The sequence below is a fragment of the Nuphar pumila genome, chromosome 8, assembly GCF_984573655.1.
Source record: "Nuphar pumila chromosome 8, dmNupPumi1.hap1.1, whole genome shotgun sequence".
Classification (NCBI taxonomy): Eukaryota; Viridiplantae; Streptophyta; class Magnoliopsida; order Nymphaeales; family Nymphaeaceae; genus Nuphar; species Nuphar pumila.
In genome coordinates, this window is record NC_143256.1 from 35915734 (window position 1) to 36059912 (window position 144179).

Sequence of the window (144179 nt, forward strand, 5' to 3'; positions counted from 1 at the left end):
ATTGAAATTCGATTTAGCCTTTTGAAAGAGGGATCAAGTTCATAGAGGGATCGAATCTCATCTTTTATTTGGCATAAACATAAAAAGCAATAATCTAAGCTATTTTAATGGATTAAAAATGTGAAAATCACTCTAATACAACATTAGATCATGTTCTTGAATTTATTTCATGGTTCTTGAACTAATAGCATGCTTGAATCCAATATCAAAGGGGGCGGCAATGGCTAAAATACTAAACAAAGCATTAGAAACTAATAAAAATAATGAAAAAGTTAGAAGAAATCTTACATTGGGGGCTGCAACAATGGAGGAGCTGCTGAAATAGGAGAGCTTGAAGGAGGAGAGAGAGGAAGCAAGAAGGAGAAGAGAGCATAATGAGGGGGTCGACCCCCTATAGCCCCTTTTATAGGAATTCATTAGCATTAATTATAAAACCCTTGGAGAATCGGTGTTCCTCTTCCACTCGCTGAACAATGACAACACCCACTGCAGCACTGGATAACGTTTGTAGTGCCGGGTGTCGTCACTGCAATGTCGGTTTTCTCACAACATCATGTCCTTCACTGCGACAACGCCATCTTCGACAGGTTTCAATTTCTTTGCCCCTTTCTTGATGACGATGCCTCATCAGAAAACTGCCTCCGAACATGCTTTCCCTTCCTCATCCACACCCACGACCAAAGCACGACATGGTTTTTCCCTTAGCCTTCTTCGAAATCCTCTTTTGTATGATAGGTTTGGATCTATATATGCCCTTCCGATTTTACCCGGTCGAAATGTTCCTTTTCATGTCTATGAACGATATAATCTCAAGGCATTGTTTACAGGGATTTTACATCTTTTTTATGCTTCTTCCGATCGTGATTATTATCCTTTATTGATCCATTTGTTTTACACAAATTTACAAATAGATCACGATAGTGGTTTTCTTTCCTCTCTTGTTAGAGATGTCGAAATCAAATTTGATTACAAACTTCTTGGACAAATTCTTAATATTTCTTTTGGCACTCTTTTTAATTCCATTGAACTTGAGGATGAAAAGATTTTTTACCAAATACTACTTCCAAGTGCTCCTCATTGTCATTCTTTTAAAAATGCAAACCTTCAATCTTGCGCTCAAATTGCATGAAGAATTCTTGCTCACAATGTTCTTCCAAAGACAGGATCTTTTGATTATTTTTCCACTGATCTTTCTACTGCTCTATATGTCTTATTTGAAAATATATTTGTAAATTGGGCAGATGTCTTCTTTACTACTTTATGGAAGCAAAAACATTTTCTTCCATATGGCTTAATCCTTACTCGAATCTTTAAATATTTCAAAGTACCTCTGGATACTGAAAAGTCTGTTACTCAAAAGAAAATCTTTGATGAAATTATTCTTAAACAAATGAAACTTTCCTATCTAGTACCTCCATCCTCTAGATCTCCTATATCTCCTGAACCATCACCATCTCCTATATTGCCTCCATCTCAAGGCAAAAGGATGAGATTCTCTACTGGAAAAGATGATGAAATTCTGAAACGCATTTAAGCCTTGGAACTTCAACAACATACATTTCATGAATATGTTACTCAAATGATTTTATCTATTCAGTTTGATATAGCTGAAATCAAGGAGATGCTCAAGCAACACTTCTCTTGAACTTTGTTTACTGATATTGCTTTAATAACATTTTGGGGTTGTAATTTTTTGAACTTGTATCTGCATTTTTTTTTATACTCTGACTTCACCTACTCCTTTTGATCATGAAAAAGGGGGAGAAGAAAATCAATATGCATGAGAAGAAAAACAATATGTGTTAACAATATTGATATTATGCTAACTTCTTATGTTTTGACAGCATATTGATAGGGGGGAAGTTTTCTATCTATTTATCAATGCTCTATTTGTGACTAGTTTGTCATCATCAAAAAGGAGGAGATTGTTAAGACAAGGAAGTTGTACACAATAATTCAAATACAAGATTTTGATGATGAACAACTGAAACAACTGGATTTCAGCTAAGGCAATGAAGAAAGATGAAAAGAATTGAAGAATTGGTTGAAGAATCTGTGAAGACAAGTGTACAAATGTAAATCTCTTTAAAAGTCTTAGATTCTTGTAAGAGCCTTGCTTTGATTGCATATCTTACTTGCATTTCACCTAAAATTGCTTAAGAAAAACTTTTCTAAAAGAACCCTTGGCAAAAATTATTTTAGAAAGTTTTTTACCAACATTTTCAGGTTTATCAATCGACCAATAGACTCATCAGTCGACCAATTTTTTCGCACCAGTTTTTCAAAGCAAAACGTCAACTTTCTGATTAGTTGACCGGCTAGAATGTTTGATTTTTGAAAAATTTAGCAGAGTCGACTAAAAGTTTTTTTCAGTCTACTGATGATTTTCATCAGTCGACTAACTTTTCTTTAGTCGACTAAGTTTCAAAAACCAGAATTTAAATCTCTTTGGCTAGACATAGTAGTCGACTGACTCTAACTGTCAGTCTGCTAATATTTGATTTTAGTCGACTAATAACTATTCCAGTCGACTAATATAGTCATTTTCTGAAACTTTTAAAAAGTGCATCTTTTCAGTTTTTCAAATGATTTGATCATTCAAAAGTGACTGTTTTGATACCCTTTCGTACCACCAACGTATGGAATTCCTCAGCTATAAATAAGAGTGTGATCTACACTCAAAATAAATCAAATTGAATTGAATTACATTGATTTGAAAGATCGAATTCTTTGTTTTTCACTTTTATTCATTCTAGTATTTTTTTTCTCAATTACTGAGTATTTTCACTCCAATTCTTTTTGTGAGTTAATGAAATCGTGAGTTGAGTATTTCAACAACCTTAGAAGCCTATTTCACTCCATTTGCATTCATAAGAAAGGCTCGTAGGTTGATTGTAAGTTAGTTATTTTAATTTTTCTGTAAAATGACAGAGTCTCCTTGGTTTAAAGGAGAAGTTTGCTTTCAGCAAGGTTGTTGTTGAAAGTGGGACCGATTTTGGTCTGTTTGATATTGTGGTGACATAAGTGTGATAGTGGAAATCTCAAGCAGGTTTCGCTTGGGGACTGGATGTAGGTCTGAAAGACCAAACCAGGATAAAATTCTTGTGTTCTTTGTGTGTAATTGCTTTACAGTATTCAAATTCCTTCAAATATTAAAGACGAAGATTAAAAGCACTATTCACCCCCCCCCCCCCCCTAGTGCTCGTTGCATCGATTCTATAGCACTTTCAATTTCTAGCTCCATTAAGCTCACGATGAGTAGTGTCAGTTCATTCTTAGGTAAATTTAGTTCATTTTAGGAAAAATAAGCTCATTTTTAGCTCAAGTTTTAGCAAAATTGTCCTCAAGTCAGCCAAATCTGGTAGATCCTATCCCACTAAGTCTAATTTGAGCTCACCAGAAGTTCGAATGACCCAATTTTAGTTCAAAGCCACTTTTTACATACTCGGACCTTCGTTTTAGCTCATTTGAGCTCAATTCAGTTCAAATTGAGCTAACCTCAGCTGGTTGAGCTAGTGTCTTAGCTCTGAATTTAGTTCACCTGAGTATAACTAGCTTCTGATTCAGTTTATTTCAGTCCAGTTCAAATTAGTTCAAACCCGTCTAGTACCGTGTTTCTACCCCTGTAGGGCAAAAACCAAAAAATAAAAATTTCTTTAGAACATCGTTTCTAACAATTTTTGAACTAGGATAAGTCCTTATGTAATAACCTATTTTTTCTCGTTAATTATTTAAAAACTATTTAAAATAATATGTAAATTATTGAATTGGGCATGGGATCCATATTTCAGATCCGGGATCCATATTTCAGATCCATAATAGATCTATACATGTATATATAACATGTTAATACGCGGACCCACAGTGGATCCATTTGGATCCAACTTGCAGATCCACACCACGTCTGGATCCTGGGTTTTGGACCCAGGTCGCACCCCGTGAAAAAAAAAAGGTTTTTAAGTGTAGGGGCATACGAAGGCCGATAGAACCTGTCGCAATGGAAAGGGGGAGGGGAGGTGCATAGCCGCCGGGGTGAGGGTAATGGCTTCCTCCCTTTTCGGGAGGCCACCCTCCTACTAATGGGGTCCTGAACCCCTCTTTCTCCTACTTTCCTCAGAAAAAGCAAGTGACACATGTCACTCTCTGCTTTTCTCAGAAAAAGCAGACTGACACATGTCTCTCCCTACTTTTCTCAGAAAAGTAAGTGACACATGTCATTCCTAGCTTCCTTCAGAAAAAGTAGAGGACACGTGTCACTCTTGGCCTCCTGCAGAAAAAGCAACAAGTCAAAAAAATTCAAACACAGGCTTAGGTGGCGCAAATGTTGATTTTCCCCCATAAATTTATTTTTTATTTTATTTTTGAGGTGGCACCACATGGCTCTTCTCCTCCTTCTCTTCCCTCCCGCCATGTGTCACTGCAGGATCTCCCAGAGGTGCTGCCACATGTCCACCCTCCATTCTTCCAGAGCTAGCCTCATTTGAATTTCAAATCCTACCCTGAGGTGGCGCCATTTGAAGAGTCGGGAACCAGAAGGTACATGTCTGTGGATTTCATCGCTCTGCCATTGCATGTATCAGGTTGTCATTTATTGTCTGCTTTTCGACTGCTGAGGCCACTTCTAATCCGCACTCGCTCAAATGGTCTGGGAACATTCGAGAAAAGCTTTTGAGCCATGAATAATACCACCGGGGAATGAAAGTTCTGGTGCTAAGGGCTCGATGTTCAGGACGACCTTATCACACCTTGTAAGAGATGTGACCTTCTGGAAAAATAGGATCGATTTGACTGGATGCCATTGTACTGAAAACAGAGAAAGACTCAAAATCAGACTTAGAAAAATATAGAAAATTTTGAAAAATTTGCAGGCAGGATATAAAATGCAGCTAGAAATTCGAGATTCAGTAGAACGGGAAAATGGAAAATCGCCTGGAGTTTTGAAAGGAATTGGACATTTTGAAAAGTTATCCAAGGTTTGAGAAAGTAAAGGGAAAGGATGAGAATATGGAAATTTGAAAATATTTTTGGAAAAATATGAGGAAAATAAAAATAGCATACAAACAATCACATCCTGCACAAACATTTATGCACATACAGCACTCCCTAAGAAGGCTGATTCTAGATGCATCATTTTGAAAATAGTTGTAGGACCCTAATCCTAACTCTAAGTTCAGATCATCTTTGTCCAATCCAGTTATGCCGAGATACCCGAATTAAAATCTGAGGTACGTGACATATATTCTCAACTCCGGCTCTAAGGTAAGGTTTTCCAACATCCTTGAGCGCCTACCAATATACTTCGGACTGTGGCCCGCGGTACGTGGTAGGGGGTGTTAACCCAAATAAGTGGCCCAGTTGTGAGGCTCTGTCCCGAACTAGGGTTCTAGAAGAGAGCCCAGCAACATGAAGACCGGGTAAAAGTAGGTAAGGGAGGTTTGAAAAAAATGATCACATGCAAGAAATAGATGGCTCTAAAACCTAGAGAGATAGATTTTGAAAATCCTTCAAGAAGCATACATTGTTTGCATTCAGATCCTAAATTAAGGAGAGTTGTATTTAGACCTAAGTCTATGTGAGCATGAAAATATCTCCTCAATCTGGTCCTACCAAACCATGCATAGTCTATATGCAGTCAATGTCAGCTAGTTCAGAATCTAGGCTCCTAGGTTCGCATGATATCAGAAAGTAAAAGAGCTGACATTTTGAGGGCACAGTTTTGATAATTGAACTAAGTCAAGCACAATTTTGATCAGACAAGGACAGGTCCCATCACGGTCGCCAAACTTGTTATTTTCGCAAAAAAATTCTTTGTTCCCTTCCCTTGTGAGAGAGAGAGGAAAATGCTTTCGCGATTCAAACTTGACCGGATTTTTGAAAATTGTTTTGAAATACTCGCCTCCATTTTTTAAAATAGTGAGAAAATTTATAGGATGGGGCTCGACCTGTCGGTACGAGGTTCGACCGTTCCTGCCGCCTTTAACAGGGGTAATTTAACCAAGGACCAAAATGTTTTAACTTAGTTAAATCATCAAAATCGTGTTCTATCCTAAATGCACAGAGAATTCAGGCATGTGTTATGAGATTTTGTAAAATGCAACTTGGAAAGACATGATGTATGCTTAGAAAAGGCTTTGGAGTTAGAAAAGCATTTCTCAGGAAAAGGATGAAAGTCAATCTCTCAGAAAACTCAGATGAAAGGGTTTTGAAATCACGAGAAAGTTCATAAAGGTATGGGAAAATCATGAATGGATGAAAATCCTGAGAAGATGGAAAGAATTCTTGAGAAAAGGGTAAACATTTGAAGGAAAAATGCTTGTCAGGAAAAGCTTCAAGTTTTGAAAGTTTTCTTTGGAAAATGGTTGAAATTCATTGGAAAAATTCCTTGGAGATGGAAAATCAAAACTCGAGAAACTGAAATCCTGAGAATCTTATCATTGAAACACTTGAAAATTGATTTTTTTTTATTCTTGAGAAAGATGAGAAATTCCTTTTGAAAATGAATTTTAAGAAAGGAATATTTTCCAGGGAAAATCATGGGAAACTTGATTTGGAAAATCCAACTTTGAAAATTTTCAGAGTTTCTAGAGAAATCGATTTCCATGGAATGAAATTTTCTTGAGAAAATCATGAGAAAAACCAGTGATTTCATGATGCAAATGATATGAATGAATGTTATTTTGTAAAAGCCTCTTTTCAGAAAACATGCTATTTTAGGAATAAACTAACTAGAATTGTCACATATTCCGACTAGGGCCGTGAATATGTTTAATTTACTTAGTCAATTCTAAAATATTTTGTAGAATTGAAAATATGCGGTGAAATTTTGGAAGATAGCCTAAGAGTGTAGGCTCAGTGTGACTGGTAGAAAGATGATGAATCTGGGTCTCGTCCATATTCCGACTAGGGCCGTAAATATGGACTCCACTGAGTTCATCAACTCTCTAAGAGTTGGTGCGCGTATCATTCGTGTACATCCATAGTGCTTTTGAAATAAAATGCATGAATCACATAATCAGGATATTGCATGAATTCAAACTATATGATATGCATCATAGTCTAAGCAGAAAATTAAATCTCTTGTTCCAAAATTTACATTATTACATCACTAATTAAATGAAATAAAAGAAATTGCAGACTTCAGCTCCCTCTTTTGAATGTCCCTGCCAAACTTGAAATGGGGTTAGCGCAAATATGTGGGATTTTCCTATATTTTCCAATAATATCTTGAGATTATTGGATTTAATTGGATATAAACCCTATTTTCATGTTTTCTCGATATTTGAAATGATGTAAATACGAGAAATTCAGTAAGAAATAGTTTGAAATTGTGGTCAAAATGACCAAAATACCCCTAATATTGAAATTATACCTTTAAAATCAGGGTTTTTTTTGAGGAAATTTTGGTAAAATTGAGATTTTGAAATTTGAATTGAACCAAATGATGGTGAAATGCAGTATGAGGCATGATGACATGCTGCTAAGCACATTAGGACTGTAAAATCAGAATTTTGATATGCTACCATTCATCAAAATTAACAAATTTTGCTTGTTTTTCACTTGGATCAGGGTCCCTGTTTTGATGATACGACTAAACCGGGCATCAAACAAACTCCAAAACACACCAAATTCAGTATGAAACATATTTTTGCCCTTATAAACAGCCTAGAATGCTAAAACTCACGAAATGACATGGTTTGGATGCAAAAATTTACAGAAAATCCTAAAATGGGCGAATTTCGCCTACGGACCCGAACCAAATGTAACACTTAATGTGATAATATGAAAATTACATCATAGAAACCTCTAATATTTTTTAAACTGCCAAATGACATGAAAATAAACACTTTTGGCTTTTACAGCCCCAGGATTTGAACTATGGTGAGTTCAGAAATAGGGATTTGGTTCTGATGGAGGTAAAATCAACCTGTTCTGATGTAAAATTGCATAAAAAATAGCAGTTGACCATACAAAATTTTGATATTTAAATGAGGAACTAATGACGTCTACAGGAACAACTTTCATTTTTATGATTTCTACCTTTGATCAACAGGAACAGAGATAAAAATACGACATTACTTGCCTAAATCAACAGAATAGATAAGCATAACAAAACAAGAGACTGACAAGAAAAATCTGAAACTAATAATAAAACTGTCCTAAAAATCAAAAAATTTCAAAGGCAAAATGAGGACATTCCGAACATGACAATCACTTTTTACAGATTTGGATTTAGAGCAATACCCAAAGAGAACTCATCGGCTTAAGTCGATCCAGAGTCTCAGAGACTCAAATCAATCTCTGACACATATCCCGAACTTTCAGATTTTTGTCAGACATCAACAAAATTATAAAAATCTAAGACAATCAGAGTAAATACTAGACATCATCCTGAGTTTAGGACATTTTTTGGATCAAAAATCGAATCTCATATGAGAGAGATCTTGATTTTACAAGTCGGAGATAAATTTTTAAAATGTATCCTAGGTAACAAAACTCGACCTACCATTTTGAACTTTTAACGCAGTAAACAAATTCAAATCATTCTGAATTTTTTGCAGATTGTTAGGGACACCTAAGGGCGCATACTATGATTTTTGTAGCATTTTTAACGAAAAATAATATATGAGATGACGTGTGGACTGACTGACAAAAACAGGGAATTACATAAATGATGCTAAATGCATGAAATATCAAATAAATTCATGGAACATGCCATTTTAATAAAATAAAACATAAATATAACTTATTTTAATGCATGAACATGATGGAATGCAAAAATCTAATCAAAAAAGCATAAGAAACATCTTTTGATATGTGTCATTTTATGAGAATAGCTCGATCCATCCATCAGATAAGCTCTTTCTTCAAAACGACAATATGAATCGGGCAATGATATTACTATAATGAAATCAATGGGAATAGAAGTGCACCTTGCATTTTCCTGCAGCTTTGGAACTCCCGATGTAAGTGGCAATGAATGGCTTCTCTCGTCCTTCAATCCGAGCTTCGGAAGGTTCGCGAAAATCAATCCACACGCCTAGGTTGAGTTGGAAATGATGCGAGCAAAGTTGGTGCTTCAATGCACCCTCTCAATTGAGCCCACGGAGGGCGTGAATTTAGAAAAGCAAAGTCGAGTTCTGAAGAAAATCCAGGTTGAAGTTAAAAATCCAAAAGGAGCCTTCCTCAAGCTGGGCGTGGGCTATGGTTTTTGTAGCCATTTTGGAAAATTTTGAAATTCAAACAGGCTTAATCTGAGCCTTCCATGTGGTGCCATCTCAGGGCATGCCATTTGGAATTTTGAGAAAATAAAAATGTGAATTTTGTGGGTGAGACACCTCAGCAGGGGAGTTTGAAAATTTTCAAAATTTAGCTTGATTTTCTCGGCAAGAGTCTCCCAAATGGCGCCACCTCATAGGGTGTTGCTTGGGGGTTTGAAATTTGAAATCTGCTTTTTCTGAGGCTTCTCATATGGCGCCACCTCATGGTGGGCTACTTTTATAAAAATAAAAAAATGAAGCCAAGTGGGAGCTCTGGAATGGTGTCACCTCAAAAGAGGTTTGAGATTTAAAGCTGGAAGAAGTAGGAGCATGCCATGTGGCGCCACCTCTGGATGGCTCCATACTGACACGTGTCAGAAGGACAGGGTAGTGGGCTCAGGTGGCGCCACCTCTAAGGAATTTGAATATTTAAAACTTTGCTTTTTCTGGAGGGAGCAGAGGCTGACATGCGGCGCCACCTCTGGATGGCTCCATACTGCCATGTGGCAAGAGGACAGGAACAGGGGAAGCAGACTACGCCACCTCAGAGGAGAGTTGTTTCCACTTTTTCTGATGCAGGGAGGTCTGAACATGCCGCCCTTGGAAAAAAGAACCTTTGGTTTCTGAGCAAATTTTTTTTCATTGAAATTGTTTTATGACAAACAGCAAAAAGACAAAAGAAAGGGGTAAACAAAAGCAAAAAGGCCACAAGTCTGAGTGGGCCACAGTAAGTGATACATATCAATTCAAAATCCACATTATACAATGTCCAAAAGTTTTCAAATACAAAATGAGACAATATACATCTTAGCAGTCTCTCAAAATGAGAGGAAGATCCCCTCAAACCCCAAAAGAAGAAACCAGGATTAGCAGACTAAGTGTGGGTCCCAAGCCTCCAATTGTGCCTCGTCGCATTGCAGCAGAACCTATTCGTCACTTGTATCTCCATAAAATGGGGTCAGAACTCTTGCAAGTTGGTGAAGAACAACAACATCATATATCCATTTATCAAGGGAAAAAGCATATAGCATGTAAACAGGTAAGGTGACAGGTTTATGTGCATGTGTCAGGTAAGTGCACGTGCTACAAGTCTAAGTAATAACAAAAGTAACGAGGGCAACAGGCTATAGCAATAAAACAAGAAACTACGCAACTACTGAACAATGAACAACTAAGAATAACAAGGAAGACAGTATGAGAACAGTAACAACATAAGCAAGTAAAGAAATTAACAAAGTAGTTAGTTATGATTGGTTAGTATTTATATTCTTCTGATTACTCCTTTGGGTACGTGAAGGAACCTCGCATTCTATGAGACATGCACCCGACGTCTGTTATTAAATTTTGGTGTGGTAACCGAGGATGTTACAGACCGAGTAAATCTCATGCAGACAGCACACAACTGAGAGAAACCTACGCATAGGTAAAGGATTGCAACCCATACTACTGCAACAATGCGGTACCCTAAAAGGTCACCTTGACCTCCCTAACTCTAAGTGATTGGAGGTCAAAGGACGCCTCAGCTCCTAAAAATGTGTCATAGTAATGACCTGCCACTCAGAGTTGTATCATCCACCCTCTCTAAGGTGAACCGTTTTGTGAATGGGGTGTGGTGGTTTATCTTTCTTAGTCTTGGTTTGACATCATACCTCCTTCTGAAATGTATATGCCTCGTGGTCCCCGCGGGGTACGCAAATGAGGACTTAGCCTTCTCATTCACGTGCTCAGTATCACACGGCCACAGAAGAGCACATCACTTGTGAAGACGATACAACACCATTTTATCATTTTTATTTCTAGGATATAGACATACGTGAGCTCACTCACGAACATGGGGTCATCACCCAAAGACTTTAGCCGAGTTGGAAAACCACAACAAGTGTATAGCTCATACCCTATGGTGTTCAAATCTCAATCATTCATCATATCAACTGTGTAATGTGCACTTCGAGTGTGACGCCACGGAATTTCTGACTCGGAAAAAATCCTTTAGATTTTAGGGTGAACTTTCTTTTTTTCTTTTTCTTTTTTGAAAACATTACGCAAATGCGGAAATACCAAAAAGGGAAAACAAGTGGAAAACTCTGGGCGGATCACAGAGAGAAGCAACAACATTTATGAAACATCTTTTATTTATCACATTTCACAAATAGTACAACAATTCCCTTTTTCAAAAACACTGCCAAGATCTCAAGGTTCTAGAAGTGTGGGTTCAGTCCTCCGCCGTACATCGAGCTCCATCGCACGCCTAGAAGCAAACCCTTGTATCCTCATAAAATGGGGTCAGTACTCTTGCGAGCTGGTAAGAAATCAACCACAACAATCCATTTACCAACATAGCATTATCATTCATTTGCAATAATTGAACAGGCATAACTATAAGCAAGTAAGAGGCAGTAAAGAGTGTGTACGAAACAATATTTGATAACAATCGAGTGATAGCATGCTTTATAATTCATTGCAATTAAACGAATTATGCAAGTAAAGCACAGGTGTGTGTGTGAACATACATGTGCATTCGGTGACAAGTACGAGAACAAGCAATGTAACATTACGAAGCAAGGTACATCATGATGAGACAGTTAGAAACATTTAGCCACGGTAAGGCGTCTCTAGAAACGAAACATGAGATGTGTAAAAACATATAAACTATGTATCTCTAACATAAGTGAGTTTGTCTCACGAGGTGGGGCCATCACCCACACCAAAACTCGCCAAAGAGTTCAAACTATCACATCAGTCTGAAAAGACTAAGGTGTCCTTACATGTTGTTATCCCCAAGTTATCTCGTATATCAAGAATTACCATGACTATGCAACAAGATCCATGTGCATCGGGAAATGTGCAAGTGTCAAGTGTCATGAACACTTAAAGGGAGACATAGTGTTCGAATTATCGAACCAATGCATTCAACATAAATCCAATAAGGTGCAAGAGCAATTAAGCACGGGGTTCCCTTGTTTCTCACTAAATCATATCATTTCATAAATGTTAATTTGCTTTACATATTTCGTGAACCACATATTTGTGTAAAGTGCTAACTATGATGCACGTAAATGACATAAGTGGAATGTCATCATACGTATGAAAAAGCACACCTATAACGATATATTTTTACTACCACAGTGGCATCAAGGAGAATCTTTTGCTAAGGGTGATATGACATCATTTGTCATGCATTTGAGATGTGCTACTAAACAGAATGGTCATTGAGGCCATGGTATATGAAAAACCGTAAATTAGTGAGAATGGGGTCCGACAACATGTTGCCCCTATTCGCTGCAGCAACCCCATATATCGGATGCACTAAGGCCACGCCTTGGTCCCAAAACCGCAACACACACCAACCCAAATTGGCAGACCAAGAGCCACAGCCACACCTCTAAGCGCAACTCGGGAGCGTGGCCTCCCAAAAACTCCGTAAAAGTGCCTCAACCACACAAATCTTAGCGGCCCACTGGTCTATACAAAGGTCCAGACCCATGCAACTGGACCATGGGGTCCCTGAAAACTCGGTGGCAAGTTTGGACATTCGGTCCAAACTTGCCCGAACCGGCATTCGCAACATTCCAACCGTAGTCCATCTATGAACACACATAGGGTACTGCTGCCATGCGAGTCAAGCGGTCCACTGGTCTAGACAGAGGTCCAGACCCACGCCATTGGACCAAGTGGTCCCCAAAAAGCCGACAGCAAGTCTGGAAATTCGGTCCAGACTTGCCTGCACACTAGCACCTAGGCGCGCCACCTGAACCGGATTTGGTTCGGGTGCTGCAGTCGTTTGACTCAGGCCTGGTACAGGCCTGGGTCCATACTCGGGTTCTGAGCACTGGTCTGGACAGAGGCGTCCAGACTAGCAAGGGTGTTGGTCGCACCAAACGAAAAGGGGCAGGGCGCTGCAGCCAGCGCCAGTGCCCATGGCCAACCGAGTGCATGTCCAGCACGCGATGCTGGCCATGGTGCGGCGAAAGCCACCTCCAATCTTGTTTGAGCCCTTAGCTCTGACCGAGGGTGCCATAGGCCTAGTCTGAACCATACTTGGTTTAGACTGCGACAGGTCGAAAGAGAGAGACAGGTGACGGGTTCGGCTAGGTGTAAGCCCAAACCGGCACATGGGCAACAAAAAGAAAAGCGGTAGCCTAGCTGTCGCCTCTTCCACCACGAGTGGTGGCTACCAACCGAGCCGACCATGCTCAGGACCATCAACTCCCACTATTCATGCGAGAACAACAAGATCCCTTAAAACGAAAATGCAACATAAAAGAAAACACTATCGAAAGGGGAAAATCGTGTCATTCTTGTTCAAAACATGAAACAAACCCATGCATTACACTCAAGTGTGAAGCCTTAAAAATGAGACCATATATTTTTAAAATAAAGTGCTAAGGAGCTAATGGAAGAAGGAGAAAATCTCACCTCCGACGGCTTTCAAACAATGGAGAGGAAGCTTATGAGCTTCCACAAAAATGGTGCTTAGCACCCACACCTCTCACAGTTTTGGAGAAAGAGAGAAGAATGAGAGGGAAGAAGGGGAAGAGAGAGAGAGAGAGAGAGGGAAAATCACCCAATTTTTCTCTCTCTTTCCCTCCCAAAACCTTAAGTAGCTAGGGTTTTAGAATGTAGGGCTAGGATTTGTTTAGAGAGGATGGAGGGTTGGGGTGAAACACGCCTCTTCATGGCCGCCCACAAGGCCAATCAAAATCTTCTTTTCAAACTTTTATAAAGTCTTTTCAAAAACACCATCCAAAGGGCTTTAAAATTGCCATAAAAGTTTGGGAGAAATTGCAAGGGGAGCCCCAAGGCTGCCACCCTTTCCAGCCAATCGATTTCTGTTATTTGAAAAGGTTTAAAGGAATTACCAAAAGGCCATGGGGCGCAGCCCCATGCCTTCCTCACTTGGAAAGACGTCCCTCATGATGAAGCTTTATGCTTCATCATGAGGCCTGGAACCAAGGGCGTGGCCCTCCTTTTTCAAGCAAAGCATTCCTTTACAAGGATGCCACTACCCAGCTGGTCAACCATTGACCAGCTGGTCCACCAAGCTCAAAAACGTCCACTAGATGGGCACCACATGGGTTTGGGCCACCTCTAGTCGATCCAGATCCGAAACGTTGATTTACAACTACGTAAAATGTTTGTTTAATGATTTAAAAATAAAATTTGATTTCAACACATCATATACTCATTTTCAAATTCTTGATTGACATGAAATATTCAAAGCTTCTTTGAGAAATTTCTCATCGTTTGCGGGAAATGCACTCGTTACGACTCGCATACTATCGATAAGCAATTCTCGTAATTCACATGCACTGACGGGGTTTTTTCGTCATATCGGTCCCAAATTTGGGGACAAACTAAATACATACATTATGAACCTACCTTAAAAAATTTAGAAGTTAATTTGTTCAGAATTGGGCTCTTCTATCTCATATATTATACTTACGCGATTTCGGATCGCGCTCATTATGAACCGAAATTTAAAGCATAGTCAATTTTATATCTAATTACGTGCTACAATTCGTAAACATATGAAAGATTACACTTCAATTTTATGCAAACAGTGAATTTCTCAGAAAAAATTGTGGGTCTTACATCATGCACTCATCCATGTCTCCAGCACGAGACCAAGGTGTACCACCCGAGGTACGTACTAAATAGTACAAGTGTCAAGATGTGCTGTTGTGCACGTGCGAAGCTAAATGCTACATAATTTCAAGTCTTTTGCATAAATATCAAAACAGAAGCACTGATACATACGCACATCATAGAAAAACACATTTCAACAAGTGAAAATGTGCAAGTGAGTGTACTAATCAACATTCTTAAGTAATACTAAACTCAAAAGGCGTAACTTAAGCATAATTGCATGTATATCAAGCTAGACAAGTCTCAAATACTTTGATATGCGAGCCATATTACAATCTTTTTCCAAGCAAAAGAACTTCAAATGTCATACATTGGCAAGTATCGCATAATGGGACCATTTGCATAAGGAAATCCATGGTTTTGACACACACATGCATTGAGAATGAAATTTAAATTATTCTCATACATATGGGAATTACATTAGCATTTCCAAGGTGGGTCATCACACTTGCGGAATCCATTGATGCCAAAATGATGGTTTTTGATAAAACAACCAAAAAACTTTAATGGTGAAAAAGAAACATGCAGAGTGGGCAGTGTACTACCCACCCCTCCGCTCACTGCCTTGCTGCCATGATGGGACAGCGAGGTGCCACGAGGGTCGCTCTGGGCCCACTAAACATTCGGCCACCCGAAAGTGACAAGCACATAGCATGAAGTGTCGACAAACCCAAAACACAACTGTGACCCGAAAGGCCACCGGGCATGGGTCTGGACAATGCACCGTATGTGCCAAGTGTCCAAATTGGGTTAGCTGGACAGCGAACATGGAACACCTAGATCACTAGTTCTATGCTCTGATAAATTTTTCTTTTAAAACTCTTTTCTCTTTTTATTTCTTAACATGTTGCGGCAAGGGAAGAGGCAAAGCAGGCCAGGGGGATGAACACCTAGGGGAGCTCACCCTAGCCTAGCCCAGATGGAACCAGGCTTAGGTGGGCTCACCCGCGCCCTGGTCCGAACAGAGGTGGTTCAGACCGGGTAGTGCTGCCAAGGGGAAAACCTTGCTGGAACCGCACCAAACTGGAAGTGTCCAGCGTTTCAGCAAAGTAACCGACCAGACCACATGGGTCATACAGGACCCTGGTCTAAACCCAAGGGTTCAGACCAGGTGTTGCACCCGGTGTGCAGCCCAGTCCAGGGCAAAAACTTGGCCGGTTAGTCCACCCGAGTGCACTATCACCCGGCGCCTACCGCCGCACCCAAGCAAAACCAAGGGGAGGGTATGGGGTCTGGTTATTCAAACCAGACCACATGCCAGAACTAACCGTGGTCTGAACCCAGAGTTCAATCCAGGTGCTGCTAGAAAGCAGCAGGCCACAGCAAGGCACCCAGGTCGGCAGGGCTACCCGAGGTGCGGCTAGCACCCGACGGCCTGCTACAGCGCCAAGGGTCTAGCTAGGAGCACTTGGTTGAGCCTCTGCTCGAACCAGGGTGCTTCTGGCTGGGTCTGACTCAGATGGGTACAGACCAACCGAACAACATAGCGAGCAGAAAGGTCATAAAAAAAATGAACAACATAAAGGTTGCAACGACCCGAACGGCTAGAGAGGGTGGCAACTGCTGGACTGGGCTACAACCGAGCCCAGTCTGGTACTTAAGCCACCCAAGGGACTAAGGAGCTGTCACAACCCTCCTCTAAACAAGAAAAGGGGTTGCGGGCATAGCATGCACCACTGAACTAAGAAGGGCTTACACATGCAAGGCTAATGTAAAACCGAAATTACATTTTTGGTTGCTTGCAAACACATAAGAAGGAAAAATAATGACTAGTATGCATATGTTGGCTGAAGGATAAACCTACAAAGGAAATGCAAGAGCATCAAGCATTTTGATTAAGAACTAACATGAAACAAAACGAACATGGAAAAAGAAGAAAAAAAAAACAAATGAGAATTTGGTTGCTTAGAGCCCCCCTCTTTTTCCATGGACCGAAAAAAAAAGGGATGCTCAAGCATGCTCAAAACACCCAAAAATAATTTCTAATCCACCAAGAGCCATGCATACCATAGATGCAACCGGCACTCTTGGTTTCATGCTCATACTATACACGATTTTCCAAGAAAAATGGAGATATGAAGTTGAATGCTTCACCTTGGGATTTCGGATGAAGTGGGAGGAAAAGATTTGGTTGCAAGGCTAAGAGATCCACAGAGTAGGGTACACCACACCCTCAACACTCACACTGTCTTACACGGTTTTGGGAGAGTAAGAAAAGAAGAAGAAGAATGAGAGGAATGAGAGAGAGAGAGACGCCAATTATGACTCTCTCTCTCTTTCTTGATGGTTTAAGTATAGAGGGGAGACAAAGTGGATGGTTGGGATTAGCCTAGGGAAGATGGAGGGCTGGCGTGACTTCACACCCTTCCATGCAATGGCAATCTTGTGATTGCTATGCATGGCCGCCCAAACATGCCACACAAATTGTGTTTTTTAAATTCTTCAAAAAGGTTTTCAAAAATGCCATCCCTTGAGGTTTTAAAAAGCCATTTAAAGCTTGAACATTTTACAAGGATGCCCCAAGGCTACCGCTTCCATCTAGCCAATGGGATTGCTCCCATTAAGGCTCCAAAGAAAAACTGTCAAGAGTGCCATGGGATGCCGCTCACTTGGCCAATTCATGGCATCCTTTCAAAAAGAAATCGAAATCTTACCTCCATGCCACCCCTCAGCTTGGTCAACCTTGACCAGCTGGTCCACCAAGGCCTCCTAACGTCCAGGATGGTGGTCGACCAAGGGCTTGGGTCAACTCCCTAGTCGAATCTAAGGCAAAAACAAAGAAAAAAAATTTAATTAAATCTTCAGTTATAACTAATTTTTTTTTTCAAGGCATATTTTTAAATTTTCATCTCTTGCGAAAATTGTTCCCGATATGACCCATACCCTATCGACATACACTCTCCACTAATTCACACAAAATAATAGGGTTTGTACCTCGTTTGAGCTCTTCGATTCGAGATTCGATTAACCTTATACATTTTGAATTGAATTTAGGGTTCTCGACAATTAATGCATCATGGATTTGCGTTCATATCAATTTGTATATCTATATATGTATATTAGGGTTTATATATATATATATATATATATATATATATATATATATATATATATATATATATATATATATATATATATATATATAATTATGTGCAAAAATCTCGTAATCATACAAAAAAGGATTATTATTGAATCACATCATACATTGCATTTTTCTCATAAAAATCGTGGCCTTATATTTAATATTTATTTTATTTATTTAACTTTTATTAGTGTTCAAATCTCTAATGTCCACATATTTCTTGTGTTTTTTGAATTTTTTTCGAGTCTTGGTGGCTCTCGCCATTGAACTCATTTTTTATAGGATTTGCATACGAGGTACAAGCTTTCGCTATATCGTCACTCTAAAACGAAGATTGAGGGTTCTTGGTTCAGTTGATCTCTACTCAACTGACGAAGAAATGTATGTAACCTTGCATAATGGACCCCACAACACTCTCAAATTTAAATCCGATTTTCAATTTTTTCATGAAAACCCTTATTTTTGTTTTAAAAAATTCGGGGATCCACAGACGTCCGCACGAATGTGAGGATTATCACAAATATATAGAGCAAACCTATCAAGCTCGAACTTTTAAATTTTGGAAGGTTCGCACCAAGTTTACGAATATCAAAAGATCCATACATTTCACATACGAATCTCTTATGTTGAAATTCAAGTTAACCAATTTTGCAAAAAAAAATTGTGTAAATTTTATCAGCTTCATGAAATGTTCATGCCAATCTCCTTGTTATTGAGATATAAATTTCATCAGGTTCATGTGAACATCAATAGTTCTCTTGTGTGATGGATAAAAATGTCCAAAAAAGGTCAAGAATCAAAATTTTGGTCACGAGAGGCAAATTGCAAGGCATTTTCAAAATTGCATCATTTTACAAAGACAGTACAATCATTTTCCCATAAAAGATAAGAGTGTAGTACTTTTAAAAAGCCACCTAAATTATGAGTTGTCTTCGTAAAGCTGACTAACTTTTAGGTTATTGTGTTTAACCACCAACTTTATTTGAATGCAGATCAAGTGGGTGTGATAGATTTTTCTTTTTACATGAAGTACATTTAAACTACCCTGCCATACTTATGATTGTTGTCCCGACAATATAAACCTGTGACGTACCCCTTGCCCATACAGAATCGCCAATACTTATGATTGTTGTCCCGACAATATAAACCTGTGACGCACCCCCTGCCCATAGAGAATCGCCATGATTTCGCTATACAAAGGCTGATCTCTTGCCCTCGTTAATGCTGACGCTCATGGGAATGGAAGCCTGACCACCCGCCTAATGGCCAAGGCCCCCTCCACAGCGCCAAACCCATTAGGTTGTATGCAATGGAATTTTTTGTCCCGTTTTTGTAAGACAACTGAATTTATGACATTTTTATGGTTTTTTGTTGAATAAATTAACAATAATGACATTTCAGCCACTAACTTTGACTAGACACAAGTTAAATTTTCTCAATAAAAAAAAAGACTAGACACAAGGTATAAAAGCGTAAGGCTGAATGTAGTTACTGAAATGTTAGGCGGCTTTTCATAAATAGCTGATTATTCATGCAACTTTTTGTAAATTATTCATAAAATTATGATTTTGAATCTAAGTTTTGAGAAATAAATTTAAATTATATATATACGAGAGAGAGTAATGGGTCGGTACTAAATGAGTTTTTCACATTTTATTTTTAAATTCTGACTGTACAGATGTGAGATAAACTCTTGAAATGGTCGAGCTATCAACACATGGGTAGGTTTTTATATCGTCCAAAATTTTTGTAAATTTTCAAAGCTCCAAATAACATTTTTTCATCAAAAACAGATGATCCAGGTGAATTTCTGGTAAATCGACCATGCCCAACACATTTATGAGGTCGAAAGTGCAAGAAAAAACACCGGAAGAGCAGAAAAACCCCATTAGCAAATTTCATTTAGCACAGACCTCTCTCTCTCTCTCTCTCTCTCTCTCTCTCTCTATATATATATATATATATATATATATATATATATATATATATATATATATATATATTAAATACACATGTATAAATGAACCGCAACAGAATGTGATTTGACCATGTACATAAACTTTTACTTTGGTCACCGACAATTTTGGGCACAAGACTCTTTGTTTGGGAGCCGGTAGTTGGGAAAGGAGTTTAATCTGTTTCTGTTCACTTTTTATAAAATGAATTATTTCTTCACATCGTCCCAGTGTTTCCGAAACAAATCCATGAAAAAAAATTTTGAAAACCTTCAACACAAAGAACACGAGTACATTAGACAAGCTTCTGAAGCTCGATGAAATAACATAAGATGAGGGAGCAATAGGTATGCGCCAATGGATTTATAGGAATATACTGACTCTCTCGGTCTCATGCATTTTACAAATGGAATATCATGTTCAACATGATAATCCGCGATGGATATGGCTTTTTACTTCATTGATCTGGTGCCATTCCCTCTCACGTAGACTAAGCTTGGAGTCACTTTAACAGTAACCAAGATCAAGAATGTAAGCGTCCCTGCCCTACAAGGATTGAATTTCATCAATGCTCGTGCCACAATATATCCAACACAGCCATAAAACAGGACGTTTCAATCCCAGGATTCGCAAGCAGTAAAACGAAGACCGCAATATGACAATCAAACAGCCGAGAAAATACATCAACTATTGCATCCGGCTTGCATAACTTTTAGAAACATATCAACATGATAACGTTTGCAGCACTGCGAAACCAAACCCAGTAACCATACCATCAAAAGACCACTTGCAACTCTGCAGCAGTCATCCATTTCGATTGTATGGTGTGAATCAAACTCATGTTTGAATTCAAACTGAGGTACTGATGCAAGTTTCTCCATTTTCAAATCAGATAGATTCATATTCTGAAAGAGGCTAAATATAAGTTGAAAGAGGCTGAGATTTGTACAAGTTGTACCTTGTACGTCTCATAAATCAATGTGGCACCTGGCTTTAACTGCATGCATATAGAAAGAACCATAGAGAAAATAAAAATAACCAAAACAGAGGGCTGTGTGAAGCTTGGAATATGACACAACTCTTTCACAATGAAAGAGGGTACAAGGCAATATAGCAAACATATATAATTCAGGTGCTAAAGTTAGATTGAGAAAGCTAATGTACTCATGTTTTTTCATTCTTTTTTTACTCTAATATCTTAAAGGCAATGAAACTATTTTAAGTGAGATTAAACAGTTAGCATGCAAGCATGAACCTTAGCAATACAAATCTGTCACATATAGCAAGCATGTCAAAAAGTTTTCTGGAGTGCATCTGCAGTGTGGTCCCAGACTTGCAACATAATTGAGATGTAAATAAAAGATGGCGTGTCATGTGTCGTAGTATTTACTATGAAAATCATCATAAAAAAGGAAATATGTGGAACATCAGATGGAACTGTTAATGCAGTCAATGTAACAACGCAGCTGATAGGTTCCATGAAGAAATTCCGGACTGGCCTAACTCTAGCAACAAAGGGTAAAAGGAGAAGAAAAGGATGCACTATTGATTCAAAATGTACAATGGACTCTAAAGAACATGATGACCTTTGTTGCACATCACATTGATCCATGAACAGATTTCACCACAGCATTACATTGACAGAGAAATTGTAACAATGTTCAGATAGATAGGATTATGATAATCACAGATGTACTAGATCTTAAGGATATTAACATGACCTGAAATTTCATAAACGAGCAAAGAGGGAAGCAATAAATGCTTACATTTATATTTTGTCGGCTCTTCTATAATCAACACAAGAATATTTACAAAATGAGCATTTTTACTGTTTTCACTAAATAAGCAACAGGGGCACATGCAGATTGACCAATTTTCAAGGGGGAGCCTTCAAAAGCCTGTACCTTGAAAAGTGAGGTAGTTATCGCACATGCACAAGTAATGTGCACATGGCTTCTACTGTCACCTATGGTGGTTGCACATCTGACACGTGCTCGTTGAATTAATATTGGCATATGTGCATTGTTCACAAGACCAGTGACCTGTGTCATCCAGGCCCCTTGTGGAACTGGATCTTGAATTAGCAGCCTTGCCCCTGCCATTCCTCCCTTTCCCAGCAGCAGTTTTAGAGCTTCCTGTTCGACTACTGGTTCCCTGGGAGTCAACATCCACCAATCCATTTTCCAAAGCTTTTACTAGATTCTCGAAGTAATTGCGAGTCACGCTGCATCATCGCGAGGCATACAAAATACAGATAACAGAACAATGACCATCATTAAATCTTCTAGAAGAAAATAAAGCAGATTACTACAATATCACTAGGACACTGCATTTTGGGCTAACACAACTCACTACAGGAATAGAGGACATAATGCAATGCACTGATAACAAAGCCACATCACATGAAATTGGGACACAATGAACTTATGTTCAAAATACATAAAGGCTCAAGTTCAAGAACTCTTTTCTAATAAACTATTGCATGATCACATTTGGCAATCTCTTTCAATCAATTAGTTTTTTCATTTCATGAGGTAAGAGGAGCTATTTAGTCTGCCCATCTACCACAATCAATCACATTATTTATTCCATGAGGCAAGACAAAATATCCTTAGTCATATCACATCGAGTTGATGAGGAAAGACAAATTATTATATGCTTTATGTACAGCTGTCTCCCTTTCTATCATTTTTCCTGACATAGCAAGGCCAGACATTCCATAAAGAGAAAGCCATTATCCATTATCCATTTTCCAGTGCTTGGTTTTCAACACGTCATCAACAAACAAGTTGGAGGAAATTCTCAACCAAAAATAATTCAAAAACAAGGCACAGTTTCTTGCCTATTTTTCAGCTGTGGAAACACCAGAAATGGCTTATATGGTTCTGTATTGAATGGATCGACCCACATTGAAAGGCATTTCAGAGTGCCCAGGATCATGCTAGCTACTTATCAACCCAAGTTGGTATGCTTCACCTTCCATCCAGGCGAGAACAATGACTGGTGCAGGTTTTCATCAGCAGCAATAAATGTAACTAGTATACTTCAAACCACTAAAATGACCAGGAAAAGATGCTAATAGGTGGTTCTGCGATGTAAAAACCCAGTGTACTGACCAGTGACACAGATTCAACAACAGGTAATACGATCAGCAGCCATATCATGTTTCATTACCAGTGTCCAGTGGTACTTCCTTTCAAATGGTTGGAAAAAGATGCAATAGGTGGGTTCCACCATTCTCTAAAGCCCCAGTGGATTGATCAAAGACATGCCTAAGTCAACTGCTGGTCCCTGCTGGGCCAATCCAGTTGGTTGCTCCAATGTGCATACTTCCACTTTCATAATTTTTACTTCTTGTATTTACTTAATTGATTTCACATAGGTATTATGATGCAAGAGCTAGAATTTTAGTTGTATTCTATGTCACATAGGTGTGGGTGCGGGTGCGGATGCAAGTGCGGCGATGCGGCACTTTCAAAAAACTTGGGTGTGGGGGTGCGGGAGGGTGTGTGTGTGTGTGTGTGTGTATATATATATATATATATATATATATAGAGAGAGAGAGAGAGAGAGATTCTTGGACAGACCTGGGTCTGTATACCCAGACTGATTCAAACCTGGGTTTACTTTGACCCAGGTCTGAATCAAACTGAGTCAAAGCAAACCCAAGAGACCCAGGTTCAATTCAGACCTAGGTCTGCTTTGACACAAGACTGAGTTTGACTTGGGTCAAAATATCTTCAGGTCCAATTCAGATCTGGGTGCTTTGACCCAAGTCTGAATCAGACTTGAGTCTAAACAGATCCAGGTCAATCAGATCTGGATCAAACCCAGATTTGGATCAGACCTGAGTCTGACCCAGTTAACACCTGGCTGCTTGCTTGAGCCAGGTGTTGTAAAACTATAAAAACATAAAAAAATGGAGAAGAGGAGAACGAGAGGGAGAGACTTGGTGTGGATGCAACAAAGGAGGAGGGGGAGGAAAAAGAGAAGCAGAAGGGAGCAGGAGAGGAGGAAGAAAGATACGTACCTCTCCCCATTAAAATTCTTGTGTCCCTTTCAGCGACCCCACCATTCAGGTATGTACCTCTCTCTCCATTTCTTCCTTCTCTCGTGCTCCCTTCTGCTTCTCCTCTTTGTCCACACCCTCCTCATATGTTGCACCCATGCTGAGGCTCTCTCTCTCTCCTCCCTTTTCCCCCTTTTTTTATTTTTTTATAGTTTTACCCATGGTTGTCAGTCGAGGAAGCGGGAGCGGCAAGCGATACGGGAAGCGAAAGAGGGAAGCGAGGGACTTTCAAAATTTTAGGAAGCGGGAAGCATGGGATGACTTAAATGTGAATCAGGAATCGTCTCGGAAGCGACCTAGAAAGCGAACCGGAAGCGAGGGAGAAGCGAAAAAAGAAAACAAAATAAAAATAAAAATACAAAAAAAATGAAGGGGGCAAGCGCACTTCCCATAAAAGGAAAGTGCACCTTCCATAAATAGAAAGCGTGCTTCCCAGCGCATTTCGGAAGCACGACGTTTCGCGCTTCCCCAATAGGCTAAGCACTTCTGGTAACTCTGGTTTTACCCCCCACCCCTCCCCTAAAATTTTTCTTTTTAATAGACCAAAATGGACTCAATCAAAGTTGACTGAGTCCATTTTGGACAAAGCCACACCGGGTGTGGCACCTGCACCCATGTCGCATCGACGCGGGTGCGGCAGCCTATTAGCCGAGTCCACGTCACAAAGGTTGTATTCTTTGTACAAGAACTCACTCTTTTGCTAACTTTTATTAAGGTACAGTACTGAACCTTTTCCATTTTACTGTTTACCAAGACTCGTGGCCGTGATATTCTTTTTCATTGGAAATATAACCAAGTTCTCATTTTATAATACTTTATTGTGAAATTGGATACTCTACACATAAAAGTTATTAGTTTTCTACGACGCTTGACATACTAGTTAGTCACTCATAAACATGATAACTCTGCATACCTTTTTTATCTTAAAATGAGAAAAGAGAGAGTTTGGGGCTGGTTTATGTTAAAAAAAAAAGAAAGAATTATCTTAAAAATCCTTTTTTTATCCATATTAATTTTCTTTTTATTGACCAGGTTTGGACTTTTCCAAACCTTGTCAATGAAGCCCCCTTGTAAAAGCGGGAAGGGTGTAACCCTAGCCCTTCCCCTTTTTTGTCCTCTCTTTCTCTCTCCTCTTGGTTTGTTGTAGGAAGAAGAAAAAGGAGAAGGTACGCCTCTCTCTCTCTCTCAAGACCAGGGAGGGAGAGAGAGTCGAGGGTGTTTTTTTTTTTTTTTTTTTTTTTGGGGGGGGGGGGGGGGGGGTTACCAGGCGTGCCCCGCAATGCGCCTGGTACCCATACCCGTGTCAACACGGGTACGGCTGCACAAACGCCGTGTCACAGTAACATAGTAGGACACCTTTTCAACTTTGATGAAAACACGTGATTAGACTGATTATATAAGTACGTTTTTCACATATACTAGAATGTAACCAGAACCTCTGGGCAAAGGCACTCAATTAGCTTTCAAGATATTGAAAGGGATTGTTGCTATCAAATCTATCAACATGACCAGGATGAGCTTCTAAAAGCAACCCTTGGCAATCCAACAGTATGATAACGAAAGCTATATTATTAAAACACAAACAAAAAAGTTACCTGGTTAAGCCTGCCAGCTTAGTTTTGAACTCATTAAACTCCTTAGATGGGCCCTCACCCTCTAGGAAAGTAAGCAATTCCTTCTCAGCACACTGATGTAACCGCTCCAACCCAGACTCGGCCTCACCTACAGCACAAATGTGCATGTTAAAACTGATGGAAAAATGGACACAAACACCTAAAGCAATAAGAAAAAGAATGGAAATACCTTGCAAGTACTCAAAAAACTGTCTCTTTGCATATTCGTGCTCAGGAAGGTAATATCCATATGCATATGTCCACTTCAGTACTCGCCTACACTCAACTATCTGCAGATTATAACATAAATGTGATAAACCGTTTCATATCAAAGGAAAGTGATAAGCACTAGACAAAAATTAATGAGCAAAACCCAAAAGAAATACCTGTAACCAAGCATCAATTATGAATTTTAGTTGAGATGCAGGCTGACACTGCTTGTCACTCAACTTTTCAATCTGCACAGTTACATAGGAACAATATAATCTTCATAAACTAAAAGAATGGTGGTTGTGGAAATAGTAAGAACCTAGCTTTTTTCAAGGTAAAGAAGCATTTAAAATAGAAAAACAGCAAACAAATGCAGCATCACCAATTGTTAGTATATGGAAGGACTTACAAAATCATGTTACTCAAAATTTGGTACATTGTAGGCCATTGATTTTTCAACCCCTAGAAAATCTTACATACATGATATGTCACATGAACATGCTATTTTGGATGTGTCCCTAATGACAAGAGCAGACACGTCGACTCGGACAGCATTATTTTAATATTTTGTAAATAATACTTTATTGCATTTTTAATTTTATTTCAATAAAAACAATTTTTAATGATAAATTATTCAAAAATAGTTTTTGATTGATCAAAAGTTTTAAAATTTCCATGTCCTCGTGTCTCATTTTTTAAAAAAATTCTAACTTTAGAGTCAAATCCGAATCCTGCATCCTCAAGTCCACGAATCGTAGTGGACAGCATACATGTGGAGATAACATGATCCAAGGGGTCGGATTAGGTCAAAACAACCTCCCCTATGAATTTTAACTAGGGGGTTGGAACCCACGAGGGTAGCCACTATTTTCCCATATATATATATATATATATATATTAGAAAAACCTTTTTCCTGCAACATTTTCATTTTCCCACAAAACTCAGAGAAAGAAGTTGCAGAAACGAAAAAGTAAAAATAAGAAAATAGTCGTTCTTTTATTTTTTGGTCATAGAAAAAAGATGACAAGCCATAAAAACTCTTTGTTCTAATCATAAAAGACAAACAAATAAGCATCTGACACTTTATTTAGAATTTCTGATACGTTTGCAATATTATGATGATGTTATAGCAATCTTTCAAAAAAAGCAATCTTTCAAAAAAAGCAATGTTTCCAAAATACCAAGAACTCAATTTGGATATAATTTGATGCCACAAGAACTCCATTCTTAAGTATTTGACTGTTAGTTAGACTTGTCAGAGAACAGAAGGTATGAATTGCAGTTACTCTACAAATGACTACTTACATGAACAGTTTGCATTTGATGCAGATCTGAAAGAGCCTTTGCCCTTGACTGCAAGCAAAGAAGAAAAGTTTAGTAACAAGGACAACACATTTCCATAATCATATTGAATATTAGGCAATTATGGGAGCTATTGGAAAAATAAATAAACTTCACAATATGGTGCAACAGAGATGAAAAAATACAGGACAAGGCACAGCCACATATTGTAATGCACTTTGGAGTAGGGATGCACACGAGCCGAACTCGAGCTGAGCCTGTGCTGTTCAAGCTCAGTTCAGCTAGAAGTGCATCTGTTCAAGCTCAGCTCAAGCTCGAAGCCGAGCTTGAAGAAGACTGTTCAAGATCGGCTTGGCTCCGAGCTCGAGCCGAGCCGAGCCAAGCTAGACCATAATCCATAAAAGAAAATTACATCAAAGGGGCAGGATTCGATCCCTTCACCAACCGAAAAACTGGCAGAAGGCCTCACCACTAGGGTACGGCCCTTTTTCTGTTAAAGAGCATGCAGAAAATATACATCATTAATTACTGGATTGACAACAATAAAGAAAAACTTTGGTTGGCCACGGGATTCGAACCTGCTACCTTCTGACAAAAGGAGTACAACCCTAACCATTAAAGCAACAACAACTATGTTATATTAGAAATAGAAAATTTATATATGACTTATACGATCCTAATCGAGTTCAGTTACTTTATCAAGCTCGGCTCGTTTATCTAGGCCAAGCCTGGTTTTGTGTTCAAGATCGGCTCATTTATATTAGCAGACAAGCTTGATCTGAGCTTAAACAAGCCGAGTCCGAGCCGAGCTCCAGCTGGCTCGGCTCATTGTGCACTCCTACTTTGGAGCACAAGTAATTATTAAATAATACTGCAATATGCACCATAGGAGCTACGCAAAAAGTGGAATATTCCAAGTGACAGCTACCATGGTAAAAATATTAATAATTCAGCTCCATTGCATGAAGCATGTCTTTAAGAAGGCAATGTAAACAAGCCAAACAAAGTTCTGGGCAAAGGAAATCAACAAGGATACTATCATACCACACCAATGGATACCCCAAAAATGACCAAACATTCATCAGGCCAACAATAGATATGTTATACAGGGAAAGAAAACAAATTAAAAGAGGCACCTGCAGGATGATCTTAAGTTTGTTCAGCTTCTGATCAACGAACAATAGATCATCCATAGTTTTCTTTTTTTCAATTAGCTAGCCATGTAAATGAGTGTAGCTAATCGTAGAATGCCATTGCGGTTGAAGGGAAAGTTTTATAGGACGACTATTAGGCCCGCTTTACTATATGGTACGAAATGTTGGGCTGCCAAGAGACATCATATTCAAAAAATGAGTGTAGCTGAGATGCGTATGCTTAGATGGATGTGTGGAAATACAATAAAAGATAAGATTCGGAACGAGGAGATACGTAAGAAGGTAGGCGTTGCACCCATTGAAAATAAGATGAGAGAGAATCATTTACGGTGGTTTGGACATATTCGGCGAAGGCCTAATGATGCTCCAGTTAGAAGGATGGAGAAATGGGAAAATATATTAGTTGATAGGCCTAGGATCTAGGAAGACATGGATGAAGATGATAGGAAAGGATATGAATGCTTTGAACCTCACCGAGGACATGGCATTGGATAGAAATGATTGGAGGAGAAGGATTCATGTGGAAGACCCAGAATGATTTTCTTTTTTGGTTCATATCGCCGACCCCAATTGTTTTGGGATGAAGGCGTAGTTGTTGTTGTTGTTGTTTGTAGCTAGCCATGTAAATAATATGCCGCCAATGCACTTTATGAAATTTTGTATGTACTGGTTTGCTTCTATCTCAAGCTTATGTTGATCAGACATTAAAATGTTTATATATATGTCACATAGGTGTGGGTGAGGGTGTGGCGATATGGCACTTTAAAAAAACTTGGATGCAGGAGTACGGGAGGGTATATATATATAATTTTTAACAATTTAAAACTTGGAATCAGATCTAGATCTGAATTAATTGAAATCAGATCAGGACCCAGATTCATATCTGATTTAATCGAATCAGACCTAAACCCAAACCCAGATCATTGAATGAGACTTGGGTCCAAACAAGTTTCGTTTCATGTCAGTTTAGGACTTGGAATTAGGTTTGAACCCAAATCTAGATCTGAATTAGTTGAAATCCGGTTGCCTTAACATGTCCACATTTTTGGCATGTTAAAAAAAAATAAAACTTGTGGTTCTTTGTTGCAAAACCAGATTTGAGATTTGCATAACCGTTCTTGTGTAAAGAACTTGCAATTGATTTAAATGGTAAAAGAGACCAAAACAGTGTAATAATGCTCTTCCTTGATATCCCTTTTATAATGTGAGAATCTTAGATGACGGTCACGGAGGGACCGTGAGAATACTAAAACTCCATGTAATTTTATCCTCAAGAACCTGATGTTAGGTTCATATTCTCGACCACGATTTTATAGAGCTTTCAGCCACTTTGCCTAAGGGTGGTGGTGTTGACTCAGCTGTAGTTATTGGTATACCAAAAAAGTGGCGTCAATAGTTGTGAATTTTCATTGATGTTCCGGCATTAGGTAAAGATTCATAATGTTTCGATGGAAGGTGAGTAGGGATGGCAGTGGACCGGGGGAAAGTGAGGCCCCGCCCCACCTCGCCCTGTTTGGACCGGGGATGAAGGGTATGAAACGGGGATGGAGGCGGGGGTGGAGGATAAAATTCATCCCCGCCGCGGAGGCGGGGCGGGGGTGGACGTGCACTTTTCCCCGCCCCGCCCCGCCCCGTCCCCGCCTCATCCCCGCCCCAACCTCGCCCCGACCACTTTTCCCCGCAATATCCCCGCCCCGCCCCGCCTCATCCCCGTTTGGACCGGGGATGAAGGGTATGAAACGGGGATGGAGGCGGGGGTGGAGGATAAAATCCATCCCCGCCGCGGAGGCGGGGCGGGGGTGGAGGATAAAATTTTGAGGCGGGACGGGGGTGGAAACCTTGTCCCCCGCCCCGACCACTTTTCCCCGCAATATCCCCGCCCCGCCCCGCCTCATCCCCGTTTGGACCGGGGATGAAGGGTATGAAACGGGGATGGAGGCGGGGGTGGAGGATAAAATCCATCCCCGCCGCGGAGGCGGGGCGGGGGTGGAGGATAAAATTTTGAGGCGGGACGGGGGTGGAAACCTTGTCCCCCGCCCCGCCCCACTGCCATCCCTAAAGGTGAGGATTTCTGATATCCGTCGAGGAACAAGTGTAAAACCTAGTAATTAAAATACAAATTGTGTGTTAAGCTATAACTGGGAACTACCTTAAACCTCGGGACTTAAACCGTTTTGAATATCCGCGGGTTTGTACGGAAAAGTAAAAATTAAATTTGTGTGCATTTAATAGAGACATCCATGCAAAAGCAACTTGATAAATAACTTAAGAAATTATTCATGCATATACATTGATTCATGCATCATTTAGTGTTTTGCATTAGTTTTATGCATTTCTGAATATTTGATTAGCATGATATTGTTGAATGCTTGAATGGTAAGTTAGTTCTGGTAAATTATTGCTTGTGCTTTTTTCTTAAATTTATGCATTATTTAATTTACTACTGGATTTTTAGAGGACTTCGGTTCTTACCCATTTTTCTAAAATTGTTTTTCACGCACAGAGGCTTAGTGATGAGTGAAACTGGCTAGCTGGAGGACTCGAGGCCTTGTGATTTGGTGGCTTGGGTTCTGACCTGTGTGTTGGATTTGATTGAGTCAATTTTATATTTTGAACTTTTTGACTTATGGATTAAATAAATGCAGTTCAATTATTATTTTTAATTGACTTTATGCATTAAATGGTTTATGGAATTGATATATTAAATCGATGATGTACCCCGGGTCCTTGGGAGGTTTTCTGCAATTGTTTTTAAAAAAAATCACAATTTTTCGAGAGTTAGTTGGGGTTGTTACAGAGAGAGAGAGAGAGAGAGAGAGAGAGAGAGATACTTTGCAGTCATCGAATGAGGAGAGAAGGAGTTGGGGAGGGTCGTCGTTGTCCGTCAAAGGAGGAGAGGAGGGGTTGGGGATGGCTGCGGTGGAAAAGGAAGAGGAGAAGGAGAGGAGGGGTTGGGAAGGGGAAGGAGGGAGATGTGCCCTAATCCCCCAACCCCCCACCTCTTAGTTTTTTTTTGGGGAGGGGGTCCAAAATGGACTCATTCAAAGTTGACCGAATCTATTTTGGATAGATACCCTGGGTGCGGTTGACGGTCATCTTGACCACACCGGGTGCCGCACCTGCATCGCGTCCACGCGGGTGCGACACCCTGTTGGACGAATCCTTGTGACATATATATACGTGCATTGATACATAGAAAAGGAAATACACTTGGCATTATTGGTTGTACCCATATTCACCTATATTGTTCAAGGTATTTTCTCGGCAAGGGTATTTCTCAAAGAGATTTTCAAAAGTTGGAAAATCTTGGGAGTTTTAAAAATACAAAAAATTAAAAAATTAATAAGAAATATAAAAAAACAATAGGTATTCTTGAAAAAAATAGAAGGAAATAACTTTGAATATCTTTTAAAATACAAAAAGAAACCCAAAAAATACAAAAATTGGGCTTAAAATATATAAAATAAGATTTTTTCAAAATTATCAATAGAATATCATGATATTATCACGATAATATTGCGATATTTTTGTTCCTAGCAATATTTTGAAAATATCGCAAGATATTCCCTTTAATATAGACGTAATTTTTTCTTTCAATAAGCAAAAGTCTCAAAGTCATTAATCTGGCCCAAATTAAGTTCGGTCCCACCTACCCATGTTAGAAAGTGACTTGAAATACATTGGGTTCAATAATGAACCCATATCTATGCACGTGAAGTGCAAATATACCCATTAAAGGGAAACAACATAAGAACATAATGTGCTAACACATAAAACCCATAAAAAGGGAAAAATATGACATAAAGTCATAAGTTGCATATCATTGAAGAATAATGGAGAAGGGGTAAAAACCCCATTACAATGGAGCATAAGCTCCCTCAAGAAGTAAGAAATACAAAGGGGAGAGCCCCTATTTATAACAACAAAAAGGAGCCTTGGAGGGGCTCCACTCATAGACGTTGGAGCCCCTCCAACGGTCACAAATGTGACCGTTGGAAGGGGCCCAACGTCTATTTGAGTGGGCCCCCCAAGGTACCTTTTGGTACTTGAGAAAAAAGAAATAAAAAATAAAAGAAAAATAAAAATAAAATAAATTACAATCACATTCATAAAGTGAATGTGCGTAAAACAGAGGAAAAGACTAAAATACCCCTACGGCTAAACAAAAGGAAAATATATATTTTATATATATAAATAGGAGGATACATATACATATATACCATATATGTATATGTATCATCTTTTATATATATAAAATATGTCTAATTACAACAATTGATGGGTACATTTTAACACCCCCCCTCAAGCTTTGCAGGGAAACGAAAAGATTGAAAAAAGGGCAAAACTCCACGAGGCTTCGGCGACTCCAAGAGGCTTCGGCAAGGATGCAATGAAACTTGAAATAGCCTTCCTCCAATTGTCTTCAAATGATGAACCCATTTCCCGAATCATCCAGGGTACTTCCCTTTGTCCTATCTCCAAGATCCTGAGAAAAGAAAACAACAAAGAACAAGTAAACAATATCTTTGCACTTTACTCAAAAAGGAACATTCCTAACAAGGTGCAAAATTTATGCATAATATGATAGTTACTTTAGTATGAAACGAAAAATTTAGAAAACCAAAGTTTCTAAATCATACATTATGTTAAAACAAAATGAGCGGAAGCAAATTATGCAAAAATTGCAAGAATGCATAATGCATTCATAAGGTCCACCATTGGACAAATATAACCCCATAATGGGGAATAACAAAATGATCCACTAAGGGATACCACAAGAAGCCTACGAAGAGGCACAACATACATATGCTTTATTGAATGAGAGCCCAAAAAAAGCCATAAAGAGCATATGCATATACGAATCATAATATGAATTGATACTCAAAGAACTAAAACATGCTTCAAACATGTAGTGAAGTTCCAAAAAAGAGAAACGAAGTCTCCAAGCATACTTTAGGCAAAATAAACCCAAGAGTTCACAAGGTTTTTAAAAACATTTATGAAAGTCACACTTAATAAAAAAAACATTTTACATATAAGGGTGGCAAAAACCATAAGCACTTAATATATAGATTAAATGCTAAGAAATCAACTTGATATGCCTATCAAAAAGATGATTTACTTGAAAAACACAAGTCATCAATGGAATTTTGCAAATTTCAATAATAGTTTATTCATTACAAACAACTTCCTCATTAGTCCTCCAAAACCCATAAATCAAATGTATAAGCTACTAGATCAAGAATATAAAACCATTAAAGGCAAAAGACACACACAAAGGTGTGTAAACGAACCTCTTGTCTACATATAATAATACTTGAAATAAGTGCATCTACGACAAGAGCAAGAGAATACATGCCAACATGGACTAAAAAGTATCTCTTGTCTACGTAAAAATACACTTAAAACCAAGTATGTTCAGCTACTAGAACAAGAGTAATAAGTCAACCATGGGCTAAAACATAATACATCTCTTGTCTACATAAGATGGCACTTGAAATGAGTGAAATAAGCCAACCATGGGCATACATCTAAGCGACTAGAACAAGAACACAAACGCCAACATGGACTAAGATCACACACGATTGTGTGAATCAACGTGTCTTGTCTACATATAAGATCACTCAAGACAAGTGTGTTCAGCTACTAGACCAAGAGAGCAAAAGCCAACAAAGGGCTAAAAACACACGAAAGTGTAATAAAATTCTTGTCTACATATGATGACACTTAGATAATGGGCATAAAAGGAAAGGACTTTTGAGGCAATAAAGCTTGTAATGACAACATATAAATAAAACCTCGAATAAACAATATTCCTTTTAAAAAAGAATACTCATAACAATAACATTTTGGAATAAATGCATGTAAAAAGTATCTTCAACAAGATACTACAATCGATAAAATAATATTCTTGAGAACAAATGTGTGAACATACACACACCAAGAACACTTGTGAAAAAACACAAGAACACAGGTGCACAACAAGCACAACATACGGAATCACAAATGTGCAAGTGCACTCATAAGATTCTTAAACAAATAAAAGGTTGGGTTATAATCCCAAAACACCTTGATTTTAAATATACCTTAAAACATTTAAGGTTTCAAACACCATATGTCCATCACATTTACATAGAGGCATCCATAATATCAATGGCCACAAGAGAAAAAATGAGTGACACACTCATAATTAGAGATCAAATAACAAATCATTTTAGAGTCCCAAGGTGCCCATAACTCACCTCAACAACCATCTATAATATGGAAGGTGGACAATCTAAAATGATACAACACGAGGTGCCCATAACTCACCTCGACAAACATCTCTAATATAACAAAAAATAAGGCCAAATAAATGATGCATTAAATAACATGTGATGGACAAATATAAGTGCCACAAAAGGGCAGTAACCACATAAGGAATCATTTTCCAAATAAAAGTTTTTACCAAGAGGACCGATTAACAAATTGAATCAAAGGTCCAATATAATCCATCAAAACAATTTTGCATAAACACGAATTATGCTTAATCTTCAAAAGAAGTCTTGTACCAAAAAAGACTTATTAAGCAACAAACACAACAACATAAAGAATTCATCAAGACAATCAAGCTTTTAATCAAAGAAATCATAAGAACCGTAATGGTTCAGAAAGAAGGCTTTAACACAATACTCAAGGAAAGAATATTCAAAAAACACTTGAAAATTTATAGATTTGGAATTAAATCCCATACAACAATTTTAAAATATTCTTTGATTGTGATGAGATATGCGGACACATACAAAGTGCTATAAGCACTTACAATGATTTAACAAGAACTCAATATCTAAATTTATTATATTTTTCACAAAAGAAATGTGCATAAAATACAAAAATACACAAAAGTGAGCAAGTATGCACTTTATAAAAAGAGCAATGCTTGAAATTCTCAAATTTTAATTATGCAATTACATGCTTGATAAGTGCAATTGAGGACAAAGAAAACCATATTATGGCCAATGTAGGCATCTTTAAAGATATTATTAAGAGGTTTCGAAACCTTATGAAAAATACAAACCAACAAGTTTATAAGGATGAAAAATGAAATCATTTATACCAAAAAGGATGTAATAGATGAACTATGCACTCTATGTGGGAAATTCCTTTTAAAACAATCTTTCCTAATGGTTTATCATAGATAATTTTTCAAAAAAGAAACATTGAAAAACTTTTTAGGAGTTCTTATAAGTCATCATTAACAAGAACTACTTTAGGATTCAACAAAGATTTTAGATGTGAGAGATTCTCATATAATGATTATATCAAATTTTTCAAAAATGCACTAAAATCCATAATCAAGAGGGGAACTCGAATCAAATTAGGGTTCATATGAGAGTTAAAAAATTTTAAGCAAAGATCATTATTTTAGCAAGAAATCATATATATAATTTTTAAAAGTTAACTTATAGGTCAATCATGAAATATTTATATAAGAACTATAAATCTCACATAATTGAAGGTAATTTTTTAAAAACATAAATTACTATTATATGCGATGAGTAGTTCGAAAAACACGAATTTTATATTTGGACAACAAACGATTTCACCAAATTTAAAAGGAGATATTTTCAAAATATATGAGCACACGAAATGTGAAAAGAAATAATTCAACTATCATGACCATTAAATGAACAAACTATATGCAAGAAACATATTTTTAAATGCATAATACTTTTAAGAAAAGGGATACATACCGAATAACTTCAAAAGCATAATACTTTAGGAAGAGCAATGAATACTTCACCATTTCTTGAGCGACACGCTTTCTGTTGCACCAAAGGACAACCCCATCGTGACCTCGCTCTGATACCATGTTAGAAAGTGACTTGAAATACATTGGGTTCAATAATGAACCCATATCTATGCACGTGAAGTGCAAATATACCCATTAAAGGGAAACAACATAAGAACATAATGTGCTAACACATAAAACCCATAAAAAGGGAAAAATATGACATAAAGTCATAAGTTGCATATCATTGAAGAATAATGGAGAAGGGGTAAAAACCCCATTACAATGGAGCATAAGCTCCCTCAAGAAGTAAGAAATACAAAGGGGAGAGCCCCTATTTATAACAACAAAAAGGAGCCTTGGAGGGGCTCCACTCATAGACGTTGGAGCCCCTCCAACGGTCACAAATGTGACCGTTGGAAGGGGCCCAACGTCTATTTGAGGGCCCCCCAAGGTACCTTTTGGTACTTGAGAAAAAAGAAATAAAAAATAAAAGAAAAATAAAAATAAAATAAATTACAATCACATTCATAAAGTGAATGTGCGTAAAACAGAGGAAAAGACTAAAATACCCCTACGGCTAAACAAAAGGAAAATATATATTTTATATATATAAATAGGAGGATACATATACATATATACCATATATGTATATGTATCATCTTTTATATATATAAAATATGTCTAATTACAACAATTGATGGGTACATTTTAACAACCCACACATCCAAATGTATATAAAGACATATCACTATTAACAGTGCCATCCTAACTAGCTGGAAATTATAGGTGCAAGCTCTCTATCTACTCAACCTGAACCATGGATGTGTTCAGCATGGTTTGTCCATAGATTGCACCTCATACGGCGATTTTTATGTAAAAACACATTTTTTTGAAGCATGAAATATGGATACATTATGGGCTGTTGAGTTTTGAAGCTCTTGAAAAACATGTTTACATGTCCAAGTCACATGATCCAAAACCGTTTCTCTACTAATAAATGATGTATGTCATATCCAGCGTCTGTTTAAAAAAACAATAAAACAATATGACAAAAATGGTCATTTCTACTTAATAGGACGCCCCTTAAATTACCAAAAGAACCTAAATGAAACGGCATTTTTGAAATTTGTTATTACTTTTAAGGGTCAAACAAGCCTTTGTTGAACATTTTCATAAAATGCCCATGCTATTCTAGCGTAGGACCATCAAATATCTTTTCACCCATTAATAACTTTTAATCCCCACATCCCCAAAAGAAAGGACAAGCAACATCTCCCAAAAGAAAAGATCTAGTGTAACCCTATAACTAAAAAATGCCGCATCGAATATGGTAGTTTGGCAGTTTAGGCTAGTCGAACACTTCCAATTTTACCATATAAAGGTTTAAAACTTAAATCAGCCATGCATGGTGTATGCACGTCTATACCACAAAGTCCATTTGATGAAAGTATACAAATTCACCTAAGTCATCAGCATGAAGAACTTACGAATGACAAATGGAAAAACAATAAGAAAGGCTCACATCCATGAAAAATTTTACATTCATCCTAGAAAAAACAACCACAGAAGTCAATATAATAAAGTCAGTCCAGAGGATTCTAAATGACACAAAAGAATGTAGTTAACGTTGAATAAACAGCAACATGTGGTAACAATATGGAAAAATGTAAATTGTACTGACCGACTGGTTGGTGGCCCATCGTTCATAATAATGAGTGTACCTCTCCAATGAATTTTTAGCCATTTCCCGTCTTTTTTCAGCCTCATCGTACTGAAAACCATCAAAAGTAACAAAGATATAAATTCCTAAGTCATGCTAAAAATAATTTATTCTTTCTTTAATAGAAAAGATACATCCATACCACTCCCTCCTGTTTTGCAGTCTCATAACGGTTACATGCATAGAACCCACCCGTCCTTTCACCATGATCAGACCATGAGCCAAGACAAAGCCTGCAAATGGTAACATGTTGATAATTAAACTAAAGAATTTGAAGGTAAACATTTAAATAAATCCCCCATATCAAATTAACAAGCTGTCTCACCAGCAAAACTCAAACTTGCAAGGTGGTGTGCAAGTAATATGCATGCATCCCTGGTTTTTCTCAATTGGTCTCTTGCATTTTGGACAAGGCTTTGAATTTGCTAGTATCCTAAATATTACATCAGAAACTTGTCAGCATTATGCTCATGGCATAGGAGGAAAGCTCAAAATAGAATATGACGATACATATATGTGAAATCCTAATAACACTAGACAGAGAATACATATATGTATTTTCCATCACAACTACTAAATATATGTGAAAACCCAAAAAGAGGATACAAATTCACCCAGCTGAGAATCCAGGAAAATCATTTAACAGGCCTTCATCATGTACCAGCTATAGTTATGTCAACCTCCTCCTGCCTGTCACATCCAGTCATTTTTTTCCTTCAAAAAATCTTATTTTGGCATCTAATTTCTCTAAATGGAGGAGGTTCGCCATAACAATGCATTACAAATGTCACCTGAAAACATGAATGGCCTGACCAACATGCACACATGCACACACATACACACACACCTAGTTCAACAAAAGGAAATGTTATGGATTTGAGATGTTCCTGCTTGTAGGGTTGGAGGCCCCACCACCTGGATTGTTGCATCCTAGAATCCACTGGATCACACTCCCCATTATCAAAATCAAAACACTTCCTTCAATTGCAGTGACATTGTGAAACCTAAAGCTCTTGATTCATTCTACACAAGATCAACATAGCAGCAAATTCTTTAAAACCTTTATTCCTTACCAGTTCATATTCTCTGACTCAGCACTATTCTTTAAGATCCACTTGGCAACTGTGTCACAGTCAACAGGACGATGTGCCTCCTCAGTACACTGCATTTAATTCGAGCAGGTTCAGAATCTCTTATTTTCCTTGTTTACTAATGAAAATGTCAAAGAATAACATGTGCACAAACTATTTCAGGGAAGCACTTACATTCCAACAGAAATTATAAGAGCAGTTGCAAGTAACATCATAATTTGAACTGCCAGCGACAAAATCAACAGCATACTCACAGCCTGGAGCAGGACACCATTTGGTCTACACAAACAAAATGGAAAAATCAGCAGTTAAGAAAAAACAGAAACTGTGTCAAACCACCTGCAATCTGTTATACATGAACAATGGTCTCTATTTTATGTTTTTGTAGGATAAGAGTTAAACCAAGTATTCAACAAGATGGAAACAATCACTTGAAAAATGTGAATAGGGAAAAAAGGCTACTGGAATTACAAAGCTAGGTGTATGGGAAGTTAACAGAAAGGGTTAAAGTCAACAAATCCAACTTCTTAACGATCACAAAGCAAAATACATGATAGGAATGTCTTTTTTTTCATTTCTGTTAGGGGTACATGATATGACTGTTAAAAGGGCATCAGGCAAACATCACATAAACAAGATTCTTGAAAAAGCTGTAAAAACAAAAAAGAAAGTCTTACATGATAAATGGAAGAATACTAAGCAATAAGTTATTGCAGATTCATGGATCATGGAAATAGGAAAAAAGAAGAGTGGGGAAAGAACCCTTAGCCATTTGATGTACCAACTGAAGGAAACGTTATTATGGCAACACATAGATGCTGCACATAGGATTTTAGAGTAACAAACATTAACCAACTTCCTCAATATGATTAACCAGTTTCCTGGCATGAAATATGCAGTACAATCTGCCAAAGATAAAATGTGGATATCAGCATAATATAAAATATTACAAAAGTAAAAAGTTTAACCTTTTTGTATCTGCTTTTCTTTTCATGTATAAATGTAATGCTAAAATAACTCCTATTTTAACACGATTACCATGTACATAAATACCTTCCTATTATCTTCAATGTAGGATCTAAGAAGATAACGTGAATACTTCTCATTATCCTCATCAGATGCCAATAAATTGATCATATCTTGGCCAACAGCAGCACCACAAGCAGGATCAGGGCAATGCAACATCAGGCATCCAGGACCATCATTTATGGATGTACTTATATAACCTTTAACATGAAAACTACAGATTAAAATCTAACAATACAACCATAGTTACAAATTACAATAAATAAGGGCAAATTTCATAGAATGTCAGGCAATTAGTCTACTTCTACCAAGAAGAGAATGTAAATTTACAAACTACACAAGATCCTATCTGATTTAATAACGGAAAAGAGTTCTAATTTATTGACATAGCAACCATCAAGTGCAGCAAACTTTGGCTAATTATACAGCTTGTAGCATTTCTTGAAATGAATTCCATTTTGCCTCTACATGAAGCAACTTCATAGCCAATTTAGAAGTTATTAACTTGAGATTTCGTTAAATCATCTTGGCAGTTAAGCTTCCTACTCTTATTTGTCATCTTAGATGAAGTTTGCTTTTACATGGATATTAAGGCCATGCATAAGTAGTAGTTACACCCAAGCAACTAAATGTGAAGAATACGAAATTCAGGGGGGTGCACTACTCTCTGAGTAAACAAACAAGTGAAAGGCAGCAGCATTAAATCAAAGTATATGGTGAAACAGGCTTATAAGATACAGTTGGTCAGTCAGCATAAGATGCTCCTAAGACTGCAGCTATGTTTTGCTATATTGTAAAATTCAGCACATATCACTTTAGTGTGCTTGCTCTCCACCTCTTTCACCCTAATTTAGGTGTTTACAATACTTGCCATCAAATGGAACTGATGTGACAGGTCGACATCTTGCCAACATTTATTATGCCTTGCTTGGGATTCTCTTTTATATAGGAGATGCAAGAAACATCATATTCCTGTCATTTATGAGGCAGAATGCAGAAAGAATCCTCCACTTTATACAACTAGAAGCATTTTGTTCACAGCTCATATTACTGCAATTTGAAGCACTTCCTTTTTCTCTCCCAAGAAAGCAGATTGGCCATGTTCAATATATATGAATGGCAAAACTGCATATCTATATTTTGATATTGACATCTACAAATGTAACACATGCATGATAAGGTATTATGAAAGATCATTATAATAGAACACCCCCCACCACAAAGAAAAAGCAAAAACGATTGCTTAGCTAGAATAGCTCGAATAGTGGAGTTGGACCAAAGTTGCCAGTCAAGGAAGCGGGAGCAGGAAGCGATTTGGGAAGCGGGAGCGGGAAGCGAGGTACTTCTAAAATTTTAGGAAACAAAAAACAGGAAGTGTGGAACAACTTGGAAGCAAACAGAGAATCGTCTCGAAAGCGAGAAAAGAAGCGAACTGAAAGTAACATAGGAATCGAACTGGAATCAAAGAGGAAATGAAAAGGTAAGCGACCTAAGATTCAAAAGGGAAGCGAATACGAATCGAGATTTCTTGATATTGGGTTAAAAAAATTATTAAAAGCTATAATTGTCTATGTCCCGGGCCGATCTTTCGGAATAGGATATGTGCAGTGCAAAGCTCTACTGAGTGAAAAATGCATAGTGTAAGAACGTGTGGTATGCGTTCGCTTGATCGGTGATATGCGGTGGTAGCACGGCATGTGATAGGCATCGGTATCGCCGTTAGTGCATCGTTGTGTGGTGGCACAGACGTGGAGTGTTGGTTGGTTAAGCAGTGCCAGCGGATCAGAGGATGTTGCCTTTGGAGATTTGGTTAAGGACCTCTCGGCTTGCAAGAGTGTCCCATGTGTAGTTGTTGGATGTACGGGGGTGCGTGTGAATTAGGGTTAAATCCCCCAGGAATCACATTAGGTGATTCCAACCGAGTATGGTGACTCGGGGCTAGTAGAGTGAATGCCTAGGCGCCGACGAATGAGTTTGGGTGGTGCTCTTCACTATGGTGTTCAATCATCAACTAATCTTTGGACTGGGGGCGCAAGGTTTGGATCCTTTAGTTGCGAGGTTTTGCTATGTCGTGTGCATGGAGCTACAATATGCTTCATGGCATGCAAGGCTAAGGCAAAGTTTGTGCCTCTTTCGGAAGTGATAGCTGGTATGGGACGGTTATTCACTAAGCGGCATGGACTACATGGAATGCGCATTTGAAAATGTGCTTGATCAGCTTTCGCTAGACAGTTGCGCACGGGATGGTGCACAGGGCCAATGAAAATGATCCAGCACATGGAAAGGTGTTGGTACGCGGCCTCCGACCGTTAGGCTGGCCAGCTTGGGCAGTTTAGCGCGTCGCGGGTTTACGAAGCATTCTATGCCCATGACAAAGCGATAAAAAGGCCTGTGGTGGTAAGGAAGGACCATCGCGCCGCACTGGATTATTGAAAAAAGTAAGCCAGTGACAGTCTAAGCCCAAAAAAAAAAAAAACTCACTTCCTGTTATTAGGAAGCAAGCGGGAAGTGAATGGGAAGCGAATAGAAAGTGAGTGGCACGCTTCCCAATTAAAATGGTCACTTCCCTGCATGTTTCAGAAGTGTCGTGTTTTGCGCTTCTGAAACGTGTTTCGGGGAAGCACGTTTCTCCATGTTCTATAGTGTTTCTGATAACCCTAAGTTGGACTCTATCTTCAAACAAGATTGACACTGCTTCGAATAGCCCATGTCATTTTGATATGCAGTGTGCTCTAGATAAAATAGCCTAGAAAACTCTTTCTATCAAGGTTCTCCAAGGAAGGATGTAGTCCCCAAAAGAAGCCATATGGTCTTGAATCTGTTGGTTGAGCTAATGCTTATCATGAAGGTATAGGATCATCATCTCTTGGTTCTTTAGGATATGTTGTTCCAGTTGGTTTTGTTGGTTCATGGATTGCCAAAGGAGTGAGTCTATAGAGTTAAGGAAGGCCAAGCATCTAGTCAATATAGCCATGACATCCGTTCATGGCACAAGATTTTCTAGTTCCGAAAGTGCAGTAAGTGGGTCAAGGGAGGATCAACTAGGTTGGTCTTGCCATTCTGACATCTTCTCTCGCTCTCTTTATTTATTTATATATATATATATATATGTGTGTGTGTGTGTGTGTGCTACAGTCATTTGTATATACAATCAAGTGGAGAACACCATTTTTTTCAACTTTTTGCAATTTTTTTAGGATCTAACCTCATAGATGTGATCTGCATAGTTTGCTTGGTATAAAATAGGTTTCTATATTTTCAACATATAAGCAGGTTTTCCAAGGGCTTCAAAAATCAATGGCCCACAATGTACCAAAATTTAAATAATAAAAAAATTACCTCGAAAAATCCGATGAGGTGAATTTCCTAGCAAACAAAAATATGTTAAACACATCTATGAGGTGAGATTGAGTGGATACAACAAAGGTTTTCGTGTATATATTTTTATATGGATGACACATGCAAAGACTCGCCTTATACAATTTCTACTCATTTTCCCAGAAGTTAAAAGTATGCCTAGGTGACCTAGGCAAAAGCCTAACACCTAGGTGTCAAGGTGAGGTATCTACAATAGTTTTTTCAATAATATTTAAAACATTATAACATGTTTTAGTAGTGACTTTTGTTATCTATATATATATATATATAGAGAGAGAGAGAGAGAGACTAAGTGGTAGTTGCACAACCCTTAGGTGCACAACTACAAGGGCAATCATATTGGTTGTCCATCATGGCTTTTATGGCTGTCCATCATGGCTCGTACTGGTGCATTTTCAAAATCCAGTGCTCGAACTGGTGCGTTTCCAAATCGTACTGGTATATTTTCAAAATTCAGTGCTCGTACTGGTGCATTTTCGAAATCCAGTGCTCATACTGGTACATCTAGCGCTCGTGCTAGTGTCTGGTTGACTGATCAGTTAGCCCCCCCCCCAGATTCAGTTTTTGCACTAACCGCCCATCACAATTCAAGCTCTAAATCTCAATTCCAACCTCTGGGTTACTGTTTTCTATCAAAAAATCAATCATTTTCTTTTGCGAAGGACCCACTTCTAGGGAAAATTTGAGGGAGCTCGTTCCTTTCACATGCAACCATTTTTATCGTTCGCAAGAACCCTTTCTACAGGAAGAGTTTGAATGAACTCGTTTCTTTGCGAACTGTTTGCAAAACAATAACCCAATTTTTACACAAAGGAACCCTTTTTCTAGGGAGAGCTTCGACGAAAACCCGCTTCCTTTTGCGGTCCCCAATTTTCTCATTTTGGCCACCCCCTTCACAGAGGACCCTCTTCTAGGGAGAGTGTGATAGACTCGTCCCTCTGTGATACTTTTTCAACCTCATTTTCGGCCGTCTTTCCACAAGAGAAGCCTAGAGATAAGGAGTTTTGACAAAAACTTAATTTCTCTTTGAAAGTTTCGTTATGCAAACACCTCCTCTTCAGGGAAGAGGAGTATTTCTTATTTCTCATTCAAGAGTCAAGCCTGAGTCTCTCTTTTTGGGGAAAAAAAGAGGAGAATTTTGTCAGGGATGTGTTGATTCGATGTCAAGCAATTCCTTTTATTAAAGATTTCTAGAACATTTTACTAATTTGCTACCAAGAACAGTTGTTGATTTCAAAACTTTTATGGCACAAAGAATTACCTCGAACTACCTTCAGTATTGTTTCCAAAAGGACAAGACTTTTGCGAAGAAAGAAGAGAATTCAAGTTTTTTTTGTTGGCCAACCAAGAGGATGAAGAAAAATCTTTGATATGACCGGCAAAGGAAAATTCAATGATGTTGAAAAGCCATAAGTGAACTGATATTGATCATAGCAATGGCACATTCTTAAAGACCATTCTTCTAGCAGTAAGGCAGTGAATATCCTGAGCGATAAAAAGAATTCACTCAATCTATATCTCCTTAGTCATTTAAGCTGCAATCAAATATCTGCAAAAGGGATCTCTCAATTGTCGTCAAGTTGAAGACGAATATGCGAGCTAGACCCCCGGGGCCAAAGAAGATTTGGATTATCTCCGAGATGAAGGAGTTTGTGATGGATCCTTCCAGGGAAAGTTCAGATCACCATCAAGATAAAGGCGACTGCGATGAACCTCCCAAAAAACCCTAAAAGATATTTGATTTCTGCTATCATCTAGAGATTTTTGACCAATGAGCCAATATCACCAGTATAATTCCTTAGAAAAAGAAAGATCGGAGCATCTCCAAGATGAAGGAGTTTGTGACGTACCCTTCCTCGAAAGAAAAAAGAAAAGTTAGGACATCTCCAAAATGAAGGATGATGTAATAAGCTTCTCCCTGAAACCCAAGAAAGTTCAATGACTCAAAAAGAGTGCAAAAAGATCATGGGAAAAGCCCCAAGATATCAAACTGCCAAACTACCAAGAATCATTTTTATCTATATAAAATTTCTCTATCAATATTTTTTCATTCAATTGCTTTTATGAAGCTAAGAATATTTTCTCTCTTTTCATATCAAGGAAATTGATATCTTCCTTGAAGAAACTCAACAACAACAAATTTGAATTTGATTCTTAATTCTACGGAGTTAGCCCAATTGGGGTTAATACTCTAGGTAGAAAGAGGTGATGTTTTCACACATATGGGCATAGTTCAATCATTCAAAATCAACTACAATTTTTGTCATCTTATTGGCAATATTTTCTAGTTATCCCAACATGAAGCAAGAACTTGATGTTCATTTTGACATATCCTGACGTTGTCCCTCATTAGGACTGGAAAGTTCTTCCCTTCTGTTTTGATCTGAGTGTTTAGGCTCTCGGATCTGCACACTTTTTTGTGTTCCCCACTGTCCTGCCATAGACAGTTCTCGCTCAGGATAAGGGTTAAACCTGAACTTTCTGCAAGAGGTCATCTGTTTTAAAAGTTATTCAGTCTCAGCAATGAGACGCCCAAGATCAACTCCTTTTCCAGCTTTAGAGAACCCCCTTTTTCTCCTTTTTCAAACCCCTCTTGGATTTGTTGTGCAAAATCCAAAGGTCCTATCACAGTTTCCTCACTCCTCGAGGATTTTGTATCCATTCAGGCTAAGGATTAAACCTGTTGCCTCGCTCCTCGAGGTACCTCCCGCTCAGGTTAAGGGTCAAACCTGAATTTTCTGTGAAAGGTCATCTATTTTAAAAGTTGATTTCAGTGTCAGCAATGAGACACCCAAGATCAATCTCTTTTTCAAGCTTTAGGGACTCCCATTTTCGTCCTTTTGCAAACCCCCTCTCGAATTTGTTCGTCCAAACTTCGAAGGTCCCATCATGGTTTCTTCGTTCGAGGATTTGGTATGGTTGTCCCTTTTAGGTTAAGGGTTAAGCCTGAGTCTCGCTCCTCGAGGTATCGTTCCTTTCTGGTTAAAGGTTAAGCCTGAACCTCGCTCCACGAGGTATCTTCCATTCAGGTTTGGGTTAAACCTGAGCCTCGTTCCGATGAGGTTCCTCGTTTTGACGAGGTAGTTCTCTCAGTCCCGTCATGGTTTTTCCTGTCGTGGAATCCATGCTCTTCACATTCACCCAGGAAAGGATTGTACCCGAGCTTCATCTCACGAGGCATTTTTCTCAAAAATGTTCCATCAAGGTCTTCATGTATTCCTTTCCCATTCAGGTAAGGGTAGAACCTGAAATTCATATCTTTGTCCCATCTAGGTTAAGGGCTAAACATGAGTTGTTCCAAAAAGTTTATCTTGTCTCACCCATGAGACTTGATCACGATTCCCATTTTCACCATTTCGGGATCTTCCCCCAAAGTCCCATCATGATTTCCTCATTTCTGTTATCCAGTCATATCATTTTCGAGGATTTTATCTCCCCAAAGCCATTCAGGATAAGGTTTTAAGCTTGAGAGTAATGATTTCAAAATAAAATCTTCCACACCTAATTCAGATCTTCTGACTGGGGCATTTTTCAAAATCTGGAGTGTTTTCTTTGCCACTAAGCTTGGCTTTCAACCAGCTTAGTAGCAAAAAGGGGCATATGTGAACACCCTAAATTTTTCAAAATTTTGTAAATATTCCCCTTTTGCCCCTAGCCCCCATTTTCTAATAATTGAGTCGATCTTGAGCTAAAAATCCAGTTATTTCTCTGATTCACTGGAATCAGAATCTATTTTCTATATCTGACTCGATTTTGGATCTGGATCCAATGTCAAAACCCAAACTTGAGCCTCGTTATCTAATTTTCAAATTAAAATTACAAAAATACCAAAAATAATTTCTGAAAGGCTCAGAGAGTCCATCCGGTATCCATTTGGATCCACTATCCTATATTTCTCGATTCGAGGTCCAAAACTCAAATATTTCCTCAAAACCCGAATCCAACCCCGTTTTCTGGAGAAATTTTCAAAATTCAAACCCAAATTCTCATAAAACCCTTCTTTTGTAAATATTTTTAAATTTTGCAAAATTAGTTTAAAATCCTTTAGTTTTCAGAGTTTTTATTTCAAAAACATAAAAAAATATAGAAAATACGAGGAAAATAACCTAAATAAATAAAATTTGAAGAAGAAAATACGAAAAAAATCGGTTTAAAGTCCCTTTTTGAAAATCGTTTTTACTAAGAACCACCTTTTAGAAAAAAAACTCTTTGAAAACAACCGTGTTTTTGAAAATTTTCAAAAGAAGGGGAGACGAGCTTTGAAAATTTTTTAACAGATTTTCGTTATGAGAGGAAGTCGTAGGGAAGGAATAGCCGAAGATGACCCACCTTCCACCCTTCGATCATCTTCTCCCTCCTCACCCGTCGATCCCTAACCAACTCTCAAGCCTTCTCCATTCTCGATCATTCTTCCCCCCCCCCCTCTATATAAACAGGCATCGAGAGGAGGGGAGGCCATCCATTACATCGAGATCCATCCATCTGCGCCATTCTCCTTTCACGCATCCATTGTTAGCGCATCCATCCATTACATCGGAGAGCATCCATTAGTCTCATCGATCATCCACTGTCGCTCCCTCCTTCCTCTGGATTTCCCAGCATAGAACTGAAGAACGATCCCTCTGCAAGGCGCCTCCCCTGCAGTTGCTCGAAAGGGATACGATCCTCTATAAAAACCAGGCGAGTACCCCTCTTCCTTCTTAGTTTTCTCTGAAATTTTCTTTTGATTTCCTGTTTTTGATCCCCATTAACACACCTTGGATAGCATTGGATTGTCTAATACGATCCCAATACATCCCTGTGCAACATTAACGGAATCCATCGATTCCAACACCTAATTCCCTGTTTCTTTTTTTTCTCTTTTATTTTTTTTTTATTTTTTTTTTAGCACACGGATCATCCTTCGCTTCTGTATTTCCTTTTGGGTTCATTTACGATGTCTATTTCAATGTTATTTAGATCCATATTTTCTTGTTTTATGCATTCCTTCATTATCTGATTCAAGTATCTAGCACTTTTTATTTACAACTCGTTGTTAAGTTTCCCTTACTGAGCATTTTTGCCCTGTCTTACATACATTCTGTGTTTCTGCGTTTTTTTTTTCTCTCTTATAAACATAGTACCCATCTTCGTGGCACTTGTTTCCATTTGCATAAGGTGTGTCAAATTTGCATCAAAGTCCACGTGCTTTTACCCATACATTCCATCGATGTCAATCACATCAGATCAATACCAATCATATCAAATGTTGTGTATTGTATATGTGTTCTGTATCGTGTGGGTAATTTTTCATTTGTTCGCATTTTTTTCTTTCACCATAAAGATCAGTATCAATTACCTGTGTAAATTGATGTTGGAATTCTGTGTGAAATTGTCACCCACATTTGATCGACCATTCCCTGTTCCAGCGTTTCCCCTTTATTGCATTTCATCAGATGCACACAGCATGCATCTGATTTGTCACTCAACACTGCATCGAGTTTACTCTACATGTAATTTGTGTTTGATCTATTTCAATGGTTTCATTATATTAGTTGTGTTTTCTGCATGCTTCGTGTCATTAATATTTTTCTTTGAAATCTCGTTTTACCATTAGCTGATAGATTTTCAGCATCATCATATTCACTCTCACAGTAGTTACTAATATTATCCCAGTCAAATATACGATGGAATTGAGAGTACTTTATATAATTGGTCTGGAAACCACCTTCAGCATTTACGCCTGTGCAGAGTTCTTCCTTAAGGCGATTCTTCCGCATGTTTTGATTATTATTGTTGCTTTGCATGTTGCCGTGCATTTTGACAATATCTCACTCGTGCTTCTGGGAACACAGTGGCAGTAAAATATGTTGTCATAAAACCTTAGATAATGTTTTTGGTGTCTCAAGATTGAAAAGCAACTAGAAACGTCAAATCGCCATGGGGAGGAAGGGAAAGAGTCAATCAAATCCCTTGAATTCAAAATTAGAGGTGTTACTTCATGAGATGGGTACATGTATCATTGAAGGAGGAAACCTTATTGTTTTTCTGAAAATGCTTGGAAGGCAAGTAGAGTTGGCAAAAACTTTCTGGGGATGATGTTTCTGGTGTTCATGGTGGCTATATGGATTTAAGGACGCACTTGAGATATGGGGATTGGGAGCTCCCAATGAATGGATGCTTCATCTGTTTGGTATAATTTGCTTCAGCTGATGAAACTTGTTTTGCAGAGAACGAGGGAATCAAACCACCTATTGCTTTATCAGAGGTAAGCAAAAGCTGCAGTAAACCAGAAGGCCCTATGGCTATTGAAAATCAGTATAAACATGAGGCCCTGGGTTTCCAAAAGCAGTGCCAAAACAAGACATCCTAATGCTTTCAAAAAGCTCTGTAATTAAATCAGATTCCCTGTATTTGTATAGTTTCTGTTTTACATTGACTTCATCTCTGTGTTGCATATGCACCCGCTAGTTTGCATATATTAGTTGTATATATTAGTTGCTATATTGTATGTATAGTTCCATTGCTAAATGTTATAAATTACTCAGTATTCATATGAGCTGTACAATAAGTTAGCCACCTGTAACATTGCCTACGTCCCTTGCCACTTTATCACCCCACTATACCTGTTGCAGCTGCATTTCAGTGCTTACCTACAGCATTAATACCACTGTCACCTAGACGTCTGTACTCAAACACTTCATTGCTGCCACCTGTTACACTCACATTGCTACTATACCATCTCATTATTCACCTCATCTGTATAAGCTATCGTGTCTTGCACACTATCACCTGTGTACCTACATTTATCATTTCAGCTTCCCGCGCCCTTGTTGTGGCCTCTACACCCTCACTTGTTATATCTCATCACTTGTGCTCTGCACTTCATTACACAGCACTCGTATACCCAATACAACATTGCTGACTATTACCTGTTGCATCACCATCTCACTGTATCTGTAGCAGTAACCTCCAGCACATCCCTCACTACCTCTACACATCACACCACTTACATGCCTTTTCACATCCAGCACGCAGCATCCACCATCATTTACCACTGCATATGCACCTTCATTCCCTGTATTTGCATATAGCACCTACATCCCCCTATGCACAGCCTTCCACCTCATCTGCTACTCCAGCTGCATTTCTTGCTAATACCCTTCCAGCTCCAGCACATGCCACTGCAGCACTCTTTACTGCTGCACCCACTCACCTTCTATACACCACTCACATCTAGCAGTTTATTGTAAATTCCATATTGTGCATCATCTCTTCACTATCCATTCCCTGCACTACAACACTCATACATAGGCATGAGCATCACATATGCATCCCAATTAGATTAGTACAGTGCATGTATATTCTAACCTATATTTTCTCATTAGTATAATACATTGTCTCATCAGTGTAATGCATTATATAGGCATTTTTTTCATATAAATTCTCTCTATTAGCCTAGGTAGGACCATATGCACGTGGGTTTTTAACATAGTATTTTTCATCTTTTTCTTCTATATTTGCATTATGCTAACCCTGTTTTTGCGGAAAATAGGTGGAAAATACTATTTTACTTTCTTAGGTTAAGAATTTTAATTTTAATTTCAATTTCAATTTCAATTTCAATTTAGGGTTGTAATAATTAGATATTAATGAGAATTTTACTTTTCAACATAGAATAGAATGTATGAGCATATAAATGTCATAAATTATCTGTTTTCATATCATTCTTCTTTTATTTCTGAAAATTCACCGTAGTGAAACACGAATGGCACGTGCACCATTCTAATAAAAGGTGATTAAGTCCTAAGTTGATGATTCGCATTTATAGCCATAGTCAAAATGTAAACAAAACTTAGGGTTTTCATCTTTTATGGAATAACACTTAGTTCACCCTGGATCTCTTTTCAAAAATCATTATATTTTTCTAAATGTTTTCTTCCTTTATCAGAGTTTAACTTAAAACTAACTTAAAATATATATATCAATGGCCATAGTCAGGATATATTGAGAGTTAATTTCATTTCAAACTCTATAAAGGCATCAAAATGTATTTTATTCTTCATCTGAACTTAAATATGATTATTATATAATACATTTTATAACCATAGTCAGGAATGTATTATATCTTCAATCTTATTTTAATTCACTTAAAGAATGAAATATGCTTTTTCAAAAACCAAATTTCAAAATTCTTTAATTCATTTCATTATTTAGGATAGAATTACATCATAATTTTCAAAAAAAAAATTCAAAATCCAAGTGATTTTGAGATATATTTTCAAATATCTTCTTCATTTCTCAAATCAATCTGTAGATTCAAATTCATCTTTCTATTCTCAATTTTATCTCATTTCAAGATTCAAAACTTCAATTTCAAAGTCCAATTTGACTTTGAAATTTCGAATTCACTTCTATATTCAAAATTCAATTTTCAATTCAAATCCAATTTCAAAGTTCAATTCAACTTTGAAAATTCAAATTCATTTTCAGGATTCGATTTTCAATATCCCATATCGTATTTCAAAGTTCAATTTAAACTTTGAAATTTTCAGATTCATCTCCTGGTTTTGAAATTCAAGTTTAAAATCAAATTTATTCTTTATTTTTCGAAATCTCCAAAGTTTTATCTAAAGATTGAATCTTGATTCTCAATTCAATTCACTCATCCAAAATCAAGGTTTTGAGATTGATTTTTAATCTCAAAATTTGATTTTCCATAAACTTAAGCCCACCTTCAAATTCAATCTGGATTTCAAAAATCCAGATTCATCTTCAAAGTCCTATTTGGATTTTCAAAATTCAATTCCATATTGGATTCCAGATTTAAAACCTAATTCCATCTTGGATTCCAGATTTTGGATCCAATCTCATCTTGGATTCTAGATTTCGGATCCAATCCCATCTTGGATTCCAGATTTCGGATTCAATCCCATCTAGGACTCCAGATTCCGGATCTGATCTCATCTAGGATTCTAGATTTTAAATCTAATTCCATTTAGGATTCCAGATTTCGGATTCAATTCCATCTAGGATTCCAGATTTCAAAAACCAATTCCATCTTGGATTCCAGATTTCGGATCCAATTACATCTAGGATTCCAGATTTCAAATCCGATTCCATCTTGGATTCCATATTTCGGATCCAACTCCATCTAGGATTCTAGATTTCAAATCCGGATTCCAATTCCAACTCTATTTTCAAAAATTCACTTTTTCCCAAGTCTAAATTTAACTTCCAAATTCAGTTCCTGTTTCAGATTATGAATCTAAAAGATCAAAGATCCCCTCTCGAAATCGATTTTTTGAGAATCAAATTCAAAATCAAAGTTCATTTTAACTTTGAAATCTCATTCTTGATTTCAAAAATTCTATCTTAGCTTCAAATCTCCCTTTCTCTTCATTTCTCCAATCCAAGATTTATTTTCCAAACTCTGATTATTCCAAGACTTAGAATTTCAAAGTCTCTTCTTCCAGACCCATTGTTCAAGTTCTGAGTTAGATTCAAAATCTAACTTTTTCAAAAACCAACTTCAACCCTTTGAATCATTTCTTCAAGTATCTTTAAATGCATTTCAAAATCACTTGGAAAAATCAAAGTTCTAAAAACTTCTTTTCAAAAGCATACATCTCTGCATTTACATTACACAAGCATGATTCTTTGTGCATTTTAGACTTAGAATAAATTCTTAAACAATATTTAGGCAAAGCAAAAGGCATAAGTTCTATCCTTGGTTCGATTACCCCTGGTAAAGGCGCCAGGAACGATCGAACCTTATACCGACGAGCGAATCCCGTCTCTTCATTTTCCCGCAAAATTTCAAAAACAGAGGCGAGTAATTTCAAAACATTTTCAAAATTTAGGTCAAGTGAGACCTTTGCAAAAGAGTTTTCCTTTCTCTTTTTTCTCTTCTTTCTTTTCTTTTTTCTCTTCTTTTCTATCTTTTATTCCCCTTCAAAAAGGGAATAGAGGTTAGAAAGGCGAAAAGAAGGAAAAGAGGAACAAAAGGAAAAATTTTGCAATGATCACAACGACCAGTGCAATAACTCGAAAAAAAAAACGCTGAAAACAACATTTTTTGGTTTTTTTAGGCTTCAACGGCTTTTATAGCGCTGCTAAAGGTCCCAACGGAACTGAGACCTTTAGCAGCGCTCTAAAATCGCTACTAAAGCCTAAAAAGCAAAAAAAAACTTGCTAAAACTTGCTTTTTAGCGAGTTTTTCCATGTTTTTTGCATTGACCATCCATCAAGGCAGCGATGGACGGACAATATGATTGCACTGGTAGTTGTGCATGTAACGACCCCAATTGACCCTCATAAAAATAGTGGATTTTTTTTTTACAATTGTGGAAACTCACCCAAGAATCTGGGGCATCATAGATTTAATATATCAAACCACAAAACTATATAGTGCATTAAATCAACTGAAGGAATAAATCGAACTTTATTAATTTAATCAAAAAGTCAAATATTAAAGACACAAAAATCGTCTATATCAATTCAAGTCATCCTATCAAAACTCAAACACCAGTTACAAGACTCGCAGTCTCCAACCAGCAAGTCCAAGACACTGAGCATCTATGCCTATAAAACAGTTTTAAGAAAACAAGTAAGAACCGAAGTCCTCGTACAAATTCTTCTAAAAATTCAAACAATGAAGGAAATAGCATAAACAAATTCATGCATAAATTTCAAAGAAATAACACAAGCAATAATTTACCACAATTATTCTACCATTTCAAGCATTCAACCAAATATCATGCAAAGCCAAATATGCATAAATCTATGAACTAGTGTTGAACAGTAAAATATGCATGATTCAATGCACGTGCATAAATAACTTATTAAGTTATTTATTAGAGTTGTTTTTGCATGCATGTCTCTATTAAATGCATACAAGTTTAATTTTCATTTTTCCTTAAACCAGCAAATACTCAAAACAGGCACAATTTCTAAAGTTCAAGTTAGGTTCTCAGTTGTAACTTAACACAATTTGTATTTTATTAGTGAGTTCTACATGTATTCCTTGACTGATATCAGGAATCAACATCATTCATTGATGTTAAAATGTAAATTATAATACATATATTATTTAATATTATTATTATATTTTTTCTTTTACTGTTTCCTTTTTTTATTTTTATTTGTTAGCATCTAGTTTAATAGGAACTAGATATTTGATCCAGTCAAGTTCCCGTTGGAACTTGACTATGCAAATAGTTGTTGGACTATAGTCCAACAGCCATAATAAGAGTTGTTGGACTCTAGTCCAACAGCTATAATAAGAGTCGTAGGACTAGAGTCCAACGTCTCTTTTAGAGAGCTCAAAATGAGCTCTCCTCTTCCACTTTTTTGTATGTATAGGGGTGAACAAGTATTCTTCCTTTTATACCCTTTCAAAGGTCATGCTTATAGTGTCTCCAATAGACACTTGTTTGTGAGTTATTTGTGCATTTGTTGAAGACCACCATTTCATTACATGGTATCAGAGTTACGAAATCCTTAGATCTTGAAGTGCTTCTGCTTCGATTTCTGTGTCACATTTACAAAAGGTGTTTCATCACCTTGTTCTTGGCTCAAGAAAATTTGTTTAAAGAAAGGCGAACTTGTGCTACAAAAAAATTGGTTTTGTATCCTCTCTCTTATCCACTTGTCTACTCTTTTTCTTTTCTTTTTTTTCTCTCTCTCTCCTCCTATCTATTCCTCTTACCCTTGGAAAAGATGGATGACAATGATAAGATCACCATCATTCCTATAAAGTTAAATGATACTAACTATGTAATGTGGGCTTCGATTATGAAGCACCACATTTGGGAAAAAGGTTTATGGGGTATAGTGGATGGTTCCAATTCGGAATCTAAACTATCGCTTACCAAGAAAGATGGTGATAAAGAGGTTCCTCTAACGGAGGAAGTGAAGAGTAAGGTGTTAGCCATTTATGAAAAAAAATGGAAAGAGTAGAGGATAGGGCATGCAAAAATTATGTCATGTTTCATCAATAACGTAGACATTAAAAAATGCTCTAGTCTAGCTAAGTTTGAGCATGTCGATAAGGCTTGAGAATACCTTAAAAACATGTATTCCCTTAATGATATTGCACATGTGTGCAATTTACAAGACAAAGTTCGAACAATGACTCGAAAAGATAAAACTATTCGAGAATATTACAATGAGTTGTCTGAACTTTGGGAAGAGTTGACTCTTCTTGAGCCCAAATGGCATTGTGCCAAAGATATCAAGCTTCGCCAAAAGCAACTCGATATGGAACATTTCTATCAATTTGTGAATGGTCTAAGGCCGAAGTTTGAATCCACCAAATTGTCCCTTTTACATCGTGGAAAATTTCTTCTATTGTTGATACTATAGAAGAGCACACTATGGAGGAAAATAGACTTAGAAAAAGTACTCCAAAAGTTGATGATGACTCAGTTTTAGCTCTGTCTAGACTGGAGAATCATACTCGTACTTACAAGTCGCCTTATTTTTTAAGGCAAAACGGTGACTTTGATAAAAGAAAAGTCATTTGTCATCATTGTCATGAACCAGGGCACTATAGGCCTCAATGTCCAAAGTTAAAAAGAAGAGAAGAAAAAAGAGTTGCATCTGTTGAATCCGAGTCAAAAGATCAAGATACACCTGTATCTATGGCTCAACTGATGAAAATCCTTCAACCTCTTCTCAAAGGGGTATCCTCCTCAACTGAAGCCTCAACTAAAGCGGCAGTTGCATTTTTCTCCAGTCAAGGTAACTTTCCTTGGCTTTTAGATTCTGGTGCTTCTTTTCACATGACCCCAAATGTTAATAATATATCCGAATGTCTTAAAAATAACTCAAGTGTCTCAAAGGTTTTTTTTACAGCCGATGGCATATCTCTTGAAGTAAAAGGAATAGGATGTTTTGAAAATCTTCAAAAATTCAAAAAAAAATTATCCCAAAACTTAGATATATCCCTAAACTTAATTTGAATCTCTTATCTGTCTCGCAAATATCTGACTATGGATGTAATATCTCTTTCTCTTCCCATGGTTGTTGGGTACAGGATCGCCAGTCAGGGAAGCTGATTGGGGAAGGCCATAAAGAAGGACTCTATTACCTGGACTTTTTGGAATTAACGAAGAATGCATTTTGTTATAATGTTCAGAAATTAGAATTGGAATTATGACACAAAAGACTTGGCCATCCTCATATGTCTAAAATTCAATATTTTCCAAGTTTGGAAAATTTTGTAATTCTGAATTTTTTTCTTGTAAAGACTGCATTCTTGGCAAAATAAAAAGGTTATCATTTCTTAGTATAACTTTTGTTTCTCCACGACCACTTGAATTAATACATTCGGATGTTTGGAGCCCCGCACCAGTTATTTCCAAAGGTAGTTATACATATTATGTCATTTTTGTTGATGACTTTTCTAGACATACTTGGATTTATTTTCTTAAAGATAAATCTAAAGTCTTTGCTAACTTCCAAATATTTCATAAAATGGTTAAAAATAAGTTTCAAAATGATATTTTCGTTTTTCGCATTGATTCAGAGGGAGAGTTTATGTCCAAAGAATTCAAAGACCATCTCAATTTACATGGTATTACGCATCAAAGATCATTTCCACACACTCCACAACAGAATGGCCTAGCCGAACGCAAACATCGGCACATTATGGAAACTACGAGGACCTTGCTAATTGTAAATCAGGTTCCAAAAAGTTTTTGGGCTGAAGCGGTCCTAACTACCACCTACCTCGTCAATAGGATGTCATCTTCCTTATTAAAAAATACAACTGTAATAGAAAAACTTGTTAATTTAACTCCAGATTATTCTAGATTACGAGTCTTTGGATGCAAATGTTTTGTTTTCACTAACAAAAATGGCACTCTCTCCTCGTGCAATCTCATGTGCCTTTTTAGGATATGCTGATAATCAAAAAGGCAACAAGTGTTTCGATTTTCAAAATGACAAATTATATGTGTCAAGAAATGTATCTTTTTTTGGAAAAATAAAGCTTATTTGAATTTGAAAAATCTAATGTTGTCACTGAATACTCGTTTTTAATTGATCCAACTTCAAAATCCAATGAATGTGATTTTTGATGTGACCTTGACAATGATCAAAGTCCTATTGTTGTTGAAAATGATGATAATGAAGAGCAAATCCATAGGGATGTTAGTCTACAATATTCAAGACGTAGAGAGCAAAATCTTTCATGTGCATTACAAAAATACTCTAAAGTTCCACCTAGAAGAACGTCTAGAATCTCTAGACCTCCTGAAAAAATTGTCTTATGAATCTTTTTCACCCACATATAGGGCAGCCATTACATTAATGCAATCATATGTTGAACCATCATCCTATTCTCAAGCCAAAAATCATATAGAATTGATAGAAGACATGAAAATAGAATTGGATGCAATAGAAAAGGCCAACACTTAGACGATCCAAGATATCCCTCTAGGTAAGAAACCTATAGGTTGTAGGTGGGTATACAAAGTCAAAACCAAAAGTGATGAAACCCTGAAAAGGTATAAAGCCCGTTTAGTGGCAAAAGGATATGCCCAAGAGTATGGCATCGATTATGAATAAACATTTGTTCTTGTGGCCCGTATGACCACTGTTAGAACTTTAATAGCCTTGGCCTTTATTAGAATATGACTCATCTTTCAATTGGATGTCAAAAATGCTTTCTTGAATGGGAATCTCGTTGAAGAAGTATACATGGAAGCCCCACCTGGTATTAGTATCCCTAAGGGTAAAGCTCTTCGTTTAGAAAAAGCTATTTATGGTCTTAAACAGGCTCCAAAAGCCTGGTATGACCGATTTAGTCATATTATACTTGATATTGGTTTTCAACCTTGTTTAACTGACACTGCTTTGTTTGTTAAGAAATTTGATGCAAGCATCATTATTCTTCTTCTCTATGTGGATATGATCATCACCGGAGGCGACAAACAGGGAATTGCAAATATCAAATCTCTTCTTAAAACTCACTTTAAAATGACTGACTTAGGTTTATTAAGATATTTTTTAGTCATTGAAGTTGCTTATTCCCCTTGGGGGTATTTGATATCTCTATCTAAATTTGCTCTTGATATTATTTTCAAGTCTGGAATTACAGATGATAAGAAAGTGGACACTCCAGAAGTTGTCAATGTTAAAATGAAAATTGATGATGGAGAACTTGATGATCCTACTCTTTACAGACAGCTTATTGGAGTTCTTTCTTATCTTTCCATTACTAAGCCAGATATAGCTCATGTGGTTCATACAGCCAGTCAGTTTCAGCATGCTCCCACCTCTGTGCATATGGGAGCAGTTTTGCGTATTATTAGATACTTAAAATCCTCTCTTTCACGAGGACTCTTCTTGTTTGCTTCATCTTCATTAAATTTAATTGTGTATATTGATGCTGACTAGGGAGATGATCCCAATAATAGGCACTCAACTACTGGTTTTTGTGTGTTCCTAGGTGAAGCCTTAATTTTGTGGAGGTGCAAGAAGCAGTAGAAGGTCTCTCTTTCCTCCACCGAAGCTAAATACAGAGTCATGGCAACCACCACTATGGAGGTTTTTTGGCTCAGACGATTGCTAGCGGATATGGAAGTTGAAGCAACGCAAGCTTCAAAGATGTGTTGTGACAACAAAAGTGTGATCTACGTTGTAAGCAATCGGACATTCCATGAGTGCACTAAACACATTTAGATGGACTGTCACTATGTCAAAGAGGAATACTTACATGAAATCATTGATCTGCCATATGTTACATCAGAATATCAATTGGCAAACTTCTTCACCAAGCCTCTCGTTGCTCCCATATTTCACTTCCTCTTAGGCAAACTTTCGCTCATTGTACCGTAAGTTTAAGGGAGAGTATTAAAATGTAAATTGTAATACATATATATTACTTAATATTATTATTATATTTTTTCTTTTATTATTATTATTTTCTTTATTTTCTTTTTTAGCATCTAGTTCAATAGGAACTAGATATTTGAATAGTTGTTGGACTGTAGTCCAACAGCTATAATAAGAGATGTAGTCCAAGAGCTATAATAAGAGTTGTTGGACTCTGGTCCAACAGCTATAATAAGAGTCATTGGACTAGAGTCCAACGACTCATTTGGAGGGCTCAAAATGAGCTCTCCTCTCTCTTCCACTTTTTTGTATATATAGGGGTTGAACCCCTTCAATGTAAATTACTATGCTTCTTAAGCATTTTGTGCATGAACAAAGTATTATTTATTTTTCAAGTGTTCTTCCTTTTATATCCTTTCAAGGGTCATGCTTGTAGTATCTCCAATAGACACTTGTTTGTGAGTTATTCGTGCATTTGTTGAAAACCACCATTTCATTACAATTGAAACATTAGAAATCAACATATAATGTCGGGACATCAGGAAAATCAGCATCCACTGACGCTACTTTCTTGGTATATCAATAACTACAGTTGAGTCAACACCACCACTCTTAGGCAAAGTGATTGAATCTCCATAAAACCGTAGCTGAGAGGTGAACCACTATATCGGGTTCAGAGGTACAATCACACACAGAGTTTTAGTATCATCAGATACTCCCATGACCGCCATCCAAGATTCCTACACTGTGGAAGGGACATCAAGGAAGGGATTCGTTATTTTGTTTGGTATCTTTTACCATTTCTGATCAGAATCATGTACATGGGTCGGCCAAGCTGAAAATATACAAGCTAACATGTTGGATGATTCATGTACATGATCATAATCATGTACATGGGTCGGTAAGACCTTAAATAAACAGGTAATCAGCATGCTAGGAGTACATAATTAAAATCATGTACATGGGTCGGTCAGACCACAATTAAACATGTACCAACCCTACTGGCTGATCCGTGTACATGAATAGAATCATATACATGGGAGCACACCGGATGATCCATGCACATGTTCATAATCATCTATGTGGGTCAGCCAAACCCATAAACACATGGACAGCATGTTGGCTGATCCATGTACATGGGTCGGCCAGACTTGTACAAACGTGTACATCATGTTGGCCAAACCCAAAAATGTATATATGACAACCTCTACAACATGCTGGCTGATCCATGAATATGATTAAAATCAAGTACATGGGTCTGCCAGACCAAAAAGTATACATATAACAGCTTGTGCAACATGCTGGCTGCATATATACATAAGTACGAAACTCGATATTCTGAAACACATGAATATTTCAATGCATGAGTACCAAGACAAAATCTAAATCATATACAGGATTTCCAATGCATGAATATTTAATTCATTAGGTCTGAACTACAAGAAGAGTTTTTTGAAGCATGATCAAGAAAAGTCAATAATCAGCAGTACATGTATAACTTTTTCAATTGCATGCTCATATGATCAATGGAACCAAATATATATATATATGCGTGATCGATAAATTTAAATCGTAAAAATATTTTTAGATGCATGGTTATGAAACTCGACAGATCTGAATCAAAACTATATTTTGAGAGGCATGTATATGAAACTCAACAAATCTGAATCAAAACCATATTCAAATGCATGTATATGAAACTCAACAAATCTGAATCAAAACTATATTCAAATGCATGTATACGAAACTCAACAAATCTCAAAACAGCAAATACATGTTCAGATTTATAACCATCAACCAACCTAGAATATATATATATATATATATATATATATATATATATATATATATATATATATATATATATATATATATATTCAGATTTGCAAGAACAAGAAAATCGACAATATGAATTCATATGCATGGTTTAAAGAAATCGATATGCATATTTTTCGATGCATGATCAAGAAAATTGGCAGATATGAATTCCAATACATGCCTAACCAGATCAACTTATTAAAAAATATATTCACATATTCTCTAAGTCACATGGACTCGGCAAAACCGGTGCTGCACCCGCGTCGACACGACGCGACGCGGGTGCACGTGCGGGTGCGGCACCGGGTGCCGTCAACACGACCCTGGGTGCGGTCAATGCATCCAGGGTCATTGGCGTTAAAAATAAATAAATAAAATTCCACGATGAAAAGGAGGATTAGGGCAACAAAAAAAAATTGCCCCTAATCTCTCCTCTCCTCTCCCCCTGAGCTCAAGCTCTCTCCTACCGACACCCCAGCTCCACCTCCCAGGCTCCTCTCCTTTCGCAGGTACGTACCCTCTCTCGCTCTCTTCTTGTGTCGGCAGGGAAGGGGCCGAGACCCCCCTGCACCCTCTCGCTCTCTTGTTGGGTTAGCAGGGGAGGGGCCGAGCCCCCCCCTCTCGCTCCCTCTGTTTTCAACAGGTGAGGGGCCGAGCTCCACCCCCCCCCCCCCTCTCACTCTCTTGTTCGGTCGGCAGGGGAGGGGTCGAGCACCCCCTTCCCTTCTCGCTCTCTCGTTGGGTCGACAAGGAAGGGGCCAAGCCCCCCCCCCCCCCTCCCCCTCTCTTGTTCGGTCGGCAGGGGAGGGGCTGAGCCCCCCCTGCTCCCTCTGTTTTCGGCACGGGAGGGGCCGAGCCCCCCCTCTCGCTATTTTTTTTGGTCGGCATGGGAGGGGTCGAGCCCCTCCCCCCTCTCGCTATTTTTTTTGGTCGGCAGGGGAGGGGTCGAGCCCCTCCCCCCTCTCGCTCTCTTGTTGGGTCAACAGGGGAGGGGCTGAGCACCCCCTGCTCCCTCTGTTTTCGGTAGGGAAGGGGTTGAGCCCCTCCCTGTTTTTGGCAGGGGAGGGGGCGAGCCCCCCACCCTACTCCCTTTGATTTCAAGGGAGGGGCCGAGCCCCCCCCTCTCGCTCTCTTGCTGGGTCGGCAAGGGAAGGGTTGAGCCCCCCTGCTCCCTCTGTTTTCGGCAGGGGAGGGGTCGAGCCCCCCTCGCTCTCGCTCTCTTGTTGGGTCGGCAGGGGAGGGGCTGAGCCCCCCCTTCTCCTTGTGTTTTCGACAGGGAGAGGGGGTCGAGTATAATTGATTTGAAAATTTGAATATTTTTTTTGTGTGTTTTCAGGATAAAAATGACGGATAAAGGGAAAGGACTTGCATCATCCTCATCCCAACATGTGAGTTTTGCTGCTAGTTTTGCTGATAGTTGCAGTGGGATTGATGATGTGGGGCCACTATGGGTACATGTAGATAAACTTGAAAAAACTAGAGAAGGAGGTGGTGGAAACAAGAGATTTCGATGCAAGCTCTGCGAAAGAGATTTTGTTGGGTCTTACACAAGAGTGAAGGCTCATTTGTTGGAGCTACCAGGACATGGCATTTCAGCTTGCAGAAAAGTTGATGAGACAATGCGAAGACAATACAAGAAAATACAAGAAGAATATGAGAAGAGAAAGGCAATGACCGATTCTTGTGCAATTAGTGTGTCATTTGCAAGCCACCAAGAAGATGCTGAAAAAAAAGAAAAGTCAATGTAGGAGGTAGAGGAACGATACAAGCAGCATTCAATACATATGAAAGAGAAGAATTGGATAGAAAAGTTGGGAGGTATTTTTATTCTGGTTCATTCCCATTTAATGCGGCTAGAAATCCTTATTTGAAGGATTTAGTAACATCCTTGACAAATTGTAATTTGAGTAGTTATGTGCCTCTAAGTTCAAAAAAAATACGAACCACACTTCTTGCAGAAGAGAGGGCAAATGTGGAGAGGTTGCTGGAGATTAAAAAATATTCATGGGAGCAAAATGGAGTTTCTATTGTGTTTGATGGATGGACAGATATTCAAAGGCGTCCATTAATCAATTTCATTGCTTGTTCGCTTAGTGTCACAATATTCTTGAAAGCAGTTGATGCATCTGGAGAATATAAAAATGCAGAGTATTTGAAGGGATTGTTTATAGAAGTGATAAAAGAAGCGGGTGATCAGAAAGTAATACAAATCATTACAGATAACGCTCCAATTTGTAAAAGTGCAACGTTGAGTTTGGAGAGTGAGTACCCTCATATTTTTTGGACTCCCTGTGTAGCACACAACTTAAATCTAGCCCTAAAGAGCATCTGCAACCCCAAAGAAGAAGAAAATTCACAAGCATATGCTTTATGTTCATGGATTGAAGATTTAGAAAGAAATGTCAAAAGCATTAGGAATTTTGTTGTTAACCACCGTCGTGCTAATGCTATATTTAATAGGCATTCTGATTTGAAATTATTGAAGGTTGTTGAAACACGTTTTGCGTCCATCATTGTGATGATGAAGAAGATTAAAAGAGTAAAGAATGCTTTGATTAACATGGTGACTGATGAAAATTGGACATTCTATCGTGCTGGTGATAATATCAAAGCTTAAAAAATTAAAAAATTCATTCTTTATGATGAATTTTGGGACAGAGTGGTATACTTTCTTCAATTTACGCAACCTATTTGGAAAATGTTAAGAGAAGTTGATAATGATGAGCCCATGCTTCACAGAGTTTATGAAATGTGAGATAATATAATTGAAAAAATACAAGCTATAGTTTTCAAGCATGAAGAAAAAAATCCTGCATTGGATGATTCAGATTGCACATTCGCTTAATCCAAAATATTATGCAAATAAGTGGCGGGCTGGTGGTATTGGTCATGTCCCTTCAAATTTAGATCCAGAGCTATCAAGACATAGAAATATGTGTATGACAAGACTTTTTTCAGAAGCATATCTTCTACATCAAGTCACACAAGAGTTTGAAAAATTTTCATCTTCGAGATTATATGGACCGGCATTATTCGCGAGAGAAGAAGATAATATAGATCCTATCACATGGTGGTCAACATTTGGATCAGAAACATCTCTTCTCCAACGTCTTGCATTAAGATTGTTATCCCAGCCTGCTAGTTCATCTTGTTGTGAAAGAAATTGGAGCACATATTCTCAAATCCACAACATGAAGAGAAACAAACTCACCAGAAAGCGTGCAGAGGATTTAGTATATGTTCATTCAAATCTTCGATAACTTTCGCGAAGCAATGATGAATACAGGTACTAATTTGCTCTCTTAGTTATTTGATTATTTCTTAGTTTTCATTTAAATATACTTGTATTGTATTTAACATTTTCAAATTGGGTTTGTAACGCAGACAAGGAACATCCAAATTTTGGGATGTAAACCCAAAAGAGTGTGACTTCGAGAGAGAACATGATTTCAACATAACAAACATGGATTTAGCTGAGCCCAGTATTCCTTCTAATGATGCATTTGATGATGAAGAAAAAAATTATTAACATTCATTACTTCATCAGGATATACTTTGGTATGTAATTTAGTTCTTTTATGCTTTACTTATTTGATTGATATTTAGGTCGATTTATGTAATTGCTTTACTTATTTGATTGATAATTTGATATTTAGGTTGATATATTGCATGCATGATAGAAAAGTGCAAGTGGAGTGTTGTGCGATCGTAGAATGCCATTGCGGTTGAAGGGAAAGTTTTATAGGACGACTATTAGGCTTGCTTTACTATATGGTACGGAATGTTGGGCTGCCAAGAGACATCATATTCAAAAAATGAGTGTAGCTGAGATGCGTATGCTTAGATGGATGTGTGGAAATACAATAAAAGATAAGATTCGAAACGAGGAGATACGTAAGAAAGTAGGTGTTGCACCCATTGAAAATAAGATGAGAGAGAATCGTTTACGGTGGTTTGGACATATTCGGCGAAGGCCTAATGATGCTCCAGTTAGAAGGATGGAGAAATGGGAAAATATATTAGTTAAAAAAAGTCAGGGTAGGCCTAGGAAGACATGGATGGAGGTGATAGGAAAGGATATGAATGCTTTGAACCTCACCGAGGACATGGCATTGGATAGAAATGATTGGAGGAGAAGGATTCATGTGGAAGACCCAGAATGATTTTCTTTTTTGGTTCATATCGCCGACCCCAATTGTTTTGGGATGAAGGTGTAGTTGTTGTTGTTGTTGTATGATGAATGATATTATGACAATGTTAATTGTTAAAACTTCAAAATTATATATATATATATATATATCTTTTTTTACATTTTTGCCCCTGCCGCACCCGGGTTTTTTGGAAGTGCCGCATCCCCGCACCCGCACCCATGTGACATAGCATATTCTTAAAACCCAATAAATCGGCATCCATATAAAATATATATATATATATATATATGTGTGTGTGTGTATCGAACCAGCAATATATATTTATATATTTCAAATTCCCTTTTTCCCTTTAAAGTTATGCCCAAATCAATTTATGCATGTTCCTTCCCGTGCGAATTGAGAGAGAAATTTGTACCTTGATTCGTAGTGTAAAAAAGAGTAGAAAATCGATGGATGCTTTGAAAAAGATATTTTGCTTTTCTTCTTCTTCTTCCTCTTCTCTTTCTTTTCTCTTTTCTTTTTTTCCTTTTCTTTCTCTTCTAAACCCTCACACGATTTTCCTTGTTTTTCTCTCACCTCAACTCTCTATCTCACTCTCTTTGCCTCTCCCTCTTTCTCTATAACACTAGTTCTAGAGAGAGGGAGAATATGACCCCTTTCACATTATTTCTTTTTAAGTTATCTAATGTTTCTAGAGAGGGGGTGGTGTCCCCTCTAGAGACCTCTAAAGAGTGGAGTTCTACTATGTGTACTCTACACTCTTATCCATTTGGATAATCCTTTTAATTTTTATTATCTTTTTTATTTTTAATTAATATTCTAAAGAATATTCCAAAGGGTGACGCCCCCTCTGGAAGGCTCTATGGGGTAGAGTTCTACCCCAAGTAAAACTTTGCCTCATCCTTGTTGTATTTAAAAGTTGATTTTAAAACTTTAAATTCAAAGTGGTTTTAAAATTGCTATGGATGGATTTTAGATTCATATTTGGATCCAAGATCCAAATCTGCATCTAAATCCAAATGGATCCAACCTGAACCAGATCCTAATCAATATAGATCCTATACTTGGTCCAGATCCATATTGACTTGAATCAAACAAAGCGGATCCAATCAGATCCAATCCAGAAAAATGTCAAAAATAAAGGTCGGTCATTTTCGAAAAATGCATTTTTTTGGGCCAACCGCAATATGATTTCGGAAAAATAGGTCGCCTACGCGATCTAGATTTCGAGGTGGATCTAACGGTGATCATATCTGAATTTCGCATGAATTTAACATGCTTTTCACTTGAATTTAAAGGTTAAAAACCGAAAATTTCTCAAATTATACTTAGCTCAATTAGGTCTTGTCAATGGGCTCTGGGCCACGCCCAGACCCAATTGACAGCACCTATAAATTAATTATTTTCCCATGATTTTATCAATTTAAATATAATACATAATTTGAAATTTATATTTTTGCCTTTTAAAAATCCTAGAAAAATACGAGATATTACAGCACACCTAAGGATTACACAGCTACCAGAGAGAGAGAGAGATGCACGCACACTTTATTTTATCTCAATTGCCATATTTTATTGTACTTTAAGGATTTGGTTCTTTATTTTGAGAAAATCAAAGGTGAGGTTAGCTTGCATATATATATATATATATGAGTGTGCAAGTGAATAAAGTCACTTTATGCCATTTGTTGTACTCTTCGTCTTAGTAGCTAACATTATGCAGGCACTTGTCTAGGTCTAGGTGACCAGGTGACCTAGACACATGCATAGCACCCAGCAGGAGGGAGAGAGGGGAGAGCCTAGGAGAGCTCCAAAGTCAATGGTGCCTAAAATGGTATTTTATATTTCTTTAGTAATTTGTAGAACATTATAATTGTGCTTTCGCTTTTTTTGTGTGTACATAGGGTTAAAGGTTGCAACAATTTCTTGTATGCACAAACGACTTAGCAACCTTAATTTTTTTCTTAATTTTCTATTTTTTTCAGTCCAAACAACCCCATGGATTTGATCTACATGCTCTTTTTAGTGGGACCAGCTTTTGAATCACCAGAATCTGACCTGTGTACAGATTCTTCTCGCAATGCAAAAAATTGACAGTTGTAAATGCACTGATTTTCTCCTACTAAGAAAAAACATGTTTTTCATCGAAAAAAGCTGATCCAAGGGCTATGTCACATACGTGTGGGTGCGGGTGCGGGTGCGGATACGGATGCGGATGCGGCACTTTAAAAAACTTGGGTGCGGGGGTGCGGGGAGGGTATATATATTGTAGCAGTTTTAAGTTAACACTACCTGCATATATATATATAACTGATCTTGGTTAGGGTTAACTGATCTTGGTTAGGGTTAACTGAATCTATTTTTGGACAGAAATGGACCTCAGTGTGGTTGACTTCACCAGACACAAAGGAAGTCATGTCCAAGTGTCGCACCCACATGGGTGCAGGTGTGACGCGCGTGTGGTGCGCTGTTAGAAGAATCCGTGTTACATAGTTCAAGGGTTGATTCCCACTAAATCGACCATGCCAAACACATTTATGAGGCTAAATTGGATGAAAACGACTTGCATCACAAGATTTCAACTAAATTGTACCTACAATCGACTCTATTAAATATATACCCCCCCCCCCCATACCCACATACATACATACATACATACATGTGTGTGCACTTTCTTTTATGCCAATTCCTACATTGTTTTGTTGTGGGATTTGGTTCTTTATTTTGGGGAAAAAAAACAAACATAAGGTTTCTTGCATATATGTGGACATGAGTGTGGCATGTGCACGCCTGCTTTATATGCCATTTGTTCTACTTTTTTGACTTAGCAGTTAGAATTATGCCTAGGCACTTACCCTAGGTGCCCAGGTGACCTATAGAGATGGATAGATATAAACATATCACACTTTTTTTATGCCAATTATCATATTGTTTTGTGGGTTATTGATTTGGTTCTTTACTTTTGAGAAAGTCAAAGATAGGTTTTCTTGCATATATGTGTATATGGATGTGCCAGCATGTACAGTAGTTAAAATTATGCCTAGGGACCTATTTGGATGTCGAGGTGAACTAGGTGTTCCCTGGGAGGATATTCTTTTAATAGTTTTTAAAACATTATAATTGTGTTATTTTTTTATGAGTTTTTTAATATTTGTTTCAAAATAAAAATATTTTTGTGCATCAGTAGGTGACAGTTAGAGCCCAAGGGGGCCAAAGCTTAGGCGATGCTTAGCACGCATTTTAATATTAGCCTCTTCGTATTATCTTTTGTCTAAGGTTTGGACTTTTATTTTAGACCTAAGTCACATGGGTATGGGTACGAAGGGCACGACATGGCAATTTCAAAAAATGTGGGTACGGGCACGGAGGACAATAATGTATATATATATATATATATATATATATATATATATATATATATATAAAATAAATTCAAAGACTTAAAATCTATTATTCCAACAAGACAACAAAAATTAATTTAACATTTAAACAATTAACATTTAACAACCAACTAAACTAATAACAGAATAGGCTAACAACCTTTATTCAAATAATCAAAATTCAATAACAAGTAAAGCTACAACTACAACAGATGATTACTGTCTAGAACATCATCAAGAGTAACCCCTCTCTACATGAGGGACAATCCGTTGATAGGAATATGGTCTCTGTCGAGAAGGAGACAGAGATAAAAGAGGTGAGAGGCAAGTCAAGAGGAAAACAGAGACGAAAGTACTTGAGTTGCAAAGAAAGAGTGATGCTGCGAGGAGCCAAGAGAAGCGATGCTGTGAGGGCGGAGGTGGTGAGGGGCTGAGCGACGCTTTGAGGGCGGAGAAAGCAGAGAGAGAGAGACGGGGGTTAGGGCAGAGAGAGCCGAGAGAGAGAGGGAGTCGGGGAGCGGGGGGGGGGGGGTTACGGCAGAGAGAACCGAGGAAGAGGAGTCAAGGGGGGTTGTTTAAAAAAAAACCAACACGGGTCGGGGTTTTTTGGACCTAACCTGACGCAGTGCGGGACCAGATCCGCGGCGTACCTGCACTGTGTCCGATGGCAGTACTCGTGTCGACACGGGTACGGCACCCCAAATGGGAGTGTCTATGTTACATAATTTTAGACCCAAAGATAAGGATTTCTTTGGACTACTAAAAACAAAGAAACAGATACAAGAGAATAGAAAAAAATTTGAGTTCCAAAGCTGCGACGGACAGCCAGTAACATAATCATTACCTTATAAAATTCCAGCAAGATCTCAATTACCCCTATATGTAGATGATCTTGATCTCCATATAGCAGAACCAGCTAAAAACACACAATCCTGAAGGTTATCTCGAGTCATAGCCTCACCCATGTAACTGGCCGTGCAAATATCCATGTCCAAGGGAGGGGCCCCTTCCCTCAAAGAGACTTTGTAGACAGGCAGCACCCAACAGGACTCATCATGGTGTTCATGAGTTTATACTGCAGTGGAGCCCACTTCATCACTGCGTTCAGACTAGGATGTTCACTCAGTCAACCAATTTGTTGAAACAAATCTTCATCAGTAATGCCCCCCCCCCCATAACTAGTTTTTTACCAAACCAATCACCAACTTTGGAGTTCAAAATTCAGACCATCCCAATTAAAAAAAGGAATATTTCAGGTTTGTTGACCAAGACAAGGTTCAATCGGATTTAGTCTTTATCCCATCATTCAACTGCATGTTGCTTATTGGTAGAAGGCAGGAAAATCAAATCTTTCCATGTACCTCATCCCAGCATCCATTTATTATTAGGCATAAAATGTGGATGTATTATTCCTTTCAGTTAGCACGTAGCACACTAACAATCGCATTACGGTACATTCATAAACTTAACCTAGAAACCTCCACATAGACATTAAAATCCCAAAAGAAACTTTAAGAATTTAACAACTATTTCCTCTTATATCATCCTCAAAGTTGAGGCTATAATCAAATGACAAAGAATAAAGGTACAAAAATACATTTAAACATTACACAGGCATAACTGTGGTCCAAACAGCATAATACACTGCAAGTAGGCAACTTCTAATGGTAATCATCAAAGTTGTCAGTCGAGGAAGCGGGAAGCGAGGCACTTTCAAAATTTTAAGAAGCAGGAAATGTGGGACGACTTAGAAGCGAACCAAGAATCGTCTCGGAAGCGACCTAGGAAAGGAAAGCGAAAAAAGAGAGAAAAAAATAAAAATAAAAATATAAAAAAAAATGAAAAAAAAAGTGGAAGCAAGGGAGAAGCGAGCTTTCCAATTTTTTTGTGCACTTCCCAGCATGTTTCGGAAGCACGACATTTTGCGCTTCCGAAACACGCTTTAGGGAAGCGCGCTTCCAGCAACTCTGGTAATCATAAACAGAGTTGTTAAATCATATTAGTGAAATACCTGCGTATCATTTTTTGCATTTTTTAGTATGTTATTTATTCATGATTTGTGTGCAGTAAAACCATTGTTTCAAGTTATGTGCTTAGATCAGGGGTTGCAATGACATAACGGCTCTTTAATAGGCCTCAAATGCAAGCTTCAAACAATAAACAAGGAATAGAAGACGGAGCATGAGTACATAAAAGAGGATCAACTTATTCCTAGAATTAGTACTAATTACAGCAGGTGCTTTTAGCATTAATGGCTGAAATTTTCTTCCTAAAAAATCACTAAGATTGCTAAATTAGCACAAAAGATTGATAAGTTTTGATATGCATGGACTATATTGAGAATGTGCTTCTTTACCCAGGAATGAAATTATCCTTGACATTTTAAACAATTGACAATTTTACTCTTAAAGACAAATAGACAGACCTTTCCAACAGGAAGTGCAAAATTGATGACCACAAACAGCAGCCTGCATTACTCCATTACGGCAACTTTCAAAGCAAATTCCACAGGTAAGCTGCAAACCGGAAAATGACAAATGCTGTTAATGGAAGGATGAGGTTTAAGGCAGCAGAAAATTTTGTTTGATGTATACTAATAGGTGATGAAATTCAACCACTTTAAGAACAAAAAAACATGATTTCTTACTTCAACCGTGTCAGGCATTATCTCAACAACTGGCTTCTCCAGCAAGCCTACAGCTTTGCGAACTTTATCCTCATCTGCAAACCACTCATCATTGACTTTACTGACACTCCTGTGTATTAAGAGGATTCAAGAGAAAGCATGAGACCCTTGTAGCACATCTTAAATATCTTAAGCACACAAATAACCTACCAATTTTTAACCATCATTTCATTGAATGCATAAAAGCTAAGTCACACGGACTCGGCTTGAAGGTCGACGCACCCACATCGACACGCCCCGACACGGGTGCAGCTTCGAACACGGGGCGGACACGGTCAACGAAGAGTCATACTTGGTCAATGCACCGGGGCTGAGTCATTTCACGTTTTGGACTTGGTCAACTTTGACCAAGTCTATTTTTGTCCATTTTTTAGGGCAAAAAACTAAAAAAATGATCTTTTTATATATTTTTTAATATATATATATATATAGCCGAGTCTTATTATTGTTATATTTTGGTAAGTTTTGTTGTTAAGAATTACTTTTTTATTTTGGCTTTAAAATTTACAATTTTATTATTAATTTATTGTTATATATATAATTATATATATTTAAAATATATATATAGCCGAGTCTCTGTGTCCAAAAATTTTTAAATTGCACCGCACCAGTGTCGCACCCACACCCGCACCCGCACCCATGTGACATAGCATAAAAGTCATAATGACAAAATAGATGAAAATGTAACGGGTGCCTGGACCTCTTTTGAAATGAAAGAGGTAGATTAACAAAAACCATTTTAGCAAAGTGATGAAATCACTAAATGAGCCCAATCTTAGAAATGTAAAATCAACCAATAAGATGCATCCAATACCGAAAATTCAGTATGAAGCCAGATTCATTACATCATGCATGAGAAATGATAGCAATTATGAGTTCTATGACCATGACATTTCAAGCATCAATGGGTTTGAATTTGTTGGCTTGAAGCCAGTTAACACAGCACTTTAACCCAAAGCGTTTCAGGTGACTGCGCTTCAACTTGATCAGATCAATCTCTTTTACACTTTGTCGATAAATCATAGGATAATTCATGTTGTTATCCATCATCAAGAAATGGGGAAGCATATGGACAAATTTTTCATAAACTTCCTTATAGCAGATGCAAACTTCATACCAGTGATAGTAACGCAAGAGAATACTAGCTGAAACTCTTGGAATAGAAAGCACAGTAGAGATCCTTGTTATGTCATCCTCTTGACGAAGACGGATGTCAGCTTCACTCAAGATGGTATAGTTTTGCTGGAAAAGAGAGAAGAAAGAAGTTGAACAGCAAACCAAAAAATTACTATACAGTACATAAATATTAATAAAGCTCCTCACAAGAACACCTGCAAGTGTCAGTGAATACATAATATTTGGAGTAGAAGAATTTGGATCAATCCATACAACAAAGAGCACAAATAAATGGACAAAACTCAAGCAAATGCTTTATCAATAAGAATAAGTGGCACCATGCCACACATTGAAACAACAGGTAAAAAATTAATTAAAATGTCAAGCAATTGACAACTCCTGAAGAAAATAAGGCAGCAATTCTACACTATCATCTTTGTATAATATGAGCAAAAAACTTTTTATTATATAACAGACTATGTGATATCCTGTTAGGAAAAAAGGATGATTCCCTCGATTCGTTCAATCCAACGATTCAAGGAAACGATCCCGACATATTAAAGCTCGATGGAAGAATTTGAAGCATGTTTGGATTGGCTTGAAGTCAACCAACGAAAAACGAATTAGACTATTTATTGGTGGAGTAAAGATGTGTGTGAGATTAAGAACATTTATTGCATAGAATAGCGCTTCAATCAAACAGAAGCAGAAATCGAGATCATATGGCGAAATCATGATGGGGCCGAAGAGCAGTCACGTGATCTCAAAAATTGAGTGTTGTTGCTTAACCCGGGAAGCGAGTCGGGCGACCCCACAAAAGAGTCAAGTAGCACAACAGTTCTGCAACCAAGCGTACCACATTGGAACAATCTTCAGTCGAAGTTCGGACAGCCACCACCAACAAGTGGTGGTCTGTTTCCCTTTGTCGTTTCACCCTCTTCTTTGTCCCAGATACAGATCAACGGAGGGTCAGCCACTGGCCACACCTTGTCCGGTGACTTGGCACAGGATAGGGTCAGTTGTCGGGACACCAACCTGCTGGCAAGAGCCTTCCCTGCCTTCTCTTCTTTCCAATCGAAGAGAGAACTCCAAAACTGCCCTGCCATCCACCACACTCACCCATCACCTTCACCTTCTCCTTCTCCTTCTCCTTCTCCTTCTCCTTCTCCTTCTCCTTCTCCACCCACCAGCCAACCACCAGTCCATCCTCTTCCATCAACCCTCTCTTTGTTCCCCTCCTCTTTCCAGCAGCCACCACCATCACCTCTTCTCCACCCTCACCACCATCAATTTTTTTTCTTCTTCATTGTCCACCTTCATCATTTTCTCGTCGTATAGCTGACAAATTTCGTATGGATGTATGTGTGGTTCAGCTTGCACAGGAAAAGGGGAGAGAGAGAGAGGAGATGCACAATTGGCTGGGGCGGCACTCAATCGCTCGACCTCCAAAACCCTGAACTTTATAAAACAAAACAGATATACAATGATCCTTGTAATATCAGAGATATTACGAGAATGCCATTAATGAGGTTATATTGAGCATGTGTTTCATTTAACATGCGTATGGATCTGAATCCAGATCCATACGCAAACTGTATTTTAACACCCTCCCTCAAGTTGTACGTGATTTTGGAGCATGTACAACTTGCTCTTCAATAGCCAAAATTGACGTCCTGTTAACCCCTTGGTAAACAAGTCTGTCACTTGATCTTCTGTTCGAACATGACATAGTTCTATCTCCTTCATCTTGACTTTCTGCCGTATAAAATGTTGATCAATCTCAATGTGCTTTGTTCTGCTATGCTGGATAGGATTACATGCAATGTTTATTGCGCTTTGATTGTCACATAAAAGAAATGATCGAATAATTGTCTCCCCAAGATCACTCAATAAATGTCTAATCCATGTGGCTTTTGTCGTGCCTGCAGCCATCGGTCTGTATTCAGCCTCTGTACTCGATCGTGCCACTGCCTTTTGTTTTCTGCTGCTCCAGGACACTAAATTGTGCCCAATATATACACAATATCCAGAGACAGATCGTCTCTCATCTGGATCCCCTGCCCAATATGTGTCTGTATAAGTGATGAGTTCATGTCCTCTATGCAGATTATTATTCTTGTGATAAACAAGTCTGTCTCCTATAGTTCATTTTAAATAGCGTAGAATGCGCTTCACAGCTTCCATATGACCCTCCGTTGGAGCATGCATAAACTGGGATACTTGATTGACAGCATAAACTATATCAGGTCTGGTAAAGGTCAAGTACTGTAACATCTCCACGAGACTTCTATACGTTGTAGGGTTGACACAAAGATGACCATCTTCAGAGCTCAGCCTTTGATGTAATACACTAGGAGTGCTGACTGGTTTGCAATTCGTCATCCCGGCTCTTTCCAAAAGGTCAAGAGTGTATTTTTGTTGCATGAGTGTCAATGTGTCTTGTTGTCTGTCCACTTCCACACCAAGAAAATACCGCAACTCCCCTAAATCTTTCATCTTGAAAGTTTTCATTAAAAACTGCTTCACGTCTTGCACATGATTATCTTAGCTCCCAGTAATCACAATGTCATCAACATATATAAGAAGTATAACAATGTCTGTCTTTTGGTAAATAAAGAGTGAGTGATCCAGAGAGCATCTTCTAAAACCATAACTCTGAATTTGCATAGATAAACTTTCAAACCAGGAACGGGACGCCTGTTTCAACCCATACAGAGATTTCCTTAGTTTGCACACCCAGGCAGTAGGATCCTTCTCGGCATAACCAGGAGGTTGCTCCATATACACTTCTTCCTTTAAAGTTCCATGCAAAAATGCATTTTTAACATCCATCTGGCTAAGGCTCCAACCTCGATCGACTGCTAGGGATATGATGACACGAATAGTACCCATTTTGACTACCAGACTAAAAGTTTTATCGTAGTCTTCACCATGTTGTTGTGTGAATCCTCGAGCAACAAGTCGCGCCTTATATCTGTCAATACTTCCTTCAGGCTTATACTTTATTTTATAAACCCATTTTGAGCCAACTACATTCTTTCCTTCTGGCCAAGGGACTATTTCCCAAGTCTGGCATTCATAAAGAGCTTTCATTTCTTCATTCATAGCTTCAGTCCAATGACGGGATTAAAGAGCTTGATTAAAACAAGTGGGTTCATCCTGTTTTGTGAGCTGAGCCATAAACAACTGGAAATCAAGGGAGAAGGTCTCATAACTCACTCATCGTTGAATAGGATGCTTAATGCGTGACGGCCTTTGAGCCGAATCATTGGCGATGTTTTCCACATTCCTCGGCTCTGTATTTTTGTCCCGTCTAGTGTATATCTGTCCAGAGAAGCGTTCTACTGGGGGTGGCTCAACTGAAGATGATTCAACATGCATCTGTGAGTCATTCAACTCCCTACTCAAGCCGAAAGAAGGACAATTTGTTTGACATGTTTCTCCTGTATTAGCAAAAAGATATGCGCTCATCCATGGATCATATACTTCTAATTCTCGAGATGGCAACGCTGCAGAGTCATTGACATGAAAATTTCGTTCGTCAAAAACAACATTTCTGAAGGTGCTAATACGTTTTGTAGTAGGGTCATAGCATCGATAACCTTTGTATTCATCTGCATACCCAACAAATCTGCACTTGACAGCCTTGTCCTGAAACTTATTTCGCAGAGATGAATCAATATGTACATAACATACACAACAAAAAACAGGCAGCTCATCGTAAGAGGGATGTTGCCCAAATAAAGTATAATAGGGAGATTTCCGATCCAAAAGTGCCATAGGAAGACGATTTATGATATGAACAGATGTGTGAAAAACTTCTGTCCAGAGACTAACGGGCACATTGCTATCATGTAACATGCTCATCGCGCTCTCGACAATATGCTTGTGTTTCCTCTCTGCAACCCCATTTTGTTGAGGAGTATGAGGGCAAGAAACCTGTCGACTTATTCCTTTATCCCGAAGAAAGGCAATAAACTCGTTCGATGAATACTCTCCACCATCACATTGTAAATGCACAATATCACAAGCAAACTTTGTTTTGACCATCGAATGGAATTCCCGAAATATTTGAAAAACTTCATGCTTGTGTTTTAAGAAATATATCCAAGTATAACGGGAATAGGAATCAATAAAGACAACATAGTAACGACTGCCAGAAAGAGAAGGAATAGGTGTGAGTCCCCAAACATCGGAACAAATAATCTCAAATGGCTTTGAAGCTCTTTTATTTATAATATGAAAAGGAAGAACATGGCTTTTGCAAAGTTCGCATGAAGAACATTTATTATTATTATCAAAAAATGAACATAAACTAGACTTTGGAAGGAGACCATCAGATACAAGATTTTCAACGAAACCCCGACTACAATGTCTCAAACGACTATGCCAAATATCTGGCTTATTACAATGAGATGAATTAAAAACTTCCAATGAAGGAAAAAACAAAGACTCTGAAGGCGAAGACACTGAAGAATGCTTGGACGACTTCAGCTGGAGGACTGGGACTGAAGGCGAAGACACTGAAGGAATCTCCTTGAAGACGTACATGTTTCCTTGTCGCTCCCCCTTAGCGAACGTCTTCTTCGTTCGTAGATCCTTAACATAAATAGAAAAAGGAGTAAATTCGACGGAAGAATTCATATCGTCAACAAGTTTAGCTACAGAAACAATGTTCTTTTTAATATTAGGAGCAAGAAAGACATTGGACAAGTGAAGTGAGTACTTTGACATAGGGATATGTGCATTGCCAGTATGACTAATGGAGTGATAAGTTTCATCTCCCGTAACTATACTACCTTTTTCAAAATAAGGCAATAAGTGAGATAACTTACCCGCATTACCCGTAACATGTGTGGCGGCACCTGAATCAACATACCATTCGCCTTGTTCATTTTGCTTGATCGTCTTCTGTGACAATGCTGATAACAAAAGTTGTTGCACATCTGTGGATGGCATTTTTGTGTCCACAGTAGTAGCTGATTTATTCTCAATTTTGTTTATTTTTCCTCTATTCTGTAGATTGAACCAACAATCAGCTTTCACATGTCCTCTTTTGTTACATAAGAAACAAGTGGGCACTCTCCTCTGATTCTCTGTATTAAAAACCCCTGAAATATTAGGTGTAAGCAAGATACCACGTCCTCTCTGCCCAAAACGTCTGCGACCTCTGCCTCCTTGATGCCCTCTATTCCCTCATCCAAAACCTACAGAAATGTCCATGGCCAAAACTGAATGAGGACGAGCTGATTCATTTCCTTCTGCCCTTTGTTTCATAATCATCTCATGCTGGAGAAGTTTCGCTTGAAGGTCGTCAAAAGTGGGCAAGTGAGGAAGGCATGATAAAGTTGTGGTAAACATGTCAAAATCAGGACTCAATCCATTGAAAAGTTGTTGAACTTTATCTTTATCTACAATAGCACTTCCAACAACAGCCAATTGATCAGTAATACTCTTCAAGCGGCCTATGTATTCCATGACTGTCATGGAGCCTTTCTTCAAACTTTGAAATTCATTTTTTAAGTACATAACTCGGGCCTCTGATACCTGAGAGTATGTTTGAGACAGCTTACTCCACAGATCCGCCGCAGTGCAATCATCTGAAAGAGTAACCAACACTTCTTGAGAGAGTCTTGACGTAATATAAGCAACTAAAGACTGATCCCACTTCCTCCAAGTTGTATACTCTAGATTCTTAATAGAAATGGTAATTGCGTCACCCTTCTCATCCTTGGTTTCCTGCAAAATAAGTCGTGGTGGTATAGAAACTAAACCATCCAGATGTTCATCGAGATCCTGACTCCGTATAAAAAGGAAGGATTTGCCTCTTCCAAGTCAAAAAATTAGAATGAGTAAGTTTTTTTGTAACGAGCTGACTCAAGAAATTTGCAGAGGGACCGGATGGCGATGAGTAATCCATATCAATGGGACAATGAATAAGCAAACAAAACGAATGGAAAGAAACAAACAGGTTTGAGAGTGTAAACTGTTATAATCTGCCTATAAGCGTTGCACAGGGAACACTAAAATAGCAATAAATGAAAGGAAAATTTTCTGGAATCAAAGAGATTGTTTGTAATTAAAGAATGAATAAAAAAATGGTGACTACAATAAAAAAGGATCAAATAGGCTGCAATCAGAGAGGGGAACACTTATAAATGAGGAATGTGACAGACGTTAAGAATGGATGAATCAAGAAACGATGACTGACAGTCGTCGATGACTGCAGCAGTGTGGTTGCAGTCGTTGATGTTGAGGAAAGACTGACAGACGTTGATAAACGAGAATCAGCAAAAAAAAAATGTGAAATTAGGGTTTCACGTGAATCTCGATTCAGCAATAAAGAAAGGGTTTCACGTGAATCTCGATTCAGCAATAAAGAAGATGCAGAAATCGATATATAGGATAAAATAAAACCCAAAAATGAGGGCAAAGAGATATATATATATTTTTTAGGGTAAAGGAAAACCCAAACCGAGAAGAAAGGCCTTTAAGAACAAAAATCAATATTCAGAATTTGAAGAGAATATCAAGAGAGAGAATGAGAGAAAGAAAGATGAAAGAAGAGAAAACAGAATATCAAAAGAGAGGACAGAAGAAGAAAGAAGCAGCCAAGCCTTTTATCTCACCTTGATGAATAATCTAGAATCAAATGTGCTCTCTTACTGTGTTAAACAGGTAGCGCCACCACCATAGAAGGAGAAGGAAACTGTTTCTTCAGATCTCGCTGAACACGCTGGTTCTTCAGATCTCGCTGAACATGCCTCTAATAGGATTCTGCAACCCCGAGCTCTGATACCATGACAAATTTTGTATGGATGTATGTGTGGTTCAGCTTGCACAGGAAAAGGGGAGAGAGAGAGAGAGGAGATGCACAATTGACTGGGGCGGCACTCAATCGCTCGACCTCCAAAACCCTAAACTTTATAAAACAAAACAGATATACAATGATCCTTGTAATATCAGAGATATTACAAGAATGCCATTAATGAGGTTATATTGAGCATGTGTTTCATTTAACATGCGTATGGATCTGGATCCAGATCCATACGCAAACTGTATTTTAACAATAGCCACCCTATCGACTTATCACCATGGCCACCCCACCATGCCCAACACCATCCCTTGGCAGTCACGATCCAGCCGGGTACAACAACAGCCACTAGCCGAAAACCGACAGGTGAGTGGTCATCGATTATCCCTGACCAGTGGCAACAACGGCATCTAGTTGGTGGGCCATTCAGTTGGGCTGGACGAGGGAAGGTGATGGAAGGGTTTTGTAACCCTAACTCGTCCCCAACTTCTCCCTTGCCCATCGTGAGTGAAAGAAGGTTGAAACAAACCGGTTCACCTCACTAAAACCCTTGAAAATACCACCTAATGCCCTTGAATCAAAATCTAAACCCGATTTCATCACTTCAAACTGAGCCCCATCACTCCATAAGCCTTTTCACCCTAACACTGACCCAAAGTTACGCTAAGATCCATCTAAACCAACCTCAATAAACCCAAACACTTTCCTGTAGCTACTTGGACTTACCCAAATCCTATTTTCTAATCAAATTTTGGAACCTATTAAAATGTATTGTATAAAATCATAGGTATATAAATATATTCAAAAAAAATATATGTATATATATTGGGTTATGTAATTTGGATATTTGACCAGGGGTATTTTGGTCTTTTCATACATGTAATATATGTTGTCCATTAGGGACAGTTTTGGGTCTTTATATGTTATTTTATTTTTGGAATTTATATAATTTTTTAGGGGCTCTATGGTCAATAAGACCATAGAGTCAGTGGGGGCTCTCCAATGGTCATAAATATGACCATTAGGAAGCTCCCAACCACTATACTGGGAGCTCCCCAATGCTATACTTGGCTCCTTCAAATGTTATGCTTTCTCTAAGCATTTGAAATAATATTTTTATTTATTAGTTGTGCTCTTGCTCTCTTTTTAGAGACTTATGTGTTAGCCCTTAGTGGCTCATTTGTATTTGGCCCATAAGTGGCTTTTGCATTTGTGTATGCGCACATTTGTTGCCTCTTTATGGCATTGTGTTTGTGAACTTGTTGTTTCATTACATAACCTACCCAAATACAAATGCTACCTTACCCATTTGACCAAGAAACCACCCAAGCCTACTTAGATCAAGTAAAGGTACATTTGGGTCCTATTGATTTTAATTGGATCCAAGTGCATACAAAAAATGAACTTTTCTAGTTTGATCCATATACTATACGAAGAATCCATTTGTCTCCCTACTACACCAATCATCAAAGGATCGAATCATCATTCTCCACTAGGATCGGATTTCATCAGTGCTAGTGGACCTATATCTCTTAGAAGTTGCAATGGTTTGTTACTTCTTATGGGTAGAGAGAAATTGGAAGAAGTGCATGCGAGATACAGACTTGAGGGCAAGTCTTCTCCAACCCGGGGAGAATGATGCATGAGCGAAGCAATGCAAACCGAGTCTAGCAAGGTCTTGGGATGGCAGTGGACCGGGGGACAACGGGGCTCCGCCCCGCCTAGTCCCGTTTGGACCGGGGATGAAGGGCATGAAATGGGGATGGAGGCGGGGATGAAGGTTAAAATCTATCCCTGTGCGAGGATGGAGGCGAGGATGGACTTACGCTTTTCCCCGCCTAGCCCCACCCCGCCCCGTCCCCAATCCTTCAAGGGATGACTATAGACTAAGGAGAAACGGGGCCCCGCCTCGCCCCCGTTTGGACCGGGGATGGAGGACATGAAACGGGGATGGAGGCGGGGGTGGAGGTTAAAATCCATCTTCGTGCGGGGATGGAGGCGGGGATAAAGGTTCATATTTTGAAACGGGGCGGGGGTGGAGACCTTGTCCCCCGCCCCGGTCCATTGCCTTCCTTAGCAAGGTCCATTTAGATTTATCTTAGATTTTAGGCTCTTTTATTTATTATTTGGATGTTGGATATCTTGTGTTTGGATATTGAATCATATCCATACTTTAGGAAAAATCTTATCTTTCTTAAAAGGTGATAAAATAAGTTTGTTTGTTTGTTTAGAATTAGGAAACCTCTGTCTTTAAAAGGATGAGAAGGCCAAATGTCAAGGCAGAGTTTTGGATTTGAGACAATTTTCAATTTTATCAAATTTCTTTTTATTTTCAATTATTTTACAGCAATTTCCTTGAATTTCTTGCTTTCTCCTAGATAATCTCGTAGTAGTTCGATTTTCTCGTAAATCAGGCTTTTGATTTACGTTACTATGTCACACAAACAATTTTCTTAACATGGATGGGCACCACACACAACATGAAACTTCCTGAGCACAGCCAAATTCATGCCCAATCTTATTGGATTTATTTTGCATCTGCATAGTTTTTTTCATGTTAAAATTTGTCATCGATCATGTTTATTTCAACTTTTAACTTGGATATATTAGGTAATGCATATTAATCATGATGGTTTAGAATTTTTATTCAAGAACTTGCACTTTTAAGAGGACATTCAAGCTTTATTGTTTTACATTGTGAGTTTTAAGCATGCATGTGTGCATGTAAATATTACCGTGTGTCCTTGTTTTCCAAGACTTTTGGGTCATACCGAGCATATCCATGTCATAACCCATAACCATGTCCATGCCTAAGTCATATAGATGACAAACATGATAATTTTGGTAGAAAAGGAAAATGTGATTCACCTTATCTAGAATCCCGAATCAATTCATTCTATTCAATAGCCAACAACTTCCTTCCTCTTCTGCCTTTGTTTTTCATTTTAATTTCATGTTTTTACCTTTCAAGATGTCGTTAAGCATACACTACAGATATTTACGCCAAATTATCCCTTGTTTCCATCTTGAATCACACTTCCAAACCAACACCACTGGCAACTGTACATGTACCCACAACCAGCATATAAAAGAGCCATACCCGGTGTAGTCCCCTATTCCAGGGTGCTAGGGAGGGGGACAGGAGCCGGTCCTAACCTTCTGCTTTTTGCGACATGTGGCCCCGCCAGGACTTGAACCCATGATTTCTTATTGGCAACCCAAGCACTTTACCACTGCACCAAGCAATGGCCCTCAATCCTCAACTAGAACATATAAATGAACAAGTGCACTTAAAGAAATCATATGAACAGGCATACTCACAATCAGGGAATTGCAATCAGTGTCCAAATTAGAGATTCAACCATTAACTTAGAAAAGATCAAAGACATATCTTGATATACGACAGATGCTGAAATGATATCTAAAAGTATATTTTGATAAGCAACTCAGGACTGTCTAAGACCACCATGGATTAACTAAGATGAAAGCACAAAAGCTTCACAAGTGGTCTAAATACTTATTTCTATGAACGATCACAACCACAGAAAATAAGTTTAGTGTAAACATTAACTTTATGTATCCACCTTGAAGGATGACTAACCACAATAGTCAGTATCAAAAGAAAAACAATCCAACTCTAGAATAGCTCTCTCCTACGCAACACACAAAAAGAGATGTATGTTCATGTTAGACCCTCTGGAATTTCCAATGTAGGTTGTTCGGAAGAAGGCCTGAAAGGTAGGTCCGGATTTTCGAGAGACAGGAATTGCAATTTGAGCTCGAAGGACTCAAGAGGATAGAAAATGTGATTTTTGAATCGTAGACCTTTGGTACTCGTGTCAGGGGTAGTGAACCCTGCTGGACATGGTGGGGAAGAGGTCTAAGGTTTCTCGCGGTTGTGGTTAGGGCAAAATAGTGAAACAGGTTCTAACGACTAAATCAGGCAAGTGCGGTTTGGACTCAGTAAACATTTCGGGTACGGGTTTCGGTTCAAAACTGAAAGGACCTGGTTCAAAGGTTCTAGGGTCACCTAGGAACGTGTATAAGGGTCTGGGATATGTTTTAAACACAAGAAAAGACTGTTGACCGTCAAGGGTTACCAATTTAGAGAAATTATGCATTTTGGGTTCTTAGCAGGATGCGGTTTTAGGTTTCAGGGTCTGAAAAATCAGTAAAAGTTATTTTAAGGCTAAGGAAGAGTTGTAGGGATACCTTGGAGGTCTGCAGCAGGCTGGGATGGAGTTCCCCATGTTCTAGAACTCGGACACACAATCTGCAACACGAAGACGTCACTCGGCAAGCCGAGACAACAAAAACACACGATCCAGGATGCTAGGGGAGCTTGAGCTCCTGAAAGGGGCTGGATATCCAACCTGAGGTGGTCTAGTCCACCGAGAACCAAAAAGGACCAGAGAGAGAGAGAGAGACGAGAAAGAGAGAAAAAAGGAAAAGATGTCAGAGAGAGAAGTTCTGAGAAACTCAATTTATTAATTAATGCTTAAAAGGGAACCCCAGACCTCTATTTATAGATGGGAGGCCTAGAATAGAGTCCATATTCAATCACCTAATCCATAAGCATAAAGAATCCTACTGTAAAATAAAAACTGAAAAGGGATTTCAGAGTCCTTCTGACAGGACTCCTTCAATTGGAAGTCTTAATTAATTAAGAGGGTATAATTAATTAGCATGTGGTTGAATCTCTTTTGCCATGGTCTCACTCAATGAGATGTTTCTACATCATTTGATCGTACTTCCACAGTCTCTTTGTCTTCAAGATGGCAGTGGGTTTGGGCACACGGTCTTCATCATGAGGTACATCCACAACCGTTGGAGGTACACCATGGAACGGTTTGAGGCGGGATATGTAGAAGACATGATGGATCCTCACCTGTTCAAGAAGTGTCAAATGATAGGCCAGTTTTCCTATCTGTTCTTCAACTCGGTACAGTCCATAGTACTTGGGCAGGAGCTTGAAGTAGTCTTGGCCCATAAGAGTCTTTTGTCCTTGTAGAAGATGCACTGAACCCTAGATAGAGAGAGAGAGACGGCTGCACAGGAAGAGAAAACTCGATAATCGTTATTAGGGCCTCTCTCTATGTTAAATAGAGAGAGGCTTAAAAGCATAATTACAACCAAGCCCCATTATAAAAGCAAAATTACAAATAGCATCTAATATAAAAGGACTTCACTTAAAACCACTTATTCTCAACACTCCCCCTCAAGCTGGAGCATAGATATCAATCATGCTCAGCTTGTCACAACATTTTGAGAAATTTGGTCTAGCAAGAGGTTTTGTAAACATATCTGCAACTTGGTCTTCCGACTTTAGATATTTGGTAGTGATATGACCAGCTTGAACCATATCCCTTACATAGTGGCAATCAACCTCAATGTGCTTTGTTCTCTCATGAAATACAGGATTGTTCGCTATATATGTTGCAGCTTTGTTATCGCACATCATGGTCATGGGAGAGGAAACCTTCACCTGAAGATCATCAAAGAACAGTACGAACCCACATCAATTCAGCAGTTGTTTGGGCCATAGCCCGATATTCTGATTCTGCACTCGACCTAAAAACCACATTTTGTTTCTTACTTCTCCAAGAGATCAAGTTGTCTCCCAAGAACACACAGAATCCTGTGGTAGATTTCTATCCACTACAAATCCTGCATAGTCAGCATCAGAATAGGCCACTATCTCCAGAGTTCCACCTTTCCTGAACAATAACCCCTTTCCAGGAGAAGATTTTAGATATCTGAGAATCATAATAGTTGCATTCCAGTGTACCTCAGTTGGTTTGTTCATAAACTGACTAACTTTGCTTACTGCTAAAGCAATATCCGGCCTGGTCACAGTTACATACAGTAGCTTCCCTACTAGGGAGCGATAGCTTTTGCTATCAACCAGTTTTGACCCTTCTTCAGACAACTGAACTTTATGGTCCATGGGAATATTTGCTGGTTTAGCTCCCAACATTCTCGTTTCCTTTAATAAGTCAAGAACATACTTCCGTTGAGACAAAACCATCCCTTCACTGCTCCTGACAACTTCTATACCCAGAAAATACCTGAGTGAACCAAGGTCTTTTGTAACAAAGTGTTTTTGAAGATGAGCCTTTGTGGCTTCAATAGCTTTCACATAATCTCCTGTAAGAATGATGTCATCCACATATACCACCATAACAACTATGTCAGAGCTAGTTTTCTTTATAAATAGTGTATGATCTGCTGCTGACCTATTAAAGCCAAAGCGTGACATCACTTCAAACAACTTTTGAAACCATGCACGAGGACTTTGTTTCAAGCCATAAATCGCCTTTTTCAATCTACACACCTTCTGACACTCCCCCTCAACCTCGAATCCTGGAAGTTGTTGCATGTAAACGGTCTCAGATAAGTCCCCATATAGAAATGGATTTTTCACATCTAATTGGTACAAGCTCCAACCATGCTGAACAGCTACTGAGAGAACAAGTCGAATGGTACCCATCCGTGCAACAGGAGAAAAAGTTTCAAAGAAATCAATACCATATGTCTGAGTATACCCTTTGGCTACTAATCTGGCCTTGTACCTTTCAATAGAACCATCAGATTTGTACTTTATGGTATATACCCATTTACATCCAACAATGTCAGCATCTGCTGGGGAATCAACTAGATCCCATGTATGCTGATATATTAAAGCATTTATTTCTTCTTGCATAGCCAGCTTCCAGCGAGTATCAAGCTCTGCCTGCTGATAGTTCAGAGGAATAGTTTCAGCAGATAAGGCTGAAATAAAAGATTTCATCTGATTTCCAATTCTGGCATCGGAGACAAAATGAGATATGGTATATAAGGTACATTGTCGTGTCCCCTTTCGTAGAGCAATAGGCCTGTTATCATCATCATGAAGATCACTATTGTCAGTAGAACTTACCTCAGGGGAAGAAGAAGATGAAGACACTTGCAGAGGTGGATCTCTACGCACATATACCAATGGAGGATTATGAAATCTGGAAGAGGATGAAGTTTGTTTCGGGAATAAGGGCACGGATTCCAAAGGAAAAGGAGGTATAGGTAATGGACAAGACTCAGCTGGATCAACCTGCAGTGGGGAACCGGTACTAGAGTAATATGGAGTGGATTCCAAGAAAGATACATCCGCACTGACATACTCTCGGCGAGAAGTAGGATCATAACATCAATATCCCTTTTGATTTTTGGGATAAACTATAAATATGCATTTTGTAGCTTGAGCAGCTAATTTATCACGGTCAGGGCCAAGTTTGTGTACAAAACAAACACATCCAAATACTTTGGGCGAGAGGGAGAAGAGGGGGGTATTGGGTTTTAGGATATGGATTGGAATTTGATCACCCACAGAAGATGAAGGCATGCGGTTAATCAGATAGCAAGCAGTTGTAATCGCATCACCCCAGTATAACGCAGGAACATTGGATTGAATCATAATGGTCCTGGCAACATCAAGCAGGTGACGATGTTTTCGCTCAGCCACCCCATTTTGTTGAGATGAATAGGCACAGGAAGTTTGGGGTTGGATGCCATTATCTTGGTAAAATTGTAACAGACCTTTTGATTTAAACTCAAGAGCATTATCAGTGCGAACAATCTTGACAATAGATTCAAACTGAGTTTTTATTTCAAGAATTAAAGATTTGATAATACTTGGAACGTCGGATCGTTCCTTTATTAAAAACAACTTAGAGAAATCATCAATCCTAGTAGGAATCTTACTAGGACCACATACATCTGTATGAAGAAGTTCAAAGACTTTATTACTAGACTGACTCTGACTCGAAGGGAACAAACTTCGATGATGCTTGCCCAGCTAACATGCTTCACACTGAAATTATGTGGTGGAAGGAATCTGAGGAAAGACCGAACGGAGCTTTGACAATGAAGGATGACCAAGACGACTATGCCACTGAACATGACTGAATGAATGTTCCACTGCAGCATGAACAGTACCCATTGGATGATGTAGGTAGTAAATTCCATTTTCTTCATAGCCTCCACCAATCTTCTTCCCCGTCAGCAAATCCTGAAAATGACAACCCATTGGATCAAATATTACTCTACAGTTTTGTTCTTTTATAAGGCAACTAACAGAGAGTAAACTTTGAGAAAATTTTGGAGCATGAAGAGCATTTTTCAACTATAATAAGGAGGATATAGAAATATTTCCCTGACCAACAACCGAGGAGGAGCTCCCATCGGCTAATGAGACTCCAAGCTGAGCCTTAATATCCTTTAGATCTGAAAAAACAAGTGAATTTCCACACAAATGTCTGGATGCACCAGAGTCAATAATCCAGTCAGTCGGATGAAGATGATTTACGGTTGAATAGGCAACACCAGCTACAGGAGGGGTGGAATTCAAAGGACGAAGAGCTATCAGCTCATCATATTCAGCACGACTGAGGGTGATACTACTGTCACTTGCAGAGATATTTTTCTGTGCCTTTGTTGCCTCGAGAGTAGTAACATTTGCTTTAGGAGCATATGACTTTGATGAAGAGGAGGTTGGCCGGCCATGCTTATCCCAACAACGATCTTCTAAATGTCCATATTTTCCACATAATGTACATTGAAGCTTTCCTCTGCCTCCCACACCTCGTCCTCTGATGTTCTGAAGATTTCCACGCCCATAACCAGATGAGACAACTAAAGCAGATGACTGAGTCACAGGCTGAGAATGTGGAAGAGAGATCGCAAGTCTACTCAGACGATTATATGCCTCAGCAAGAGTAGGTACATCTGAACCAGTCAACATTTGGACTTTTGCAACAGAGAATTCTAAAGATAAACCTGTAAAAAACCGAGCAACCATAGTTTGTTCTTGATGATCCTTTTGTTTCGAACAACAGAGGGGTCTGTGAGCATTAAGTCTTTCAAAGGCAGCTTTTACGGAGGCATAGTACTGGGCCAAGGTTTGATCTCTCTGTTGTAAATTATATATTTTCTGTTCAACTTGCAGGATACGACTCACATTAGTCTCTTGTGAGTACGTATCTCGAAGATTGTCCCACATCTGTTTGGCTGTATTATAGTAAATTAAACCATCTGCAATATGGGGTTTGACACTATTCATAATCCATGACATAACTATGTCATTATCTTCATCCCAGGTAACATATTTTCCCACCTTTTCAGTGGGTTCGTCTTCCAACAAGACATGTTTTCTACGATGTCCAGATACCGACATCATAAATGTTCTGGACCACCTGGCATAGTTAGTTTCATTCAACCTTACAGACGAGCTGTATGAAAATGGATTTGCAAATGCCTTATATTCTCCAATATTTTCCGATTTTGAATCACATTTCGAAGTTTCAGCCATACTTCTGGTTCAGCAAACAAAAAACTGGACAGACTCCAATCAACACAGGGAAAAGCGTGTGTTACACTCACACACCAACCGATATGACAATCAGCAATTGTTCACACACGAACAAAAAACCACGACAGTAAGGAATAGCAGCCCACAACAAGAGTACTTTCCCAGCACAGCAGGGAATCTAGCCTGCAGTTTCCACGACAGTAGTGAACAGCAGCCCACAAACATGAAAAAAAAAATTCAGCACGTCAGTGAATCACGACCAACATAACTCTGCATACGCAGAACCTGGTTCATAACAGGGGCTGCTCCCTAGACATATACAACCAAATTGTTGTTTCATAACAGGGGCTGCTCACGAGCAACACCACTACGAGTTTGATTGTTGTTTCTCCAAAAAACCAGGAAGCACGGCATGAAATCACGATACAAAAAAAACTCAGGGCCCAAATATCAGGGTATCACGGCTGAAATAAAAGCACTGATATCTTTCACACATTCACGGCAGATCAGAAAGCAAAGAGATTAACACACAGGAGATAACGTGGTTCAGTGCAAACTGTACCCATGTCCACGATATCAAGATCTCACGCGATAAAAAAAAACAAGACCCAAACATTTGCAGAATCACCAACAGCAACAGCAGAATCACCGGGGAATGAAATAACCAAGAGCAGAATCACCACTAACCAACATTCGTGAACACTTACCAACAGCAGAATCAACCGGGAATGAAATAAGACTCGGCAACAGAGAATCACGGCAGGAACTCACAGCGAAAAAAAAAAACTCGGCAGCAGGTAGTCACGAGAAAAAAAAAACAACACCGAGGAGCTACGAAACCCACAGCAAGCATCCACGACCAGCTAGGCTTTGATACCATGTAGAAGATGCACTGAACCCTAGATAGAGAGAGAGAGAAGAGAGAGAGAGAGAGACGGCTGCACAGGAAGAGAAAACTCGATAATCGTTATTAGGGCCTCTCTCTATGTTAAATAGAGAGAGGCTTAAAAGCATAATTACAACCAAGCCCCATTATAAATGCAAAATTACAAATAGCATCTAATATAAAAGGACTTCACTGAAAACCACTTATTCTCAACATTCCTCTAGGTCTGCGTTTTAGCCACACCCAGTCTCCTACCTTGAATGGTCGATCAGTTCGACCATTGTCATAGATTTGTTTCATGCATTGTTGGGCCTTCGTGATGTTTTACTTTAACGTAACGAGAATCTCATCTCGCCCCTTGAGAGCATAGTTTACTTTGAGAGATGTGGCACTCTCGTGCTCGTATGCAGCCACTAATGGATGAGGGAACCCGTATAACGCCTCGAACGGAGTCATCTCTATGAAAGAGTGATGACTTGTATTGTAGGCATACTCCGCCTGCGATAAGTGATACCACTTGTTCGAGCGGCCTCCCATAAAGCAATGAAGGTAAGTCTCTACAACTTTGTTCACAATCTCTATTTGCCCATCTGTTTGAGGGTGGTCAGCGGTACAATAGTTAAACTTGGTCCCACTAAGCTTGAAGTATGTAGTCCAAAATTGACTCAAGAAGATAGAGTCCTAATCGCTCACAATTCTCCTTGGCATCCCGTGGAGCTTCACCGCATGGCTCACAAACTATTTAGCCACTAACTCAGCAGAGTACTCCCACGGCAATCAAACGTAGTGAGCGTACTTGGAGAATTTGTCCACCACTGTCATGATGACCTCTTTCCACTCACATGAAGGCAAGGTTTCCACAAAGTTCATGAAAATATCTTGTCACACTCGCTCGGGGATCGGCAATGGTCGTAACAACCCGAACGGTTTCATCGCCTCGTACTTATTGGCTTAACAAACCACACATTGTCTCACATATTCACGGACACAAGCCTTCATGTCCAGCCAATAAAAGAGGGCTTTCAGCCTTTGGTACGTCTTGGACAGGCCCCCATGTCTGCCTATAGGCGTGCCATAAACCTCGTGCAATAAAGCTCGGGTCACATTGCTTTTCGACGATAGGTAGATCCATCCTTTATAGAATAAGATCTCACCTCTAATTGTGTGGTTAGGGTGACTATCTGGGTTCGTACCCAACTCACACACTATCTTATGAATTCCACCATGGCCCGTTTGGGTATTACATGCCTTACTCCATACATCACATTCAATAGTGGTAAGTGTGTGAAAAAATGGTGTATCATCAAATCGTCGGGAAAGTGTATCGATCGCTTTGTTCTCCAAGCCCTTCTTGTATTGGACCTCGAAATCATATCCTATGAGCTTCGCGACCCATATCTTTGCTGGTTGACGATGGTGATACGCTGCCCCAACAAGTATTTGAGGCTTTGGTGGTCGATCCGCACGATGAACTTACGCCCAAGGAGGTAGAGTCGCCACTTCTCCATCTTAAGAACCATATCAAACATCTTCTTGTCATAAGTTGACAAAGCGCGACTCTTGTTGGGCAAGGCCTTACTCATGAACGCAATGGGGTGTTCCTCTTGTGAGAGGACAGCACCTACCCCATTGCCACATGCATCCATCTCTACTACAAAACCTTAGAAACTCCAGCAAGGCAAGAATTAAGAGTTTGGCACATGGATTTCTTCAATCACTCGAAAGCATCGGTGGCTTCATCGGTCCACGTGAAGTTATCCTTCTTCAAGAGGGACATAAAGGGTTAGGCTATGAGACCATAGTCTCATAAATCTACCCGGTCAGCCTGAGAAAACCTCGAAGTGCTCGCACGGTTTGTGGCTTGGCTCACACTTGCATCGCATCTAATTTATCTGGATCAACTCAAACGCCTTGGCCAGAGACAATATGGCCAAGATAGCTCACTTGTTCTTGTTTAAAGAAACACTTAGACATTTTAGCATACAAGTGATGCCCCTGTAGGGTGTTCAAAACCACACACACATGTTGCATATATGCGTCCCAAGAACAACTATACACCAATATGTCATCGAAAAAAACAAGTATAAACTTTTGTAGCATAGATTTGAAGACGTTATTCATAATAGCTTGGAAAGTTGCGGGTGCATTGGTTAACCCAAACAACATGATCAGGAACTCATAGAAGCCTTCATAAGTTCTAAAAGCAATCTTATGAATGTCGTCATGGATTATACGCACTTGGTGGTACCCCGAACGAAGATCTAGCTTAGTGAAATAAGCGGTATTGTGCAATTCATCAAGTAGTTTCTCGATGACCGTGATCGGGAACTTGTCCTTAACGGTGATGGCATCTAAGGCACGGTAGTCGACGCAAAATTTCTATGTACCATCTTTATTCACGAAGAGCACCGGATTCACATTAGGGCCGATGATTTCTTGGCCCAACATCTCTCCCATAAGTTTTTCAATCTCAGCTTTTTGGGAGAGGGTGTACCGATAGGGTCGCATTTTCAAGGGTCATGTACCCCCCTTCAAGGGTATATGATGGCCTTGGGACCATCTAGGAGACAGCCCACGTGGCTCAGCAAACATGTCAGAAAATTCAGCCAACATATCCAATATGTCGGGAAAAACATCTAAGGGGATCGGGGCATTTTTCGGCTCCAACGCTTGGGCGATGAGCAAGTAGGTACTTTGGGTGTCTCATAGCAACTTTGATGCCCCCTTATGTTGCACTTCCTCCACTGCCGAAGGTCTCATAGCAGCAAATCTCATCTCCCCTCCGTCCTTTCGAAAAGACATCTCCATATTGGAGAAGTTGCTGCCTACTTTTTCCAAATTTCGCAGCTAATGCATGCCAAGTATCATGTCTACACCATAGATAGGTAAGATGTATAGGTCCAACACGAATTTAGCTCCTTGGAGCTGCAAACACACATCGGGACAGGCCTCTAAACACTTGAGGTTAGTTTCGTTGTCAACCATAACACCAAAGGAAGGGTGCTCCTTAAATTTACAACTAATTTCCTAAACTATGCTCTTATGAATGAAAATATAAGTGCTACCAATGTCAATGAGAACATTTACCTCCACTCAGCTAAGGCGACCATGGATCCCCATGGAGTTGGGCATAGAGACGCCCAAAAGTGCATGGTAGGAGATGTCATGGTAAGGCTCCTCAGTATCTACCTTGTCCGGTAGTTGGTCATCTAGAGTTCTTTATCTTCGGAGTTTGATTGTACCACTTGGAAGATGTGGTAAACCACTTCTCGTTGCAGTGAAAGCACAACCCCTTCTTGATGTGCTCTCACATTGTGCTCGTGAGATGGGCTCCACCTTAGGGGCCGACATCACGCCCTTGGACGAATCGGGCTTGGTTTGACCTCCCGAGTAACGGCCACGAATATTGGTAGGCCAGTTCAGCCTCTGCAATGCTTGGAGTCCCTTTTGCTTCTCGTCATGAAGCTTGGCCACCCTATAGGCCTCCTCCGGACTCCATACGGTTGCGACTAGGACCTCAATACGAAGACCCTCGGGCAGCCCGCCAACGTATGATCCGAGCAAGGTCTAATCGTCGAGTTGGGGCAAAAGTCTGCAAAGATTCTCAAATTCTTCTTGATTCTCGTCCAAACTGCCCCGTTGTTTGCGATTTTTGAGCTCAACATGGTGATTAACCAAAATCATCGCCCCAAACCTCTGCATAATGCGCTCAACAAAGTCCTCCCAAGAGGGCCTCTCGTGTATGATGTTCAGCCATTTGTACCATCGAAGGGCACCACCTTCAAAGCAGGTGACCGCTTCAGCAACGCATGCCTTGAGGGGCACATTATGACATGTGAAAAAGTGTTTGAGTTTGAAAACTCACTCACGCAAGTTCTCACCAGCAAAAGAAGGGACTTCGAATTGAGGTTTTTTATCCATGACCCTAAAGAAATTATGAGGCGGCTCCCCGAGAATTGAGTTGTTCGGTTCCTCCATGCGCCCACTGGCAAAAATGATGCCCTGATGGCCTGGTTGCATTGGTGTGTTGAGTGGGAGGGCCTCGATGCGATCGACGAGGTCAGGAATCAATTGCTCCATATGCTCTAAGTGATTGCCTTGCTCTACACTCGTTGTTGTTGCCGAAAAAGTTCGGCTTGCGTCTGTTCGGCAATCGCCCGAGCCTGTTTTGCATGCTTTCGGATTTCTGTCTTATCAATGTTAGAGGGCAGTGGCGGATCCATTTGGATAAATTCGCTCTGATACCACTCTGTCAGACCCTCCAAAATTTTCAAAGTAGGTGGGATCAGAAGAAGGCCCGGAAGGTAGGTCCGGATTTTCAACATACAGGAATTGCAATTTAAGCCCGAGGGACTCAAGAGGATCGAACCTGTGATTTTTTGATCGTGAGACCTGTGGTACACATGTCGGGGGTGTTGAACCCTACTAGACATGTTGGGGAAGGTTTCTCGTGATTGCGGTTAGGGCAAAACAATGAAACAAGTTCCAACGGCTAAATCAAGTAGGTGTGGTTTGGACTCGGTAAGCATTTTGGGTGCGGGTTTTGGTCTGAAACTAAAAGGACCTGGTCTAGAGGTTCTAGGGTCACCTAGGAACATATGTAAGGGTCTGGAATATGTTTTAAACACAGGGAAAGGCTGCCGACGGTCAGGGGTTACTGGTTTAGGAAAATCGGGTATTCCAGGCACTCAACAGGATGTTTTGGGTTTCGGGGTCTAAAAATCAGTATAAGTTATTTTAATGCTAAGGAAGGGTTGTAAGGGCACCTTGGAGGTCTCTAGCAGGCTGGGATGGAGTTCTCCATGTTCTGGAACTCGAACACATGATCTGTAATGCGAAGATGTCACTCAGCTCGTCAGGACAACAAAAATGCATGGTTCAGGACATTAGACGTCCAACCCGAGGTGGTCTAGTCCACCAAGAACCAAAGAGGTCATGAGGGAGGAGAGAGAGTACAGAGAGACGAGAAAGAAAGAAGAGAGGGAAAGACGTCAGAGAAGAGAGAGAATCATCTAGAAAGAGGAAGATAGCTAGAGAGAGAAGTGAGAAGAGAGAGAATCATCTAGAAAGAGGGAGATAGCTAGAGAGAGAAGTTCTGAGAAACTCAATTCATTAATTAATGTTTCAAATGAGGACTGCAAACCTTTATTTATAGAAATGAGGACTGCAGACCTTTATTTATAGATGGGAGGCCTGAGATAGAGTCCCTACTCAATGACCTAATCCATAAGTCATAAATAATCCAAGTGTGAAATAAAGACTGAAAAAGGATTCCAGAGTCCTTCCTCCCACATGACTCTTTCTCTAATTAAAAGTCCTAATTAATTAAGAGGGTATAATTAATAAGAGACTCCTTAATTAACCATGAGAATCATTTACAGAGGGGGGATGTCCTACCCTACTCCCTCAATTAGACGCCCCCAAGTGGGCCCCGTCGAGTGGCACTCCTTGGTTATGGCGCAGGCAAGTATCACGGCATCCTTCGTTCTGGTGTAGACGTGTGTTCCTTCACTTTTTCACATGTGAGGGGGACACCTCAGCTACCACATCACCCTCTTGGGCCCCACCTTGACCTGAGAAACCTTCTTTCATTGTTGAGGTGGTGTATGGATCCTGGAGCTCAGATCTGGGTGAGTTCATTGGATCTACGACCGTAACAGTTCATAAGTAGGGATGGCAGTGGGGCACGGGACAAGGTCTCCACACCCCCCCCCCCGCCCCGCCTCAAAATTTTATCCTCCACCCCTGCCCCGCCTCCGCGGCGGGGATGGATTTTATCCTCCACCCCCGCCTTCATCCCTGATTCATGTCCTCCATCCCCGGTTCAAACGGGGGTGAGGCGGGGCGGGGGAGGGATATTGCGGGGAAAAGTGGTCGGGGCGGGGATGAGGCGGGGATCGTGGCGGGGACGGGGCGGGGAAAAGTGCACGTCCATCCCCGCCTCCACCCCCGGACGGGGATGGATTTTAACCTTCGCCCCCGCCTCCATCCCCGTTTCATACCCTTCATCCCCGGTCCAAACGGGGCGAGGCGGGGCGGGGCCCCGCTTTCCCCCGGTCCACTGCCATCCCTATTCATAAGAGAATGTGCATGAGCTACTACAATAGTAATCCATGACTTTAGAATCAACTCTATTATCCAATGTAAAAATACAAAAGATATGGTACAATTAGCAGAAACGGCACAACTCAATGCCCATAAAGCATTTGTTCCTCTAGTACTTACACATATTGTCTTAAATAAAGGAACATCATACCAGAATACCATGCTGGCTTAACAAAAACCTCCCTTCGTAGCTTCTGCAATATAAATCTGAAAAGCCGTTATTCTTCCTCCATAATCCATTTTACAAGTGTCCTACTGACCCATGTGACAACCATCAGTTGTTGATGAGCAATCCAAAAGTCATAAAGGAGATATTCTATTCAACAATGGCTGATGAGAATTACAAACAGTTGCTTTACTGACTCATGGCGATGTAGCAACCATAAGTTATCGATGAGCAATCTAAGTCAAAGGAGATTCACATAGGATAAAACGCCTAGCCCGAAATCGCACCACCGTGCCAATAATTTGATAAATTTACAAGCCAATTCCCAAACATACAGGCGAAAAGAGAATTATACCATTCAAAACAACAGCTCACCACAACCTAACAACCTACAACCACTAAAAGGAAACAAAAGGGCAAATTTTTGCATCATCGCCACTTCAATCGACCAACATCCACCAATCAAAAGGCCAAAACCCCACAATAAACCAACAAAAACCCAAAAAAAACACAAACAGTGTCGAAAGAAACTCCTACATAGATTCCACCGGGATCTACCTGCGGCCGGCGGATCGCCGCAGCGTCGGAGTCGTCGCTATCGTTGTCCAGGAACTCGTAGTCCGCCTCGTCATCCTCGCTCATCGCCGTGTCGCCGCTGTAGAAGTCATCGAGCGACTCCACCTCCGCCGCGTCGTGCATGTCATCTTCAGATTCCATCTCCACCGCTGCGGGACAAGGAAACCCTCGAAAATCTTAAAACAGGCAATTTCTCGCCGAAACGAGGGTCAAATCCGGCGAGAGACGGGTCAGAATTCGCAGGAAGGCGCGGGGAATCGACAGAAGCAGAGGAGAGCAATCGACTGGAGGAATTCGGAGGAATTCAGCGGTGGACGGGAAATCAACGGAATCGCAGGGGTTTCTTTTTCCACCTTTTTATCAATCCCTTTCCTCTGTCGCCGGCTCACACAGGCGCCCTTTTGTTATTAACCAGTGGTGAAACGACTTCAATTTACCAATATGTCCCCACCATCTCTTGTGGTCAATGTCCGAACAGTTTCCAGAGTCCCAATAAGGGCATGTTTGATCGCGCGTTCCGCGCGTCGCGAGGGACGCTAATGCCATTTTTCACATGTTTTTCAACAAACGTGGGACGCGGCGGACGGTGCCACTTTTAATGTAATTAACGTTCCACCCCACCCCCTGTTACAAAAATGAACAGGCACATGGGGATCAAAAAAAAAAAAAACTCGACAGGGGCGCCCTCCCATCCTCCGTCTCTCTCACTCTCTCCTCTCACCTCGACGCTCTCTCCTATTTCACCCCAACTCTCTCACTCTCTCCTCTCACCAACGGAAGCAAAAAGAAACCAAGGGGAGAAGAAAATGAACTACTTATGCCCCAAAAGAGGAGAGGGTGAAACATAGACATCGATCTCATCTCTCTCCCACAATCTTATTCGAATTTCTCCCGTTTCTCCTCACAAATCGAAGGCTTCTACTCGAATCTTTGATGGGTACTCTCGCATTTATTTATTTATTTATTTGTTGATTTGCTCATGTCTCTTTATGTCAAAAATGTGATTTTCTGGGTTTGGATTTCATGAACTTCTATGAGTTTATTCTGGAAAAGAGAGCTTCTCTCTCTCTGGAAGATGAGGGTGAGGTTGTTTTTCTCTTATTGAAATCTCTGGTCTTTAAGGATTCTTGGATTGAATTTTTTAGAGAAGTCATTTATTTTTGGGGGCTACTTATTTGTGGGGTGGTAGGTATTGATCGGGAGAATCTGTTAGTTGGACTTGATTTAAGGTTAGGATACTTATTCATGTATCATTGCCATATATATCTTTTCAGAGTCTTCTTGAGGTGTGTTGTTATGATGGGCTCTCTCTCTCTCTCTCTCTCTCTCTCTCTCTCTCTCTCTCTCTCTCTCTCTCTCTCTATATATATATATATATATATATATATATATATATATATATATATATATATATATATATATATATATACACGCTCGAATGTGCATATTTCCCAGGCTTAACGAACACTCTTGAACTCTTGAGATGTTTGCAATGCTCTCTCTCTTGGATTTTCTTAAGATCCTGTGATTGTAAATCACAATCACAATATTTTCTCAAAGTTAAGAGAAGGGACTTGTTTCACTTATAATAGTTTCCGAGGGTTGTTCTTTTTGCATTTGGGATTTTCTCTTTTCCCTTTTTTATGTGCTGCTTAATTGGATTTGTTTTGTTGTTATAGGGACTTTTTTAATGAATTGCCCAGAAAAGTTGATATTTCTTTGATGGTGAATCCAAACTAGTGAAGATGAAGGGAAGCAGTAGGACTAGTTTGATTTGTACATGAAGCTGAAGGATTCAATTTATACAGTTTTAAGTGTTGAAGTGGTCTTTCTTTGATTATGGATTATGATGGGGGCATCAGTTTCTCTGATGACGCTGGGCTGGTGATTAGAGAGATTGCTACCATAGTGTTGATAGTTGGATCCCTGGGTTGAATGATCAAGCAATTTGAGCAACAGAGGAGGATTATAATGCTTTGAATGGATATTCAGACTATCTATCAGGTTTCAGCTTTTATGGGGGGCAGTCACAATCTCAATCAGGAAGTGAACCTCCTCAAAAAAGATCAAGGTACGCTTAAAGAGATCCACAAGGAAGTGGATTTGGCAAGGAATCCTCATCTGGTAGTCGGTCAAAGGCAATTGGGAGGATGTTTTTTCTTGTTTTAGTCGGTCAAAGATATTCAGACTATCTTAAATGTTCTCTAGGTGGGTCCTGTTTGATATGTCATTTTTTCTAGTCCACAGCTTTATCTTATTAAGCGGGTCAAATGTTTGTTTTTCTATGGATTCTTGATAATATTTTTGAAGGGTAAATATTGCATCATCCACTGCTATATCATGAAAAATCATGTTCTTGCCATAGCTAAATATTGTTACATCCATTGCTTTGCCATGACAATTTCTGGCATTTTTTTATGCAAAATTGATATTTTTTTATTGTCACAAAATTTTACCACATTGTGGGAATTAATTTTCCGAGTCCTTGAAACCTTTCTTAATCGCACATTACAATCATATGATCAAACATTTTTCTTTTTGCTAAATTCGAGTCAAAAAACCATATCCATATTTGGGGCAAAATCCAATTAGAGATCCATATTCGGGGCAAAAATCCAATTTGAGATTTTCATATTCGGGCCAAAAATTCAATTTGAGATCCATATTCGAGGCAAAAAAACATATTTGGGCCAAAAATCCAATTTTAAATCCATATTCGGGGCAAAAATTCAATTTGAGATCCTTATTTGGAGCAAAAATTCATATTCTAGACAAAAAACTTATTCGAGATCTATATTTGGGGCAAAAATCCATATTTTCAGCAAAAATCTAATTTCAAATCCATATTCCGGGCAAAAAATCATAATTTTAGATATAATTTCTTAATTGGATCAATATCCGGGCAAAAAAACATAATAAACTTGTTAAAACATATAAAATGGTGGACGGATCGGGTCATACGATCCAAAATGAAGTAATTTGACCCATTATCCATGAATGTCCAAGTTGTCTGCATATTGTCATCAAACAAGGGACATTTGAAACATAGCATTTGAGTACGGTCCAAACAAACATTGGACTTGGAATAATTATTACAAAACGAACAAAACCAATGTTCTGTTCTGTTTCGTTCTTTTTGTTCATTTCGTCCAACACTGGACAAACGATCAAACATACCCTAAGTGACGAATTGTCCAATTTACAAGGCAAGTCTGGTGTCCATGTGCCGATAACTTTTGTATGCAAAGTTAGAAGACCAAAAAGCCAGGTAGGGATGTGAACAAGTCTGGTTATGACTGGGATGGAACCAGACCCAAAGATGATGATACGGGTTCAGAGTCAGGTCTAATCAGACTCATCATAAGAGAAAAACATATCCAAATCCTCTAAGGATTACATAAACCAGTAAAATAATATTTTTTATCATTTTGCATTGAAAAAATGAGGATCTTATTTGGAACTCGGGTCGGGCCCGAGTCTAGTATGAAATTTAACAAACCATGTCCGACTTCATATACAATCGAACCTTCCAGGTCCAACCCGGATTCTCATGAAACCTTCTTATTAATCACCAAACCTTGACCCTATAGGGTTTGATACAAGTCATGTCCAAGTCAAACCCGACCCATTGACACCTCTAACCGCAAGTAGGGATGTAAACAGTTCGGATTCGGACTAGATGTAGCCACTATAATATCCAACTTTTAAATATTGGCTAAGCAGATTCAGATTATACAAAGTTCATGTCAAATATGTCTTTTAACATGTAAACGGATTCAAATGTTTGTTGGATTCGCTAACAAAAAATCAAAACCATATATGCATCAGATTATAATGGGATAAGGTTTTGGCTTACTAAATGCAACAAAATGGCATTGAATTTGATTGGATATTTGAGTCATTAACATCCCTAAATGCAGGGTTGCAATTGTGTCAGTTGGGATTGGGTTTGGTCAGTTTGATCGTACTTGAATTTAAATCGGGTTAGAGAACTAGAACTAAACTCTGATTGAAGTTGAGTTTTAGGGTTTGGTTCTGGTTTATGTTTTTTCTAATGTTTATCTCGTAGGGAGTAAACAAGTCGGGTAGAATATTTGGTTTATGAGTCTTGTTAAGCTCATTTTTTATGTAAATTAGGTCAGATCATATTCTAGTTACGAAATAGGATTGAGGGACATTCCTCCTTGTGGGAGTTCTACTCCATGTGAGAGTTCTACTTTCCTTGGGATCTTCTCTCTTAAATTTAGTATTGTTTTGGACTCTTAGTTAATAGGATTCTAATTGCTTTTTAGGACTCTTTGTTAGACACTATAAATAGGTGTTCTTATGTTGGTTTTCATAATGAAGTTTATTTGAGTGAATACTCTTTATTCGTGTGCTTTCTATTGTTACTTTGAAGGATTGACTCCCTCCACAGGCCCAACCGTTTTTCTAAACAGGACATCGACCAAGAGAGATCGATATTCTCTCTCCACTCCAGTTGATGCCCCTTACAAGAACCCACAACTAGCCCTCCTTTACACCAAGGTTTGCCAAAACTGACCCTGCTTGAGGCTAGGTTCTAACAGTTGGTATCAACGCATGTTTTTTCTCAAAGCCAAGATCGACCAAGTCGCTTCTAATGCACGTCAACAATGGCTCACGCCCTTCACAATTTTGACTATGTGTGATCTAACCTCCTCTTCTTGTGATTCTTGTGAGGTTTTGCTCATAGACGTCACCTGGTATTTTTTTCTGAGAACCTAGCCATCTTATTTTCAGCAATGAGCTAGACATGAAGTGGTTTTCCACACTAAGATCAAGTTCTTGGGTCGCAAGTCGATTAGCCAGTGCTTTGGGGAGGGTCTAACCAACCTTGGCGAGTGATTGATTATATTGTGTGACTCTAGTGCTCAATCTTGCGTAATTGAGCCATGTGCCTAGTAAGTTGCACGTAAGAGGGATTCTTCACACATTGTGAGCCTTTAGTGCTCGTTTCTTTATTCTGTAGTGGCCTTGCAATAACGACACAGACTCGATCAAATTGGCAAGCTCTTCATGAAGATACAAGCTCGCAAGTCACAACAATGACTTCGAGGAAAGGCTCACTAGGGTGAATGAGCACATTGATGCCTTAAACGACAAGTTGGACAAGTGTTTTTAGCAAGTGCTAACTATCCTCAACTCCATGCAAAACTATGGAGGCTCAAGGAGTTCTTTAGGGTGTCACAATGGATTTGGTGTCGGTAGTTTATGTTACGACAATAAAGTCGTACATGATACTTCAAGTACAAGGTTTTGATGATGAGCAAGTGAATCAACTGCATTTCAGCTAAGGCAATGAAGAAATGTGACAAGCATTGAAGAATTCGATGAAGAATCTTTGAAGACTAGTGTGCAAATGTTAAATTCATTAAAAGTCTTTGATTTTTGTAAGAGCCTTACTTAGAGTGCATATTTCGGTTGCATTTCACCTAAAAAGTCTTTAGAAAAACTTTTCTAAAAGAACCCTTCATGAAAATCTTTTTAGAAAACACTTTTCTTAAATTTTCATGTTTATTAGTCGACCAATAGACTCACCAGTCGACTAATCCTTTCGCGCCATATTTTCTAAGCAAAATGTCATTTTTATCAAATTAGTCGACCGGACAGAATGTCTGTTTTCTGAAAATTTTAGCTGCAGTCGACTAATGACTTTATCAGTCGACTGGACAGAACATGTATTTTCTGGAAATTTAACAGCAGTTGACTAATGCTTTTATCAGTCGACCGGACAGAACTTGTGTTTTTCAGAAAATTTTAGCAGCAGTCGGCTAAAAGGTTTTTCAGTCTACTGATGATATTATCAGTCGACTAACTTTTTTTCTAGTTGACTAAGTTTCAAATCTTCAGATTTTCAAACAGCTCGATAAACAGATCAGTCGACCGACGATAACAGTCAGTCTACTAATAGCTAATTATTAGTCGACTAACTATTGTTCCAGTCGACTAATTTTGTCATTTTTCCTGAAACTTTGAAAAGACGTGTCTTTTCATTTTTCAAACGTTTTGATCGTTCAAAATAGACTGTTTTGACACCCTTTCATACCCTCAACGTATGGAAACTTTCAACTATAAATATGAGTGGATTTTACACTCAAAAGCACTGCAATTTAATCAATTTGAATCAATTACTCTTTACTTTTCACTCATATTCATTTTCTCACTCACGTGATATTTTTCATCTCAGTTTTTCACTCAAATTTCTTTGAGAGATAGTGAATTCGTGAGTAGAGTATTTCAACAACCTCAAAAGCCAATTGCATCTCATTTGCATTCATAAGAAGGGCTCATAGGTTGTATTATAAGTTGTTACTTGTTTCAATTTTCTGTAAAAGGAAGGACTCCTTGGTTTAAAGGAGTTGTTTGCTTTCAGTAGGTGTGTTACTGAAAGTGGGACCAAATTTGGTCTGTATGATCTTGTAGTTACACAAGGTTGATAGTGAAAATCTCAAGCGGGTTTAGCTTGGGGACTAGATGTAGGTCGGGAAAGACCGAACCAGGATAAATTATTGTGTTCTTTGTGTGTTTGCTTTGCGAATTGCAAAATCCGTCAAAATTCCGCAGATAATTTTTAAAAGCACTATTCACCCCCCCTTCTAGTGCTCGTTGCCTCGATCCTACTGCACTTTCAGTTTAGTGGTAGGATCCTCGCAGGGACCCTACCATGTAGACAACCTTAATTGGACTTTCAGAAATTTTGGTACCCTTAGTCTAGAAGCAAGCCAAAAGACCGCCCCTGGTGCAAGTGAAGTGGCTCACCCATGAGCAGATAGAGGAACGACATCAAAAGGGCCTCTGCTATAAATGCTATGACATATGGGTAAAGGGCCATTGGTGCAAGACCCTGGACCTATACATGTAAGACCCACAAAAAATTAGCAATATAAACAAGACTTTTTGTATTCAATATGAGGAAGATTAATTTCAACTATTCAATTTAGTCTTTATGTGGGATGAATTTATGAAAGTGTCTAAGTTCTGAGTTTTACTAAGTATTAAATAAATTATGTAAGCTTGGATTAGACCAGATCCAGTTCGAGTCTGATCCAATTGAAGATCCAATATAGAAATGAGCTAATTAGGGATTTCTAAGACAAGAATCAATGATTGGAATGAATCCAACTAAGCCTAATCATAGAGGGGGTGATTTTGCCTAGAGAACTATCCTTAAAAATTGTGTGAGGGATGAGACCAAGGAGCCTCCTCACATGGGATCCCAAGGATGCATCTCTACTTTCCCAAGGAAAACAAAAGTAGCAAGGCATGTGGTAAGGCCTTGTATTAGCTTACCATTTTTATAAAAAAATCTCATATGACTTTGAAAGGAGAGGTCAACATGGAAAAAGGTTTTTGGGAGTGGAGGGTTAGACTCCACCACAACCCTCCTTCCACCCTCTTGTGTGCACAATCACACATCTCACATGGCCCTAGAAATGCCTATAAATACCTCTAAGAAAGTAGAGAGCAGTCATTCCTTGGCTCTCTCTCTCTCTTCCTCTCCCACATCCACCGAATTTTTGGAGTTTCTTTTTTTCTTTTCCACTTAAGTGTAGTGTGGGGTACCTTAGAGGGACTCTGGTTCAATTTTTTAAAACAATAATTTTAAAACAAAGAACTGTGCACCAAATGATAAATTTTAAAACCAGTTCTTGCACTCAATGCAGACTAACAAGTTGGATCGTCTACTCAGAGAACAGGACTTAGGCAACACAATTCACTTAAACTTTACTTTATTGATATCTCAGAAAAAGAAAATTACACTATTCTTTAATTACATTATTAACTAAAATAAAAAAGGGAAAAAAACAATAAAAATAACTATTCTATACTAAGCTCAGGGACCTCTAGCCAAAAATCCAAGGAGCTTTAGCAAAAAATTTGGTCCACCTTAGCCCACCCTTTTGCTTGTTCTGACTTAAATAAATAAACCTGTAAAATAAAAATAAAGAAAAACTACTATATCCTAAACAGTTAATATAATGAATATCACATAAAAGGAATGAATTAAATCTAACTAATTAATATAAATAACTAGAACAAAGGAACAATAAAGAATAACTGAAATTAACTAATCTAAACCAAGAACCAAACTATAATTATCAACTAAGAAGAAATATTTATTATTTAAAAATTAAATCTAAATTGTCTATCGAGTACTAAATTAACTAATTATCAAAATCTAAATCTAAAAAGAAAACACTAATTAACTAAAATAAATAATTAAGAATTAAACTATTTAATCTAATATGAAATTAATGAATAATCAAAGGGGAACTGACTAATTAAGTAATCTAACTAATCATGAAAATGATTAACCAAAAAATCAAGAATTCAAGAATTGAACTAATATGAATAAAAAGAATAACTAAATAACAAACTACTGGATCTAGCAATTAACTAATCTTTAACAGAATTTAATCTAATATATTCTAAATAACAAATATGGAAATAAAGAAACTAAACTTAAAATATATAAGCTAACTAATTATCGACGAAAATAAAGATAAAAACAGGAATTGGCTAATAATTATCTAACTATTCTATGAGATTGAAATTAAAAACTAAACTAATCTAACGTAACTGATTAAATCTAAACTAACTGAAATAAAGTATAGCGAAATTGCTGAGTTACAACTAAGATTATGTATAACAATTCACGATTAAGCTAAGAAAGAAAATTAAAGATTAACTACTTTATTAAAAGAAAACGATAATTGAATAAAAGAATAACTCAGCTAATTTAATTTAATTTGATCTAATTAACATAAAAATAGAAATTAATGTAGACTGGAAATAACTAATTAAGAATAAAAATAAAAATAAATGATTCTTCTAATTCGGCTAAAATTAATTTATCTAATTATAAGAAACTATTAATAAAAAAAATGGTTAATATCTAACTAAATGTAAGAAGTAAAATCCTGGAATTGAAATAATAATGAACTAACTAATAAAGCACAGGAAATTAACTAATCTAATTGGCTGAATTAAAAAATAAAAAAACTAATTATCTTAAGTATCAATTATCTATTTTAACAAAACTAACTGCTAATTAATGATATTTAAAATTAATCAAAACTAACTAATTTACTGATAAATGAACAACAAAATGTGAAATAATCAATCAATAAACATAATCTATTTAATGAAATTACATAGCATGATTGACCTTATTTATTTGACTAGCAATAAATGAACAAATTACTTTAACCAACTAATTAATCTAATATATTAATGAAAATTACACACCTAATCAATAATAACTAATTATTCTACCGAGAAAAGCATGAATTATCAAAAATTAAACTAACTATTAAACAAAAATAAACAAGCATCAACTAGATCTAATGATTTGATATTAAAAAGAATTAAAAAGAAATGGCAAACCCTAATAGGCTAATATGGATTTTTCTAATTTATTAAAACTAAACTATTTTTTGAAAATAAAAACTACTTTAAATAAAACTATGCTAAATTTAGACCTAAACTGAATAAAAATAATAAAAAATCCTAAATTACATGCATGATTTTGATTAAAATAGAATAATATGCTTGAAAATCAATAAAAATGATAAAAGACTATTTATGCCTAATTTTTTCTTTATAAAAACATGAATATAAAATGAAAAAGAACTTGATCTAATCTAAAACTAAGCTAGAACTAATCGAATCTATGAAAATATAAAAATAAACTAATTTATAGGTTGATACAGACAGGTTTTACAAATCCAAACTTAACTGACAAGCCTTTTCGGTTAAGTTTTTCAACCCAGACGACTCAAGACTCGACAAAAACACCGACAAGAAAATGATGAGACCTTGAAAACTGACTCTAAATGACAAATACTATGACATATCAAAAACCCAAATCTAAACTCAAAAGAAAAATGGCCAAGACTCGATTTCTTTATTTCTTTTTCTAAAAAAAACAAAAATAAAAACCATGAAGTAGAGAGGGGAAGGAAGGCACACCTCAAGTGTTGCCCGACAAGTTTGGGGGTAGAAAAGAGTGGACTTATACCTCAGATATCATGCCATGAACGTCTTTGTGTTGCTGGAATTGCATTTTTGTTGTAGCACACTTGGAAACCAAATTGTCGAAGGGGGAGAATCGGTGGAGGAAGAAAAGAGATCGGTTGGTTGCAGGGGGAGATTTTTCGGTCGTTGAATGTGGTGGTAGATGGCGGTTCGCACCAAATCTGAGTTGGAAGCTTTCATCAGTGAGTACATGCAGCAAATATGAATCCAAATAAAAAAAAAGAAACACAAATACTATGGAAAATAAGAATATTAAAAATTGCAGACGAGAAAGAAGAAAGGGGGAAGAAAAATAACTATAAAAAGAAGAGGGAAGAAAGGGGTTTGATAGGGTGGCATTAAACCCTAGGCAAAGACGTCCTCCTCTATGTTGGAGGTCCTCTATTTATAATAAAAATTATAAAAAAATTACTAAAGAAGTCCTACTTAAGACTATTTCTAAAAACCACCTATAATTTTCTAAAATTACCAAAAAACACCCTACACCACTTTCAAGGAGGATATTTTGATATTTTCCAATTTTGGTCTTTGGAGTTGTGTTTAATTGGAATATTGATCAGATCTGAAGATCCATTATCAAGGTTTTGGATCGGGTCTGGATCCAATTCGCATCGGTACAAATCCGATTTTTTAGAGAATGCTCTAATTTCCTTGTTTTAACTCAGATTCTGATGAAATTCAAACCAAAGCTCCTTCGCACCTAAAACAACATAAACACAGGTACTTAAGCTACAAAAGTTCATTTAAATGCATGAATTTATGATAATATGATATGTATTTTATGCATTATCAGACTCCATTCTACACGAGTTTGTGGTAGAGGATTTACTTAAAGTCAAACAAGATTTCATCAACAAGAATAAGTTAATCTCTCACTTATGTAGTATTTTGAATATACCATTGTTTCTCCTCTTTCCATCCAAACATACATGCCTTCTTGTAATGCATGTGGGTGTGGACAAGGATTTTCATGGGAAAACCCCATGAATACATGTACACATATTCTTTCTTCTATATTATTGCCACATTCAATTTAAAATCATGGTCGAAAATTATATCCACCAATCTTAATGGTGTTTCATCATTTCGATCCATGTCACATGTTAGAAATCTTGTCTGTGTTTTATTCATTTTGTCTTATCATTTTTGAAGTACATTTGTGGTTAGAAAACCTTGTTCATAGATAATTTCTTATGTCTTATCATTTTTGAAGCATCTCCATGGTTAGAAAATCTTATTCATAGATTATTCATGTGTCTTATTATTTTTGAAGCACATCTACGGTTAGAAAACCTTGTTCATTGATTATTTCTTGTGTCTTATCATTTTTTAAGCATCTCCATGGTTTGAAAACCTTGTTCCTAGATTATTCATTGTGTCTTATCATTTTTTTAAGCACATCCATGGTTAGAAACCTTGTTCATATATTATTCATTTTGTCTTATCATTTTTGAAAAATATATATGCTTAGAATACCTTGTTCATAGATTATTCATTGTGTCTTATCATTGTTTAAGCACTTAATAGTTAAAAACATTGTTCATGCATTTTTCCAAGGTGTCATATTATTTCTAACACATGTCATTAAGTTATAAATACTCTACACATTTTTTCTTGATGACTTAGTAATTTTTGAATCATCTCAATGGATAGAAGTATTATCCATGTATTTTCCATAGTGTAGATTCATTATTGAAAGCATTTCAATGGTGAAAAACATAGTTTATAAATGTTTAAGGTAGTTTTATCATTTTTGAAAACATTTTAATGGTGAGAAACATGTTTAATGTAGCCTTATCATATTTTGAAAAATGGTTCAATGATGAGAAACCTTTTCATGAATTTTAACAATGTCTATCATTTTTTGAAGCATATCACTAGTTGGAAGCATTGTTCATAAAACTTCAATGTAGTCGTGTCATTTTGAAAGCATTTCAATGGTGAGGAACATGTTACATAAATTTTAACAATGTCTTAACATTTTTTTTTGAAGAATATCAATAGTTTGAAACATTATCCATAAATCCCCAAGGATGTTTCACCATTTTTGAAACATGTCAATGGTTAGAAGTAGGGGTGGCAAAATCTAACCCGACCCGCCAACCTGCTTCTTAGCTGGGTTAGGGTTTGGCTTAAATGGGTTCGTGTCGTAAACGGGTCGACCCGCCTAACCCGTTTATTAAATGGGTTGTGTTTGTGTTAGGGGTATGCCAACCCGTTTGACCCGTTTAATAAACGGGTTAGGCAAGCGGGTCAACCCATTTACACAAACCTATCAACCCGACCTGTTTGCCACCCGTCAACCCAACTCGCAGCCGAGAGCTGAGAGTCCAGTGTGCGCCTGTGCGGTTATCAGGTTGACCCGTTTAATAAATGGGTCACCGTGCCGTGTAATCGTGTCATGTCGACCCGACCTGTTTATTAAACGGGTTAACCGTGTCGTGTCAGATTACCCGTTTAATAAATGGGTTGTGTTCGTGTTTGTCACATCCGACCCGTTTAATAAACAGGTCGTGTTCGTATTGAGGTATTTTGACCCGCCAACCCGACCTAATTGCCACCCCTAGTTAGAAGCATTGATCATGAATTTTTAATGTTGTTCAATTATTCTTGAAAATATATTAATGATTTGAACATGGTTCATAAATTCCAAATGTTGTCTTATCATTTTTGAATCATACTAAGGTTTGAAATAAATTATTTTAGTAAAAAAAAAGGTAAATACTATAAATTGCGCATATAAGCTGATTTAGATCTATCCAAACCAGTGGGACCAGACCTGACCTAAACCTCGTTGGATTCTGGACAGGTTGGCAACCCAACCAGGCTGGGTTGGTCTGAACTAGACGATGGTGCAGACCCAACCTATGTGTTGTCGGGTTTGACCCCAAGCCGGCCAGGCCAACCTGGATCGATTGGTTGGTCCAGACTAAGGTTGTTAAATGCGATGAGGCGAAGCGAGGCGTTGGGCCTGTTATGAAGCGAGGCGTAAGCCTCGAGGCGTTGAAGCGTAAGCTTCATGATCAAAATACTAAAATATATAATATTAATAAAATAATGAAAATTTAAAATAAAAACTATTAATAAACAACAATATAAAATAAATTGTGTCCTCACAAGATTAATTAAGTTCCAAATCCTCATAATGAAACTTTGAGAAACCAGAGTTTGAAACTAGAGCTTCCCTTTACATTGGTCTAAACTAGAGCTTTAACGTCATTTTTACCTAAAATGGCGAAAACTAACAAGAAAAACTATGGAATCAAATCGACCATCATGCCGAAAACTCATCGAAATCCATCTAAGAACGAAAAAATAAAAAAAGGAGATGAACAAACAGGGGAGGAAGGGTGGTGGTGCTACCTCAAGCCATATGCAGACGCATCCGGGCTTCCAACCGATGCCTATTGTCCCAAGCAAGAGGCATCCGCTCGTCGAAACTCACATGGACGACGGTGAGTCCGCTGTCGCATAGCAACAAGGCAGTCTTGTTCGACGCCCTGCCGGCCTCGACGACGATCCACACCAGGTCGCTGGGAACAAGCATCAACGTGTGCATCAACCCGGTGAGATAGACGGTCTGGAAGGTCCGAGCGTAGGTGGGAGTGATCACCACCACCCATCTCCGATCCTTCACATCGTAGATCCTCCTCTGCTTTTCCTAGACCCGATCGATCAAAGCGTGCACCCTCATCACCTCCTTTGAATTTGGGTGGGGGAACGGTCGGATTCTGATCCCATGCCAGACGTCCACCATATTGCTTTGCGTCGGTGTCAACGACACCGTCCAGATGTTAGTCAAAGGCTGAATGTACGAATTGGTAGTGGCGGTGGGGGCTGACGATGCAACAGAGGCCGTGGAGGAGGAGCCAGAAGAGCGACTTCACGGCAACGTCTCCGTCGACCTCAGGCAGTACAAAACGTAAGTTGTTCGTCTGCCGCCCATCCAAACCAGAAAAAGAAGAAGAAGAAGAAAGGGGATATACTAGACCCTAAAAATCCCACCTTTAAAGAATCAAAGGCCTTCTTCAACTCGATCTCGAGCTCCATCATCATCGTCGCTTTGCTTGACTGGATGACGATCGCCAGTGCCATGATCACGACGATGGCCTCCGCCAGATCTGGCTTCTTCCACCAGTAATTGAACTCCTCGATTACACTAAAGCTCGCGTCTCCATCCGTGCCCACGCCGTCTTCTGGCAGCTTCGACTGGCCGACCCTCTACATCCGGTCCGACACGGTGGCCGCTTGGGAGAGCCAATCGTTTGTGACAGTGTGGTGCTCGGTGCGGGTCTGGTAGTAGGCGAAGCTGGACGGGGGTTGATGGAGCTCCGCCATGCCAGGCGGCGCCGCATCCGAATTGGGAGGAAGGGGCATGGCTTGCTTGTCCAGGATGAAGGATGCAGATCTCCTCCACATCTACCACCAACAAACCAGAAACCCTAACACCAAAAATCTTCAAAGAGAGAGAGATGAAGATCTCGAAGGTTTGCCGCCTTCACCAATCAGCAAAGTAAACAAGTTGGATTTGGGGTTTAGTTGGAGGCAATGTTGTGAGAGGCGTACGCTTTAGAAGCAAGGCACATTTCAACTTGAGGCGTGTGCTTCACATGAGTGAAGCGTGAGTTTCAAGCCTGAAATGCTTCACTGCAACGCCTCAGTACCTTCAGTGTGCGCTTCGCCTCTGAGGCGTAAGCTTCAGGTACTGAGGCGTATGCCTCTCACAACACTGGTCTAGACTGTGCTTGACTGTTGGCAAACCCACACCTAGTAGTTCACACTAGGTTTGAACCCAAGCAGGTTCATACCAAGTTTGAACCAGCATGGCCAGTTAGGGTCTGAACCTTGTTTAGATCAAACTTGGTTTGATCCAACTTTCATGCATAATTAAATTAAGAAAAAATAAAATATTATGGGAAACAAAGTGAACAATAGGATGTATATGGTGAAGTAAACCATACATATTCACTCTATGTATTGCATAAGTAATCATGCTTATGTTGGAATGCCTATGTATAGGTACATATATTCATGTATTCATGATAAGATGAGATGCATATGAAGAAGTAACTCATACATATTCAGTTTGATGTGTTGTAAATGTAAATATGCCTATGTATATGTACATATGTCCTTGCATTCATGATGAAATGAGATGCATATGATGAAATAACTCTAGTTGATTTTCATGTTGTGATGTTCATTGCTAGTTGATCTCATATTGTAATATCCGTAGATAATTATTTTTCTGATGCATTCATGTTGCTCATGCAATTATTAAATTGTGAAGCCATGATAGCATGATGTGATATCAATAATAGATGCTTTGGTATTATTCATTATCTATATGATTGTGGATTATCTTACCTGCTTGCAAGAGTTTGGCCCCATTTTAGGGGGGTGTAAGTGATGCTTGAGGAGCAGTGCGATGGTGTGATGTGGTGGTGAGGTTGGAAACCATCTTTTTTACTTGTCTTGGCGATCTTAGGACTACTTTTGTATGTCTCAATTAATTTGGGATGTTTTAATTAAACTCTGCAAACTTGTATTTTGATTCATGAACAAATGATGTGATTTTGGAATGGATATGCTTTTCTTATTATGTGAGTGGGGATGGATCCAATCCTGATGAGAATTGGGTTGAGTCTAGTTCAACGATTTCCTTTATGTAACCCGCCCAAGGTTGTCCAACTTTAAAAGCCCAAACTATATCTGTTGTGCTATCTCTATTTAAAAAATTTATTTAGAAAAATGGTATCCTAAGTTTGAAATTTTGGGGAGTTACAATACCTATGTGATAGCAAGCTCGAGGACAACGAGGCCAATGAGGTCAAACCAAAAGATGAAGGAGAGGGCATTAAAGAGGAGGTTCTATGATGTAGAGCATCCAGATCACCATCACATTGAAAAAGAGTTGGATGTGAATCCAACTCTATAGACTCAATCTAGAATGAGGTAGCCTAGAAGATCCAATTCAAATCTAGACCAAATAGATCTCAGGGGTAAATATGTCATTATGTATATATTTTTTTGTAAGAATTTTTGTTTTTATCTTCTTAGAAAATGCATTTTTTGAATGTTGGGATCATTTGTGTATTTTTTTCTATTTTATTTTTTTAGGTACCAAATTCTACGGATCCAGATAGTTTTGGTATCTGATAGGATTATTTTAGGATAGTAGAGGGTGTACGGAGATATTTGGGTAGATTTTTATATTTTTGCAATTTTTATTTTGATCTAAAATCACTTAGATATTTTGAGATCCATTTGCAAGTATTGGATCTTGCGAAAGATTCAATTCATTAAAGATAGATCCATATTGGTGCCCTTGGGGCTAGACCAATATGGACCTCTTTTGAATCTGTTTTGACCAACCACAAAGGACATGAAGAGTGTAAAGAGCCTTCCAGAAAAAATGTGTGAGAGGATTTAAGTGGGCTTCAAAATTCGTATAAGGCCTTTATGACATTTTTTATTGTTAAGAAGTCTAGTTCAAATGTTGAGCTTCTATTGGTCACTCTTGGAGGTGGCTTTGGAATCTCACCATAGACTTAACTCAGCTTGTGCTGAGTCCTATAAGGCTTGGCAGAAAAAAACGTGAAGGACCTTTTTGCTACCTTTGCAAAAAAAAATCTCGAGAATCAACAATGGTGGAATCAGCTTAGGCATCTCCTACCTTGGTCAACTACTTCAAAAATCTTCTTGCTGCGTGTAAACCTGTTGGGCATGAACCAGAGCTATGTGTGAACCTGTTTGTGTGTCCCTAGTTGTTGTCCAGAACCATGCTACCAAACCGAGTGTGCTTAATCTTGTTGTTGTCCAAGTTTTAAAAAAAATCTAGATTAGTGTGTGACATGCAACCTTTCTTGTTGCTGAGGAGATCGTGCTGAAGACATTCATATATGTGGGAGTTGTTGATGTGACAAATCGGTACCAACAGTCATTGATAACCTCTTTGGTTGTGGTGTTTTCTTGCTAAGTTGGATGGGAGTTGTACCCTCTGTTGTTCGTGTTGATTGTGTCCGCGTGAACCTTCCTATACTACTGTAATTTTTAGCTTTTGTCTACAAACCCTGTTTGACTATAACTCACTATATTAAACTCTAATTTGCTGCAGTTTTTTTTTGAAAAATAAAATATTGTATAAAACTTATTTCTGATTAGAAATTTGTATCTAGATCTATTTGCTTGTGGTGTGGTTCTATTTCCTTTTGTTAAGACTAACTGGAGTTGGGGTTATGGTGGAAGAGCGAATCATATTGTAGAATCTACTCTTAAAGTGTTTGCGAGTGTAGGTTGAACAAAAAACTCTAAAATTAAAATTGGTTTAAATAATTTGTTGTTTGAAAAGTGTATGACTTTGAGTTTGATTCAAATAACTTTGTTTGTCAGAACCAGTCAACATTGTTTGCATCATAACTTCTGGTACCAATATCGAAACTTTATGTGTAATAGCTTGTTGGAAATATATCTTACACACCTGCAAGTTTTGTGTTTAGTGGTTTTTATGATTCCATGGCAAAAAATTTCTGAAACAGGGAGAACAATTCTGCGGGTGACTGTTTTGGACTGTACCAGTTTGACTTGTTGATCGGATCGTATCTAAGGCATACAATCTCATATTTGCTTGATTTTTGTTTCTCTTGATTCATAATTAAAATATCTAAAACTTTTATGTTTGTACTTATGACCAAATTCATAAGGATTAACCTCGTTTTGGTATGTTTCAACTTAATAGTTCCAGTGCTTTCAGCTTGTGGAAACTGGTCTACTGTTCTGGTGTTTGTTCTGTTTCTCGACCACCGATAGTTAGAAAATTACAAATATAGATTTGTTGGAAAGGTGAGTGTGCATCCTACAAATCCTGTGTTGTCACCTTTTGTCAATTAGGAACATAACTGGGTCAAAATAACTCTGAATTGAAACCTATTAGATTCCAAAATTTCAGTCTTTAGCTTCCTCGCTTGAAAATCTGATTGGATCTTGGATTGTGGATCGACCCATTGTCAGATCCACATTATTTTGGTATCATAGCCTTGTAGTAGGATCCATTCTAATCCTAGAGTATTCTTGAGGTTATTTTCACCATGTTTGGGCGATTGAGTGGTCGTGGTCGAGGTCGAGGTGAACCTAACCTTAAAAATGAAAACTGAGACCTTAGATATGAGAATTGAGACTTGCGGCGACAAGTCAAAGAATTAAATATAAGAATGGAAGAATTAACTAGTTTAAGAGAAAGTTGACCTGTGCATAGCACACATGAATCTTGAGGAAGTCACGACACTAATAAAGGATTCAGATAGTGAGTTTGACACCTATAGGCAAGTTCTTGTTGATAGAAATTTGAACTAGCCTAGAAGATTGAATTGGGAATCCAGACTTAAGTTCAAAATTTTGGAGTTTAAGGGATCGAGTACCCCTAAAGAATTCTTAGATTGGATAAGTGAAGCTAAGGAAATACTTGAATTCAAGAAAGTCTCTGAAGAAAAGCAAGTTGGGTTGGTTGCCCTTAGGTTAAAGGCTAAAGCTGCAGCCTGGCAGAGGTAGCTCAAGCAGACCCGCATACATCAGGGTCGCATACCTGTCGAGCATTGGGAGCATATAGAATAAAAGTTGCAAGCTTATAATCTTCCTCTCATCATCGAGAGTTATATAAAAAATACCACAACCTAAAGTAGGGTACGAAGTCAGTTGACCAGTACACTGAAGAGTTTCATGATTTAGTTGCTCAAAATGATATACATGAGAGCAAAGAGCAATTAGTGTCTAAATACATTGGTGGGCTAAGTTTTCATCTGTAGGACATGTTAAATTTTGTTGAATGTTGGATTGTGTCAGAAGCTCATTAACAAGCGAGACAATGAGAGAAATCTTCACAAAGGAAGGCTTTAGCCAGGGTTGGTCAACCAATAAAGACCAATACCCGTGTTTAGTGGCCCGAATAATAAGACTGTCCCACTCTATCAGCACTTTGATGCCACTTCTCAACCTAGGACAATGATCCAACATACGATAGTTTTATCTCAGAGTAGGCTGACTAGTTCAAGTGTCCCCCATTAAGTGCTATACTTGTGGGAATCTAGGTCATAAATCGACAAAATATCATGGAAAAGCAGTGTTTACGGAAGGTATTCATGAGGAAGAAGACTCAGAATTTGATCCAAAGTCTGATCCTGTATATGATACGAAGAATGCAATATTTGAAGAAAGAGTTGAAGAGATCGAGGATAAGGATTTGTTGTTGTTAGATAGAGAAAAGGCACATATCTTGAGAAGAGTATGCTTAACCCCTTGATAGGAAACAAATGATAGATGGCTTAGGACACACATCTTTGAGTCTGCCTGTACCATTGATGTTAATGCTTATAGATTTATTATAGATTGAGAATGTTGCAAAAATGTTATTTCTGTAGAAGCCATGTCAAAATTAAAGTTGGGTACTAGGACTCTTCCCAAACCTTATCAAATATCGTGGCTCCAAAAGAGCATAGATGTCTGAGTTTACTGGCAGTGCTTGGTCAAATTCTTAATAAGAAATACTTATTTTGACCAGGTTTAGTGTGATGTGCTTTCCATAGATGCGAGCCATCTGATATTAGGGAGACCCTGACAGTATAACATGTCAGTCATTCATAATGGTAGGTCTAATACTCATTCCTTCACATATGATAGAAAGAAGATACAGTTGTTACCCTCTAAGGATTTACCCTATTGTCTTCGACCTCATCACCATCTACACCATCTAGTTCTACATCTTCTGTTCTATCTACCGCCCCCAAATCACACTCTACTTCCACTAAGAATTATGCTCTTAAGGTTAAGTTATCTAGTGCGTTCATGGCAAGACATGAACTTCAAGAAGCTTTAGAACAGACCAGTGTTTGTTATGTTTTATTGTTTGTAGATGCATCTCATAGTGAGCCTATTCCTTCTTTCATTGACCCTAGAGTGTCACCCTTATTGAAAAATTTCAGGATATTTTTTTTGAAGAGCTTTCAACTGGATTACCCCCACTTAGAGATGTACAACACCATATAAATTTTCACCCTCCTTGTGATGTCTCTGCCTTGCTGGTACCAAAGAAAAATGGTACTTGGAGAATGTATGTTAATAGTTGAGCTATCAATAAGATCACTGTCAAGTATAATTTGTCCATTCCTAGGTTAGATGATTTGTTAAACCAATCGACAAGATCTAAAATATTTTTCAAATTAGATTTAAGAAGTGGATATCATCAAATAAGAGTTAGGCCTGGAGATGAGTGGAAAACTACTTTTAAAACTCATAATGATCTTTATGAGTGGCTTGTGAAGCCCTTTGGGCTATCTAATGCCCATCCACTTTCATGAAGATCATGAATCAACTTTTTAGACCATAAATAGGGAAATTCTTAGTTGTGTATTTTGTTGATATTCTCATTTATAGGCAAAGTGAGCCTAAACATATAGGCATCTAAGATTAGTTTTTGACATGCTTAAGAAGAAACAATTTTATGCCTCTGCTGACAAGTGTGTGTTCCTTGCCATTGAAGTTTTGTTTTTAGGTTATGTTGTGTCTACGACAGGAATTTCTGTTTATTCGTCAAAAGTTGAGTCAATTAGAGATTGGCCAGTGCCAAACTCTATCACTGCAATTAGGAGCTTTCATGGATTAGCTTCCTTCTATATGAGGTTTATTCCATATTTTAGTAGTATTGTTGCTCCACTAATGGATTGCATAAATGAAAAAACTTTTCAATGGAATCCTGAAGCCCAAAAATCTTTCGAGCTTTTAAAATCTCATCTTTGTTCTACATTTGTCTTGACTTTACCTAGTTTCGAACTTACTTTTGAATTATCTTGTGATGTGTCTGGTGCAAGCATAGGTGTTGTTTTGAGTCAAGAAGGCAAACTCATTGCCTAATTTAGCGAAAAATTGAATGAAGCTAAGTTAAAATATAATACATACGATAAAAAATTCTATGCTATTGTTAGGGCATTAATGCATTGGCGACATTATCTAGTGCATAAAGAATTCATCTTGCATACTAATCATGAATCATTAAAGTACATCAATGGTCAACATAAGCTAAATACACGAAGAGCCAAATGAGTTGAATATTTACAAGAATTCAATTTTGTTTTAAAACATAAGGTAGGAAAAGGCAATGTGGTAGTTGATGCACTAAGTAGAAAAATATTTTACTTTTTACCATGAAATTGTCTGTCTCGGGTTTTGAAGAATTTGCTTCGTTGTATGCCCATGATAACTATTTTTTAAAAAATATTAATGAAGTTAATGACAATAATCATGACGAATTCTCTTTGGTTGATGGGTTCTTATTTAAGCGAAATTTGCTTTGTTCCCTTATGATTAGATTAATTTTAGAATTACATGATAAAGGTTATTTTGGTAGGGATAAAACCATAAAATTAGTTTTCTCAACTTATTTTTGCCCACATATGAGGAAGGATATGAATTGGATCATAGAAAAATGTCATACTTATCACATAGCAAAAGCTAATGTCACAAATGCTAGGTTATATTTACCTTTACCTATTTCAGAGAAACCTTGGCAAGATATAACCATGGATTTTGACTTACCTAAAACCTCACATAGATTAAATTATATTTTTAGGAAAACCATAGATGCATCATGTAAAACCTGTAAATTTTTTATATTTTATGAGAAGCAATGGTGAATTTATGGCTAAAATATTATTTAAAATTAGAAAAAGAATTAAATTATAATTCGAGCATTAATTATGATTCAGAATAAATTTTATGCTCAGAATTTATTCTGAATCGGTTTTTTGATTTTTTAATAGGATTTAATTTGAATTTAAGTTGAACTTAAATAGAATTTAATTTGAATTTCAATATTAGTTTGGATTTGAATTAAGTGTCTATTTGAATTTGCAGTCTTATTGGATTTCGCTTTCAATTTTTAGAGTTTTATCAAATTTGGATTTTGATTTGGGAAATTGAATTTGGACCAGGTTTGGATTTGAATTTAGATTGAATAAATATGTCTTGAATATTATAATTAGATTTGAGTTTGATTCGAATCTAAATCAAGACTTAATTAGATGTTATTTTAAGTTTGAATTATACAAAAATTTGATTTTTTATTAAAAATAAATTTAGAATTTTAAATTGAATTTAGAGGTAATACCTACGATTCTTTAGGATATTTTTAATGAATAAAATAATATTAATGATGAAGTTTATGAGAAAAAAGTATAAAAATGTAAATTAGCCTAAGATAAATTATAAGAAATATCTTATGAAAAATTAAAGTTGATTAAAATTGATTTTAGTGAAATTCACTTTCAGAATTGAATTTCTAAAAAAATGGAATTTAATAAAATAATTGGTAAATTTTGTCAAAATAAAGTCAAATATGATTTCAAATGGATTAAGGATAATTTGATATGAATGAAATGTAATTTCAATAAATTTGAATTTAGTTACATGAGTTTGAAATCTAATTTACAAAAAAAATAAAAATGACTAAAGTATCCTACCGACCCTAGTGAAAATCATACTTAAAGCTAATTTTAGTAGAAATAATATTTTTGAGAAAAAGAATTTAGATAATTATGAAAAATTAACATTTTAAATAATTTTATATGAATTTAAAATAATTTGGTCTATATGTGGCGTCATTTCATCTAAATTGAATTTTAGTTTTAGGCCGTTTGAAATCCAAAATACTAAATAAAGTTAATTAGTAAAATAATTAAAATAGAATAAAAATTTTAATTTAACCAAATTATATAAAATGATAGAGGTCCATAGGTGGGCCATCCCATCACATGTGGCACCACTTTGTTTACTTAAGAAAAAAAGTCAAATTAAAGCTTTAAATTGAAAGATTTTAAAACTTACCAAAAAACATATTTTAAAAGTCAAAGTCAAAACTTACTAAAAATCAAAGGAAAGGCCTCCCAATGGGGGAGGGGGCACATCTCATCCTAGATCTTTTTAGGTTAGGCTGGACATTAAGAAGGAAAGGAGAAAGGAAAATAAAAAGGAAAGAAAAAAAATACCAAAGATTTAGTCAAACTTGCTTGCCAAGCAAGCAAGTTTGACAATGAGTATTATGGAAAGATGAAACTTCATATGGGGGTGTCCACCAGCCTATGGGAGTCCATATGATGTAGTATACATTTAATATGATACTTAATATAATATAAACCTAAGTTACTAGCTAGAAAAATAATACAAGGCAAAAGAAAAGAAAAAGAGAATAGGAAACTTAAAAAAATTTAAGGAAAGTAGGTGTGGATTAGATCAAGGGCTGAGATTGCCTAGCCCCTTGATCTAGTCCCTACAAGTTATAAAAAGGGAGGAGGGGCTCATGCCCCCTATTTGGCCATGCTTTAGTTTTTTTTTAAGCTTTTGTTCTCTCTCAAATTCCCTTCTTTCCTCCTCTTTCTTCTTCTTTCTCTTCTACTTTTCTTGGTGGTTTCCCTCTTGCACAACCAAGAGGCAAACCTATACATGTTGGAGGAGTAGGCTTAGCATCAAGCTATAGCCACCTGTAAACACCCCAAATTTTTACCCTTATCCAGTGCTTACATTTCATGTGTCATTGCTTATCATTGCATGAATTCAGCATATCATTGTTTTGCATAGCATAGCATTGCATGTCATTACATCTCATCTTCGAGATCCAACACTCCTGTTTTCAAAATATTCAATCCAGATTTGAGTTTTAAAACTTTTCTTTCAAATATCAATTTTAAAACCTGGGTTTTTAATCAACATTGTGTCATTTGCCAACCCCCAGGACCTTATATTTTGAAGTATTTTCTCAGAAAACAATCTGGATTCATTTCAAACTCAATTTCAATTGATTTCAATTCTCAGATGAGACCCATTTAGGTGGTGTCGCTTCTGGATTCCTTCATTTATCAAAAATCTCAAAAATGTTAGAGTCCTAATTGGATCAGGACTCTTTTTCCATAGTCCTAGTCGGATCAAAACTCTACTTTTCACTACCTTTTTACCTGTTTTCGGAGAAAACCTTTTAAAATCTTCTGTTTTGGCCAAAATCTTAGAGTCCTAGTTGGATCAGGACTCTTCTTCAAGAGTCCAGTCGGATCAGGACTCTTCTTCAGAGTTTTAATCGGATTAGAACTCTAATCTTTCACATCCATTTTCAATCAAATCTTTCAAAATCTTTCAAAATGAGTCAGAAACTCAGAGTTTTAGTCAAAACAAGACTCTGTTCAGAGAGTCCTAGTTGGATCAGGACTCCGATCCTGATTTCAAATTTTGAAAAAATCTTTCAAAAATCTTTTCATCTATCAAAATTGTTGCGCTTTTATCAAAGAATTTTAAAATTCTGAGGTTTTATCTCAGAGTCTTGATCAAATCAGGACTCTTCCCCAGAGTCCTGATCGAAGTAGGACTATCCAAAACTGTTTTTTTTACTTCATTTTCACTGGTTTTTAAAAGCTTTGCTTAAATTCCATCACTTACTTATCAGAAAATCCAAAAATATAAGAGTCCTAGTTCAACCAGGACTCTGTTCTCAGAGTCTCAGTTGAATCAGAACTCTGGTTTATTCCAATATTTGTTATTATTTTAACTGTTTTTACAAGTTCTTTCAACTGTTTTTCAGAAAATACCAAAAAAAATCTAGAGTTTTAGTCCGATCAGGACTCTATCCCAGAGTCCCAGTCCAGTCAGGAGTCTGTTTTGAAGTCTGTTTTTATTCCATTTTCATTTATTTCCATTTATTTTTAAAATTTAGGTCATTTTGTAGAGTTCAGTTAATCCATGACTCTATTTCAGAGTTCTGATCGAGTTAGGAGTCTAACCCTGACTGTATTTTCTGACTTGTTTCACCATTTTCGATGAAATCTTTTCAAAAATTCCTCTATTTGGCTTTTAAAAACCAAAATCACAGAGTCCTAAAAATCCAGGACTCTAACCCGGAGTTCCAGCTCGCTTGAGACCCTATTTTCAAAAACCTTGAATTTCAAATATTGATTTTAACCTTTTTTTAAAGCCATTTTCAGTATTTATTTCAAAATTTTAAAACTCTGATGTGGGGTCCACTCAGTTCGCGCCATATCTAGAGGAGTTCTGACCCAGTTGGAACTCTGTGCCATTTCAAAACTTTTAATTTCAAGTCTACTTTTGAATCTCTTTTGAAAACTCCTTCAATTTCAAGTTTTAAAATCGCTTTTTGAAAAAAACTCAAGTAGGGCCCACTCGGGGTGGTGCCATATTCGAGTAAGTCAGGGCTAGACTAGGGTTAGTCGGTGTCTTGGTTAGTGTTAGAGGTTTAGAAGGGTCAAAAGTTATTTTAAAAACTCATTTTGAAGTTTGGATTTTAAAACTAGTGTTTTTAAAGGTTTTTAAAGAACTTTAAAAACCCAAATGTGGAAAATGCCAAGTGGCATCACATTTGGGGATTTTTTAGGATTAGCTAGGGGTTAATTAGGCATTATTTAGGATAATTTAGGCTAGGGGTATATAGGTTATTCCACCCCAAAATCGCCCCCCCTTTAGAAGTCCAAAAATTTCAAAATTGTTAATTTTCAAAACCTAAAAAGTTTCTATAAATTGAGACCCATAGGGGGTCGATTTTTCCAGCCACCTTTAGAGCAAGTCTTGGAGCTTCTCTCTCCTCTCCAGCCCTTCCTCCATTGCTGCAACTCCAAGGTGAGAAATTTTATTAATTTCTTTAGTTTTATTTAATATTTTTCATGATTTAATGCTAGTTTAACCATTGGTACCATCTATTTCATGGATTCAACCATGACTCAACCTCAAGAACCATCAAGAACGGTCCAAGAAGATTATCTAACACTGTTTTTAGTGTTTTCCAGGGATTCTAATCCATTAGAATTGATTTTAGCACTATTCTTTTTATTATTAACCAATAAAACATGTGATTTACCCTTTTTATGGGTTAAATCCATGTCTTTAAAGGTAAAATCAAATTTCAGCTATTGATTCCTTGATTTTATTTTATTTATTTGTTTATTTTACATTTTCCAGCATAGAAATAATTTTTATTTACTGTTTTATGGTTTGTTTTATTGTTTTTCATTAGTTAAGGCATGATTTCTTAAGTTTCTTAGATTTCTGTGTGTTTTTTATTTTAGAACAGCAAAAAGCATGCTGTTTCGGATTGAAATATTCGTTTTTTATTTCTGATTTTTTTATATGTAATGCATGCATATTCAAAAGAACTACTGTAAAAATATCAGAGGATTTGGACCTCGGGAACCCTGTCAGAAAAATCAGACATCAAATCGGGTTTTTAAAACTTTAAAATCGTTGTTAAAATCAAGAAGGTAACTTGCTGTCATGATATTTTTCTCATCTTATATCCGATTTTAAATCTGTAAAGTTCTATGGATTCATATTGATTAGATATAGCTACTGTGAATTTTTCAGAATTTTTGATTAATGTTTAGTATTTTTCCTCTGTCAGAAACTCTGATTTTCAATTTAAAACTCGTTAGGGTTTTCCAAAACCCTAATCAGACTTGTGTTGTTTATAAATCCCAAACCACAGATCCGATTCATGATATGTAAAACGTGAGTATTATTATTTTTTTGTCAACTGTTCACTGTTAAAATCTCAGATATTTTGAATGGGTTATGCTATTTATCCCGGAATTTTCAATTGAAAGTATCAGTCAGGACCAAAGTTAAAATCAATATATTCAAGTCCGGATTGTCGGATGGGTATCTCCCTGGTTTTAAAGGCTTTTTCAGATCTGTAAAAAGGAAAAGTTTGGTTTTCCTGTCTATTTGTTCTCTGTAAAAGTTCATAAATTTCCATGGAGGTTTGATCCCTGGTTCGGGTCTTGGACTGAAACTGGTTGGTGAACTAGGGCAAAAATAGCATATTTTTAGGGTTTGATGCTATTTTTGGATTAATTTAATGCCAAAAAAATATTTTTATAATTCTAATTTGATATTAGAGTTATCACAAGTGCAGGTACCAATTTTGAGGATTTTTAGAATCTGTTTGATGCTTGAATGGTTTGAATTGCAAAACAGGGCACCCGAAGAATTCCAAAACACTGCAAAAATCATAAAATTTGTGATATTCTTGGATTTTCGTGCATAAACATATATTTTTAGGGTTTAATCATATTCATAATCATATTAGGATGCTTTAGATTTAATTTGATGCTCATTTGATTTCATTTAGTGCATAAAACCTAAGTTTTTACCAAAATATTTTCTAAAAACCCTGATTTCAAAGCCATAGTCTTGCTATCGGGGGCAATTTGGTCATTTGACCTAAATTTCGAAATCCCTAACCATAATTTTCATATTTTTAATCATGTCACATCATATTTGGTTTGATTTATTCTCATTTGTATTTCAAAACTTGCATTTTACCAAATATATTTCTGAAAACCCTAATTTCAAGGCCATAGTCTTGTTATTAGGGGTATTTTGGTCATTTTGACCCCAATTTTGAAATTTCATATCTTATCTTCCTTATTTATTCAATTTTATTTCATACTTTATCATTTTGATTTAAGGGAATCATGGCAAAAAGGCTTATATCTAGCAAAATCCAGTAATTTCTAGATATTACTGGATAAACCTAGAAAAGCCAACATATCACCACTAACAAAGTTTTCTAGTTTTGCAGGTACATTGAAGACTTTATTTTTCATGTATTTAAATTTCAATAGTGATGTAAACTAAATTAAACTTTGGAATAAGAATTTATATTTCCTGCTTAGCTTAGGCAGCATTGCATATAGTTTATTTTTTTTAATAATGTTAATGTGTGATGGATGATGATTCATGCATATTCAAAACTCACCATGGTCTACACGAATGGCACATACACTAGCTTTTATGAAGTTTATAAACTTGGTGGAATTTGTATTTATGGCCATAGTCAGAATACGAATGATACCCAGATTTATGATCTTCACATTAGCCACATTCAGCCTACACTCTTAGGCTAACTTCAAAATGCATTGCATTTCTCAAAAATACAAAAAGTATTTCTCAATTCCTCAAATCCATATTCATTCATTTCATGCATTTGCCAATTCCAATTCAAATCTCAATTCAAAGAAGTTCATTTTCTCAAAATCCTCTAAGTCTTATTCAAAAATCGATTTTCTCAAAATATTGATTTGCCAATGATATTTCAAGTATTTCCCAAGTTCCAAATTCGATTTTCTAAGTTATCTTTTCAATTTCAAAGTTTGAATTCAAAGAAATCAAGTTTTTCAAAGTTATTTCATATTTCTCAAAATCGATTTTCACAAAATCCTTACATTTCTTCAAAAATCGATTTTTACTTTTCTCAGAAGTACATTTCAAATCCCAATTCACGATTTTCCATGTGATATCTATTCTAAGTGTTTCAGTTATTCAAAGCAAACATCATGTTTTCAAATGTGCATTTTCAGAAAATTCATAGCACATGCCTGATTCTATGTGCATTTAGAAATTAAAATATGATTTAGACAAGTTGAATAGAGCAGAGCAGTAGATTGATCCTTGGTTCGATTACCCCTGTTAAAGGTGGCAGGAACGGTCGAACCTCGTACCGACAGGCGAGTCCCATTCTTCGGAATAATCCCGCATTTTAAAAACGGAGGCGAGTTATTTTTAAAATCTTTTTCAAAGGTCAGTTTGATTTGCAAAAGTAAAATTTTGCGATGATAACACCAACATACGAAGCAGACAACCAGTTCGAGTGAGAATAGTTCTTTTTCGGCTAAGAGGAGTTGTTTTGCGACACAAGTAGGAGGTTTTATTCTCTACACATAGATTAAAACTCATAGGCATGAATTTATTCCGATTTCTAATAAAATGAACCTTGCACAAAACCCCTCTTGCGAGGGTTCAGTGTTGGATTTGTCAAAATTAGAATAGAGAGGGTTTTCTAAAGAAAATCCCTCTCAAAATTATGTTTGCTAAAATTCGATTTTGCTTGGAACCGAATCAAAATTTGATTTAAGTAGTAATATGTGTGTATACACTCCGAATCAGAGGTGTATACATGCCTATATGTGTGATGAAAACTATAAGTTAAACCCTAAAAAAAAATGCAAAACGGCTATTGGGTTCGAATACGGGTAAATTGGGCTTAGCCGATTAGCCCAGATTTAAAAGATTAAGTTATTAAAAAAGAACAACCTTCGTAAATTCTGATTTGGATTAGTGAAGAGGGTTTTAATCTAATTTTCTCAGGGAAAATCGGTTCAACCCGTAGAGAGAACGATTTACTTGAAATAAAAATGAATAATTTCATGTATGTCATGTGTTATGAGTTTTTTTAGAAAATAAACCATTTTTGAAATACAATAGAGTAATATATATTGTTTTATAGCAAAAATCTTAGTTAGAATTCTTGATCCAATGTTGTTATGCATTTATATGTTGTTAGTTAAGATCTTGTTATTTTTGTCATGGAAAAATATGTAACTCTATGCTTGAAATTTAGAAAATATCGGAATTATTTCTAAGAAAATAGTGTTTGGGAAGATGGATTAATTTTTTAGCCTAACTGCTACGAAAATAGGATTTGTCTATGATAGATTATATAAAAATCATGTATTAGGATTTTTGGCATTTTATGAAATGGTTTGCTGTGGAAAAAAACTGGAGATATGAATTTAGGTGGCCTATTTCTACTCACCTGAATGCATATTACCCGCTATTGCGTATTTCTAGCCTGACTGTCTATCAGTAAATCATTCATATCTCCCCTGTCTAAAGGAGTTTTTATAAATGATTTATTGCATTGGAAAGCTAATTTTTTTTACACAATCTGTTAAGTTTTGAACTTTATTTTCTGAATGAGTACTGAATTGTGGCAGTCGGAACAGAAATGTATAGGCATGCACTAAATCAGACATATCTCCCTCATACGGAGGAATTTTTATGAACGGTTTGCGGTATCGAAAAGCTGACAGAATTCTCTAATTTGCTGCAATTTTATTTGAGAAAAAAACATTGGTTAAGACTTATTTCTAATTAGAAATTTCGGTCTAGATCTATTTGCTTGTGGTTATGATTCTATTTCCTTTTGTTAAGACTAACTGAAGTTGGGGTTAAGGTGGAAGGGTGAATCACACTGTAGAATCTACCCTTAAAGTGTTTGTGAGTGAAGTTTGAACAAAAAACTCTAAAATTAAAATTAGTTTAAATAATTTATTGTTTGAGAAGTGTTATGACTTTGAGTTTGATTCGTGAAACTTTATTTGTCAGAACCAGTCAACATTGTTTACATCAGAACTTTTGATACTGATATCGAAAGTTTGTGTAATAACTTGTTGGAAATATATTGCACACACCTACAAGTTTTGTGTTTAGTGATTCTTTTGATTCTGTTGCCTTGTCTAGAAAAAATATCTCAGAACAGGGATAACAGCCCACGGGTTACTATTTTGGACTGTACGAGTCCGACCCATTGATCGGATCGGATCTAAGGCATAAGATCTCATATTTGCTTGATTTTTATTTATCTAGATTCATAATTAAAATATTTAAAACTTTTGTGTTTGGACTTTCAACCGGATCCGCAAGGATTAACCTCATTCTAGTCTATCCCAACCAGACACTTTCAGTAGTTCCAGCTTGTGGAAACTAGTTCACTATTTTGGTGTTCGTCCTGTTTCTCAAATATAGATTCGTTGGAAAGGTGAGTGTGTATCCTACAAATCCTGTGTTGTCAACTTCTGTCAGTTAGGAATATAACTGAGACAAAACAACCTCATACTCAAACCTGTTAGAATCCAAAATCCGAGTCTTTAGCTTCTGCGTGTGAAGATCCAATTAGATCTTGGATGTAATATCGTGTATTTTCATACTTAGTATAGAAGACAAATTGGTAGATTCTCAATTTTAGGCCGATGCTTTGGAGCCTGGGCTTGACTCTTGTCTCATTATCAAGGCCTAAATTAGCCACTTAAAATATGAGAAAAAGTTTTATTTTTTACCTTTAAATTCAAGCAAAATTAAAGCAAAATTTGAGTTATTTTTATGCAAATTTCGGAAGTAAAATTCAAGTTATACATTGTCGAATGTGTCTCGAAATTTGAGCGTAACAATATTTTATTTTCCTTGATTCGGGTTACGGTTGACCCAAAAATCATATTTTTTCAAAAATTGAGCAGTTTGTCGGTTCAGATCCAGGTTTGGATCAAACCAGATTTGATGGATTTGATCCAAATTAATATGGATTTAGACTTTATCCAAAACCCATATTAATCTAGATTTGATCCAGCTCAAGATCCATTTGGATTTTTGAGATGGATTTGGATCTTAGATCTGGATTCATACCCAAATCCATGCCCAATGATATTTCAACTTTAAATTCATTAAAAACCTTTAAATTGAAGTTAATTAATGTTAAGAAGCCTTCCATGTTAATTTGCTGATTTTTAGAAGCTTTTATAAATTTATTTTATATTTTATATTAAATAATTTATTAATTTAATATAATTTTGAAAATTTAATTTGGCATTCTTTTAGAACTCTTAGTAGAGCCCTGAAACATACCTAGAAGTATCTAAGAAGGTTTAAGAAACATGGAGTTTTAAATGAAATAAAACTTAAAAGAAGTTAACTTGGAGAGTTTTGAAAATTTTGGAACTCTAAGAGAGAAGAGAGTTCTAGCTGGGGCTTCACTCTCTTCTCCAACCCATCTAGAGCTTTATAAATAGATCAAAGAAAATGAAAAAATAAGAAAGAGAAAGAGAAGAAAAAAAAGAGGGAAAGAAAGAGAAAGAAAGAAAAAGAGAGAAAAGAGAGGAAGAGGAAGAAGAAGAAGGCTCATTCTTCGATCCTCCGGTGTTTTCCATCATTATTCTTGTTTTTTTTATTCATGATCAAGGTACGGGTTTATCTGTTATTTTGAATAAGAAAAAGAGCATGGATTAGTATACATGATTGTGCATTGAAAAGCATGTGGAATAAATGCATAATGGCATGTGATTCATGATTTTTGCGTATGAATGCATCAATGGTAAGCACATATCATTGTGGGCCGTGTGAGTCTTGAGCATGTGTTGCTCTTTGTTTTAGTTATTCTATGCATTGCAAAAATCAAATGTGATATTATTGTACTAATTGCATTGTTCTATATTGCCACGGGTTGTGGTCTTGTGAAGAGCTTCGCATGTTGATTTGTGAGCTTGTGTTATTAATTATGAATGTTGAATTGCAAACTAAAAGCGAATAATTAATAACAAGATAAAAGAAATTCAAGAACAGTGTAATCTACGTTTCATTAATGTCCCTTCTATAGTAGCAAAATCTTGGGCATTGTGGTTTTCAGAAACCGTGAGGATACTAAAATTTTGTATGCATTGTTGTTGCCCTTATACCCAATATTGAGGTTCTTTTCCTGGCCATAGTTTTAGGGAGAATCTGTCACTTTGCCTGGGGGTGGTGTGTAGACACAACTGTTGTTTTGGTATACCAAGAAAGTGACATTATGATTGTTGATTTTCATAGTGTCCCGACATTGGTTGTTGATTTTCAATATTTTAATGGATGGTGTTGATTCCTGATATCGGTCGAGGGCTAAGTTTGGAACTCAGTAATAAAATACAACTTGTGTGCTAAGTTACCCTGAGAACCTTACTTGACCTAAAAAAAATTTACCCGTTTGAAGTATCCGCGGACAACGATAAATAAAAAAAGATGAACTTAAATTGTGTGCTTCTAATAGAGACATGCATATGAAAAAAACTCTGATAAAAGATAATAATTTATTCATGCATTGCACTGAAATCATGCGTATTTCTGTTATACATTAGATCATGCATATTTACTTATTCTCTTAATTGTGATATATTGGTGAGTGCATGATGCTTATTTTCTAATGCATGTTAAATGTTTTTATTGCTTAATTTGTGATCCCTACTGTTTATTAAATTTTTCTATTGCATAAATAGTTAATTGAATCATGAATTTGTCATAATCGTATCCCTCTAAAATATTGTATGAATCTTATTTATGTTTTTTTAAATTATTTGTTTCATTAGAGAGATTCATACACAAATTTTTTTGGATTCTGACACTCTTACTTTTATGTTTTTCGCAACCTCAGATGCTCAGTGAGGCGACTTGCTTTTGAGAGAAGTCACGAGAAGACTACACGATTGCTTGGCCGATTCTTTTGGACAATGTGACTCTTCTTTTTACTTTATTTATATTTTATTTGCTTATGTCTCATACTATATGCACTTTAATAAATAAAGTTGGTTTGGTTTGGATGATGGGTGTAAGATCGCTTGTGGTAGTAGTTGTGTTTAACTGTAAGGGCTTCAAGTTTTTGTGAATATTTCTGCACTTGAAAAAAAAAATCACCACTTTTCATGGGAATGAGTTGGGGTCGTTACAATGGATCGACCCATTGTCAAATCCACATCATTTTAGAGATCTTATCTCATGCTCAGTGTAATACCCATAAATTTTCTGGGATTTTAACGACAATTATTTGGGTATTTCCTAGAGAATTAATTGGCGAATAGTTATTGATAATATCTTGGTATTTAGTTAAGATTATTTGATCGTTGATTTTATTAAAATCGATGAATTTCAAATATTTGGCAATATGTTTGTTTAAACATGTAATTGAAGAATTTATGAGGTTTTGAATAAAGTATTAGGACCTGGATCTAAGATCTAGATTAATCAACCCATATGTACGGGATTAGATCTAGTTGGTGGACCTAATCCAAAGTTGAATTATTGAGTTTGAACCTGAGAGAGGATCTAAACTCAAACGAATCTGTTGTAAGTTTGGAGACTCTGGATGCACTTTGTATGGATATTCATGCGATTTGGATCAACCCAAATGAGTTTGGGTAAGGTTTAGACTCATATCAGGGTTTGAACCAAACATTAAAGGGATTTGGATTCATTTGAGAGCCAAATGGATCCCATTATGTATAATGAATTTTAGATCCATTTAAAAAACACAAAAGAATCCTGCTAAATAAAAAGTATTTTTGGATTCATTTAGAAACTCAAATGGATCTCACTAAGAAAACAAAATATTGGATACACTTGGAGACCCAATTAGATCCTGCTAAGTAAGTAAAGTGTTTGGATACATTTGAAGATCCAAATGAAACCCACTAAGCAATATATTCAAATGGATCGTACTAAGAAAACAAGGATGTTGATCCATTTGAGTCTAAAAAGGATGTGGACCTATTTGAGTCGCCTTTAAACATCAATAGCGACGATTTTTGTGGCCGCTATTGCTAGTTTGGGTAGAAAAACTCAATTTTGACATCATTTGTTTTGACGTTGCACCATAGACGACCTAACATGTTCAAGTACGTGCAAGTACCTAATGTTCAAGCACCTACTACTTTTCATATATATAATATGAAGTAGGGTTTGGATTTGATGAGACCCGAACACGTCTCACCAAATCCAAACCAAAGACCCCAAGTACCCAAAAATTTGATTTGGTTTGTGTCGAGGACCCAAACCCAAATTCTCGTTCATTTCATACCTTATAAAGAATTTATCAAAACACAAGGTTTTACCCACCCGACGACACCCCTCTTCGGATGACCACCGCTGGCCACGCCACCTCCACCACCGTGCCGCCAGCACAGTGGGCTGGAGGTGGGCACGACCACCGTGCCACCAGGCAATGTGGACTGGAGGAGGGCTTGGGCCGTCGTGGTGGCCTGACGGCCACCACTGTCCTAAGCTCAGGGGGGTCACCTCCCCCAATCCCCAATGCCTCCCGCTTTCACGAAAACAGCAGGGCGATGGACACAGGGCACGCTCAGGGGGGGGGGGGCGGGGCGCAGGGGTCACTTGCCCCGCCACCCGCACGCCTCCCCTCCCTTAGGGGGTCTCCCCCTATCTCACTTGCTTAACTCTCTCTCTCTCTCTCTCTTAGTCTCTTTTTGTTCTCTCTTCTCTTAGCTCCCTCTCTCTCTGCTGCGTTTTTTCGGCAGACCGAGAGGGCCTCTCCTCTCTCTCTCTCTGACCCCGAGTCTCTCTCAACCCTCTCTCACTCGCTCTCTATTTTTCTGGCAGGAGGCCAGTAGGGGTGACGCAACCCCTCGCCTCTCCAATCTCTTTTTTTATCAGGCCAAATGCCACTCCACCCGAGCCACAACCCACCACTGTGGGCCTCCATTTCAGCTGGACAAGCAGGGGCACCGCCACCCCTGCCTCTGTTTCTTCTTCCTCTGCAGGTGACAAATGACAGGAGCAGAAGCCCTGCCTCTTCTTCTAATGGGGTTGGAAGGCCGTGCCCTTGGGCCACCGCCAGTCAGAACCGCCCTGTCGGCATCCCCTATCGACAGTGAGGAAGTAGGAAGGAAAACAAACAAGAAAAAAAAAAAAAGGACGGCTCCAAAACTGCTGCCACCGCCATCGGACCCACCTGCAGTCGACACCATAGTGGCATTGCCTCGGGATTCCCATACCTTGGGATTTATGCACTCACAAGCACGCTATGCACCGCCTCAAAAGAACTTCACCATAACCTATGAGAAGCAGGTTATATGTTCTCCAACATCTCATGCTCGGGGTCCAAAAAAGTACCACGTATTTAAGTCTGTGCGTCTCGTATCCTCATATTTGTCAGCATTAATTAGCATTGGAGTTTGATGTGATTGCAAAGACTTAAGTACCCTCTCCTCCATTGGTGCTAAAAAAAATAACAATTCTAGAAAAAGAGTGATTGTAAAGACTTAAGTGCCCCGAAGATGATTATTTAAGACCTAATTTCTGCACTGCAGGATTATCCGAGAAATAAATCTCTTCTGAAGGAGGCCATGGACATCAACCCTCTCACACTCTCTCTCCCTTCTCTTTCTGCTTTTGTGCACATCCAACAAAAGATCCTACATTGCTCCATCAAGCGCCGTCTGACCTGTACATTGATTGTTGTGGAGCATGATTAAGAGTTTTTACCCTTACAGGAGGAGGGTTTGGGGGCTCCTCTCAGCGTGGGTAGCATCATTCAACTAAATGAGTTGTGGATCCTGATTCAGAGTTTTTACCCTTACATGAGAGGGGTCTGGGGGATCCTCCCAACGTGGGTAGCATCATTCAACTTGAAGAGTTGTGGAGTCTGATTCAGAGTTTTTACCCTTACTGAAGGGGGGTCTGAGGTCTCCTCCCAGCGTGGGTAACATCATTCAACTTGATGAGTTATGGAGCTTGATTAAGAGTTTTTGCCCTTATAGGAGGAGGGTTTGAGGGCTCCTCCCAACGTGGATAGCATCGTTCAACTTGATTCGTTGTGGAGCCTGATTCAGAGTTTTTGCCTTTACAGGAGGGGGGTTTGGGGGCTCCTCCCAGCGTGGGTAGCATCGTTCAACTTGATTTGTTGTGGAGTCTGATTTAGAGTTTTTGCCCTTACAGAAAGGGGGTCCGGGGGCTCCCCCCCTGGCGCGGGTCCGGCTGCGCGGTCAGCGGGCAGAGGTCCAGGGGGGCAACTCCCCCCGGACCAATTTTTTGGGGGCCTTGTATAATTTTTTTATTTTCTTTCCCTCTTTTAACTATCGAAAAAGAGCAATAAAGCGTTTTGTTTAATCGTGGGGCTCATGTTTAATTCGGTTGTTTCTTGCTCGAGGTTTTTGTAACACCCCTTTCTACAATTTTTCTATTTTTCTTTTTCTGTTTCTTTCCCATGTTTTTTTTCAATGACTCCCCTACAGTGATTTTTAGTGTTGTCGAGTCTCCAACGAGCTCCACAATAATTTATAATGTTTTTGGGTCTCCAACGAGCCCCACAATGATTTGTAGTGTTATCCGGCCTTCCAACAATAATTTATAGTATTGTCGGGCTTTCCTATAGTGATTTGTAGTATTTTTGTGTCTCCAACGAGCCCCACAACGATTTATAGTGTTATTCGGCCTTTCAACAACGATTTGTAGTGTCTTCCGCAAATCACTATAGCGATTTATAGTGTTTTTGGGTCTCCAACGAGCCCCACAACGATTTATAGTGTTGTTGGATCTCATTATAGCGATTTGTAGTGTCTTCCGCAAATCACTATAGCGATTTGTAGTGTTATTCAGTAAGCAAATCGTTGTAAATCGCTACTCGAATCAGGACCAACTTGTGAGGGCCATATCTCCCTAACCGGAGGTTATATTCCCAATCCATAAAAAGTGTTGTCTTTGTTATTGAGTCTAATTTATTTCTGTAAATTTTCAGTGATTTCTATTGTCATTTAATTCCCCATTTTAACTAAAAACCAGACCCCTATTATTCTGTGTTATTTGAGTTGTAATTCAAATAACACAGAATCAAGTTAAATGATGCGGGACCCACGTCGGGGGGGGGGGGGAGCCCTCGAACCCCCCTCTTGTAAGGGCAAAAACTCTAAATCAGGCTCCACAACAAATCAAGTTGAACGATGCTACAGTCAATGTGCAGGTCAGTCAGTGTTTGATGGAGCAATGTAGGATCATCTGCTGGATGTGCACAGAAGTAGAAAGAGAAGGAAGTGAGAGTGAGAGGGTTGATGTTCATGGCCTTCTCTAGGAGAAACTCTTTGCCTCCCTTGATTTCTTCTCTAGAGAGAGAGAGAGAGAGAGAGAGAGAGAGAGAGAGAGAGAGAGAGAGAGAGAGAGAGAGAGAGAGAGAGAGAGAGAGAGGGTTTTACAGTGTTTTACGGAGACGGAAGAAGAAGAAGAAGAAGAAGATGACAATGAAAAGTTCAAACAAACATTTTTGATGACTCAAATTCGTTTCGCTGGATGACCATCAGATCGCTTGCTCACCATCAGATCGTCGGCTCACCATCGTTTCGCCGGATCACCATCGGATCGTCGGCTAAGGTTCGTTTCGCTGTGTAGACTTTTAAGAGTCAACATTATCCTCGACTTTATGGATGAAGGACATGTTTATCCTTTTTTTGAACCATTTGTTTTCCTTTTTTGAATGAAGGATATTTTTGTCATTTTCTCAAACCGTCATTTTATGGCAAGAATAGCAAGAATAGCAAGAAAAGGTACTTAAGTCTTTGCAACCGAACCAGACCCCAATGCTGAGTGATGCCAACATACACGGGAATACGAGCCCCATGTGCTTATATACGTGGTGCTTTTTGGGACCTCCGAACACAGACGTGGGATTCAGTGAATCATCGGGGGTGAACATACACCACCCTCTCTAACCTTTGTCATAGGATTCACATGCATTTTCATACTAAACACTAAGCTCGAGGCATACACACTAGTCTTAGCCATGTTCGTCACTAACCATTTTATATGAGAGGGTGTTGTGTGTTCTTCCTCGAAGAAGAAGGGTTTGCTACCGTGCGTGTTTAGAGTTTCTAATGAGCGCCACATATATAAGTACCTAAGACTCATATCTTTGCATGTGTCGGCATCACTTAGCGTCAGAGTCTGATGTGATTGCAAAGACTTAAGTAGCTTTTTCTGTCATTCTCTTCATGAAAGGACGATTCGAGAAAAGAACAAAAATATCCTCCATTCAGAAAAGGAAGGATAATCTTAACTCTTCAAAAAGTTCAAATGTTTCATTTTTGCCCAAAGCAGTAAACTCTTATGCTGTCTGCGGATCACTCTTTGACCACACATCATCTGTTGTAACATGAGTTCCCTTTGACGACATACCCTTTACCATCGTTTGCTGCCATCGAAGCACCCTTTGTTGTCGTCTCGAGTCCAGGTTCTCGCCTTGGTTTTTAACTTGTGTTACAACACATTGTCACCTTCTCATTTCTATCTTGTGTTACAAAACATTCTCGAGTTCGTTCCTACCTCCTAGAGATAACTATAAATCGATCGACTAGTTTGATCATTGGTGGGCATTATAGGGGCATTTGTCGGCCATCTCTTTTTACAGTCTTCTCTTCTTCTTCATTTTCGTTAGGCAGTATGAAAAAAAGCAATGACGTACAAACATTCCAACAAGTGCCATTAAGGAGTTGTGAGTACCTTTCCATGTCATCATGCTATTGTTGAAGAACTTATGTTGTCGTGAGTGCTATTAAGGTGTTGTTTTGTTATTGCAGATGGTTGTTGTCTTTTCAACGGTTGAAAATTAAAGATATTTGTAAGACGCTCAGACATGTTGACAAAAATGCGTGTTTACAGATGCGAGGAAGGGCTTCTACCCCATCCAATATCGTTCATTCACTTAGTATATGTAATGTAACGCAAATCACGGTTGTAGTAACATACTATCGATTTGTGAGATATTGTTTTGTTTGTTAATATCGATTTATAAGCTATTATGCTGAATTTCCGTATTGATTTGTAAAGATATTATGTGATATATATATCGATTTGTAAGCTATTATCGTATCGATTTGTAAGCTATTATGCTGAATTACCGTATCGATTTGTAATACATTATGTGAAATGTATATCGATTTGTAAGATATTATGTATTTTCTAGTATAGATTTATAAGATATTTGTAGTATGATTTTAAAACATGTGTGTGCAGAAATACATTGTTACGCGCTTGCGGTGACAATTTGCATATTCAAATAGCTGCTCATTTAGCAATTTCTATTGAAATCGCTTCACAGTGTCATAAATATAATTAAATCGCTGTCACGTGAATCGCTATCGTCAACACACATATATGTTAAATCGTTTCTTTTATTGGCATGGTAAATAACAACTCGATGCATAGTATAGGCAAATAACAAATCATTGTTGCTTTTATATTGTGATTTATTCAACCATTTCTTTGACTTACTTAACCTTATCGGTATCCGTTGTTATATACATCTTGAATAAATTGTAGTAAACGTATACGCTGGCTAACATAAATTGATATCTTGCTTATGATAGTGGTGAGCTTATCATCTGGTCGCAGTGAAGATGATGTATCTTAATCATTGGAAAGTTATAGAGAAGTGAACATCTGTACTAATGACACACTTGAAGAAGTGAACATATGCACTAATGATGCACATGATAAGAAGGGTACATGCATTGGATTCACTGCTGACTTGAATGTTCCAGTTGAAGAAATGCAATTCTATATTGAGGTAGACGATCATGACAATATACTTGATAAAGGTGCAGACACTGAGAATGTACATGATAGTACACTTGACTCTCTTCCCGTAAAAGGAATGCAATTTAATAACGAGGAAGCTGCATATAAAATTTACAATGATTATGCCTTGAATCTTGGCTTCAGTGTTAAAAGGTATTCTTGGTAAAAAATGCATAGGTTGTCGTGGTGGGAAAGATATATGTTTGTTCTAAGGAAGGTTAAAACAAGTCACGTAGAAATCCAACAAGGAGCAAGCCAGATTCAAGATGTGGATGTCCATCGAAAATGGTGTTAAGAAGATTTTTGAATAAGAAATATGTAGTTCATACTTTAATCAGTAATCATAACCATGAATTAGCAACTTTATTTATGACTCCTATGTTAAAGTCACATCGTAAAATAACTGAAGCACATGCTGTAATTGCTGAAATAGCCGATAGCGCCGACATTACACCAAGGAAGACATACAATTTGTGCACGCACATAGATAGTGGTTGCAAGAATGTGCCATTCACACCTATGGATCTAAGAAACCACTTGAGAAGGAAGATGACAGATAACATGAAGAGTGAAAAAATATGTTCTTTGGTTGATTACATAAAAAAAAAATCAAACAATGACTCTGGTTTCTTTAGTGCAATGCAACTGAATAAAGATGAATATGCTGTAAATATGTTTTGGGCAGATTCAAAGTCAAGAGTAGATTATGAATGCTTCAATGATGTGCTTGTTTTTGTTATGACAGTGAAGATTAATACTGAACAATGGTCATTTGCGCAGTTTGTCCGAGTGAACCATCACTCATAGAGTTGTATATTAGGCGATATTTTTTTGTATGACCAGACCAAGGAAAGCTTTGAGTGGTTGTTCAGAGTATTTACACAGGCAATGAATGAGAAACAACTTGAAGCTATACTTACAGATGGTGATCACGTAATTGTGGCTGCAATGTCTCATGTATGACAAAATGCACATCATCGCCTATGTTTGTGGCATATCTTTCAAAATGCAACAAAGAACATAAGACACATTTAATCAGAAGGCAGGGTTTGACAAAAAAATTACAAGGTGTGTACTTGAGAGCGTAGACGAGGTCACCTTTATGTCTGATTAAGAGGAAATGATTCAGATGTATGAACTTGAAGATGGTGTGTGGTTACAAAATTTATATACATACAAAGAGAAGTGGACATTGGCATATAGAAGACAATACTTTTATGCAGATGTGATAAGCACACAAAGAACTGAATCTATACATGCCACACTGAAGAAAACCTTGTATTCATGTTTAAAAATGTTTTGCTTCATAGAACAATATGAATTATTTGTAGATGGTCTTAGATAGAATGAACTTGAACAAGATGTGAAATGCTTCAATACACGCCCTGTAACTTTGGGCATGAAAATATTGATGTGACCTGTAGATCTGTATACACTAACTGTATTTGAATGAATTAAGAAGGATGTTAAACATGTAATGAATTACAACATAGAAGGATGTGTGCAAACCAAGAATATGCACAAATACCATATTGTATGAGAGGGCGAAGAACATCGCAAAAGACAAGAAGCACATGTTATGTATAGTGTTGACAACGAAACAGTTGAATGTACGTGCAAAATGTATGAATTCAAAGGTATTTTATGTCATCATGCATTAAAGACACTTAATCAAGAGAAGATACAAGAAATATCAGAGTCATATTTAATGCGAAGATGGACGAGATAAGTAAAGATTGAACTACTGGATACAGATAATGTCATTTAATCTGGTGTTAATGAAAAGTGCCACATAGCCTCCTTTTACCAATAACTATGTAGGTCACTTATGCATATTGTAGATTTGGCAATGAAAGTGAAAGAGCCTATGTATGCATGAGAAAAGTGTCAAAAGAGTTACTTGAAAATGTGCAGTTAATTCACCATCAGTCTGTTGCAGCTCATGAAGACCAATCCTAAAAAATGAGAGTGAACAACGAAGGTAAAAATCATGCATTTATTAATACTCATGAGAAGTTGCGTTGAAGCGTAAATATTATCTTCAATTAGTCAAGAGTTAACGTTGTAGATTATGATAAAAAAAACCACCTAGCGAAGGGCATCAAAAGAAAACCTGCCTCTGATCGCAATCGTCAGAGGACAAAAGGTACATTAGAATTGGTTGACAAGAAAAGGTCTAAAAAATAACCAACCCCTAAGCAAAAGCAACCAAGACCTTTGCATGAACAAGTATGTAATACATTATATTACTTCCCATGTAAATTGCATTACGTGCACCTTATCAATATCTAACTTGTGTAATTTGCAATATGCAACAATACCCGACATACGTGCACTACAACGTTGGAACCTTCAATCCTTTCGACCAGTTTGAGTGAAACAATAGTATCAGTTTTACAAGTCTTTTGATATGTAATCAATGTTGGGAGGATGTTTGCATTTCTTGTGAAACTTAATGTAGTGTCTTATATTATTCTGTTTCATGATAGACTCAGTTCAATTCAAAAGTGAGCAATGAAACGCAGGAATCAGGAGTGAATTCTGTTTATTAATGTATCCTTCACATGTATAAATCGTTAAAATCTATACCCTTCACATGTATAAATCATTGTAATATGTATCCTTCACATATATAAATCGTTGTCTCATCTAGCCTACAAAGCTACAATTTTGATACCGTAGGTAAATTGCCGTTGTTCAGTGCTTATACCATTAGTAAAAATTGTTATATCATCTAGCTTTCACATATACAAATCATTGTACATATAGTATAGTTGAATCATTGCTCAAAAAATTCTGTAAATAAACTACCTTAAATTTAAAAAGTTGCTGCATTTACTACCTGTGCATGATCATTGTTAAATCAGTGTAGCTTAATTTTTATACCATTAGTAAATCGCCTCTATGGTGATATATTTGGTATATAAATCATTATACCATGTAATGTCCTATCATAATTTATACAAGCTAATATTTTTTGTAAATGAATGTGATTGTAAATCATATAGATTTGTAGTTAAGAAGTTACCGCGACAATGATATGTCTTTGTTTATCTTTGTGAACGAAATCGATTATATTTAAGAAGTTAACACAATTTGTATTATTGAAGTTACCATAATTTGTACTTTACTAATTCTAAACGAGACATCGATTTGAACTGTTGAAACAATCATTATGTAAATCGCGAAAGGAAATATTGTTGACATAGCCCAAAAAAGCAAATCACGATAGTAGGTAGCCTTCATACGTACAAATCGTTTCAACCTTTTGTCAATCATTATGTAAATCGTGATAGGAAGACCATAAAAGCAAATCATAATTTTCACTATACACAACGCTAATCGCTTTTATGATTTTTATTTACGAAGGCCCAACATTATAATGATTTACAGTGTACTATGTTTAAACATCATGTCGATTTATTTATTGTTTTTCCTTTTTGCCTTTTATGAATCAGTCATTGTGTAAATCATGATACGATATATCATTCACATAGACAAAGCTGCTTAAGTACAAATCGACATGATTTACAACCATATTCATTTACAAAAAATATTAGTATTTAGTTATAATACATTATGACCAATGGTTTAGCTTATTTAAAATAAATGACCATCATCATCTGCGACAATGATATGTCTTTGTGAATGATATCGATATGTAATATCAGGATTTGCTCATATCAATTTGCAACTGTTACTAAAATATTATGAACAAAACAGTGAAATTGATTTGCAACTATTACTTAAATCAATTTTTACTTTACTAAGTCTAAACATCGTGTCGATTTGTGTACACATGCGTAAAACCCTAGTATATGTAAAACCCTAATATAGATCTGTGTAAAACCCTATTCTATGTAAAACCCTACCCAACCTGACCCGTTGTCGAGGTCTAAAACTCTAATCTATTTAACATCTCTTCCTCTTTTCTACGGCAACACAACTTCTTATTCTTCTTCTTCTTCTCTTTCTTCTTCTTCCTCGTGTTTTTCTTTCTTCTTTGTTCTCATGTGTTCCTTCTACCTGTGATTGATAGATGGGGTTTGATGCTGATAATGTAGTTGTTTCACGCCATATAGAAATATCTGTATAATCTTTGATGATGATTATAGTGGTTATCTTCTGTGTATACATTGATATAATCATGACACATATGACTGCGACATATTTGTCATGAAGTATATCGAAGTTTAAGCAGAATATAATGACCATATTCATCCTCAATCGTTGCCGCCATATCGGAGCAAGCACATATATTCTGCATGATAGACAGGGGGTGATGCTCATGACCATCTATTTGATCTATTCCTACTGCTGAACCCTCCATCGTTCGCAAACCATACTTAGCAGTTGAAAAAATATCTGCCTAATCTTCGATATACTTCAAGACAAATATGCTGCAGTCGCGCGAGCATCATCTTCTCCATGTGTTGGTATCTCATACAATTTGCAGCTTCTAAGCTTTCTATACTAGCAATCTGTATTTCATGCACACCTGGATTGCATTCAAAGCACATCAGTATTTGGATGTGTGTTTGATACTGGTGATGATATCTGTTTTCTTTGATGATGATGGTCATATATTGTATCTAAGCCAAATCATTGGTCATGATGTATTATAACTAAATACTCATCTTTTTTGTAAATGAATGTGGTTGTAAATCACATCGATTTGTAGTTATAAAGTTACCGTGACAACGATATGTCTTTGTTTGTCTTTGTGAACAAAATCAATTTGTATTTAAGAAGTTAACTCGATTTATATCATTGAAGTTACCTCGATTTGTACTTTACTAATTCTAAACGAGACGTCCATTTATACCGTTGAAGCAGTCATTTTGTAAATCGTGATAGGAAATATCGTTCACATAGATATATCCCATAAAAGCAAATTGCGATATCACGTAGCCTTGATACGTACAAATCATTTCAACATTTTATCAATCATTGTGTAAATCACGATATGAAGACCATAAAAGCAAATCATAATTTCCACTATACACACCGCTAATCACTTTTACAATTTTTATTTACGAAGGCCGAACATTACAACAGAATATATAATATCAACTGTTACTTAAATCAATTTGTACTTTACATAATGATGGGAAGCCTTATATGTGCTAGATCTAAAACAAACGAGGATACCATGATTGTGGCGTATTTGTTGTAAAGTATATCAAAGTTTATGCAGAATCTAACAATGACAAATATGCTGTAGTCGTGCAGTTCAATCTTCTCTGCTTGTAAAAACATATCGATAAAGTTACCTCAATTAGTATTGTTGATGTTACTTCGATAAAGTTACCTTATTTTGTGTCATTGATGTTACCTCGATTTGTAGTTTACTAAGTCTAAACATCATGTCAATTTGTTTATTATTTTTCTTTTCCGCCTTTTATGAATCAATCATTATGCAAATCACGATAGGACATATCGTTCATATAGACAAAGCTCGTAATAGTAAATCGTGATAAGACAAATACTGTTATTCTATGAAACTTAAAGAATTGTGGTTGTAAGTCGATTTATATTTATCAAGTTACCTAGATTTGTAATTTACCAATAAACATCATGTCAATTTGTTTTTTCCTTCTCTTTTTCGCCACAACAACATCTATGTCACGTGACAATAATTTTTGTTTGCTACAAATAACAGTCTAATCTATTGACGTGTTTGGTCAAATCAGGGTAATTATTGATTTTTTATTTCAACCCAGATAGATTTTGTATACACAGTCTTACGAAATTTGTATACAGTTTTACAAAATTTGTATACACATTCTACAAAATCTGTTACAAATCTCTATACATCATATTACTCCTGGAGGGTTGCGTCATTCATTGCCTTCTAGGTATTCTTTCCGTTTGAGATTTTTTCTTTTCTGCAATTAGAAACTCCTTCAATTTTTTGCATAGTTATGTGCAAAATTCTGGTATATCATCCTGCAACAAAAAGGTAATGTGAGACCAATATATAAATTGAGTCCCCAATAATATAAGATAATAAAACATGTTTAAGTGTAGAGCATACAACGTCGAAATCAGGTTGTTGTTCACTATATATTGCTTCAATATACTTTATTACAAATACGCCACAATCTATGTCATTATTTTGTAAAGGAGCATTGTGTGCGCAGTGAAACCTTCACTCGCTAATGTTGACACCCAAGACTTCTTTGACGAATTCCTCCTATGGTTAATGCAGAAGCAAGTAAATTTTGGGCCACCGTATAAGATACAATACACTTATAGATAGAAACTTACAAAATGAATAATGTCACATTGTATACCAATGTGAAAGTCAAATGAATTGTATCACCATATTTGTTTTTTTCGTAAATCCATCATATATAAGACCCAATGCTCACAAGAATGCCAGAATATAGGAATCAATATCTACAAATCGATAATAAAATATCTTACAAATCGATATAGAAATTCATATTGATAGCTTAGAATCATCACACAAATTGATATTAAGAATAAAAAAATGTCTTAAATCAATATAATATCTTGGACAACAGGTTTCTTCACTTACCTTTTCACTTGACCAAAAGTCTCCCCAGTGATCATCGTTACCCCAACATTGTAGTTCATCTTGAAATCCAATGGCGTATGGCAGTCGGTGGACAAAACTTTGTTGAACGAAACAATGATAATAGTAAGGTTAAAACATGAAGCAACAAGAGTAAATAAAATAAATAAATAAATTGTTACGAGAACCAATATACCATGAAATAAGGGGTGACGATGCATCTAGTATTGGTTGTTGCGCTGCTTTGAATATATATGACAAAATCGTATATAATCTGTTTGTAATAAATATGCATGTGTTAACATACATACCCATGACATAAGTAAATATATAACTGATAGTGGTTTCATACGTACAAAATTACTAATAGTGTTTTCTTCTGCAAATTCATCTTGCATCCAGTTGATGTTATCTTGGAGCTCTTTGTTGAGTTTTCGGATACCTTTTTTTTTTATGTTCCACTGACATTAGCAGAATATTTAATAAACGATATTGCAATTCCTTTATATAGTACAAAATGTAAATCAAATATACACCATAAAAGATACAAATTTTGGAAAAACTCATCACGAGGTTTAGAAAATATACGCCTGATTCGCCATCGCGGGCCGTGTAGCTTTCATCATCTCTTTACTCGCCATCACTAGTCGTGTAGCTATCATCGTCTCCTTCATCGCTATCAATACCCTCTTTGTGACAAAGTAGGTTATATGTTCGACCCATGAACACGTTGTTTATAAAGAAAACATCGGTTCATCTGTTGCTTACTCATGAAGCAAAGCGAAGTGACACTCTGCTGAACTTGTGCGATGTGTCATTCATTTATAAAGGAAACATCATTTCACATACCACTCATTTTAAAAAATCATGCACAAATAAATTGCATTGCACATTAAATTAAAAATGTCATTTCATCTGCCTTTTACAACAAAAAATTATAACTGGTTGCAAGCCAACATTATCAATTTGTGTAAATCACGATACGACATATCGTTCACATAGACAAAGCTCATCAACGCAAATCATGATAGGACAAATCTTTTCCGCTTTATGTCCATGGTTGTACAAATCGTGATAGGACACTTCCTCTATAAGAAACAAATCATGATATGTTATAAAAAGAATTATAGAATTATAGAATACTATGTCATAAAAAAACTATAACTGGTTGCAAACCAATCGATATCAAGCAAATAGCGATAGCACGTATCGTTACAATGAAATCGATTTGTAACTGTTACTTAAATCAATATCAAGTTGTAAATCAATTTGTATTTATGAAGTTACCTCGATTGATAATTTGATATGTATGTATAGTAATTTCAATAAATTTGAATTTAGTTTTGTGGGTTTGAAATCCAAGTTACAAAAAAAAATGACTAAGTGTTCTGCCGACCCTAGTGAAAATCATATTCAAAATTTATTTAAGAAAAAAATAGTATTTCTGAGAAAGAAATTTAGA

The 144179-nt window shown here is 37.6% G+C and overlaps 1 protein-coding gene across 3 annotated transcripts; it reads right to left on the bottom strand.

Moving 5' to 3' along the window:
* Positions 1-21544: 21544 nt before the first annotated feature.
* Positions 21545-96532, bottom strand: LOC149829902 (putative E3 ubiquitin-protein ligase ARI8). 3 transcript variants are annotated; one of them, XM_090016153.1, is made up of 16 exons: positions 96124-96532; positions 72253-72377; positions 71097-71205; positions 70875-70965; positions 39928-40100; positions 39049-39153; positions 38857-38945; positions 38109-38216; positions 37926-38016; positions 37745-37834; positions 37551-37610; positions 27139-27186; positions 26009-26080; positions 25813-25912; positions 25605-25731; positions 21545-22164 (listed from the first exon to the last, which is right to left on the bottom strand). In XM_090016153.1, exons 1-16 carry the CDS (start codon positions 96280-96282, stop codon positions 21903-21905), a joined length of 1809 nt encoding a protein of 602 aa, XP_089872279.1. In that variant the 5' UTR covers positions 96283-96532; the 3' UTR covers positions 21545-21902. The 3 variants fall into 3 exon arrangements, with proteins under 3 accessions (XP_089872279.1, XP_089872281.1, XP_089872280.1); XM_090016155.1 differs by lacking the exon at positions 37551-37610; XM_090016154.1 differs by lacking the exon at positions 37551-37610 and having other exon boundaries at positions 96103-96523.
* Between the last annotated feature and the right edge of the window lie 47647 nt (positions 96533-144179).

Excerpts from the sequence above, each read along its gene's own strand:
- LOC149829902 (XM_090016153.1), bottom strand. The coding sequence starts at position 96,282 with ATGGAATCTGAAGATGACATGCACGACGCGGCGGAGGTGGAGTCGCTC. Across the intron at positions 38,017-38,108 it reads TGCAAGTTTGAGTTTTGCTG|GCTTTGTCTTGGCTCATGGT; the intron begins GTGAGACAGCTT and ends TACCATTTGCAG. Across the intron at positions 25,913-26,008 it reads TAATTGATGCTTGGTTACAG|ATAGTTGAGTGTAGGCGAGT; the intron begins GTATTTCTTTTG and ends TATAATCTGCAG.